The 144179-nt window shown below is 41.5% G+C and overlaps 1 protein-coding gene across 1 annotated transcript; it reads left to right on the top strand.

Annotated features, from left to right (window-relative positions):
* The first annotated feature begins 44541 nt into the window (after positions 1-44541).
* Positions 44542-112887, top strand: AMOT (angiomotin). The gene is given in 16 exon segments (XM_033201270.1): positions 44542-45028; positions 53161-53238; positions 62441-63374; positions 69820-69899; positions 69902-70332; positions 74573-74717; positions 75987-76079; positions 81406-81551; positions 94577-94694; positions 94697-94725; positions 95792-95982; positions 105008-105130; positions 106647-106879; positions 108010-108464; positions 108466-108724; positions 109053-112887. Coding segments are annotated over 14 exon segments (3273 nt in total). The 5' UTR covers positions 44542-45028; positions 53161-53238; positions 62441-62502; the 3' UTR covers positions 109151-112887.
* Positions 112888-144179: the final 31292 nt, after the last annotated feature.

Genomic DNA, 144179 nt, shown 5'->3' on the forward strand with positions numbered 1-144179 from the left:
TGTGCCTGAAAGTTAAAGTTGCCTTTTTACATTAAGGCATAAAATGTGGTAGTATCTGAGCCTCAGGTACTTATACCCAAAAGGTCATAATAATAGTGTCCATCCTAAAAGCACTGAACACAAAAGACAAAGATCTTAAAAAGTAATCTCAAATTCAAAATAAGCTTGATCAGTTGATGAATGAATTATTAACAACCAAAACATTCTTGCATTCAAATCTGCAATAGAAAGAAAAAGAAAAATCAGGCCAGGCGCGGTGGCTCACGTCTGTAATCCCAGCACTTTGGGAGGCCGAGGCGGGTGGATCACAAGGTCAGGAGTTCGAGACCAGCCTGGCCAACATGGTGAAACCCCATCTCCACTAAAAATACAAAAATTAGGCCAGGTGCAGTGGCTCACACTTGTAATCCCAGCACTTTGGGAGGCCAAGGTGGGCAGATCATGAGGTCAGGAGATTGGGACCATCCTGGCAAACATGGTAAACCCCATCTCTACTAAAAATTAAAAAAAAAAAAAAAAAATAGCCGGGGGTGGTGGTGGGCTCCTGTAGTCCCAGCTACGCAGGAGGCTGAGGCAGAAGAATGGCGTGAACCTGGGAGGCGGAGCTTGCAGTGAGCCGAGATCACGCCACTGCACTCCAGCCTGGACAACAGAGCAAGACTCCATCTCAAAAAAATAAAAAACACAAAATACAAAAATTAGCCGGGCGTGGTGGCACACACCTGTATTCCCACCTACTCAGGAGGCTGAGGCAGGAGAATCACATGAACCTGGGAGGCAGAGGTTGTGGTGAGCAGAGATCACGCCACTGCACTCCAGCCTAGGCAACAGAGCGAGACTCCGTCTCAAAAAAGAGAGAAAGAGAAAAAAATCAAAATATCTACCTCACAAAAACAAGAAGCAAAAACCTTGAAACTCTCAGCAATTGAAATTCAGATTTTAAATCACACTTTAAAGTTTTTAAAGAATACTTTTATTGCCCAAGAGCAGAATGCAAGGAGAAAAGTCGCAAGAAACTGCAAGAAAAAAATCAGCTTTTCTATAAATTGGCCAAGACAAAAGCTACAAGCTATTCCAGAATTGAAGAAAGCACCAAATATTAATTTTGATTTGGACCTAAAATGGCAGGACTCACAATAATTGCTCCTCTGAAGCAATGGAAAGGGATCCTGTGGATGAATTCTAGGTGTTAAAGTCGTTTAACTTCCTATTATACTTCCTGAGGAAACTTCAATGCCCCAAAGAAAAAAAAAGAAAAAAAGTAGTATTTCTTATGTGACTACTACAACTGCTGAAGTAGGATAACATGGAAATTCTAAGCAACTTCTTCTAGCAGAAACATCCTCATGCTAGAGTACTTAGGGTACTCCCCCAGTGATACACCACCCCACCTCCCCACAACCTGGCCCCTGACAAATACACCCTTCCTGGTTACAAGATTGTATTAGTCGGGTGGGATGAGTATATATGTTTTTAGGAGCCATTTATTTGTACGCTAGAAAAAAAATGGAGACTCACGGTTGTGTAGTTCTTAGCTATAGTAGTGTTCTATTGCTGAAATCAGCTTAGCTTCTTCTTAAAAGAATCTCAAAACTCTAAGGAAACTTGGCCAAATCAAGCTGAAACTTTTGGCTCAGATTCAGTCCAGTTGTTCTCATGCAGATACATAATGAGTTCTTCTCTTCCAAAGAAAAAAATAATGAGAAAAAAACCCCACCAAAAACGAAAACACTAACAAATGTTAACTGTTTAACAAAGTCTGATTAAATTCAAAACCTGGAATCCACAGGGCTACAAACGTGATACTGACATTTGCAAGTTGTGTGTCTATAAAACAGTAATTTAGGCATTTGAATTATTATCATGAAAACACCAATTCATCTCTTTTCCTAGATTTCAAATTTTATTGTCTTAGAGTTGAGAAAGTGTAATGAAATAAAATTAACTAAGCTCTTCCAAAATGTCTACTGATAAGGAACATTCTTAGAATTCAACATTTTACACCACTTTTAAAAAAGTGCTGCTTGGTTCTTAAAAGACTTATCTACGCTTCCTCCAGCTTAAGTATTAACGACTTAAACTTATTAAAAGTATACAAATTAGGCCAGGTGCAGTGGCTCACACCTGTAATCCCAGCTCTTTGGGAGGCAGAGATGGCGGGTCACTTGAGGCCAGGAGTTCGAGACAAGCCTGGTCAACGTGGTGAAACCCACTCTCTACTAAAAATACAAAAATTAGCCAGGTGTGGTGTTGCATGCCTATAATCCCAGCTACTCCAGAGGCTGAAACATGAGAATCGCTTGAACCCAGGAGGCGGAGGTTGCAGTGAGCTGAAATCGTGCCACTGCACTCCAGCCTGGGTGACAGAATGAGACTCTGTCTCAAAAAAAAAAAACCAAAAAAAAAAAAAAGGAAAGAAAAGAAAAGAAAGAAAGGAAACAAAATATTCTTAAGAAATAATTTCAGAATGCAAGTAGCTTCAATTGGCCAACACCTCCTCCCCACAGATCAAAGAAAGAACATTGTGTAGAGTTGTTCCCAGTCGTTCCTGTTCAATTCTCCAGCTCCACCCACAGCAGCGCTCTCATCCTTTCCAGACACAGAAAAGATTTGGACCACCTAAAGTGTGCTGTCCCATGTCCCCTCCTTTCTATCTCCAAACATCACCTTAGCCACACCCTCCTATCCTAAATCAGAATTTTTTTTAAGTTTTTGTTTTGTTTTAACTTTTAAGTTCAGGAATACAAGTGCAGGTTTGTTACATAGGTAAACTGGTGTCATGGGGGTTTGTTGTACAGATTATTTCATCTCCCAGGTATTAAGCCTAGTACCCATTAGTTATTTTTCCTGATCCTCTCCCTCCTCCCACCCTCCACCTTCTGGTAGGCTCCAGTGTGTGTTGTTCCCCTCTACGTGTCCATGTATTCTCATTATTTAGCTCCCACTTACAATACCTATCTCTACCAAAAACAAAAAAAAAACAAAAACAAAAATTAAATTAGACAGGCTTGGCGGTGCACATCTGTAGTCCCAGGTACTCTTTAGGCCAAGGTGGGAGGATTGCTCGAGTCCAGGAGGTTGAGGCTGCAGTGAGCCAAGATTGCACCACTGCATTCCAGCCTGGGAACAAAGCAAGACTCTGTCTCAAAAAAATTTAAATTAAATTAAAAGTGCCATCTTCTCCCTATCATTTGTGGACGTATTCTAGTTCTATTTTTCTCCATTCTCCTCTACTGGCTTTGCTAGCTTCTCCTTTGACTCCAGAAATGTGGATTGTCTCTAAGGTTCAAGCCTGCTGTCCTTTTCTCTTTCTATAGTCTCTCCCAAGGTGCTCTCATTTGTCTTTTAGCTTCAGCTTTCACCTCTGTACAGTTTCCTCCTCAATCTCTTTCTCTACAATTCAATTACTATCTTAAGAAACCATTCTAGGCCAGGCACGGTGGCTCACCTATAATCCCAGCACTTTGGGAGGCCAAGGTGGGTGGATCACCTGAAGTCAGGAGTTTGAGACCAGCCTGGCCAACATGGTGAAACCCCGTCTCTACTAAAAATACAAAATTAGCCAGGCTTGGTGGTGCACGCCTATAATCCCAGCTACTCAGGAGCCTGAGGCAGGAGAATCGCTTAATCCCGGAAGGCAGAGGTTGCAGTGAGTGGAGATCATGCCATTGCACTCCAGCCTGGGCAACAAGAGCAAAACTCAAGAAAGAAAAGAAAGAGAGAAAGAGAGAAAGAGAAGGAAAGGGAGGGAAGGGAAGGAAGGAAAGGAACCATTGTACATTTAAAACAAATTGCTGAAGAGCATCACAGAATATTTTATCTGCACATTAAACTCAATCTGCCAAAAACACACTCATTGTCTTTCCTAAAAAACCAGAAGTTCTTTTTCCAGACTTCCATCTATCCGCTGAAAAAAACTTTTTTAATAATAATAATGAAAAACACTTATTAGGTGTTTTCTATGTGCCAAGCACTATGATAAAATGATTTACATTTAGGCCAGGCATGATGGCTCATGCCTGTAATCCCAGCACTTTGGGAGGCCGAGGCAGGTGGATCACCTGAGGTCAGGGGTTTGAGACCAGCCTGGCCAATGAGGCAAAACGCCGTCTCTCCTAAAAATACAAAAATTAGCCAGGTGTGGTGGCGCGCATCTGTAGTCCCAGCTAGTCAGGAGGCTAAGGCGGGAGAATCACTTGAACCCAGGAGGTGGAGGCTGCACTGAGCCAAGATCACACCAGTGCACTCCAGCCTGGGGAACAGAGCAAGACACCATCTCAGAAAAAAAAAAAATGTACATTTAATAACATTTGTACCTCATAATAAATAACTGTACAGAATAGACACTATTATCATAATTTTACAGAACAGGAAACTGAGACCTTAAAAATTAACTTCCACAAAGTTAACAGCAAATAAGTGAGGAAGGCAAGCTTCAACCCAGACACAGCAGGTTAAACTGTTAAGGACCAGTAATCCAAGCAGCAGAAATTTTGGTTTTTCAAATATTAATGCTTTATAATGATTCATTTTCGAACAGTCTATCCTGTCAAATGTCAAGGACATTATGACCCAACAGCTAGGGTTATAAGAAGTTGACTGGAAGAAAGTTATGATACTTGTTTTCTTTCTTTAATGGGTACCAGTGAGAAATCTAATCATCTCCTTTACTGTACAACATAACTACCTCTGAGTTCATCCATTCATTCGTTTAAGTAGCTCCTATGAGCCTAAATTTGAGGTCAATCTGCAATTTGCCATGAAAACACAGAGAAACTAACAATTGAGGGGGTGGGGGACTCTTTTATGAACACTCCGTGGGCGCTTTTGAATTTTCATGGCCAATAAATACTGTGGCATGATAATTCGGTGACTCTACTTGTACTCTTTGATCTTAAGGGCATTAAAGCCTCCCTTTTTATGTGAATACAAGTAGTGACATATGAGCCTAACAAGAAATGTGAAGACATTAGCCCCTTTCAAATGGAGAAAGAGAAGAAATACATTCATATTTATCCAATCTGTGGATATCCCACACACATTATGTACCCACAAAATCCCCAAGGGAACGGATAAGGAAGAACAAACATATCTTGACTCAAGGTGCACAATGACGATAATTCATATTTACATTGACACTCCAAACTTCAAAGGATGTTCACAAAGAGACATCATCTCATTTCACAGAAAAGGCAGCATGAAGCTTGCCTTCAGTAAAATAATAAACTACACTAAGTCTATCATTTAGGCATCCATCCAACCAGGTCCCGTAAGTTACACCCTCAGACACCACCCAGACATCCTTCTGCCATTTTCTTCTCATTCTACACATCCTCTGGATTTGCTTTTTCTGTCCCTCAGGCCAATTATCCAACACAAAACAGTAGGTCTTTAAGAGAAAACATGCTTCAATCATTCATTCACTGAACAAACATTTATCAAGTAACCACTACGTACCAAGCACTGTGCTGGGTGCTAGAAATACAAATGTTTGCAAAAGCACATAGTGCAGTCTTTAATGGGGCCTACTCTACCACTATCTTAGTCAGTTTGGGCTGCTATAACGAAATATCATACACTGGGTAGCTTCAATAATGAACATTTAGTTCTCAGTTCTAGAGGCTGGAAGTCCAAGATTGGGGTGCCAGCATGCTAGGGTTCTAGTGAAAGCTCTCTTCCTGGCCATCTTTTTGCTGTATTCTCACAAGGTTGAAGAGAGAGAGAGGGCAAGCAAGCATATTATAAGGGCACTAATCCCATCAGGAGGGCCCCACCCTCATGACCTAATTATCCCCCAAAGTCCTCACCTCCTAATACATCACAATGAGGATTAGGATTCCAACATGTGACTTTTAGGGAGACACATTCAGTCCATAATAGCCATCAACACAAATTGGTCAGGAGATAATTGTCCTGGCTCTGCTTTATGGTTCTTATATTGGACTTGTCCATCCAACTCTCGTTTTGTTTGCTCTTGCTCAGACTTGGAGATATATTTTCTTGAATTGTTTATCAGAGCTTGGTTCCTCAGCAATTCTGTTTTTACACTACATCTAGTCTTTGATATCCTATATCCTGTCTATAATAGAGTCTGCCGATTTGGCTTTGCTATTTCTACCTCAGCAATAAGAGCTCAACTGTCTGTAGCCCCATTATGAAAACTATGATAGGATTCCTGCCTCCTTTATTTGAATTCCTGCCCTTACATCTCTTATTTGTCCTATTATCCTCTATTCCATATGATCTAATTCTCCCCTTCCATTCCTCTTGGTTTACTCTCTTTGTCCTCTAACCAGCACCCTTTTAAAGCCCAGTGATCAACCCTGGTAATATCCCAAGTCACTCCATGATAAGACCTGAAAACCCATAATACATTTCTTAATGGAGTATGCATATTTTCAAGACTTCCTGGATCCCAGGGTTGCCACAGCTATCATGGAGTCCAGCTTGACCAACCAGAGAAACCTATATCAGTGAAGCCATCAGAATCTCTCAAAGCTAACTGATCTTCTCTGGAATGTGGCAATCTTCTTCAATAGTCAGTCTTCTAAAAAACATCATCATCTGGGTCATTTGTTCCTCATGGTCACTGTTGTTAGGCAAACATCAAAGAGTCTTGCTTTGGTAAGGGTAAGTCTTTGGTTTCTGATCCTCACCAAGAGGTTTTGAAAATCCCTCTAATTTCATGGCATAAAAAGATGTCCATATTGCTTTTGTGAAAGGCTGCCACCCAGTCATGAAACATCTTCTAGAAAATGTAATGTAGTAGAACAAACAATGGATTGGATGTCAGAAAATCTGGATCCTTCTTCTTGCTATGTCACTGATTTATTTAGAGACTCTGAATCATTTGCAACAGGATTCAGGTAACTCATATGCATAATGTGGAGGCTAATCTAGCTGGAAACATGGTTGTTTCCAGATTGTAATGTTCACGATTCTATTTCTGCGCCTCTGTAACCAATTAGACAGATTTCGGTACCCTTTTTATTCTATTTGAAAAGCCCCATAATGTTATGGTTCCCTGGACCTTTGTGGCTGTGCTGGATAGAGCGATATGAAAACAAACAAATAAGCAAAACAAAGCAATCAGAATAAAAGGTTGGCTGCAGGTGCTTCTGTTTTACACTTAGACACAGCCTAATTCCAGAAAAGCAGATGAGTGTCATGGAAACTGCCTATGAATGTTACAAGATTTGCACGTAAACTGAAAGCCCCATTGCTGGTTGAGGAGACAGAAGTGGAGAGGATTTTGTGCAGATGATTTTCTCCTTTTAATTGAACCACTCCAGTAGCAGGAACCAAACTGAAACTCCCTTAGACATTTAAATGACTCACGTATTTTAGTGCTTGAACATCAGCTCTGTGAATACCTAAAATGGGGCTAAGTGAAAGGTGGATAACATTTGCTTGACATTGTCATTGGCCTTTCTCTAATGTCAAAGATGAATTTGCATAATTATGCTGAAAGCCAGGAAACTGCACCCAGCAGGAGGTTTCCTGGCTGGTGTTAGGTTTTAGTTCTACTCCAGCTGTGACTCTCAGGATGAAGAAAATCTTTCAGAAATGAACAGAGAGAGTGCACACTTTCTAAAACAGTATAGTAACAGCCTAATGACAATTTAACTTGCATACTGATTTCCAAGGTATAATTAAGATAGGCCTGATAAGCAACTGATTGACTGAACAACCTTTTGCTTGGTATCAAAAGGGCTTCAGAGAGCAGAGTGTCCAAGCAATGTTACCTCATAAACCTCTTCCTGATTAAAATTCTTTTAAGCTGGCCAGATGCCTGATAGAAGCAAACTTCTAAAGGCTGCTACTGTAACAGGTGTGTGTCTATGGTGCAATCCTGCCTTTCCAAGGTCACTGCAGTCATAAAAAGTCTCCTGAATGTATCTATAAGGGGAAAATGCTGAAGCAGGTGAGGCCTCTCTGGGTTCCAACTTTTACCCCTTACATGGGGCTCGTATTAACCTCAGGCTGTTTCCCCATATGCTTTTTCATTTTCAAATCCTGCTCTCACAAAAGAATTTGAACCCCTTAACATCCTAGAGAATCGCTTCTTAGTCTGTCAGGAAATCATCTCAACGTTTTTAACTTTCACTTGTAAATGACAACAGGTCTGTTTTGCTATAATTTTAAATAACACCTAAGTACTTGCAATATATTAATAAGAAAAGTAATGAGAAGTGTAAAATTCCTAAGCTCCTGCAACGAAGCTCCAACAAAAAGTGAACATCCAGATTGGAGTCAACTGAGAGACACATTCCTGAGGACTACTAGTCGATTCACCTGGTACTTGTGAAATCATAGAGTTTAGATAGCAATGAGCTTGATTTTCCAAAGCAATATTTTCAAGCAGACCTAACAATGTATTTCTCATTGAGATTTCACAGCTTACAAAGCCTTTTACGCTTGTTGTTCACTCTCCTGTTAATTAAAACAATTTCCATGCTAACTCTGGGTTTCACTACAGAATTCATGAATACCTAAGATTATTTCACGGAGAAAAACACAGATGAAAAGTAGCCCTTTTTCATTCACATGCACTACTTGCTAGGTTCAAAATGTGATTGTTTGTTTGTTTGCTTTTACTGCTTGTATGGCACTAATAAGCAGAATCTGCACATGTAGTTCTCCTCTGACTATGTTACCCTGTCTTGCATATATAGAGAGATAACTTTCGTCAGACTTCAGATGCCAAAGAGCAGAGCATATCTTCCAGCTTATTTCTGGTTTGAGCTAGACGTTGCAGCTTGTGCAATTTGCTAGACAGCAATTCATCTTGGAACAAACTCATAAACGTGGAATAGGCAGATAGACTGATTCAGAATTTCTGATATTTTTTAAAGGGCAAGAGAGCAAATGTCTAGGTTCTAAGGCAAAAAGGTAGCAGCAGAAACAAAAGCCACACACATTTTAACCGAGTACTATTGTTATTATTAACACATTGCACTAGTATCACACTTTAGAGTTTACAATGACCTTTTACAGCTGTTATCTCATTTGATACACCCACCCTGTGGAACAGATGTTCATTAATGTAGGCATTTGACAGATGAAGAAATCCGGGCACAAAAAGGTTAAGTGACTTACCCAAGGTTGCACTGTAAGTTGGTATACATATGTTGCCTTTTGTGCTAGATAGATAAGGAATGGAGGCATCTGAAGAACTCTCAGTTCTGTTTTTCATGAGTCCTGATTGCGAAGAAAATCCCACAGCAGTGCATTGCATGCTCATCTTTATTTCAACTAATGTTTTCAGTATGTAAAACGTTGTGCAGAAGCAGCACACTTGCAGGTTGCTCAGTGAAACTGGCATGATGCAAATGTGATGGGTAATGTTCAAAAAGGAACTAATGCTCAACATTATCTGCCACTTAATCAATGTGCAGTGTGGCCTAGGCACCACAAAACATCCAGATTTATAGCATTAATTCTCATGGATTTTATGATTGCTTATTTACTGATAAATTTGGTAAATTAACATCTGCCCCTCAAGCAAGTCATGGAGTAATTATTCTCTTGGCTTGATTTTTACTCACCATCAGCCCACTCACTTAACAAATGTTGAAAACTAACCTGTTGTTGATGTGTCTCCCAGACTGTGAGAGACATGTCTCAAAGCTGAGATATTCTGTGATATCTGTTAGGATTAATTTTTAAGATCTAAAATGGTCATGTTCCCCAATGTCTCTGGAGTGTAGCAACAAATACCAATTAGTGAGAACACCAGGATACTTCCTAATCCCCTTCCTACTAATTTTTTTAAAGGAAAAAAAATGAAATGGAAGTTATAGCATATTCCATGAAGGCAGTCTTTCAAACATAAAAAAGTGGGAGTTTTGCAGCATTTATAGCAAAACTTTGCTTTCCTTGGAGATATTTTTAAGGTAATTTGATATTCTGTGTTTTAAAGGCTACTTCTGTAGGGAAAAATAAGGTTTATTCACTAAATTTTAATGTTGAAAAATAGTTACTAAACCTGCTAGCTGAAATGTGTTTATGTGAAAAAGCTGCACTTTGAAGATGATAATTACCACTTTGTATGTTTCCATTGCCGCTGCTCAATTCTCATTTTCATAGTTTAAAAAGAAAAGCAGGTTTAAATAATGTAATGCTTATTAGCGTATGAATATGGACCTAATTGTCCCTTTTTAACTCCAAGAAGTAATTTGGTATATAGTCTACATAAGCGGGTTAAGAAGTGTGCCACATATGGAATTAGGACTAAAAACTTTCATTTTGAAAATTGCAACCTTATCTCATTGTCTTTTAGTAGTAATGTCTTGTGTGCTGCCTGCCACTCTGCACTTTCCTTAGAAGATGTTTATAGGAATATGTGTAGAGTAGTAAAACCAGTGCATTAAATTATAGCAGAGTTGATCAGTGCCTTGTAGCACTGCATAATACTGCACATACTCAAGTTGCATCAAACAAAGCACAAGGATAGTTGAAAAATGAAAACAAAAACAAAATGGTTATTTGGCATCAAGTAGACCCTGAGATAGCCCCCAGGTTTTCTTTTAAATTCAGTTTCCCTTTGAACTGGACGAACTCATTCAGGAAGTGACATAGCCTAAAAATGTTCTAGAAGTTTCTCAGAGATTTCTTCAGTGACCTTTCCTAAGACTCGACAAAAAAATGCTTCCACCCAACACTGCAAGTTTCTTCTTTCTACCAGCTCAGAAAATGCCTGTCACATTTCAAAACATGTGCTAGAGATCAATGAGATTTTGGTTAAATTTGCTTAAAGATGATAAACACTCATTTTAAAAACACTGGGCTCATTTATATATATGATTGCTCAAGCTGTTAAAGTGAAAAACTCTCTTGAAAAAAAACAGATTTCTTTTGGACTGTGTATTGACAAATAGTAGTTTGGCTAATTGTGTTTGTTTGGTTGGATTTTAATCCAGAATGACTAATCAAACTGCCATTTCATAGACCACATATATATGAATTTCAAAATACCCTTGCTATGCACACTTGATATCCCATGCAACCATTTTTAATATATTTGTTCTAGGTTATACTGACATCTATGGACCCCATAAGAGAAATTCAGCTTTTTAGAAAAATTCTGTTAGCTGCTTATGAGCAATTTAAAATGTGGCTCAACCAGGTAGACTAAGGGTCTTAATCTATTGTGTGTGAGCAACTAGTTGATTTTTGAACCTTATCACTTTTTTCAAAATCATTACAGAGTTCTTCTCCCTACCTACAATCAAAACTTAAGGGAGAGGGAATGAGCAAATCTCCCTTAGTAAAGAATTAGGGCATTTTGGCTGGGCGCGGTGGCTCACGCCTATAATCCCAGCACTTTGGAAGGCTGAGGAAGGCAGATCATGAGGTCAGGAGATCGAGACCACCCTGGTTAACATGGTGAAACCTCGTCTCTACTAAAAATACAAAAAAAAAAAAAATTAGCCGGGCGTGGTAGTGGGCACCTGTAGTCTCAGCTACTCAGGAGGCTGAGGCAGGAGAAAGGCGTGAACCCAGAAGGCAGAGTTTGTAGTGAGCCGAGATCGTGTCACTGCATTCCAGCCTGGGTGACAGAGTGAGACTCCGTCTCAAAAAAAAAAAAAAAAAAAATTCAGACATCTTAAATAAAAGAGTGGTCCTTATTGGTAAGATAGTAAGGGGGATCCTGTCAGGGCACTTGTATCCATTTATAGTATTCATTCAATAAGTTTTATTATTGTAATTACTGTATACTGAACACTGCACTAACAACTAGGGGTACAATGACTAAAGATATACTGGTCCTGTCCCCCGAGGAATTCCCAATCTAATGGAGAAGACAAAGTACAAAAACATATAACATACAAGAGAGGATGATAGTACTATGATAGAGTGTTTTTGTCAGGATAGGCTAAATGCTATAACAAACCTCACAATTTCAGTGGCTTAATACAGTAAAGTTTTTTTGCTCATTCGAGTCAAAGCCCAATGTGGTCAGTAGGAGCAGAGGAGCATCTAATCCAGCTAGTCATTTAAGGACTGAGACTCCTTTAGTTTTATAATGCTACCATCTTCAGTGCATGGTCTCCAAGGTCATTGTGAAGAGGAAAGAGAGAGTGTGAAGAAAACACATCCACTCCTACCTGCCTCAGCCCAGAAGAGACACATCACTTCTGCTCGCATTCTATAGGGGAGAACCAGTCACAGTGCCCCACTTAGACAAAGGGAGACTGGGAGAGATATTTCAGCTCTGTTCCTAAGAAAAGGAAAGAAGTTTGGTGGACAACTATTGATAACTAGATGTAACTGGTAGTAACTAACTTGTTAACTTAAGGTAACTAAAGATAACTAGAAGAGGCCAAGATGCAAAAAACAAACAAAACCAAAATCCTCTGGAATCTAACTTATTTCATCTTAAAATCATAGTGACGACTATAGAAAAGTAGAAAAAATAGAGGATCATCTTAACTAGTAACTAGCTAACTAGATAATCAGAATAACTGGAATAAACCCAGAAACTCAGGATGATATTTTCATCTCAACTCTAACTTCTCATCTCTTGCTTGAATAACTAGGGAAAACTAGATGTAACTAGTGTTGATTAGATAAATAATTAATTAGAGATAACTAGAGTAAACCAAGTTAGATTTAAAGTATTCCTCTTAAATCTAACTTTTCATTTCTTGTTAGAAGAGCGAGTGAGAAGTATAGAAAACAAAAAACAGAGAAATGATACAATTAGTTAACTAGTAACAAGCAAACTAATAGCTAAATATTATAGACAACACGAATCACTGAAGTAAGTTTAGAAGATCAGAAACACACATTCCAATCAATTATAACATCCTATTTCTTATTTAAATAACTGTGAGTAACTAGATATAAGTAGTGGTAAATAGGTAAATAATTAACTAGAGATAACAAGAATAACTAGAGGCCGCCCCAAAAAACTGAAAAAAAAAAAACCCGAAAAACACATTTCTCTCCAATTTAATTTCTTACTCCCACTTTCTGATCATTGTCCACCTCTCTATTTCCTCATTGTTGTAATATGTCACCTATTAGGACACCCCATTGTTTCATTGTAAACCCTATCTGCTTCTACTGATGTTGAAGACCAATTCCTTTACTGGATGGCTACGTCCAAAACATCTGCTCCATTACTAGTTGGAGTGTAATACTGCTAGATTGGTGCTCAGTGGTGGTGGGCCACAGAGAGCCAGGTGTGAAGTGTTGCCCTGCTTACACAAAAGGAGGAGGGGTTGCTGGAGCACAGACTATATCTGGGATACAGCGGGAGCCAGACAACCAGTTTGAATATGGCCATTATGGGAAAGTACATTTTCAAATGACAGAAACCCAAATTAAAGTCACTTGGGAAAAAAAAACAAAATGATTGGGTATCTAACTGGGAAGTCCAAGGTAGATATGGCATATTTGAGCCAGATGCTGAAATGATACCATCAAGAATATTTCTGTCCATATTTTGCTTTCCTTTGTTTTTTGGCCCCATTCTCTACTCCTAAGATAGATTTTTCCATATGGCAGGAATGGTGTCTGTTTGTGGCTACCTTTCTTCTTCTAGGTTTATGACTTCAAAAGTAAGGCCAATTTTCTCTAGATCAAAATTGAAAATTTCAAGGAAGGAATCTGATAGGCTAAGCTTGGTCACATACTCAACCCAGAGTAATTAATGTAGTTACAGAAATGGAGTTTTATGTTTGAATGGGCTTGGGTCAGCACCCAATCCTTGTGACCAATGAGATAGAGCACTATGACTAGCAGCTGCCTCAACAAAATTACATGATTGTACAGCACAAGGAGCAGTTCCACCAAATGAGGTAAGGGTGCTGTACAGAAAAACCAAGATATATCCACTACAGCATCCAAGCACTTGTAATCTAATTTTTTTGAGCAGACAGGTCCAGACCTCTATTGAGATGTCATCCGGGGTTTGTCATGGATTGGAACTAAGTTTATTCTAAGGTATTGCTTGCTGAAGGATATTTGTGCTGTTAGAATATTGTCAGGTAGTCATCTATGATGAAAACAGCACTGGACACGGTTGGAATTGGAAGATACAAAGATGAAAACCACATTTGGTATAGAGTGAAGTATTCTTGATAGATATGTAATGTGATCAGTGTAAGAGACAACCAGTGAGGGTAGTAAGGCTATCTGCATATTTTGCTATAGCAGGTATAGAAATTGAGTCATTGCTCAAAAATCTGGGACTGATGTACAGAAGATAAGTTTGTAATCAGTAAGATGTCAAAGAGAGACTTTTTAGATCCAAGAGTCGAATTTAGACAGAAAGCAGAACATTACCTAGGAATGCATATTTGTGCAACCTATTTTTAAGATAATCTAGTTTCAAGGTAATGGATGGCATCATAGCCCCAAAGTCATGAGTCATCCATGATCAAAACCAGAATTATTAAGGCCCATGTTCTAAACAGTTTTGGATATATTAAATTATATAATACATATTAAGTGCTTAACAAAATCAGCACTTTTTTTTTTTTTTTGAGACGGAGTCTTGCTCTGTCACCCAGACTGGAGTGCAGTGGCCAGATCTCAGCTCACTGCAAGCTCCGCCTCCCGGGTTCACACCATTCTCCTGCCTCAGCCTCCCCAGTAGCTGGGACTATAGGCACCTGCCACCACGCCCAGCTAGTTTTTTGTATTTTTAGTAGAGATGGGGTTTCACCGTATTAGCCAGGGTGGTCTTGATCTCCTGACCTCATGATCTGCCCGCCTCGGCCTCCCAAAGTGCTGGGATTACAGTCATGAGCCACTGAGCCCGGTCACACAATCAGCACATATTAAACGTTCTCATAATAATGAGAGCCAATGGTTCTCTCATTATTATTACTGTGTGCATGGCATCATGCCAGGTATTTTAGATACATTATGTGACAATAATCTTATTTAGATCAATATTGTTACAATATTTTAAATAATTTGCTAAGATAACATAAATTTTTATTTGCAGAGTTGAAATTTAGCCCAGGTCTATTTGACTCCAAAGCTTGTGTTCTTACCATTATGCCACAAGGCTCCGTGAAATGTTGGTAACAGCCTATGAAACCTAGAAAGACTAGGTACAACAGTCTACCACTTCCTACTTCCCACTGCAGTTTCATAAGTATTATTGAGGCTTTAATGTCCTCACTGTCCAGGATAGATAACTGATACTTCTTAACCATGACTTCTTAGACTACATTTCCTCTTACCTCGGTCTCTGAAGGACATTCAAATTGAAACAAACTTGGAAGGAAGATTAGAAGAAAACTACCTTCCAGACTGAATACAATGTGCACCAATTCAGACACTGTACACCCCATAACAGCCTTGACGTCTTTCAGAAATTCATGAAAGTTGTATTTCATTATGTACTAGAAGAGTGTGGGGTTATCAGTCTACTTTAGCAATAATGGGATGTACTTCAATGTTCTTGCTTGAGTGAATAGAACAAAACATTCTGGACAGATCGAGTAGCGGCATCAATTTTATAAAGAACTCCAGAAATGCCAATTTAACCTTCTAATGTCAGGTTTCTAATCTTGTAAGGAATTCAGATGTCAACTCCAAAATACCATACCATACTCTAAGCACCAAAAATATACCATATAGTACCTAGTCTTTCTAGGTTTCATGGGATGTTACCAACATTGCATGGGAGGCCTGTGGCATGTGGTTGATATAACCAAGCCAAGACGCTACCTACACACTGTGCTTCTGTGTTTCATGTAACACTAGAGTCCCACCACACATATATTGATTGATTGATTGATTGATTGATTGATAGATAGATAGATAGACAGATATTGCTACGGAGAAAAGAAAATATATATGGTGGTCAGAATATCTTGGAAACAGTGGTTTAAATGTTCAATAGGGCCAGGTGCAGTGGCTCACGCCTATAATCCCTACCCTTTGAGAGGCCAAGGCAGGAGGATTGCTTGAACCCAGGTCTATTGTCAAGACCAGCTTGGGCAATATAGTAAGATGCCATTTCTGCAAAATAATACAAAACTTAGCTGGGCATGGTGATGCATGCCTATAGTCTCAACTACTTAAGAGGCTGAGGTGGGCAATAGCTTGAGCCCAGGAGGTCAAGGCTGCAGTGAGCCAATATTGTGCCACTGCACTCCAGCCTGGGCAACAAAGCGAGGGCCCGTCTCAAAAATTAAAAAAAAAAGTGTTCAACAGGTTTATTATGTATTAAATTCTCAGAGATTTTAATAAGCTTATGTACTATAAATCTTTAGAAGCATCTACTATGAACTGTTTTCAAATGTATTTGACCAGGAATTTGTTTGCTTGTTTGTTTTTGATGACTATGTGCTAGCATACTATAGAAAACCAGTATGTTTCCATGAAATACTGTTTAGAGGATGCTGGTCTAGGCTAGCATAGGAATAGGTATGACACAAACCAATTGGTATCCATACTGGAAGATCAAGGAACTAGATATTTCTGGTAGCCAACCCAAAAATTCTTGCATTAACCCAGAGAAAGCTTGATAAGAGTGCTTTCCTCACCACACAGCATGTCTGAAAAACGTCTTTTAAGCCCAGGAACCAATGTGTCTGAGGAAGGTCCTGTGAACTCTGGGCCCACTTAGGTTACACACCCTCCCCAGGCCTTGCTGTGCTCAGTTCACTGATAGAGGCTGGGCTTCCTGTTTCCAGAGCACACTCCTGTTCTCTCACTGACACAGAAACTCTTCTCTCCATTCCAGTCTTTATGGCATTAACCCTGACCTCTTGCTTAATTTTTGTCAGATTCCTCTCCTTGGGGACTGTCGATGATTAAGTGATAAAGTATGATGAGTAAATGACATAGCCTATGTTTTAAGAGGTAAATTACACATGTAAAACACTCAACACTGTCATTTGGCATATACTCAGTAAATGTTAGTTTCTAATAGATGTCAAAGATTTCTTTAACAAAGCCGACATCCATCCCAGACTTTTACTTTTCATTTTATACACTTTGATGTTATTTGGAATTTTTAAAGCCACAAACTTAAATTACCCTCATTTAAAAAATTATAATAACTAAATAAGCCAATCACAAAGAAAAAATGCACTATGTGATTCCACTTATGTGACATAACTGGAGCATTCACAGAGGCAGAACATACCATGGTGGTTACCAGGAGACATGGGGAGGAGGAAGTATTGCGTTAGTGTTTAATGGGTATAGACTTCTAGGCTTACAAGATGAAAAGAGTTCTGGAGATCGGTTGCACAAAAATGTGAATGTACTTAACACATCTAAGTTGTACATTTAAAAATGGTTGAGATGGTGAATTTTGCATTATATGTATTTTATCCCAATTAACAATTTTAAAAATTAAAATTAAAATAAATAAATGAAAACATGTCTCTCCCTTCCTCTTGTCCTGCTTAAAAGTCTCTGCTTACCCTTTGTCTCTCACTTAACCTGTTTTCCATATTGCCACTGCAGTGGTAAATCTGACCATAGTACTCCCCATTAATCACTATAGGATAAAATGCAAAGTTTTCAGCCTGACATGCAAGGCTCTTTAACTAAAGCCCCCACCTAGCTCCGTCTCCTAACACTGCCCCATTTTGTACCTCCGATCAAGCCATACCACACTGCTCTTTGCAAAATGTGGTATTTCATGACTTCTTGTCTCTGCCTAAAATGCCTTCTCAGAATCCTTTGTATGCCTGCTGAACACCTCATCTTTCAAGACTAGGCTTAGTGTCTGCTCTGCAGAGCTTTCTTTGACCAAGCAGAACACTGCCTCTTTTGTATCACCACTCTACCTGGTAGAGCACTCTATCACTGCAGGTAGCGTGCAGTATTACAATGGTTTGTTTATATGTCTGCATCCCTCAGTAGACTGAGAGGACCTCAAGGGCTCATTCATGTTTGTATCCCCAGGGTTTAGAGCACGGTGCCTCCTACATAAGAATTGATTAATACATTGTTGTTGAGTAAGTAATGAATGTATAGAAGTGGAAGCACATATCTGAGAACATTTATCCCTGTTTTCACTGCTACTATCAATAAAAATCCCCCCAAAAAAAATCCTTAAAGAAACTGTGTGTTCTCAGGGTAGCAGGCAGACCAATACCTGGTGATAGAAAAGAAAAGGGATGGGAGCAGCCTCAAATGCCTAAAAGTGTCTGCCTTCCTTCTCCTTTCCTGCTCCCAAAGAGATCACCACTATCTTGGAGTCAGAGTTTGTTCTCTTTCACACTGCCTGCCTGATAAAGGATTGAGTAAGCGTAGGGAACAGCACTGGAGGGGAGTCACCCCAGGAAAGGGGAATTTATTCTGGTCTTCCTATGTTGGATCAGAACTGTTTTTCTTTTCTTTTAGTTTTTTTGTTTGTTTGTTTGTTTTGTTTTGTTTTGTTTTGGTTTTTTACTTTAAGTTCTGGGATACATGTGCAGAACGTGCAGGTTTGTTACATAGGTATATAAGTGCCATGGTGGTTTGCTGCACCTATCAACCCATCATCTAGGTTTTAAGCCCCACACGCATTAGGTATTTGTCCTAATGCACTCCCTCCCTTAGCCACCCCCAACCCCTACAGGCCCCGGCGTGTGATATTCCCCTCCCTATGTCCATGTGCTCTCATTGCAGAACTGTTTTTCATAGAAATGTTATTATATATGATGTACATAAAGCTTTACTTCAAGCACATTATAGGTTAAGTAGCCTTGGGTGGACTGGTTTGGGAATATAGCCATAATTTATAACATTGTTTGTACAGGAAATTTGTTTCTGAGTTCAAAAAAAAAAAAACAAACTTTTGGAACTCGACATGAAGACGTCCTGAATTCTTTTTGAAAATACAATAAGTGTGTCAATAGGAATCTAGAGATTTATGAAAATGAAGAGTTTTAATTAGGGGAAAAGTGATCATAGCAATATTTAGCTGTAACACTGTAGGCATTAGGACTAATTTATACCAATCCTATTCTGTAGTTCTCAAATTACCCATTATTACAACTAGTCTTAAACTCTGTAACAAGGTAATTGAAATAAAGTTTTAAAATGTAAGTTTCCATTTTAAACCCAGTCTCATAAAGGTCCAACATCCAATACAACCTGTGTTGTGTCATACATGATGCCTGCAACTTGCTTTAGGACACAAGCAGCCTGTAAAAGCGATGTACCCTCTCTTAAGCACTTTCACAGCAAAATGTCAAGCCATGAAAATGACTCACTAACTTACAGTTTGTCATCAGGGTAAAATATTTCCTGAAATGAAACAGTCTCCTGTAGGAACCCACTGTATGTAAACAGATGCATCTGAAACCCATATGACCTATATGGTTATTTCTGGCCATTCCCCTTCCCACATCCAAATGTTTGTGATATATTACTATGCAGTTGAAGGCTGCAAGGCAATATGCATGATTTGAGAGGAAACAGTTCATTTACTGACACTACACAGAAAAGTTGAAGAAAGAGGCTTTCTTTAAAAAAAAAAAAAAATAGAAGAAACTAAAACTGCTTTTAAGAATCATCCATTTTCCTGTTACAAAAAACAATCGTGGATATCTGTCAAATACTAATGACAGTCTGTCAATCACACCCAACCCCACCCCTCCCTGTTTTCAAGAGCTTGTCTTCTTATTGTAAAACTAGCTTTTAACTGTTTCCAAAGCAACAGAATTATATTGCTGCTACGTGTGACTGAAATGTGTGACAGGTTGTTTGGATTGTAATTCCAAGGTCCCAGTTATGACCTACCAGCTAGTATGCTCTCCTTATTCAATAGAGCCTTGTGTCTACATAATGTCAAACAAATGGTAGGGCACTAAACAAATAATGAGCTGATTTAGTAACTTGTGGAGTGTCTCAGGTTATGCTGCACAGTAGGTTGGCAACTTGAGATTATTCTGAGAGGCACAGTGAGGTCTACCCCATGATAATACTGTGATATTGAGCGATTATCTCGGCCATTGTCCCACATCTTGTCTGGGTACACAGTACTGAACATGATAAACACATTCATTCACTAAATACTTGAATGAACCCTGAGGAAAAACTTTCAGATCTTTCTGAGATGGACTAAACTCACCTAGATTTTTTCCTATTTTAACCAACCGATTCACGCACATTTCAAGGATGAACTACTCAAACAGCGGCAATATTTTCTTAAATGTTCCCCCAGGGAAATCTTAGGCTATGGCAAATAAGAGAATTGCTCTGTCTGTCTGGTGACTCAGGGCATGGCTGGATTAAAAGAAAAGTATATATTAAATGTGGGTCCTGGTGAGAGCAGGAGTGGGAAATGGCCTGAAGTATTCAGGGAAGATAACAAAGAAACATGGGCCTTGGGGCCTGCTTTTTAAAACAGATGACACCTGTCCTCTCAAACTCTGCTTCTCTCTACCTCTGAATTCATGAAAGCATCTTTCTCTCCAATCCCAAAACATGATGTACACCTAGTCATTCTCCAAGTTCAACCTTCCTGACTTTCCTATGAACATTTTTAACACTTATTGTCACATTCGGCAAGGACAATTCTACAGACTAATATAGCTAGTACCATGGCTTGTCTACACAGCTGGATCATAACCTACCTGAAGAGAGGGGCCTTGTCCTCTACTTCTCAGGATAGCTGTGCAATGCTGGGTAACTCTTCTCTTTCTGCTCCTGCTGGATGTTTTGACTCTCTCTTTGCTTACTAACATGCACAGGACCTTCTCACTGATTAAAAAGACAACAACAATAAAAACATGACTCTGCCTTCCCCAATGTTTTATCATCAATCTTCTTCTTTTCTTACTGTATTCCTTTCCCTAGTAGATAATATTATCCAGTCTCAGGATTTCAACAATCAACTATGAAGATGGTTTGTAAATGGCAATCTCCAGCCCTGATTTTCTTAGAATTCTAGTACTACCTCGCAAAACTGCCCGATGATTTGCATAATTTTCTGTCATCTCATACTTGGCCTAGGAATAAAATCCCCCTCCAACGTCCAAACTGATTTTTCTCCCCTGACATTCTGATTTCTACTAATGGAGCATGAGTCTCCATATCATCATATTAAGTTCAGTTTATTTCAGCAAATATTGATTGGGTGCTTGAGACATTGAGTCCAGAAATCTTGCTAGCATATTTATTTATTTATTTTTATTATTATTATTATTTTGAGACAGAGTCTCACTCTGTCACCCAGGCTGGAGTGCAGTGGTGCAATCTCGGCTCACTGCAAGCTCTGCCTCCCAGGTTCACGCCATTCTCCTGCCTCAGCCTCCCAAGTAGCTGGGCCTACAGGTGCCTGCCACCACGCCTGGCTAATTTTTTGTGTTTTTAGTAGAGATGGGGTTTCACCATGTTAGTCAGGATGGTCTCGATCTCCAGACCTCGTGATCTGCCTTCCTCAGCCTCCCAAAGTGCTGGGATTACAGGCGTGAGCCACCGCGCCCGGCCCTTGCTAGCATATTTAAATCTTTCATTTTCTATGTGATTCAGTCTAACCTGAAGCTCAGTATGTTCTTCCTTTGAAATATCACCTGTATCCAAACCTTCCTCTCTATTCCCCTTGCCACCAACCTCAGCAGTCCCAGGACTCGTGTTCTTACTATGCCTGTGTTATTACAGCTTTTTGGCTAGTTTCTATGCTAGTATTTCTCTTTTCTCGATTGCAGTGGTTCTCAAACTTTGCTGAATATTAGGAATATCTGGGGATCTTTTTAAAATCTTAAGGGCAAGGCTATATCTCCTAACATCAGAATCTCTGAGGTTAGGAGCCAGACATCAGTATTTTGTAAATCTCCCCAGTTGATTTTAATGTGCAGTCAGGTTTGAGAACCCATGATTATTCCTCTCTACACACTATTGTCAGGACATTTACAAACACTGCTTCATTATGTAACTTACCGGTTCAGAAACCTTTAGTAACCCCCCATTTACCAATTTCAAGGCTCTTTACATTCTGATTCAATACTAGCTCATGAAACCTATGCCTTCCCACCTCAATGACCATCCACTGGCCTTTCCTCTGCTTATCAAAATCTTACTTGCCCTTTAACGTCCAGTTTAATTTTTAAAAAGAAGCGTTCCCCACTTTGGGAGGCCGAGGTGGGTGGATCACAAGGTCAGGAGTTCGAGACCAGCCTGGCCAATATGGTGAAATCCAGTCTCTACTAAAAATACAAAAAAAAAAAAAAAAAAAATTAGCTGGGCATGGTGGCACATACCTGTAATCCCAGCTACTCAGGAGGCTGAGGCAGGAGAATTGCTTGAACCTGGGAGGTGGAGGTTGTGGTAAGCTGAGATCGCACCACTGCACTCCAGCCTGGGCGACAGAGGAAGACTCCATCTCAAAACAAAAGCAAACAAACAAACAAAAAAAGCAGTCCCTAAGGAATCTAGACCACAGTGATTATCTCCCCTCTGGACACTGATAGCACTTTTTGCCTATATAGTCCTTTCCTAAGTATCACCTTGTAGTAATATGTTCTGCTCTTAAGTCTCATTTTCAAACTAGTTTGTATGGTTTTGAAGACATAGTCTACATCTACCATATGACCCCTACTGTACCTACTGTACAGTGCTGCAGCGCTATGAAAATTGTAGACATTCAATAAATACATACACTGGTTTATGTCCATCCAATCATAAAGAATATTTCAATCCACATGTAACTAATGTTATATGTTTGTGCCATGTTGTAATATAATAAAATTAGTCAGTATGCTTAATATTCTCTACTTTTTTTTTTTTTTTTGAGACGGAATCTCACTCTGTCACCCAGGCTGGAGTGCAGTGGTGTGATCTCGGCTCACTGCAAGCTCCGCACCCTGGGTTCACACCATTTTCCTGCCTCAGCCTCCCAAGTAGCTGGGACTACAGGCGCCCGCCACCACGCCTAATGTTTTTGTATTTTTAGTAGAGATGGGGTTTCACAGTGTTCACCAGGATGGTCTCAATCTCCTGACCTCGTGATCTGCCCGCCTTGGCCTCCCAAACTGCTGGGATTACAGGCGTGAGCCACTGCGCCGGGCCAATATTCTCTACTTTTTGTCAGTAGACAGAGGAACAGAAAAGAGGATATCACTTTGAGATGGGGCTGCTTTTGTTGAATACCTCCTGACTGAGTATATTCAAAGTATGTAAATAGACTGCATGTAATAAACCCAAGGGAGGATATTAACAAGTCAACATTTCCTGTTCACGCCGGGCGCGGTGGCTCAAGCCTGTAATCCCAGCACTTTGGGAGGCCGAGACGGGCGGATCACGAGGTCAGGAGATCGAGACCATCCTGGCTAACACGGTGAAACCCCGTCTCTACTAAAAAATACAAAAAAACTAGCCGGGCGAGGTGGCGGGCGCCTGTAGTCCCAGCTACTCCGGAGGCTGAGGCAGGAGAATAGCGTGAACCCAGGAGGCGGAGCTTGCAGTGAGCTGAGATCCGGCCACTGCACTCCAGCCTGGGCGACAGAGCAAGACTCCGTCTCAAAAAAAAAAAAATCTCCTGTTCACGTGGGAATGCTAATTCCATTTATCAAACAAAGATAGAAACATTATTCTTTTAGTCTGATCCTCCCTTTTTGGCTCCTCATGGCCCAAGACTCATCACTAGCGGAGCCAAGAAAAGAGCGAAAACCCTCCCACTGACCTTCGGACCAGAAAGTTAGGCTAACAATAAAGATTTTTATGTTCAGAAATGTTTAAATGGGCTATTTGTAACTGGAGGTAGCTATGGGTCACGTAAAAAGCAGGAGGCCTGGAGTCAGAGGAGATGGGTTCAAATCCCAGCTCTGTCACTAAATAGTTCTGTGACTTTAAGCAAGTCATCGAGCCTCTCTGAAACTCAATTTCGTCATCAGAAAAATGGGATGGGTAATAAATAGCATAGTGTTTGGGAGATTATTAAATAATACAATATATGTGACTGTCCCTAGCACATAGTAGGTACTCAATAAACATTAGCAGATTTGAATAAGAAGGCTAAAATAATCAGGCTGGGCACGGTGGCTCACGCCTGTAATCCCAGCCCTTTGTGAGGCCGAGGCAGCAGATCACTTGAGGTCAGAAGTTCAAAACCAGCCTGGCCAACATGGTGAAATGCCATCTCTACTAAAAATACAAAAAAATTAGCTGGGCATGGTGGCGGGTGCCTGTAATCCTAGCTACTTGGGAGGCTGAGGCAGGAGAATTCCTTGATCCCTGGAGGCAGAGGTTGCAGTGAGTCGAGATCACACCACTACACTCTAGCCTGGGTGACAGAGTGAGACTCTGTCTTAAAAAAAATAAAAATAAAAATAAGGCTAAAATATGTTATTTGTACATTTAGCATCAAATGCAAATATTTTAACAAAAGGGAGCCATCTAGCTCCCCAAGAATGTTCCATACATTTTTAAAAATGAGCGTCTTGGCCGGGCGCGGTAGCTCAAGCCTGTAATCCCAGCACTTTGGGAGGCCGAGACGGGCAGATCACGAGGTCAGGAGATCGAGACCACCCTGGCTAACACGGTGAAACCCCGTCTCTACTAAAAAAAAAATACAAAAAACTAGCCGGGCGAGGTGGCGGGCGCCTGTAGTCCCAGCTACTCGGGAGGCTGAGGCAGGAGAATGGCGTGAACCCGGGAGGCGGAGCTTGCAGTGAGCTGAGATCCGGCCACTGCACTCCAGCTTGGGCAACAGAGCGAGACTCCGTCTCAAAAAAAAAAAAGAGGGTCTTGTTTGGAAATAATTTCAAACTTAGAAAATTACAAGAATAAAACGGCACAAAGAATACTCACCTATACTTTACCCATGATAATAACCCTATTATAAACATTTTACCCCATTTGCTTCATCATTTTTATCTATCTAAATTTCCAAATCATTTGGGAGTAAATCACATACATCATGGCCTGTTGCCTCTAACTGCTTTGATGAATATTTCCTAGCTATGAGCATATTGTCTTACATACCACAGTGCAGTTAATAATTTCAGCAATATCAACATCAGTCCAATATTTTATCTAGTCTACTAACTCTTTTCCAGTTTTGTCAGTTGGCCCAATAATGTCCCCTAAAGGATATTGCTCCCCTCCTATACAAGATTCAGTCTAGGATAAGATATTTCATTTAATTGTCATATCTCTTTAACCCCATTTTATCTGGAACATTTCCACAGCAGTTCTTTGTCTTTTATGACAATGAATGTTCCATAACTTAAAATTAAAACTGAGTACTTTCACAAAGTATAGCAGTTAGGAGCATAGGCTCTGAGGCCAGGCTGGCTGAATTAGAATCCTACCCCTGCCACCAATTACCTGTGTGAACTTAAGCAAGTTACTTAATGTCTCTGTGCCTCAGCTTTTTCATAAAAAATGGGGCTGATAATGCTACTTCATGAGGTTGTTGTGAAGATCAAATAAATTAATACACACAAGACATTTGGAAAGTGCTTACCACATGGTAAGTGCTCAATAATGTTACATATTAATATTATTATTATTCCAATGCCAACTCAAACATACCCAAATTTACTGAGTACCTCTTACATGCAAGGTATTTTACTAAGACCAAGTCATATGTACCACACCAACTACAAAGTCATAGAATGTTGGACTTAAAAAGAGCTTAACGATTATGGGTTCTTAATTTTTATTTTTATCACAGCCCCCAGAGAATCTGGTAAAAATCTATAAACAGACTTCCCTGCCTGCCCCCCAACCCCAAAACACACACACACACACACGGTAGTGGGAATGGTTGTTCCCAGAAAGATATGTTCACATCCTAATCTCCAGAACATGTGAATGTGACCTTATTTAGAAAAAGAGACTTTGCAGATGTAATGAAATTAAGGATCTTGAGATGAGGTGATCATCTTGGATTATCCAGTAGGGCCCTAAATCAAATGGCAAGTGTCCTTCTGGGAAACAGAGAGGCAGGACAGAAGAGAAGGAAGCAATGTGAAAATGGAGGCAGAGACTGGAGTCATATAGCCACAAGTCAAGACATTCTGGCAGTTACCAGGAGCTGGAAGAGGCAAGAAACAGACTCTCTCCTAGAGCCTCTGGAGGAAGCTTGACCCTCCTGACCCCTTGATTTCTGACTTCTGGTATACAGAACGGTGAGAAAATAAATTTCTGCGATAATTTGTTATAGTAGCCTCAGTAAATTAATACAAATACACATATTCACTCACAATTTGGTAGACTTCAGCTAGTCTGTGGATCCTGGGTTGAGAAACCCTACTCTTATCCTACTTTATAATTACCAGTCAGGAACCAGATTCAGATAGATCCACAGCTAGGTATTGAACTAGAGGGAGGGAGGGCTGATGGTAGCAACCCCAAGGCCCAGATATGGGATGAGATATGGCTGATCTCAGGAAACACAACCTAACTAGCCAGGCCTAGCAAATCAAGGGACAGGGCTGGAACATTATCCCTGCACTTCATAGCGTCTCAGTCCTTCTTGCTTCCTCAAGAGCCGTCTTCTCCACCACCATCAATATTTGCAAACTAGAGAAAATAAACATAGTTACACCGAAAGAATTTGAACAAAGAACACTTGAACGAAGAAAGTAAACAAATCTTAAACAATGGGGAGGTTATGCCATTTGTCCAAGTAAATTAAGATATTGAAAATATGACCATTCAAAAAAAGATTGTACAAAGAAAGTTAGACAGAAAAAGTGAGAGCTTGACCATAATAGAGATCAAGCCCAAAGCTAGGTCTGGAAAAAGATTATGTTCCCTAAACTTAATAACCAAAAAATGCTGTTAGGAGCCTGGGTTCATCTGGGCCCTGTGAGTCAAATTGTGTCACTAAAAAGATGTGTTGAAATCCTAATCCCAGTACCTGTGAACATGACCTATTTTGAAAATAGGGTCTTTGCCAATGTAATCAAGTTAAGATGAGGTCACTGGGGTAAGCCCTAATCCAAATATGACTAATGTCCTTTTAAGAAGAAGAGAAGAACAATGATATCACTTGGACTCAGGAAGGGGAACATCACACACAGGGGCCTATCATGGGGAGGGGGGAGGGGGGAGAGACTGCATTGGGAGTTATACCTGATGTAAATGACGAGTTGATGGGTGCTGACGAGTTGATGGTGCAGCACACCAACATGGCACAAGTATACATATGTAACAAACCTGCACATTATGCACATGTACCCTAGAACTTAAAGTATAATAATAATAATAATAATAATAAAAAGAAGAGGAGAAGAAACAGAGAGACACACAAAGAGGAGAATGCCATGCAGAGACACAGAGACACACAGAAGGAAGACAGCCATGTAAAGATGGAGGCAGACATTGGAGTGACCCTGCCACAAGCCAAGGAATACCTGGGGTTACTCGTAGCTAGAAGAGCCAAGGAAGGATCCTCCCCTAGGAGCTTCAGAGGGAGCCTGGCCCTGCCAGCACCTTGATTTGGGGGCTTCGGGCCTCTAGAACTGTGACAAAATAAATTTCTGTTGCTTTAAACCACCCAGTTTTTCTCCCTTTCATATGGCAGCGCTAGAAAACTAATACCAGCCCTTACTTGGGAATCCAAAAGACATTTACTGAATAACTAACATGTGTCAGGCACTATGCTAAGCCCTGGGAAAATATAAAGATAAGACAGGCCATTTTCTTGCTTTAAAGCTGGCTTCAGTTTTCTATGATGGAGTAGGTAATTTCTAGGGCCCCACAGATGCCTTTCTCTGTCCTGTGACCTGCAACCATATCTAATTTTTGTCTTATTTGCTCATGTATGCAGAGTATGTAAGTGCTTTAAAGACAAGATGTCTCCTGGCATTTCTGACTACTCTGCTTAATATTTATCCAGGAACACAGTCATTCAGACAGCTCCTTCTTCTTTTTAAGGTTCCAAGGAAAGGGGAATGGGGAAGAGAAAAGGGAGAATGTTGCAGGATAGTTTTCATTTTATTTCCTGCCCATATCTTTCCTGGTAAAACCATATTACCAATGACATCTCCCCTGCTCTAAAATGAGGAGCTCCTCACACACTTTATCAAACTCTGTACATGGACCACACTGTGGCACTGTTTCATTCCCAAAATTGAATAAAATACACAGTTCACTTTATATCACAATATGAGGCCTTAACCTCATGGTTTATGGTGTGAGTGTCTGTAGGGTACACATTTAAGACCAATTAAAAGTCTACCTCACTAATGGAGCCTATGCCTCATCACTTGGAGATATTGTGCTGCTATTATGGGAAGTCCTTGGCAAATTGATGAAATAGGCTGTATTTACCTTGACTTGATTCCCATATTCATGATTAGAGATCCCATTTTCTATCATGCTCTACCTTCTCCCCTCTGTTTACCCTAGTAAGGTGCTTCTTACCTTAGGTCCTTCTCATATTCTTCCTTTGGCTGGCTACGGTAACTTATAACATGGTGACGTCTTGAGATATGATCCCTCAGAAGAGTCATTTATCTTTAAAGTGGGATATCTTAGAGATGAAAAAAACTCTAGAATCTAGCTTACTGTATTCTTCACATCAACCTTGTGAAGTGGATATTCACATGTTCATTTTAAAGAGAAGGAAACTGAGGACCAGGCAACTGAAGTGACTTGCCCACGGGCAGAAAGCAGGAATGCGTCAAAGTTAGAACAAGTTCTTCATGCCTCTCTGATTTCCAGTCGGTACTCTTTCTTCTATACCACACTGCCTCATTTGACATGTTACAGATGGAAGGAATGCCTTCTATGTGCAGGATTCTGCCTTGAGCCTTATGGGATGATGCAGAAAAGGGTACAGCATGTCCATGCCCTCTAGCAACTTAGAACCCATTTTCCATCAAATCGTGTCATGCAGGCAGTGCCTCAAAACCAGACTATCTCATACCTTATCTTGCCCAAGTCTAAAGGACTCTCATTCCGAGTCACTCAGGTTAGGGGAAAGGGGAAGGTAGTTAACGATGCTTTCATTCAGATGCTTTCTTGTGACCGAAAGTCTGAAAATATTTTTCCTTCTATACGCAATGTCTATTTTCCCCCTGGGTGGGCGGTAGCCTTCTGTTCACCTCCAGCATCCTGTTGTGCGCTACCCTCCCAGGAAGTCAGCTATTTCTCCTGGTTAGGCTGGACTGTTTCTCTGTTGGAACAGAGATTCCTATCTTGCCAGGGCTTGCCCTCTCCAATGATGGGCAGTTTCTGTGGGACCTTCAGTGTGACTTTTTCTCTGTTCATGGCATCCCCTAATGTTCCACATAACAACATCTTCCTCAGATTTTAAGTCCTCTGCCACCTTCATGCTTTCTTTGCTCTGTACCTATCAAACCTGCTGTTCTCCAGAAAGGGTCAGGTATCGGCCCTTTACATGTCACTTTGAACATGTTTAAATTCATTCATCTATCTATTCCAATTACAAATACTTTAAAGGATGTAGATATTGTTGATAGAAAAAAAAGACATGGGCCCTTTCCTTCAGATAACTAATTTTCCTTTGGAAGAGACAAACAGACCATTATAATATAATGGAATGTGATTCCTTTTCTGTTCGAAGTATGACTAAAGTACCATAGGGGCCACAGAGGAACATTTGACCCACACTAGGAGGGTTCAGGAAGGGTTTCTCAAGGAGGTGATGGTTAAGCTATCTTGAATGACAAGTAGTAAATAAGGAAGCAAAGAAGAGGTAAGAATTTCCAGAGAGAGAGTGTGCACACAGTATGTGCTAAGGCACTGGGGCAGGAGCAGGCACTTAAGGAAGGAAAAGCCGTTCTGTGTGAATGAAACACAAGGCATGAGTTGGAAAGAAGAGTGAGATACGCTAGAATGCTTGTGAGCCAAACTAAGGAGTCTGGGTTTTATCTTGAGAGGAATATGGGGCACTACTTAAGCCCTGTACATGGAGGAGTGGCAAGATTTAATCAATCACTAAAATATTCAATCAATATCTCTTCCTCACCACTCATATTTAATCAATCAGTAAAATATTTCAAATCTGTAAAATATCTCAAAGCTCTGAGATATTTTAGTGATTGATTATGCATGGTGAGGAAGAGGATTTTTGTAAATCTGTGTTTTGTAATCTCTCTGGGTAATTAGGCAATTAGTGGTACCATTCATGGAGATGAGGCATATAGGTAGAGGCAGAAGAGATTGATGGGTAGAGATGGAGGCAGATTATATGTTTGGTTTTTATATACTCTTTTTTTTTTCATACAGGGTCTCCCTACCTTGCCCAGGTCTCTATATTGCCCACTACTCACAGGTGTGATCCCACTAGTGACCAGCACTGTAGTTTTTGATCTGCTTCATTTCCAACCTGGGCTGATTCACCCCTCCTTAGGCAACCTGGTAGTCCCCAACTCCTGGGAAGTCACCATATTGATGCCAAACTTGGTGTGGACACCCAATCAGCATAGCATACTATGGCTCTGAACTCCTGGACTCAAGCAATACTCCCACCCCAGCCTCCTAAGTAGCTGGGACTTCAGATGTTCAGAAATGTTGAAGTGTTGAAACTAGCACCTGGCGGGTTTTATACATTCTAATTTGAGGTGCCTATCAAACATTCAGAGGGTTCCAGCAGGCAGCTTGATACATGGATCTTATAAGAGATCTAGCAGGTGGAATTATTAGCCACCACGTTCACTTGTCATTCTTTGAGGCCATAATACATCTTTGGCTTCTGAATCTTCAAGAGCAGCTACCGGAGCCATTTTTAAGGGAGAGAAACTTCCAGGTATCTTTTTTTTTTTTTTTTTGAGACAGAGTCTCGCTCTGTTGCCCAGGCTGGAGTGCAGTGGCCAGATCTCAGCTCACTGCAAGCTCCGCCTCCCGGGTTCCCGCTATTCTCCTGCCTCAGCCTCCCGAGTAGCTGGGACTACAGGCGCCCGTCACCACGCCTGGCTAGTTTTTTGTATTTTTTTTTTTAGTAGAGACGGGGTTTCACCGTGTTAGCCAGGATGGTCTCCATCTCCTGACCTCGTGATCTGCCCGTCTCGGCCTCCCAAAGTGCTGGGATTACAGGCTTGAGCCACCGCGCCCGGCCACTTCCAGGTATCTTTAAAACACTTTCATGGTCCTGCCACCTGCTGAATATGCACTGCCAGCCCAGTCTAGCTGCTCTTAACCCAGCATGGGTGTGTCGATTTGGCTGCAAAATCTGAGGTATGCAGCGGCTAAGGTATTTTTCAGAGGATGGTAAAAGACTCAAGGAAGTCAAACTTTGTATTTGTCAGTCTTTCTCCCTAGCTAAATAGCATGTATGCACCAAGGAGAACTGAACAGAATAAATAAGATATTGTATACTCCTGTCGTTAGTCTTCTTGGTTCCTAATGGTGTATAGTCTTCCTAGCCTCTTGTTTGTACATCCTCTAAACCATTCTGAAACACCACCAGGGTGCTCCGTGTAAAATACCACTCCCATCAGTCTCCAAAACTTCTAAAAGAACAAGTTTCAATTGCTGTAGTTGGCATTCAAGTTCCTCAAAAATTGGTCCTACTTTACAGAGCTAAATTTAACTTTTCCTAACCTCTAACAAATTATCTGCTCCAACCAGGCCAGGCTGCTCACTTGTATTGCAAACAATCCAAACTTTTTCTGATTATAAACCTTTGGTAATGCTATTATTCTATGAGGTTGGAAAGCTTTTCCCAACCTCTCTTCATAAAGTCATTCAAAGAATCTGCATTGAACACCTACTATGTACCTTCTTTGATACTCAAAGCTCATAATGATCTCTCTTCTCTATTACAGAAGGCATGGTTACTGTGACCGTTTATTCAGAATAAAGTAAGAGTTTTACATTTTTTAATATATGTAAATATTTACGTATATTAAAAATGAAAGCCATTCACTCATCAGGACTGTATCACGGAACCCCTTGAGTAGTTATTTAAACATTTTGTCTTTCCAGCTACACTGGAGTTTTTGGAGGTTTGGAGTCCAATTCTAGACTTCTTTGCACCCTACATGGCACCAATCACATGCTAGGTATCTAACAGTTATTCAGTAAGTATCTGTGTTTGGACTAATAGCTAATGTTCTTTGTTTGACTCTGGCAACATTCTTTAGGTGTGGCCTACCCTGGTAACTAGGAAGGTAGTGCACAAGGAAAACCAATGAGAGTAAGATTAAATTCAGCAGAAAATACATTTTAACAGAGAAGATTAGCCCTTCTGCTGAGTAAGCTGAGCTCTAGTAAACTGATCCTGCCTTCTTCCAAAGAGCTATGGAAATAAATCACCTTGTGGGCGAAACAGAGTTAGTCTCCATTTGCAGGGAGATTTTAAGTGTCTCCATGGTTTAGTCGTCCACAAAAATCTCCCCATATTTAACATCTGCTCTGTCTTCAAATTACCCTGAGCATTTTTCTGAGACTGAAAATCAGCAAGGAGCTCTCACTTTCCGAAGTGTCCACAAAAGCCAAAGGGATATTAATTAGAGGCAGGAGGGGAGGGAGCAGGGAGCTGGTTTTACCGAAGGAAGTTACTCGCTGGGAAAGAAATGAAATGTGAGTTCAGGAGGTAGAACAGAAAACTTTTAAACTCTCCATAACTAGACTGGGAACTGAATGCAAGGGATAGATAGAGATGGCAAAATGGGGCGAATAAAGTCAGAAATTTCTTGTAATCTTGGAAGAGAAGGTGATAGGGTTAAAACTGCTTCAAACTCTGTTTTTGGATACTAAGGAAAACTCTAGAAGTCAGCACACTTTTTCTGTAATGAACGAAACAGTAAATATTTTAGGCTTTGTGAGCTACATACCTATAGTCTCTGTTGTATAATCTTTAACAATCCCTTATACATATACATACACACATACACACATATAGAGAGAGACAGAGAGAGAGAGAGCTGAGGTTTCACAAAAACCAGCCACTGGTGGACAGTAGTTTTCCTGGTCTTGCTCTAGAAGATAGTGATATTTTGTGTAAATTCCAATTCCATTTCAACTTGAGGAATACTTACTGTGCACCTACTGCGAAAAGATCAACTGTGCAAAGCCAGTGGTGGAAGCCCTCTATGATAAATATAAAGAGGATTCTGAATGAGAAAAAGACTAAACCTGGCAATAAACTAATCAGGGTTCCTCAGCCTGCAATAAGACAACTACTTGGAGCAGGAAGAACTAGCTGGAGAGAGGGGCAGGTTTGAGTGAATCTAACAGTGTGTGCAAAAGCTATTCAAAGTGAAAAAAAAATAAATGCTGAGTGCAATTTGAGCAGGACACTGAGCATCTGGCCAAATTAAAGCTGGGGAACTCCCTCAGGAGATTTCAGTGCAGACTCGAAAGCAGTCTGGAAGCTGGGGTCAAGGAGAGAGGCAAATGCTGAGGGTGTTTTTTGACCACAAAGGCAGGGGAAGTCCTGGGTTTTGTAATTACCAACCAGCTGACACCACTTTGGGAATGAGTGAAATATCTGCAAAATGTAACTTACCTACCTGGGATCAGTCTAAAATATCTTATAGGGTAGACTCTGATGGATGTAAAGAAACTATGCCTGAAAAATTGGAGTCTGGGGACCCTGGGAGTTCTGGTGCAAGGAAGGAAGAGGTTGGAAATGTTCCCTTTTCCCCTTCCCCCACAATAACCACTTTTCACTAGAGAGGACAAAGCTGGCCTGAAGGTAGAAGCTACCTAGTATCTAAAGAGCACCTGACAAGAAGCTTTTGAGAAGCCAAGGGAGTGGCTCCCCCTAGATACTGATTGAAAAGACCTGAGGGCAACAAGTCTTAAGCCAAGATCAACATGTCAAGAAGATAGGAAGAACAATGCTTTCCCCACCCACCGATAGCCCAGGGCTAGAGTGTTTAAGAAGGAATCAATGCTTGGTGCCTAATGGGGGAGGAAGAGTTAGTATGGGTGGTAACCATGTTAACCACAGGTGTCCTGAAAATAACCATCTATTTCAGTTTCCAAGTTGTTTTCACAACCATTGTTTGATATAAAGCTCGCAAGCCAGTGAGGTACCAAGACATGAAAGCAGTTATTCTCTCATTTTTAACAGACAAGGACGTTGAGACTCAGAAGGGTTAAGATGCTTGCCCAAGTGTGTACAGCTTGTAAATTGCAACACTACAGTCAAATATCCTCCAAATCCAATGCTACTTTTACACCAAGGTGGGAAGTGACTGGCAAAGAACAACATTTTTAGGACAGGTGACCCTCTTGGGAGTTAGAGTGGGTGGAATGCAGATGAACAATGGAAAGATAAGGATGGTGGAGTCAGGAAAAACAAGGCTTTCAGAGGCCTGGAAGTTTAAAAGGCTTTTAAATTAAAACAGTTCTGATTCCAGAGTCTCTGTTCCAAGGAAACAGAGTTGAGTTTACAAAAAAAAATAAAAATAAAAATAAAAATTGAGGGCTACCTGGGAAAGCTACTGAGATGCAATTAGGATGGCTTGTAGGGGTTTTCATCTAAGGCAGAGGAATACTCTAGAAGAGCAATGACTTTGCCTGCTGACTTGACTACAGATGTTAGAAAAAAATAGCTTTGGCCGGGCGTGGTGGCTCATGCCTGTAATCCCAGCACTTTGGGAGGCCGAGACAGGTGGATCATGAGGTCAGGAGTTCGAGACCAGCCTGACCAACATGGTGAAACCCCATCTCTACTAAAAAAAAAATACAAAAAAATAGCTTTGATTTTGGACTTAAACAGAAAGTAGGATGGGGTATATAAAAGGATGATAAACAATTGATTTACACAAAAACCTGCATCACAAAATACATGTTTCCTTCATCCAACAAACAACTATGGGGTACCCACTACATGCCAGATAGTTTGTGCTAGGTGTTGGGGATACAGCAGTGAATTGAGACACTGTCTGTGAGGTAGGAGGCACCTACGGCTTAGTTGGCAATACAGAGAATAAATTGTTAAAAAACAATGTGATAAGTAATCTGATAGAGATAGGAACTAGGATGAGAACTGAAACCTAGGGAAAGGAAGGAAGCTAGTGGGACATGCACAGCTAGCCCAAGGCATACTATCTCTCCTTGAACACCTTGAGTTAATGCCTGCTCCATCCCTGGGGGAGAAGGGAAATAGTAATTAAAATGCTGGAAATGTGCTAGTATATGAAACATGGCACTTGGTGAAATTAACCACATAAAGTGTGAAACATAGTCATAGTTCTGTTGTTCTGCAATAAGGTAAAAACTGCAATTGAAAAAAATCAAACTAGATTCTATGAACCATGAAAAAATATGAGCAGCATCTTCTCCTTCCCCCATTCTGACACACTATGCTTCTAGAAAGGGGGCTATGGAACTAGAGGAGTGGGACATAGAATTTATGTTGAAAGTTCAACTGGTTAATGTCATCCATGTAAGAGTATGATGGGAGTGGTTGTAGGGGAATGTCATTAATCCAGATGCATGCTCTTTGATCTCCTGGAGATAACGAAGCAGGAAAGTTTATCCAAATAAACGTTAAGCCTACTACTGCTCAGGGCCACCCTGGACTACATTTTACCTCAGGAGGGATTGCTACTGAGGAAACCGTAGCAGAGAAAAGTACTGGTACTTAGAATGGAAAAACCCGTGCAAGCCACCTCCTATTACTATATTGCAAGAATCTCAAGTACTTTTTTCAAGCCACCTATTATTGTCCCTTGCATAGAAATTATCCAGTTTCACCTGAGTTTTAACAGATGGTAATTGCTTTATTAAAATGTAGTAATAGTAACAGCTAGTATTTATTGAGTACCTACCCAATTCCAGGACTGTAAGGATATCATGAATTATCACAGATCTTAAATATCTCCCCACTATTCCCATATCCCTCCAAAATATAAGTCCCACCCCATAAGGGCAGGAATTTTGCCTATTTTATTCACCAATGTGTCCCCAAGTGCTTAGAAAGTGTTTAACACATAGTGGATGCACAATACACATTTGTTCAACCAATCAATTAGAAAATTGAGACTTGAGAAGTGATTTATACAGGGTCCCACAACCAGCTGTATCTGGGGAATTTAGTACAGTTCTATTTGATTCAAAATCTTTGTTTCTTCCACTATGCTTGGCTCACTTTTGGTAAATCTAGTACTACTTCACAGTTCTGATGGGGGAACAGGAAGTGACAACATCTGTTAAGTCATCTGGAACCATCTTCTTGCCATCACAGGCATTGAGTCAGTCAGTCACACTTTACTCCCTAGCACTCATGCCTGCACTGTCTTTCTCATTTGCTAGTACCAAATAAACACTCCACCTTTGGCTTAAAGCATTCACACCCACATTTCCTAGATATATTTCAAAACTCCCCATTTTACACCAAGATCAAATAACTGGGGGGGGGGGAGGGGACGCGGGTGGGCAGGAGGATGCCACTTCAGCTACAGCTTCCCACTCCAGCATTCAGAAAACTTGTCAGCATTCTGACAACGGTTAGCAGTTAACAGTTGCAAGGAACCCTGGAGATCATCCAGTTCAATGCCCTCACCTAGTGTAGGAATAGTTTTAAAAATTACAAATTCCTTAGGAGGTAGGAAAGAGGTGCCAGGGGGTGTACAGAGCTGCAGGGTACGCATGAAGCCTCTTCCTGGACCTGATATTTTCTAGACTGGGAAACAAAGTTAAATAATTTACATATTCAATATTTTAAATATTATTTTATATTAGAACTACTTCCAATATAGTTTATCATGTAGAATGCACAATTCACATAAATGTTTAAAGATAAACAAGAAAAGGGAGTGTAAGTTACCACTCAGGGAATATTTCCCTGAAAAGATGACATTTAAGTTGAAGCCTGAGAAATGAATTGAATTAGTGAGGTGAGGAGTGGGGAGAGTGGGGCTGAAGATGGGGTATGCAGAAGGAGTGGTGTGTACAAGGGTTCTAAGGCAGGGGAAAAATGTGGAATTAAAAGAGCAGTAGGCCTGAGTGTCCCTGGCCCGTGCTCACAGAGCACATGTTCTATTATCTTGCAATGTCCTGCAGCAGCACCTCCTAGGAGTCTGTCTTTCCACTCACATCCTGCCAAACCCCTGTGAGAATCTTGGAGGCAGGAGGTCCAACATCCAGAACTGAGATGCCTACGACTGCCCCATACCACCCCAAATTCCCTAGCCAAGATCAGGAAGCCAGGAACATATAACTGTCATTTGCTTAAGGGTTTTCAACACTCTTACTAAAAACCATTCACTGGCCTGGTGCAGTGGCCCATGCCTGCAATCCCAGCACTTTGGGAGGCCGAGGGGGCGGATCACCTTCGGTCAGGAGTTCGAGACCAGCCCGGCTAATATGGTGAAACTCCGTTTCTACTAAAAATACAAAAAATTAGCCAGACGTGGTGGCACGCGCCTGTAATCCCAGGTACTCGGGAGGCTGAGGTAGTAGAATCGCTTAAACCCGGGAAGCGGAGGTTGCAGTGAGCCGAGATTGCCTGATTGCACTCCAGCTTGGGCAACAAGAGCGAAACTCTGTTCAAAAAAAACATTCACTGGTTTAAATTAGAAACTGCTGGTAGAAAAAGTAAACTCTAGTCAGTCCATTGTACAAAATATTATCAGTAATAATATCAGCTAATATTTGTATGCAACTGTCATTTTACCTTTACAACCATCCTCTGAGATAGATGCCGTCATTTTACAAAGGAAACCAACACTCAAAATTTGCCTGAAGTCACATAGCTAGTGAGCAATAGAACGAAGACTATGAAACTAAGTCCTTTTGGTGCCGAAGCCTATAGCTTAGCCTCACACTGCCCTGTGGAGCAGATTTAGTAGAGAAGAGCGATTGTGAGGGCCTTACAGCTAGGTGCTTTTAATTTCTATAAGCCACCAAGCAAACCCATTGTCCCACACCCTGAATGCCCTAAGAAGAATGAATGGAGGGGCATGAAGACATAAACTGTGTTAAGGGACTACTATATGCCAGGCATCATGATAGGACCTCTAAATGTGTTATTTCATTTAATCGTCAAAGAAATCCTTATGGTGGAAAAATTATTATCCTTATTTTACAGATGAGGGAATTGCAGTCCAGGGTGGTTAAGGAATCTGCCTCATTGGTAAGTAGTGGAGCTGTGACTTGAATCCTGGCTTAGGTAACCCCAAAAGTCTATACCCCTCCCGCAGAGCACACCAAGGATGGCTTACTATTTAACCCTTCCCAGGTTAATATTTGCACTTTAACAAGGGTCTTTCCTGTGTGATTTTCACAAGACAGTGGCAGACCTGAAGAGAAAGCTGATTGGGGCCTGCAAGGTGGGTCTGCCTTAAATCACACTGGAATGGCATTGACCTGCCTTCTCCCTGGAGTTCCTAAAGTGGGGCAGCAAGCCAGAGAAGATAAATCTCTACTGCAGTCACAGCCTTCTTCTCCCCCAACTGGGATAACAATTCTCAGACACTCTGGCAACTACAGAAACAGAGAGAGCTCTGAATCAATCAAGAGTTTATTTGCAAAGGGTAATGTCAGAGGATGAACTTCCTCTAAATCCTGCTAACTCTGTACATTTAACGTGCTTACTGGCTCAGGAATTTGATTTTCCTCTGACTTGCTTTCAGAGATTTGTTTTTTACCATTGACTAAATTATATTTTCCCTCTCAGCCCACCACCTTCCAGGGTACAGACTGATGTACGTTCCTCAGCCTCCCTACTTTCCTCTTGCTCTGGCTAACCCAGGAATTTGCAAATAAACCCTACTGAGAAGTATGGACAGTCTGGGCCTTTCCAGAAACTCAAGCTGCTGAAGGAGATATGGTATTTAGTTAAGCTGAAGTGAATCCCTGCATAAATCATAAAGAGGCGAGCCCAGGTTACTCAAACAAGACCTTAGGAGGTGTTTGGGGAATAGACTTGTAGGCAGCTTTATTTTTCTGCAGCCGATTTACTTCCAAAATGCTGGGGCCCACAAATACCCCAGGAGTAACTTGGCTCCCAAACGCTGGAGCAGGTCTTGGCCTTGGAGCACAGTTCTAGTGTTGTTTCCTGAATTCCCACATTGCTGTTTTCCACACATGGATCGGGCTTCAAACTTCCTGTGTCTGGACTGTGTGTGCATGCGTGTGTGTGTGTGTGTATGTGTGTGTGTGTGGTTGTGAAGGGTGGAAGGGGGGAGGGAGGGAATCCAGAAGGAAGATCATTTAACTGAAGTCTTGTATTGCATATATGTCCCTTTGTTCCTTTCTTGTTCAGATAAACCTGCTATTTTCTGATAAGCTGGCTTTTGCATGTACAGGGCTAGTGTCCTTATGAATAAATAGGAAGCTGACTTTTGGAGGTGTTCTGGAGAAGGCTGTTTCTCAACGTTTGTCTTTGGAGGGATTAAGAGGGACAGTTATGCATAGAGACATAAATCCTTAAGATTTATTTTTGCTAGTATATGTGCTTGCCTCTGCTTTTGTTCATAAATGCATTTAAATCATTTAGTTGTTCACTAGGCAACTAGAGGAAGATGTGCACATTCCATACTCCTAGTTCACTTGGTAAGTGGGAGAGAATGCCATTCAGTGCAAAGCACTATGGTTTTATCATCTTTCCTTCAAGAAGAATCTAGCCAGGGATTGGGAAATAGACCATAAGGTATACATTGCTTCCCATTTTTCCTGTACATTGGACAAAAATATTGCACACAAAGGGAAGACTTTTTAATTAAGACATTTATTAGTTGGCAACATGAAAAACTGGAGATTTTATATTAAAAACATTTGACTTCTGGTTTCTCTTGAAAACTCAGAAGCTGTGGTCACATTGGACTGCATTTCCCTGTAGTGGCAATCAGGCTGCCCCTTTCCCATGGGTTCTGCCTTCTTGCAACCCCTATCACTGGCGTTGTCTCCTGACACTAAGCCTAAGGATTATTACCTTGTGTGTGTGTGTGTGCATGTGTGTGTGTGCGTGTGTGTGTATGGCAAGAGATACATAACAAAATTTACCATTTTAACAATTTTTAAGTGTACAATTCAGTGGCTTTAAGTACATTCAAAATATTACACAACTATCACAATTATCTAGTTCCAAATCTTTTCATCATCCCAAACAGAAATTGTACTATTAAACACTAACTTCCCACTCCCTCTCTCTCCAGTCCCTGACCACCACTACTCTACTTTCTATCTCTATGAATTTACCCATTCCAGATCCCTCATGTAAGTGGAATCATACAATATTTGTCCTTTTGTATCTGGCTTATTTCATTTTGTGTAATGTTTTCAAGGTAGACATTTGATTTTTTTCAATGGACTTTATTTTGTACAGCACAGATGTTGATTTTTATTGTGCAATAAAGGCATATTTTGAGAAAAAAAATAAAGGTCGGCCGGGTGCGGTGGCTCACGCCTGTAATCCCAGGACTTTGGGAGGCCGAGGCGGGCAGATCATGAGGTCAGGAGATTGAGGCCATCCTGGCTAACACGGTGAAACCCCTTCTCTACTAAACAAAATACAAAAAACTAGCCGGCCGTGGTGGTGGGCGCCTGTAGTCCCAGCTACTCAGGAGGCTGAGGCAGGAGAATAGTGTGAACCCCGGAGGCGGAGCTTGCAGTGAGACAAGATCACGCCACTGCACTTCAGCCTGGGCAACAGAGCGAGACTCTGGCCCAAAAAAATAAAAAATAAATAAAAAATAAAGGTCAAACAGGACAGGTAGTTTGGGATGAGGAATCTTGACTTCTGAGCTTAAAATGATCCTCCTTTTTCCATATCGTTATATGGAGGTTTTTAATGTATAGTATCTTGGCAACCAGTGTCTTTACACAGGTGTTTTACAGCTAGTGGTTAATCTCCTGGTCTTCCCCAGAGGGCTTTCTATACTTTATAGTCAGGATATGAAGACACAGGGATGCTGTGGGGATTAGTCAAATGTGTGTGGCACAGTTTGTTGTAAAAACTAACTCTCTGGAACTAGTTTTCACTCTCTGCTCTTAACTTCCACAGCTTTTACTGTCAATACCATTCATTTGGCACTTAGCACATGCTTGTTAGTTGTCTTTTTATATCCTTGAAGGCAGGAGCTAAGTCTCATGCCTGTTTTTTCAGTCTTGTCTATAATAGCAGCTCAATCAATGTTGTTGATGTTGGCCTCCCCCTCCCCCTCTCTTTTAAGTAGCGCAGGCAATGCATAGCTTTAAATCCAAACTCAACTCGGTTTAAACAAACTGAAAGGTTTTTAGGGTGAAAACAAAGAAGTCTTGCGTGGCAGGATAGAAGGCTTGGAACACCTGGGTTAAACAGAAGTGCCAAAAAACTGTTTGCCACAGGTTAAGAAGTGACTTGCACACAGCGTGACTCACCATTAAGTTCAGAGTTCTGCTAACTCTACTCCATCAAAATTTGGAGAAGAGTAATAACCAAGCAGGGTTTGAGGAGTGGATGTTAAAGGAATTAAGTGTTTTAGAGGTTTCCATTGCTCCAGTCCATGCTCCACAGCACTGTGGGGAAAGGAAAGCATGTTAGAAAAGTGTTTTGAAGGCAACTTCAAGACTAGGGGCAGGCATACTACAAATGTAGCCACCGGCCTTTGTTACCAGGATTTTTTAAAAATAGCACCTTCCATAGTAGCAAAATATGGGAAATAGCCCAAATTTGCCTCCATTTTTTTTTTTTAGAGATAGAGTCTTGCTATGTTGCCCAGGCTGACCTTGAACTCCTGGCCTCAAAGGATTCCCCTCCCTCAACCTCCCTAGTAGTTTGAAGTATAGGCATGTGTCACCACCATGTCTGGCTCCCAAATCCCCATTTAATAAGGGGATGAGTCATGAGTAAAGGAATTTTGGCACAGCTATGCAATAGAATACTAAGTTATAATAAAATAAATAAGGTAAACATAGTTATCCTGAGATGGAAGAATATTTCAAATACATTGTTGAGTATAGAAATGCAAGGTGTGCCATGATTAATAATTCTACTTGTAAGGAACAAAAAGGGAATATGCATTCATGCTTGAATATGCAAATAATCTATTTGGAAGATGACATACAGTCATAAAGAGAATGGGACTAGGGGAGCAGAGTGGTGGAGAAGAACTTTTTCACTGCAGTCTTTCAGTACTTTTTTGTTTGGTGCTTTTTTTGTTTTGTTTTGTTTTGTTTTTTGAGACGAGTCTCGCTCTCTGACCCAGGCTGCAGTGCAGTGGCGGGATCTCAGCTCACAGCAACCTCCGCCTCCCAGGTTGAAGTAATTAGCCTGTCTCAGCCTCCCGAGTAGCTGGGACTACAGGCGCGTGCCACCACCAGCGGCTAATTTTTGTATTTTTAGTAGAGACGGGGTTTCACCATATTGTTCAGGCTGGTCTCTAACGCCTGACCTCAAGTGATCCACCCACCTCAGCCTCCCAAAGTGCTGGGATTACAGGCGTGAGCCACCGTGCCCAGACCAGTACTGTTTTATCTGAATTCTTCCATGTGCATGTTTAACTTTTTTCACTTGGACAGCATTGATTTTAACAAATATCCTGTTCCATTGTGATTGGTAGGGTAGTAGTCCTGCAGCATATACCTGCCCCCCACATCTAGCTCTCCTGTCTACTCCAAATAACAAGGCTGAAATACTCTTTCCTTGCTTCACAAACCAGGTGTCTCCATATCTTGAACATTCAAAAACTCCCTTTCTCCATGAAAAATCACCCAAATAACCTCACTTCATATATAAACAGAACCATAACGAGAATCATTTTGTGCACACTCCTGCTTCTGAATCTTTCCACAGCTCCTAGCAGAGCATGCTGCACACTCCATGACATGCAATCGTCCACTACTTTTCCTGCAGTCAGAGTTGGATTCTGAGCCCCTATTTACTGTGTGATAGTGTTTCCTTTAAGCACACTTCCTCTTGCATGCCCTGATCCATGGCCCCCCAGATGGCTCCCATTAGGCAGGCTTGAATTGGATGTCACTCTTTCATTGGCATGAGTCATTATAATAGCCTTGCGCTGTCAAGGCCTTTACATTTAGGCTTGTTTCCTACTTGAAATGTTTTCTAGGAAATATGGATCTGTAGAGAATGGTGGTTTCCATGGTAAATGTTCCTTCATATTTGTTTTCTCAAGTTCACTTCGGAGATACACAGCATGATTTCCTCTTTCACTACCAGAACCACAATAGCTTTAAGTTGTCATGAAACTGTTGAACTTTAAAAAAGAAATCTCACCCACCCTGCTTAGAAAAGGGGTAATTTATTATTCTAACTGCAGGGAGTCAACTTCATATCCACCCCAAAATGTAGGAAAAGAGTTGACTTTTTAAAATAAAGCCACAAAACCTACACGACCTTGGATGTAAATGCTTAAAACAGATGAGCAGAATATTGGTCCCCTAACACATCTAAGACTCTCCATTATGTGTCATACACAAGTAGGAACACATACATGTGTGGAGTGCTTTATAGTTTTCACACACATTTTCACACCAGTGCCTTTACGTTAATAGGGCATGTCTTATAGCATTTATTTACAGGTAGGAAAATCAAGGCTGAGAAGTTAAGCCACTTAACAGAAGTCACATAATTAGCTAGTAAGTGCCAGGACCCCAAATGAATTCTTCCTTTGGTTCCAAATTCCGTGTTATTTTGCTACCCGGACACTGTTTCTTTGTGCCTTCGTTTTCCCAGATGTAAAATGGTAGATTTTCCGTGTCCCAGGATGCTGTTCTCAGCCCTCTTTTGTTTTTAACCAATGTCAGTTTTTTTTCGCAGCCAGCAGAACACCACAATGACACTTCATGTACTTTCCCCCTCCTGATTTAATGAATTAAGGGGGAAGAAAAGTTACCTATTCGCAGAGAGCTGGACAGTACCATAAACATAAAGGCGTACCAGAGTCGACCGACACACTGTTGCATTCTTTTATGAGACTGAGAAATAAAGCGTCTCATCTTTCTCTTCCCAGCAGTAGCTGGGGTAGAACACAGAACTACACAATAGTCTCTTGTTTAGTTTTATTAATTTTGAGGACGGGTGGGACAAAGGGACCAGACTGGCGACTCCAGGGCCCAATCGCAAGCGTATACTAGGCCAGGCCGGGCCAACCGGTAGCTGCAAAAGAATGGTGGGCGGGACTTACGCTTCAGGGGCCCACTCCGCCCAGGCCGGCGGTACCAGCCCGCCAAGGGGCGGAGCCTCTGCAGAGCCCCGCCCACGACCCCCTCCTCTCTCGCCCCTCAGCTTCTGCGGCCCGCCAACTGGAGAGGGGCAAGCGCCCGGGGTGGGGGAGCGGAGGAAGAAAGGAGGGTGTCTCGCAGAGCTGTGACCTGGGTGGGGGCCTACTGGTAATAGGAAGCAAGAGGGGAAGGAAAACGAAGGAGCACTGCTCTTTCCTGCATTATTTTAAGCAGGCTTTGGTGGAAGGTGCTTTTCAGCATTTCTATTATTTGTTTTTCTTCCTCCCGCAGTGGGGCGGGGAGCTGCACTGCCTCTCCCACGCGACTATGCCGCGCAGTTGCCGCAGATTATTATTGTAGTCTTTTGCAAAACCCTTTCCTTCTTCCCAGCCAGTCACGGCGCAGACTCTCGCGGCTACGGCAACCGAGTCGTGCCCTCTAGTGGGAAGGCGAGAGCGAGGGTCCCCTGCTTTCGCCCGAGCTCCCGGACCCCGCGGTTCAATTGTTTGAAACTTCCCCGGCCCCGCCTCTCTTCCGCGCTCCCCCTCTCCTCACTTCCAGGGTCCAGGCAGGCTCCCGCCCTTCTTTCCCCGCCCTCTACTCCGCCTTCCTCCCTAGTCCACCCCCCCGCCCTGCTCCGGGGCGGTCCTAGCCGCTCACCGCAAGAAGAAAAGCCACCCGTTCGTCCCCCTCCCCTACCTCCCATCCTTGCCCAGGAGCTGCTTGGCAGTCACGCCCCTTCCTTCCGAGGAGCTTTCTGGCTGCCTAAACTGGTAGACCCCCTGAATTACTCCTCCGTCTCCTCTCTCTTTCGCCTCCTCTTCTCTTAGTTCTCTCCGCCTCCCCCTCAACTACCACCACCTCCAGTCAGTCTCGCCTCCGACCATCCGCCGCTCCACCCTCTGGCCCGGTATCCTGCCTGTCCACTGCCACCAAGGAGAGCCCGGACGGAGCAGCGAGGAGGGGAGCAGCCAGGAGTTGGGGCTTCCCCCCTGCCCATCCCTGGCCTCTGGCCCGGGACCGAAGCCACTTGAGCGAGCAGAGAGTCGTCACCTTGTCTTCGTTGCCTTCAGGGGTAGGAGACGCGTGGTTACTTTTCGCGGGGAACTGGGGCAGGAATCCATGGTGGCATGAACTTGGTCGTGCCCTCGGCGTGAGTGAATCGATCTAGGCGCGTGTGGGAATGTCCGTGTGTTCTACTTTCTTTGCAGCTCGCCATTAGTTTTTTGGGATGTGCAGCAAGTTAAATCGGTTAGAGTGTGCGCTGCTTTCCCGTCCTACTTAGGTGAGGAGATGCTAGTGGGTACCACTACTAGATGGTACTTTTACTTCCTTACCTCCTGGGGTTCTTGTGGGTCTCTAGGTAATTAATCACATGGAGGAGCTAAAGACCTGAGGGAAGCTGAAATCTACATTTAGCCCAGCATGCATGTCAGTGCTTATCTCAGATAACTAGATAGGTTTCTCCTAAGTGCTTAGGCTTGGGGTGGGGACTCACACTCCCTGAGGCGGGAGCAGGAGGGGTAGGACTGTGAATTCTTGAAGTTTTAAAGTCTGTGTAAACTAAAACACAAGGCTACTCTTTGAGATGTGTGGTGGCGTTTGTGGTGCCTGTGGTGGTGATAGTAATGGTGAGGAGGGAGTTGCTCCTATCTGCTTAGAAGATCCAAAGATGTCAGTAAATAGTTTTGGGGGATCAGGCAGGTGTCTTGAGGGTCCAAGCCTGGGCCACGGCACGTTGGTGCTTCAACAGTAAGATGGGCTTCGTGGGTATGTGAAAATGAAGAGAAAGAAAAGTGGGAGGGAAAATAACAGTCTTCAATAGACTGTGAGCAGTTCCTGGTAAATTGCCACTAATGATAATATAATAATTGCATAAAGGGACTAAATAAAATTAAATGAGCAAGGAAAGAGAAAGTTGGTGAGAAACAGGATTTTCAATCTCTAGTGTATGTTTTAGAACGAATTTTTCAACAACCTGGGATGTTTAGTTCAGTTGTCCTCCCTCCCTGCCATGAAGAGTGGAAGTTGGGAGGCAGTTTAAAACTTTTATGAATATAACCCTCTTCTCCCATTCAGAGAGGAAGATAATTAGTCACCATAATCTTCAATGATGAAGGGCTAAGGGTATTTAAGTCTCCTTGAGCTAGGCTTTGTGAAAAGTTCTTTCTCAGGCCAGCCTTTGTGAAGCCTTCTCAGTTAGACCTTTCAGCACCCTCATTTAGTAGCTAAGAACAGTTTGAAATGCCATTTTGAATGTGGTATACATTTTCATCCATCTCCCACCTATCTTCAGTTGGACAAGTGCGTCAAGGTTGTAAGTGATGGTGTTCAAAGACTTATTACTGAGATGTCCTTAACCTATTGCTTATTTGGGAACACATTATTTACGTCCATTTAAAAATAACTTTGGTTGATTTTAATGAGGGAAAGGAAAGTAGGAAGGTAAAGAAGGAACGTTACAGGGTGACAATTTTAAAGGCTATCCTGTTTCAGATCAGCTGGGAGGGAAAAGCTGGCCTGACTACACTACATTTTATAACTAGCCTGGGACATTTTAACAGCCAGGTGGTTGTAGAGTAGTTGCCTCTATTTACAGATGATAACTCAGGTTCCAACTATTCTGTATGGATTTATCCGGCGTCATTGACAGACACTTTCTGGCACTACATCATACTTCATTTTAAATTACTTCTTCCTTGGAAAAGTTTGTGACTTTGTAAAATTGAAAGTGCTTTTTCTACCTTCATGGTCTAGATGTGAAGTAAGCCTCTGACCACAATTGGATGTGGAGTCACTTTTACATGAAATTTGCAGATCTGTTTACCTATTTAAAAGATTTTAGAAAGGGAATTTTAATAATTCGTAGTTGATGCAGTTTTGGATTTGGAAATTAAAATCTCATTTCTGGTTTATGAATTTGGATTTATTAGACTAATTCCCAAGTAGGACATTTGTAGAGTTGCTTTTTCTTTCTGAGGTTTTGTAAAGACCGCATCAGACTCTAGAATGCTTTAAGAATAGCCTAATCAGAAGGCAGGGGGATGGATACTATGACCTTGAGGTCCCATTGAGTGCCAGAATTCTAAGTGGGTACATCTGCTTCTGTGCCTCTCCCAAGAGCCCTCTCCCAGGGCCTGCGCCTTCTTTAAAAGGGTGTCTTTGTAATTAAGCGGCCCTTCTTCCCCATCCCCCTTTCTTCCTTTGATCCAGCTTTTTAAGGCCTTTTTTTCCATTTGGAGACAAGAGGGATTTCTCACACTTTCCTGTTCCCCTCTTAACGCTTCTTTTCCTTTACCCCAGAAAAGTTGCCTGAAGTTCTCAGGATGGTTAGAAGTTGTTTTGTTTTGTTTGGGGCGTGGGGGTGGAGTGGAGGAGTTGTTACCAATGAGGAGAAATAGAGGATATATTCCCTCTTGGGAAATGCTTGCGACCAGGTAGCCTCCTCCATGGAGACTGAGCATTTGGAATGCATGAGAACAGTCTATTCTTGGGGACTGTCTGGTAGAAATTGTCCTTTGCACCCATTAAGCCCAGCTTAAACACACTGAAAGGGGTGGGGAGAGGTGTGTGTGGTCGTAGTGGAGCCTTTTAGGATGGTAAATGGGTAAATGTTTCCAAATCTCCTATTACATCATCTCTTTCTCCCATGGATTCAGTAGGTTTAGTGATCTGCTTGACAAGTTAATTAGCTGGGGACTAAACCAATTGTTTAGAATTGTGATCCATTGATTTCCTGTCCCCAGGAATTTTTGTTGGTGTTTTACTATGATGTGTTGTCTTTAGTCTTACTTACTTTTCCCTCCTTGCCGCCTTTTGTGGACTTTGGTCCAAAATCTAGGGTTCCACCCCCAAGTCAAAGGTTAGAATTTTGTCCCAGGAACTAAGGGGGTATTAAACAGGCTGGCCATACTGCATTACTCTCCTCCATGGTGGGCTTCTGACCCCTTTTACCCAGAGAAAGGAGGGAAGTCGCCCCTTCCACACACAACACACACAATCTGAACAAAAAAAAAAAAAAAAAAAAAAAGAAAAGAAAAAGAAAGAAAGAAAATAGGAGGTCATTTGCTTTATAAAAGAATCCACAACAGGTTTCTTTGTAAGTACTAGCTTTCCTAGTTAGTGCCTTTAAACTATGACTTGATATATAAAAATTCACTCTTACTGGACCTTCTCTGAAGCATATTTATTGCATAAAGGAATACATAAGAATTTGTAATGATTATCACTTAAATTAAGTGAGGCCATTATTTGGCCTTTGAAATCTTTTTGTTATATGGAATGGAGTTAGTTAATTGTCTAAATCATTCTGGCTTGTAATAATGCTGGCCACGTTAGCTCCGGCCTACAACTGCTTGCAGAAGAAAGCTAGTATTACTTTTTGAAAATAAACCAGACTTTATAGATTTTGAACAATTCTAAGGATGAGACTATCCACCCCATATAGGTAAAATATTTTATTTCTGGTTACTGTATTTGACTAACCCAGGGATCTAGAAAGTTATTTCTAGTAAATAATGGCTACTGATGCCACTTTTAACCTAAGAATCTGCAATAAGATTTCCTAGTGAGCCTACTGGTGAGAAGGACCTGGGCTCTAGGCCCAACCGTAACTCGGTTTACTACCTCTGTTAAGTTTTTTTTTTTTTTTTTTCCCACTGTAAATTGTGGGTTTGGACAGGGTGATTTTGAGAGCCAGTTCTCATAAGTTTATGGTTTTCTTTCTAGGCCTCAATATCGAGTATGAATGTGAATGATTGCTACTAGAATGAAGTGCAACCGTTGTTAGAAATTCAATCATCTAGTCATCATGTTAAAAAAAAAAAAGATCCTGTAAGGATATATGAATATGGATGCATCATGTTTTATATTTTAACAACCCCAAATTAAGAAGCTAAGACTCTATCCAGATAAACTTCAAGAATTCCATCATCCTAACAGATCACCTGCTTTCATTTTCTCTAGTTCCTTTCAAGTCCTGGTTCCTGTACTAACATGAATTTTAGATAATTGGAGCCACAGATATATACAATGTTGCTTTTCGATAAGAGCCCACCTAAGACTTAGCTTTGTAAACCCATGTGGAGGAAAGAAGTCAGAATCTGACGGAGGACACATGAAGACTCCCATATATTTTGTTTCTCAAATGCCAGGAGAAGCTAATGGATATAATAAGTAATCCCTAAACACTCTCTGTGATTCAGGGATTGTTCATGTATCTAGCAAGGCTGTTAGTTTAATTCCTTTGACCTCCTGTTATCTCTCCCCCATTCTTGTTAACAACAACAACAACAGCAACAAAAAACTAGGGTCCACTGTTTACCTTGTCTAAATTATTGGCAATGATTTTAAATCACTGTATAGTGATATGCCATCAAGTGAGTACAAATTTGGGTGGACTGTGAAATCTTCAGAATGAGAAAGGAGAAGCAAGACAGCACAGATATACTTGTTTTATAGCATGGAAAATAATATGTTTAAATTAGACTAAAAGATAGCAAAGAAACTAAGGATTTTAGACAGTTAAATAAAAGACAATACGTGCAGCAGCAGAATGGCCCACGCGTAATGGATTCTTCATCTGAGGTCTTCACCACGTAGTGAAAGTTCAGTTGCATAGTTCTTTAATTTTCCTTTGATAACAAAGGTATGGTATACATGTGATCTCTAAGATTTGATGGATTCACCGGGCATGGTGGCTCACGCCTGTAATCCCAGCACTTTGGGAGGCAGTAGCGGGCAGATCACCTAAGGTCAGGAGTTTGAGACCAGCCTGTCCAACATGGTGAAACCCCCGTCTCTGCTAAAAATACAGAATTACCTGGGTGTGGTGGCGCATGCCTGTAATCCCAGCTACTCGGGAAACTGAGGGACAAATTGCTTGAACCCGGGAGGCGGAGGTTGCAGTAAGCCGAGATCACGCCGTTGCACTCCAGCCTGGGCAACAAGAGCAAAAAAAAAAAAAAAAAAAAAAATTTGATGGATTCATTCCTGGAAACCAGTGGCTCATCATAAATTCGATTAAATTTCTCTAACTGGAGTAGAAAGTGCTGTACGGGTTTTTAGTATTAGAAAGTACCAAATGAGGAACAGGAACTTTTTTTTTTTTTTTTGGTAATATATGATCCTGGAGAAAATGCAAATGGATGTATTTGCCAATGTTTCCTAAGGCAGCTGTTGAAAATCTACTCTTTTAAGTCTGTGGGCTTGCCTTCACATTTGTAAAGGCACTTTCACTCTTGCCCTAACTCTATGAAATATCATTAGCCTGTGTGACTTGAAGCCGGGATCTGGTTTTCTCTGCCCGGCCCCTCTCTGGCTTACCATGTGACCAAGGGTAAATGAATTAGCCGCTCTAAGCTTCAGTTACCCTTCTGGGAAGCAAGGATATTAATACCTCACAGAGGTGTTTCGGCATGCTTCATATTGGGCACATGCTTTGAGGTTATTGGATGAAAGGTGTTTGCATGATGGCAAAGCAGGCTTATTATAGGGTCTTGAGCAGGTGTTCCTTTTTAATGAGCTTTGCTCTCTCATAACATACAGTGCCCTTTGGTGCCCCATTGCCTTACAAACTGTAATTACCATTAACCCAACATTTGTATTATTGGCCCTCTCGGCTTTTTGAAAAAAAAAAAAATTAAACAGTTTTGTACTGTGTGGTAAGTTGAGGTACAAATAAGAGAACTCTAGCATCTTACAGGGTGGTGAAAAATAGCTTCAAAAAGAAACGTTAGTTGAAAAGGACTATAGAGATCAGTGAGTTCTTCAAAGCTCCTCCAAAAGGTGAAAAAGAATAAAGCACACGTCTGTGTGTGTGTGTGCGCATGTGCGTTTTAAGGGAGAAAGTTTTCAGTAATATTTGCTTGTGACACATACTGATGATAGCCAGTAACTGAAACCCGGCCATTGTAGCGTTTTATACACAGCTGGTTTTTATTAATGATGGAATATTTATGCTTGCTGTACAATTCGTGGCTCATTTCCATGTGTATGTCAGAACTTAAATACCCCCAAAAGAAACATTAAGATAACATGAAATACAAATGTGGCCAAGCTAGAAAGGGTGGATTTGGTGGAGAGTCTCCCTTATTCTTATTGGTGTCACATCAGATCACAATAACTGTGCCGCCCCTCTACCAACCTTAGCATTGATACAGATCTTTTTTTCCCCTTATATATACCCCATAGCAAACTTCACATTTCAGTCTTTTTGATGTGGACAAATGATCTGCTCTCCCCTTTATAATGCAGATAAAACTGATGTATGTGTTTTTTAAGAGCATATTTTCCCTGCACATGCTTCTCATTATCCGAGAGGCCTGGACTCAATCAGTAAAGGAGCAGAGAAACCACATAATTGAAAGGAGAATGACGGTGGTGCATACTTGGAATATTTGTGGGAAGGGGATTGCTGACATCAGAAAATGTAGTGGCCTGAGTGTTAACAGCATTGAAGAGAAATCAGCTTTCTGTGTTTCTGTGTTTTGAAAATTATTTTTAAGGGAATAAAAATATGGGCCAGGTTTGACATCCTTTTATGAAGTTGCCCTGGAAACTTTGATGAAGATTGTTAAAGAATAGCTCAATTAAAACCTTCCCCATTAGAAGCTAATTAGTACATCCCTTACTCATTTTGGTTGTTTTCAAGGGGCATGTATTTGCATTGAATTAGTGACATTTGTTCCATGTGATAGCAAACTAAGATAAAAATCACAGATGGGGAAAATTATTTAGATTGCCTGTTTTGAAGAAACCTAATTTCCTCTTTATTACATTTAGATTTTCAGTTCAGATTTTTGTTTTACTATGTTTATATACAATGATCACATTTTAGTGTGGTAGCCAGTTTTGCTTTCTGGATCATGGACTGTAAACCAAAGCTTATTTGAATTTCCCGTATGAATTAGAGAAATAGAACAAATGACAATAAACCATTTTATTAAGGTAAGATTTCATTTTTTTTCTTGTACAATTAGTTTCTCTTGGTCTATGTGTGTGTGCCTGAGAGAGAGAGTGGGGGAGGCAGATTTTTTTTTTTTTTAAAGCAAACAATTTTTGAAGCTAAGAAAATTTTGATGACCCCCTTTACTCCCAGGAACATTCTATCTGTCTCAGGCTGCCAGTTGGGCTTTTGTTAGGGAAATATGATGAATTTTCTGACCTGGTGCTTTCTGTGACCAGGCTAAGCGATTCTCCCCTGGAAGCCTGAAGGAGAGAGGTTATGGTGAGAACAGGAGTGCAAGATTTCTAGCAGGTTCTTTTTACTGTACTCCACCTTTTTTTTTTTTTTTTTTTTTTTTTTTTTTTTTTTTTAGGGGGGTGAGTATTTGCTTCTGAGATTTTAGGGTCGTTTGCAGTAGAGTCCGTGCTGTGTAGCTAAATACAAAATATGGGCCTGTTGTGGCCCTCCTTTCCCCCCATCACTTTAGGTGACGGTCATTCTGTACCTAGGTTCTCTGACACTGTGCCTACGGCGTAGGTGTATGCCTGCAGTAGTTTGTGCAAGTGAGAAAGTTAGCTGGGTTATATGATTTGTGGTTTAATCTCACTCTAGTCCTTCTTGGGAAGGCAGGGTTTAGATTCAGTTCTGCAATGGCACCACAGGCAAGGCAGGTTCCCTGTGCTTGCAAGGCAACAGCAGGAGGAGGAGGGGCTGCCTTCTGCCTTCGGAGAGTGACTCAGACCCTTCGGTATGAAGATATGAAATGCTGGCTCCTGTCCATGCACCTGCTGGATGCCACACCTGCAGTCAGCACCTGAGCCCCACTCAGACACAAAAACCAGACTGAAGGCAGACGGGGCTCCCTTGAAAAGGGGCACAGCAAAACAGGGAGCTCTCAATTATGTTAGTAGAGCCTCACTGGGAATTGGGTTTAGTCATCCCAGTGTTGACGTGGGGGAACAGATTACTTTCTTTTAGATGCAGCTCACTCACTTGCTCAAGATACTGTTGGAGTGCTTCAGGAGTTTGCTTTCCTAATGAATTTCTCTTGTGAACTGTCCTCTTAAAAACTGGAGGTTCTGTGGAGGGTTATGTCTTAGAACCAAGGAAGTCACAAGACCTGGGTTCCAATGTTGGCCCTACCAATGGGCAGTGGTGAAATTCTGTTGCAGTTAGTTATGATTAGCTATCTGTTCTGGACTTGAGCTTCCCTCTCCAGTTCTAAAATGGAATTAATCACATCTGCCTTTATTTCCCCACAGAGCTGCTGAGAAGGACAAATAAAATAGCAGAAGTGAAAGAGCTTTTGTTTCCTTAGAAGGAAGGCTGAGAAACTAAAGGTAACAATAACATTATTATTATTATTGTTATTCCATGTCTTTCTTTGTTTTCTTCTCCTGCTGTGGCCTCTAGCAAAGTTTTGGGAAAGTTATTTACTCAGAATGCAACTATTAAGCACATTTTATGTACCAGTTAATGTTTTAGGTATTGGGATGGATACAATGAAAAATCACACACCCAGCCCATGCCCTCTAAGATCTTACAGTCTAGCAACTTCCATTTCCGTTTCTGGCTCAACCCGTAATGGTGATTGCTACCGGGGCACTCAGAAGCTTAAAAGGTGAGAGTTAACTTTTTTTTTGTCTCCACACTACAGCTGGGGATTTCTGTCCCTGGAGCTGAGTATTCCAAGGTCTAGATTGGAGATATATGGGAGGAAAGGCCATGGGGACAAATAAAGGAATTTCTTTCCCTCCCACATTTGCAAAGTACCTAACCCTTTAAATGACCTTTTTTTTTTTCCAGAAGTCCATGTTTAGTTTCATCCTGGGTTCTGTTCTGTTCCTAGTCAATATGGTCTAGTCCTCTCTTATGACCTTAGCTGTCATCCATATGCTAATGACTCCCAAAGATGTATCTCAACCTATCTTTGATGTCAAGTTGGTTATCACATTCCATGTCTTCTACACAGCTCATAGGTTTTTGGTGTTTTCCTCTTCTTGGGAGATTTTTCAGGTAGCCCAGGGTTTTTTACAGAGCACTATGTGTTGCTGGAGCTATCGGCTCATACCTCTGTTCTCCTGTTGAGTTGGGCCTCCTCTGCCTGACTGGGGGCTCCTCAAGGACTGGGCTCTGTTTTATTTATTTATTTATTTATTTATTGCCACCCTAGGGCTTACCTAGCACAATGTCTGGCTACAGTAAGTGCTCAATAAAAGTTTATGGAAAATTTGCTGTGATAAGTGTCATCATAGAGAGTTAATTTTCCATATTGAGCAAAGTTGAGGTCAGGAATAGATGGGGAGGGATTAGGGAAAAATCTTCAAAGAGAAGGTAGAAAGCAGAATTGCCTTATTTTGAGAGTTCTGGCTAAGAAGTCACGGAAAGAATGCCTGTTGTGTCTACTCTTGCTAAACCAGGGGCATCTCTGACCTATTGCCTCCCCTGCTTTAGGACTGGATGACTTTTATGGTCAGGTCTGCAAAATAAACCTCTGTCTATAATACATTGACCATTTAAGACAGGTGTCACTTAGTCATATAATACTAAACAGGGCTGACCTTAAATGTGCCACCTTAACTGAGGCTGAAAATAGAGCTACACTCACAGGCTCATTGATCATGCCTGCTTAGTTCTATAAAGCAAAATGTCCCTTAAGATATATTGAAGATTGGGATTTAAAAACTGACAAATTCAATTCTCAGAATGTAAGCAGGTTGGGTCACAAGAACTGAATGTCTTCAAGCTGACTGTCAGATCTTTCCAAGGGCAAAAATGAAAGATGATATAAGCTATTACAGGCCATGAACCTGTTCTCACCCACCTGATGCTTTTACTAATTAGCTTCTTGGCTGGGTGGCAATTTGGGGCAAGTGCATGCAAGCTGGATTCACAGGGGAGCCCACATTCCACTCTGCCATTTCGCAAGCCACTGGGATACTACACTGCTTCTCTTGGCTTCTTTCCCTCCCAGGAGCCCTGCTCTGCCCTGATGGAAAAATGAGAGCAGGATAATTTTTCGTTAAATGAGGGAGGGATTTCATGGGACTCTGGTGTTTCGCTAATTTTATTTTTTAGTGGGTTGTCTAAAAACATTTATGCTTCTTGACCCATCAGTTTCACTTCTAGGATTCTATCATGAAGAAACAACCTACAGTATTGAAAAAGGTTCAATCACAAAGTGTTTTTGTAACATTATTTAGACTAGCATAAAATTGGAAGCAATTTACATGTCTTAATAATTGAAGAATGGGTAAGTGAATGCTGATACACTTGTTTAATGCACCATTATGCAGCCATTACGATGTTATGAAGTTATGCCACAATATGGAAAAAGTATTTATGATGAGGTGAAATGCAGGATCCAGAATTACATCTTATTAATAATTCATTGCTTTGTAAAAACACAAATACACATAGGAACACTAAAGGAAATATAATGTTAACAATGCTTAAGTTGAGGTGCTGGGATTGTAAGTGATTTTTTTCTTTATTAAAAATATGTGCATGCTGTGCTTATATTACTTGTAAAATAAAATATAAGTAGACATGAAAAATGGGTGGTCTGGCATTGGAGGTTAGAGATTGGTGAAGCAGGCAGCTTCTAGGTATATTCTTAAACTTTTCTCATTTTAGACTCCATCTAATTACAGGGACCCTTTATACTTTTCCTGAGATAATAAAGAAGGGGATGTGAAGACATAGTCTACTCCTCTTTGGGAATGGATGTGTGTGCTGGGGGATAGAGGGAGATGGCAACAGGATTCTCCTTGCTACACAGTATGTCACTGCTCACATCCACTTCAGGGTTGATCACCTTTGTTGCCTATAAACATGTTCAAGGTAATTGCTTCAGAGCAAGGCAAAGTCAAACTGTGACCAAAAACGACCAAGACCTTGAGTTACCATCCCAGAAACGGATCTCTCACACTGATCCTCAGTAAGATTTGGAAATGCCAAGGCCTTGCTGTGGTTCTTAAAATAATTTTTCAACCTAATCTAATAGGGTGGTGCAAAAATAATTGCGGTGTTTGCAATAGAGTGTATTAAGTCGTCCTTGCATTGCTATAAATACCTGAGACAGGGTAATTTATAAAGAAAAGAGTTTTAACTGGCTCACAGTTCTGCAGGCTTTATGGGAAGCATGGTGCGAACATCTACTTGGCTTTGGGGCGGGGGCCTCAGGAAGCTTGCAATCATGGCAGAAGGCGATGGGGGAGCAGGCACATCACATGGCAAAAGCAAGAACAAGAGCAAGAGGCAACAGGGGAAGATGGCACACAGTTTTAAACAACCAGATCTCATGAGAACTCCCTCACTGTCAGAACAGCACCAAGAAGATCTGCCCCCATGATCCAGTCACTTCCCACCAAACCTCACAATTCAACATGAGATTTGGGCAGGGACATACCTCCAAACTATATCATAGAGGTAGAGATAGGAACAAAGAAGAGTCGGGGCTGACTCTTCTCTTAAGCCTTTTCTTGAACTAATGCTAGAATTAAGTAAGAGCAAATGCCAAGCTGGTATGATATTGAACAGACCTGAAACAGGGGGCCTGGAGACATCGATCCCTGGAGGTTCATGTTGCTGTTCAATCCACCTCACATCTTAGCCTAAAAAGTGAATTTGCAAAGCCTTTCTATAGTAGTACTTCTAGCTGAACACTTCCCCCTTACCTCCTTGAATTTTCCTTCCTTCCATTAACATTTTACTTCCAATGGAACTGGAAAATCAGTGGTAGCATTAAAGCAGGTTTATAGTCTTTTAAAACCAGGGTCAATTCTATGTAATAAGTAGTTATTAAGCATCTTCTTTGTACAGGCAAATAATGCTAGATAATATGTGGTAGTGGAAGGGTTCTTGCCCTAAGCATTATAAAAAGTTTCATTTTGGTCCTGGCTCTCTCTTAGCCTTTGAGGCCCTGGCATCTTCATCTATACAAGAAGAGGGTGGGACCACAGGGTGGTCTCCCAAGAGCCTTTCCAGTTCTGGGTTTCAATGATCTAAGGACCCCTGTGTAGTAGACTGAGTTGCAAATAAAGGTTCTTTTTTAAAAAAAAAAACAAAAAAAAAAAAACTTCATAAAATTGCTGTACACTTCTCAAAAGAAAAAAAAAAAGGCTACTTTGAAATAACAGTGATAGTGATAGCTTACTTTTATTGAGGCCTTATTATGTGCCAGTCTCCATACTTAGCACTCTACATGGATTAATTCCCGTAATCTTTGTAACAACCCTATGAAGTATGAGCACCATTATCCTATTTTGCAGATGATGAAATGAGACTTGGGAGATCAAGAGACATGTACAAGGTCTGTTAGTAAGACATATATTCAGGATTTAAACTTGGGCAGTGTGACTCTAGGCCCAGACTCTGTGCCACGGTGTTTATGATGCCTACCCGTTACCTGTTGAAGGTTTAGCGATAACCTGCAAAAGAACCATTGTTTTTCACATCCCAAATGAAGTGAATTGGTATCTTAGGTTGCAAGAGTGTTGGGGCAGGTATTCTCTAGGGTACTTTGGCTACAATATGGACCAACCTGAGAGAAAGTAAGAATTTACTGGGGCCTCTCGCTTTTTGTGAGAGGTTTTGTGTGTGTGTGTGTGTGTGTGTTTGCACAAATACATACACATAGGTACAGGGAAAACTTTGAACTGGCCCAGATAAGGGAGTCAAATTGGATGAAACAAGTTGACCAAGATTTAGCAGAGAAACAGCTTTCTTAGGCTTAGATTCTTTATCCTGGTTGGGTAGAATGAGAGGTAGGGGCAGAATTTGGGAGGGTATAGAAGAGGAGATAGAAAGAAGATCTTATAGGCGTATTGCAAAATTTATTTGAAGGGTGGGAATTTGGTCTGTCCTGACCACCTTGTAATGTGGATTTTCTGGGACTTGTCTTGGGAAACGTCTCGGCCTTCATTAATATGTTTTGGCTCAACCTCACAGGTGTATTGAAAGAGGCCAATGACTGCAAATGGAGTAAGAATTTAGCTTGGCCTTGCTTCCCTGTTGTTGTTATAGAACAGTTGATTATATAGATTCAAATTGCATTTTTAAAGACAGGACCACAATTATTTTTTTTTTTCCTATCAAATATTCTCAGAGACAGTCTGTGTGCCCAGGAGAAACAAAGTTATTTTACTGATTGAAGATGATGTCAGACCCCTGGCAGTGGCATGATTAAAGCTATAGGGAGATTAAAGGTTACAGAGTTCATACTATTTTAGTTCTTGTGCATGAAACAAGGAGTCTTTTCCTTTCCTTTCTCAAATACGTGGAGTAGTGTTTTCCTCGTTATGTGACTCTTGACATGTAGATGAACATAAGTTCTTCAAGAAGAAAATAGTAAACTGGAGAGGACTCTGCAAAGCTTTTTCCTTAGGCTGATTTTTTTTTTTGTTTTAAACAGAGACAAAGATGGCACGAGGTGGGTGAGGGTAGGGGAACCATCTGTGTCCAGTTAACATAAAGTGATTTGGGTTTTGAAAAGGATATGGAGGGGCCGAGTGTGATGACTCACGCCTGTAATCCCAACACTTTGAGAGACCGAGGCAGGCAGATCACCTGAGGTCAGGAGTTCAAGACCAGCCTGGCCATCATGGCGAAACCCTGACTCTACTAAAAATATGAAAATCAACCAGGCATGGTGACACATACCTGTAATCCTGGCTACATGGGAGGCTGAGGCAGGAGAATCACTTGAACCCGGGAGGCAGAGGTTACAGAGAGCCGAGATCCTGCCACTGTACTCCAGCCTGGGTGACATAGCAAGACTCTATCTCAAAAATAGATTAAATAAATAAATAAATAAGAAAAGGATACAGAGGACAAAATTGAGAGAAGAAAGACCTTGCACGAGTAAAGTTTTCTCAGTGAAGAGCTGAGTATCAGGAGAAAATCAGTAATATCAGCCTGAAGAATCTAAATCGTACTGGAAAATAATCATATGGTAGTTTCTCTCCAGGGACTCAAGTTTAAAAGCCTTGGGCGGTTTTCTGGTGTTTCAGTTGAAAAAAAAAAAAAAAAAAAAAAAGGATGAATGTTTTGTTCAGAATTGGACAATAGAAGCCGGTGGTTATGTACCATAGCTCTGTTAAAAGTCCAGCTTTGATTCCAATTAGAAGTTGTTCCTCTGCTTCAAAACTAGGGGAGACACCCTAAAATAATTACCTTGCAGATTTGAGATGATTATGCTTTTGATCATGATTATATGCTGTGCCAAAACAAGATGGAAAGGCACATTTCCGTGTTTGTTCACTGTATGTCTGTTCACTTTATTTTTGGCAACATTGCAAGGAAATAATGTTAAATTAATCACTTTGTGGTTTTGTGGATTTTTTACAAACTTGAATGTTTTGAACATGCTCTCAAAATACAGAGATGTTTGTGTACTTCTTTTGCATTGCTTTCCTCCTCTCATGGAGTGGATTAAGCCTTTCCTTTAAGTGATATGAATGAATCATAGGTAGGCCAGGACAGAAGATAGGAATGTGGTTCATGTGCATCTCACTTAAACTCCTGAGTCTTAGAATCATTTTGATTAGGCTGACAAGGCTTTGCAGAGAGTCCAAGCAGAAATTAGACATAAGGACTATCTCAAATCCAGGTCTATTATGCATTTGCATCTAGTCTATATAATGTAAGTCAGTGAGTTTTTTTTTTTTTTTTGCTGAGACACCGGGGCAATGGAAGTGCCAAGAAACAAGTGGAGGCATCTTCTGCTTGGAGAAGGGTTGCAGTCTATGTTGGGAAGGGCAGTCTACTTTCCTACTCCAAGAATGGATGGACCGTTGATCAGATGATCAGAGTGTAAGCTCCATGAGGGCAGGGATTATATTTTATGTGTTTTTGTAGCCCTTATTGTGTCTAGCATGAGGCTGACAAATGTGTGGAATAGTCGATACGCAATAAATACTTAGTGACATGGTTGAAAAGAAGTCGCCCCCCTCCCGCCCCACCTATCTGAGCTTGAGGCACTCAAATTGGGAGCCTCACTGAGTGTTCTTTTTTTGACCAAAAACCTACCTTATGATGACTGCACTCCCTTCTGGGATGTGGGACAGTGAGCCTCACTAACATCCCCTGCTACTAATAGCAGTTTAAAGGTTGCACCCTAAAGGTGACAGTGGTTTTGGCTTTTGTCATCATCCACCATTCCAACTTGGAATGGAAGTGGTAGCTTTCTAGGGCTGTGAGGTCAGAACAGAGCAAGCCTTTCTAGTCTCAGACCTGAACATTTCCATCACTGGAGACCGGCCTGGCTTTCCGGACACAGCTGCTGGATACTGAGGTTTCTTTTCTGCCCTAGTGGAGATGGACTCTGCTACTCATTTAAAAACCAAGCACCATAGGAGGACAAGTCATTCTCTTGGAAGAACTGGTTTGGTTAACTGCTGGCCATTGGTGGCAAAATAGAAACGACGTTTTTATTTCTCCCTCCCTTCCCCTCCTGAACATTTCAGAGTGACCAGTGGTTGGACTCTTGGCGGCGCTTACCCTGAACCTGAGTGTTAGGGGAGAGGGAATCTGCCGTTGCGGTTTCTGGAGCTGCTCATAAGCAAGAATTCCCTATCCTGATCAAGGCTTTAAGCCTAAAAGAAAGCAGAAATAGGTATGGAATATTTTTGTGTGTGTGTGTGTGTGTGTGTGTTTGTGTGTGTGTGTGTACGCGCGCGCGCGCATGCGCGCTCGTGCATGTGTGTATGCATGTGTGACTGTGTGCATGCAGGGTGGGGTGGATGTGACATGGGAGGGGGTGGTATACTTTTCAGGGTCCAGGGCAGCTCAGTCAGTGTCTGCATTTCCCTGCCTTGCAGGGAGCGTATGTAAGTCATTTTTGCTTTAACACCATACGTGTTCCTGTTTCCATTTTTTGAGCAAGGAAAAGTAATTTGGTAGTCATCTCTCTAGTTTTGGGCACCAAAAAAGATTTATATATTATGCTTGTCAACCTATCAGAATATCCCAATTTGACAGTTCAAGTACAGGAGTTCTGGAGGCACATTGGGAGGAACGGAAACGGGACTGGTTGCTTACCCCACTGGTGTGCACTTCCCAAGAGAATATGATGAAAGGGACTTTGGAGGGTCCCTTCGTGTTGTCAGACTGCCCAGCACAACAGTTGGAAGCCAGGTAGCAGTAACCAACAAGAAGTGAAGAAAGAGAGAAGATGAACTTTCTTCATATACTATATATGCATTCTGGGTCACTCTGTCTCTGCATGACCAAAGAAAGGGGGTTCATGTTTCCAGAGAGATTGCAGGCCACTTAATATCATAGAAATAAGAGCCTGGGAGCCAGGGATCCAGAGTTGCCATCTAGAAACCTGATGCGGGTTAAATTGACCTTTATTGTGACTTTTTGTGTGACATTATCTTCATTCTCCACCAATTACTAAAGATCCTTAGAGTGAGAGTTTCATTATTGAACGTTATTATTTAATTCCAATACTTAACATGACAGATTCTGTCCAAAGAATTTTTGAATCTCTAATGAATTAGTGTGTACTGTACAGTGCTGAGAGAGAGAAGTCATCTAAAAGTCATTTTTCATTTGAGAAAATAGATGTTAAGAAAAGAGGAATCAGTTGTATACCCTGTAAACCAATAGTATGATTAGAATTTGAATATTAAATTGTGTTACTAAAGTTATCAGTTTCAGTCAACCCATATTACCTGTTTAGAAGAATTGGTGGTGAGGGAGGGGATATGCTAATCATACACCCTTTCCAGAAGGATGATCTTTATATTTTTCAATTTCTAAATTTTGTCAGAGGCACACTTCAAATAAAAGAGGCTTCCCCTTTAAGCTTCTCCTACCCAATAACGACAACAACAAATCTCGATGACTATTTCGGGAGGGCTGAAAGGCAACTTTGTCAGTAATACGTATTCTAAGTCCTTCTCTTATTAAGCCAAGCAGCATCCAAAATGGACACTACAAAAATGATTTTTAAAAAAAGATGTTTCAGAGCCTTATGAGATCAGAGAAAAAGATTTGCATCGAGGCAGGGATCATTACTATCTGGTGCAAGCCAAGCTCTCTTCACCTTTTATTTATTTGAGTCTTTATTTTGCATTTTGTAGCTCGCTTCATATGCTGAGCTGCTTTACAAATCCTGTTATGGGGTAATTTTCCCCACTGTCCTGCCCCCACTCCACAGTAATAAGATTTGGATTTTTACCTTAAATAGAATACAGAGAGATGAAGCCTGTGAATATGGACCTTGAAAAGTTACCCACTTTAATTACCCTACTTGACTGTTCCAGGTTCTCAAGCATTCTTAGGAGTTAAGTCCAGATTGAATATTTAACTCATGCTAAAAGTGAAAGAGGAAACCTAGAGCTCTTATGCCTCCACTTTCCTCATCATATCAGTGCTAGGGCCTGGAATCCCCCAAAATCTATTAATTCTAGGTTCAATTCTCTACTTTGTTTCTGCAATAGAATCCTCACCCTCCAATATCCATTTTCATTCCCTTTAGAGGACTAATTTATCCATCAACTGGGTGTTAAGCTTCCTGTTTCCCCTTCCCAGGTCAAGGGCAGCCCAGGTGCCCAATTTCTCTCTCTCTTCACAAGGCACCACCAGCAATAGAGATGAGAAATTCTGAAGAACAACCAAGTGGAGGGACCACAGTATTGCAGCGTTTGCTACAAGAGCAGCTTCGCTATGGCAATCCTAGTGAGAATCGCAGCCTACTTGCCATACACCAGCAAGCCACAGGGAATGGCCCTCCTTTCCCCACTGGCAGTGGGAACCTGGGCCCTCAGAGTGATGTGTTGAGTCCCCAAGACCACCACCAACAGCTTGTGGCTCATGCTGCTCGACAAGAACCCCAGGGGCAGGAAATCCAGTCAGAAAACATCATCATGGAGAAGCAGCTGTCTCCTAGAATGCAGAATAATGAAGAACTCCCGACTTATGAAGAAGCCAAGGTTCAGTCCCAGTACTTTCGGGGCCAACAGCATGCCAGTGTTGGAGCTGCCTTCTATGTCACTGGAGTCACCAACCAGAAGATGAGGACCGAGGGACGCCCATCAGTTCAGCGGCTCAATCCTGGAAAGATGCACCAAGATGAAGGACTTAGAGACCTTAAGCAAGGGCATGTCCGTTCCTTGAGTGAACGACTAATGCAGATGTCACTGGCCACCAGTGGAGTTAAGGCCCATCCACCTGTTACCAGTGCTCCCCTCTCCCCACCACAACCCAATGACCTGTACAAGAATCCCACAAGTTCCAGTGAATTCTACAAGGCCCAAGGGCCACTTCCTAACCAGCATAGCCTGAAGGGCATGGAACACCGAGGCCCCCCACCAGAGTATCCCTTCAAGGGCATGCCACCCCAATCTGTAGTGTGCAAGCCCCAAGAGCCAGGGCACTTCTATAGTGAGCATCGCCTGAACCAGCCAGGGAGAACAGAGGGGCAACTGATGAGGTATCAGCATCCCCCTGAGTATGGAGCAGCCAGGTAAGAGAGTTCTCTTTCTGTCATTTCCTGACCTCATCCCCAACCAGCTTCTGCTGTGTGTTGGGAATCTTAGGGAAGGAATGGGCAGCTGTTTGGTATGACAAACTCTGCAATGCATGACAGGCCTCTGGCTTAGAGAATTGCCTGCCAACCTGAATTTGTAGCCTCTGTAGCCATAATTAGCACTGTATTAACAATCCCTTAGCTTTGTAGGTTGAGCATGGCCTCAACTGCCTAGTGGATGAACAGGAGCAAAAGTCTTGATTTTAGTAGCTATTTGCTGTTCTGTCTCCTAGGATGTTGAAGAAGGGGTCTATGTTTCTCATAAGCCCTCCTTGAGAAGTAGAAGCAAATTACCTTGCATTTTAATTAGTCTGGAACATCCTGTCACTTGCACATATTCCCCTCCATGAAGTTCTCGTCATTTATTTTTGCAAACAAATCTGTGTATTTCTTGTCAGTTATCATTTCTCCATAGAATTACCATTATTCTTTTGGACACTAACAATACCCAGATGTTATGGTGGGGGAGCTATATATGTATGTAGGTTAGAATGTTACTTGCCTTATGCTTGCAGTTTATGAAATCTGGACTGTTGTATCTTTTTTTGGTAGAGAATTTATTAGTTGCCTGTCACATTTTTAAACCTTTGAGTTAAATTCCCATCACATCGTTTAGAAATTTTGGTCAGATGCTAAAATACAGAAGGAAAAATATTACCATTTCTGTCTTATATACTTAGTTGTTCCTATATATACTTCTTAATTATTCAGAGGTCCTTTGTCCCACTGCTATATCACTAAATCTTATGATTCTATGATTCTGTTCATTGTTCCTGTTGTTAGTATTTGGGCCATGTCTCTGATCAGTAGTATTTCAACATATAGGACAGGAAAAAGGTTTAAACTGTGGCACCGATGGTGGCATTTAAGTGTGGTATCCTGCCCCATGACCGTGAGTAATGATGGGTGGCCATCAGGTTGAAGTGCTTGGTCCTAGGCTAGCCTTCATCTATATGCAGCTCACAGACTAGGTCTGTGATGTCCTTTGATGTGTACCTCTTTGTCTCCTGTACCCTACTTGCTTATTTTGGAAAAAACCTTCTGGCTTGAAGTTCATTGAGTGACTCAGGAGAGAAGGCAGTTCTGGGGTGGAGTAGGGTGAAAGTAAGAGAAGGCACCTAGCATTTCCTGGTATTTCTTTGTTTTGCCCTCCAGGTCCTGTTTTTTTAGCCAGAGGCAGTTCACTTTGGACTCCACCCCTAACTTTGCCAGTTTAGGATTTTTTTTTTTCCTCTTAACCCAGGTTGATTTCCTAACCCTTTTCAACCTCCTCTGTGCAGCTTTCAAAGGACAGGAGCCTATGTTCTGATAAGTGTCTTGGAACAGGAAATGGGGTAACCGACAGGGCCACTCAGGTTTAAAAGAGATCAGGAACCAGATTCCCATCTGACCAATGAAACGGAAGACCCAGGGGAAAGGTTGGTCTGTTCAAGACTGCTTCACTTAGTGGAAACCCATTCAAGCCAGCAAAATATCAATGAAGCTGGGGGTTTCTGTTTTACTTTTCCCATCAGTATGGAAGAGTCTGTTGATGGGCTGACGTCTGTTGCCTTGTGGGAGGGGAGTGTGTTGGCTGGGGTGTGGAGCAGAAGCCACAGCCCCACTCAGCATACAGCCTGCCTTCCTAGGAAGGCTATTTTCAGAACTCATTCACCAGTATTGTTTGTGATCTGAAATGACTCCCACAGTGTTTGAAGCTAGATGGAAAAGCCCTTTGATCTCCCTAAATAAATAATAGGGAGCCCAAAGAGGTTTTTTTTTGTTTTTTTTGTTTTTCTTTTTTTTCTTTTTTCCCATCCTGATTAACCACCGGAGAAATTTAGCTGCATGTATTTTACAGGAAGATACATTTTTTTTTATCCTCCCACCTAAGTTATCTGTGGATTTCTCTTTCTTTCTGTCCTCAAAAGCAACAGAGCCCATGCTGATCTACCCTTGTTGAGCAACATTTTAATACACAGTTTTCCTGTAACAAGTTTTTCTCTATGGGAGAGCAGCAGAGTGCTTGATAATGCTTGATGAATAAGCAAACCTAAAATGGCCCTAGTGGGAGGATGCTCCATATGAAATGTGGGTCTGCATCAGGCAAATTCTGGCTGTAAAATTGTTGCAGGGCCCTACGTGAGGGAGTGGCACCTATTGACAAATTACTGGCAAAAGGAGGTAGTTGAACTGCTTTCCAGAAGTGTACTGCTTTAAGGTGGTGACACATTTTCCCTCCTCTATTTCCTTTAACCAACTAGCTATACAGTTTGTGAGTACCTTTCCAAGTAACTGCTGCTAGCAGCAGCCAATTAGAAGACTACATTCTGAGCCCTTAATCCACAAATTACAGATCAGGATGCAAAGCAAGCTTTTTGAACAAATTGCTGTTAAGAAAACATTTGTTTGCTTTTAGAGATGCAGTGAACTGCTGGAGATCTGCTGTTAAAATGAACAAAATTATAAACAATCCTTTTATTATTTCATCTTTCTTATGTCTTCCTCTCCCCACTTAAAAAATAAATACCTTGAATGCCCAGAACTCCAGATGAGAAACAAAGCCAAGCCATCTGAAGAATTTTAAAATTTCAGAATCTTTGTCTTTCTAAGTGCTGAACCTTTTCTGCATCCTGGATTTATATATTTATCAACTGCCTTTAAAAATTAAATCATTTCTGTTTATAAAGCAGCCACCTCCTTTCAATTGTTGAAATCATGCCCAGATCTGAGGTTTCTTGAAATCCTTGTTTAGTGGAATCTAAGGGTGACCTAACTCTGTAGTTCAGAGCAGAGCTGGTTGTGCAAGAGAAACCATCAGGAATTTGCAGCCTGCTCCAGGATTCACAGATTCACCGATTCGCCATTGCAGAGCCTGGGAAAGGCAGTTTCTGTGGTGAGGATCAGTTGAGTTCCAGGCTATTGGGTGGCACCTGCTCTGGTGAGAGTGTGTGTGCAGGATTGCACATGTGTGTGCCAGGTGTGTGGAGTGTGTGTGCGTGCACATGTGTGCATGTGTGTGTGGCTGCAGAGGGTGAGGACTCCCAGTCATCGATGTGGCAGGGTGGAAGGTGCTATGTCAGCTGGGTGGAGTGGCTTTTACTTTCCCTTTGTGTCCTTACTACTGTCTCTGGGAGGAGTGTACCCCCTACCCCACCCCATTCCCCCAACTTTGGGGAGGATCCTGATTTTAGTCACTAGCCTTTGTCCTGCATGTATGCTATGTCCCCTTTTCTGCAGAGCCCCAGTTGCCCAGGTAGCCTTAGGAAGGAGCAGGATGAAGGGAGGGAAGTGGGGGAGGCAGGTCAGGGCTTGCATGGAATCATGTGATTCTGTTGTCTGCAGGCGGCTTGTTGTTCCTGGTTAACGTGTCAGTAGGGAGTGATTCAGGCTGCTGTGTGCTGGAAGGACCTGGAGAGTGTGCTGCTCACGTGGCTGCCACCTTTATTATTACTGTTATTACTCTTACTGTTATTATTTAATTTGGGGTGTATTTTGGCTTCCTCTGACATCCCTCCCCCACCTCCCTGCCCAACACACACACACACTCTACCTTACCCCCTGTCATTCCTTAATCCTTTTTCTCAGGGGGAGCTTCACCCCAGTGTTCATTCCGTCCTGCTTTTCCCTGGTGGGTGGATGCTGGAGCCCAGATTGAGTTCTTCACTGAAGGGCTTTCTCTCCCTTTGCGACTGCCCAAGCCGTTGCTTGTTTGCAAACCAGCCAGTGACGGGCTGCCTTGGTTTTCCCAACATCACAGTGCACTGAGATCTGCTTCCTTTTCCAGTCTGGGGAACTGAGGGGCAGCTGCCTTGTCTCTGTTTATCTTCATCCTCAGCTTATCTGACCCCAGAGACCTCCTTCTGGAGACCTCATGGTCTCCTCCTTCCCAGGTCCCTGGAAGGCCACGTGCTGTTGTCCAGGGAATGGAGGGGCCTTTCAGTCTCCAGGCAGGAGGGAAGCCAGTGGCCGAGTTTGTTTGAGAGAGAGGCCTGGGTTGCTTGATGAGGCCCAGGGGAGCTGTGGAGAGAAAGCCCAATTCAGAACTGGGCGTTCAGTCTTTAAAAGAGAATACCTTCCAGGCCTTGGACTTGCAAATTCTGGGAACAAAAATGAAGGTTGATATAGTGATTTTTTTTTTTCCCTTAAAATTTGAGAGCTGCATTGGAGAACATGAAACTTAAGCCCCTCTTTTCTGCCCACAAAGCAGAAAAGAGGCACACAAGCCCCAACAAATCTCAGGACATTATATTTTAACTCTGTAGGCATGTAGAAATTATAATAGCTCTCATTCAAAGAGAGAAAAGAGCACATAGTCTTTTACCTGTGAGGAAACTGAAGATCCATAGACTGGAAAATAGGAACTCTTCACCAAATAAATGTATAAATAACTCCCAGGCTTTTGATTGAATGAGTGCTTTGAGCTCTGGGGAAAAATATTATGTATGGCAGCAACTTTCCAGTTATACTCATGAGTACCATGTCAATTCTCTTTGCCCAGAGAGTTCGCATGCCCTGTTCAATATTCAGCAATTATTTATAATGACAGATGTATGTGATTGGAAGAATGTGGGTACACCAGAGGCATAGATGGGGCTGAGCGACAGAATCCAGGGTTTGAACAGGTTTGAGGACTCTTGGGAAGATCTAGGTTATTAGATATCCATGAGAAAGTGTTTGGAATGATTTTATAGCTATAAAAAGCCCTTATAGTGAAGATCCCTTGTTAACATGGATAAATGAACAGTAATGGTAAATGGAGTGTGTGTGTGAGGAATGTGCTTTAGCATCTGGAATGCCAGTTAAAAGTTAATTGCTCTTGGTTATTTGTCCCAGTTCCACCATGAATTTTATGCAATTTATTGCAAAGATTAAATGGATATCCTTTAAGTAACAAGCTAACAAGATCAGCTTATCTCACTGGGAGGTAGAGAAGTGACTCTTTGTAATTTCTATTGCGCCAAAAATGAGAAGACCTCAGTATTTTTGCAATTTTTTTGTGACCTCAAGAATAAAACAGGCTCATGCAGATTAAGTAACTTGCGCAAAGTTACACAGCTCGTGAGCAGCAGAAGAGGTCTCCAGACTCCCTCTATTGGGATCCAGATCCCATGCACTTAGCCATCTGTCTTCCCTGGATTGAGAAATATCAACTGTAGAACAAGCGTCCACAGGACATGGGAGCATATGAGGTTAATTGGGCATGAGCTAGGGATGAACAAGCTTTTTGTCTTCAGTGCACACTGACAGATATTATTCCTGGTAGTGGTGATAGTGGAAGTGATCCATCCACATACTCTAATTGTTTCCCTTAATGGCTAATAGTCATTAGGTATGAATTGTTTATACCTAGATGTTAGCATTTTGTACCTGGTAATTGGGTACAAAAATGGGAGAGCCACATTAAACAATGTACCAAAGGTCTCTTTCTGGAACTTTCTATGACCAATAGGCTGGAAATCTGAATATCAGTACACAGAAATCAATGTATTATGGTAGTAGAAAAAGCCAGAAAATGGGAATTGGGAAAGAAGGATTCTACCCTGGCACTACCACTCTAATATTTGGCAGATCACTTCCCCTTTCTGGACCTCATTCCCCATCTGTCCAGTGATGGGGTTGAACTAAATAATTTTCTTATAAGGCCTTTCCAGTTCTTACATTTTGTGATTCATTACACCAAAAATAGTATGTTAGCATTGCTTGTAACCCTCTTCAAGTCTTTTTATGGTTACTGCTAATGGGAATCATTAAATCATTAACAACTGGAAGCAACAATAATTATTTAGTGTCTGTAATATAAGTATCTACCAATCCTTGAATAGTTTTTTTTGTTTTGTTTTGCCTTTTTTTTTTTTTTTTTTTTTTTTTTTGGTGAACGTATGAATTACTAAAGGGAGGTGCAGATAGCAAGATGAGGGGTGGTTTCTATGTTTGTTCGTTGTTTCCTTCCTGGCAAATGGAACATAGTTTCTTAACTAGGATCTTTATGTGTGCTGGACCACATGTATAATGTCAGAAAAGGCTTAATTTAAAATAATGAGATGAAAATTACCTTGTAGAAGAATGGTTTGAAATGTTTAGACTTGAGCAAGTGGGTGTACAGGTGTGTATCACTACGATTTTCACAAAGTGACCATGGAGGTTGTCTGGTTCTGACCTTCATGAGATCACACCTCTGTTTGTCAGGCAGAGTCACAGAAGGTCAGGCTGGAAAAGGGCTGTAGTCTTTGCAGAGAAAGAGCAGGCAGGGTTAGACTTCCCCATAGTCAGGCCCTGCCTGCTCTTCATTTTGCAGGTGTCCTGGGGGCATCAGAAGCCTCCTCATCTCACTTTTGTGAGCCCTTGTCCCCCAGTGCCTTGGGAGAGAAATTAACCCGCACCTGCCCTTCATGTTTTACAGGCAAGCGCAGGACATCTCATTGCCATTGTCAACCAGGAACTCTCAGCCTCACAGCCCTACTTCTTCTCTGACCTCTGGGGGTCCTTGCCCTTGCTACAATCTCCAGCATCCACTAGATTGTCTCCTGCCCGACACTCCTTGGTCCCAAACCAGGGAGACCATTCAGCTCACCTGCCTAGGCCGCAGCAGCATTTCCTTCCTAATCAGGCTCACCAGGGGGATCACTATCGTCTCTCACAACCTGGCCTGAGTCAGCAGCAGCAACAGCAGCAGCAGCACCATCATCATCATCACCACCAACAGCAGCAGCAGCAGCCACAGCAGCAGCCAGGAGAGGCCTATTCAGCTATGCCTCGGGCTCAGCCATCCTCTGCTTCTTATCAGCCAGTGCCAGCAGACCCTTTTGCCATTGTTTCCAGAGCGCAGCAGATGGTTGAGATCCTCTCAGATGAGAATCGGAACTTGCGGCAGGAGTTGGAAGGATGCTATGAGAAGGTGGCAAGACTGCAGAAGGTGAGGCTTCCGTTTTGGGATATTAGGCCTCTAAGTCTTATTTGTGGGACTTGTTTAATATCCACATTAAAGTGTCCACTTGTGAATCCCAGCATTACTTGTGGGAGATCTTCAGGACTTTTATATCTGGAGGTTAGATATGGGTCAAACTTTGGAAAAAGCCTTCTACCTGTCTACCTAGGAGAAGTAATGTCTTACATTTACACAAGGAGAAAAATAATTATACAGTTTTTTCCAGATGCCATAGTCCTAAAGAAAACGTGATTGATTCTTTTAGAATTCCAAAAGGCAGTGATACTTCCTGATAAGAATACTGGTGATGCCTGTATAGGTAAAGGATCTGACAGCACCTTAAGGCTCATTGTCTTGGTCACATTTTCCCAAATATGAATTTGAATCTTAAATGTAAAAGTAAATGTAGTTCCTAGAAAAATCTCACCAGCTAAAGTTAGAGCGGTCCTGCCTTGTTCTGGAAAAGGCTCAGAATACTTTTCCTAGTGGGAGTTCTCATAGTAACTCTCTTTCAACAATCCCTCCTCCCCACCCTTTGATTTGGTCCCTCTCTGCAGCTCAAATTCAACATCTGCTCTTTTTCTCTGGTGTGTGTTGGGGGCAGGAGGGGCTTAACACCACAGCTGGGTGACAGGTGACAGCCCTAGGCTGAGGAAATAGGAAAAGGATTGTATCTCCAGTTCACATTCTTCTCTGCCCGCCCCGCTCCTGCAGCTGGGACTTTAGCTCTGGAGTACCCCAAGCGAGGACCCTTAGCTCTTGGCTTCCAGGGGCTGCTGGTGAATAAGGTTATGCCTTTGGCAGCTTCTTTGCAGCTTTTGTCATTGTGGAGCTCATGTGGTTTGGTCTCCCTACAATGTGAATTGTTCAGAGAGGTGAGGGTGAAGGTGCGGAAGGGCAGGGGGATGCCTTGTATTGTCCAGAAGCTCTGTCCTTAGGAAACACCAGGAGTAGAAATTTCAGAGGCCTGAATGGAGCTGAGTATTTGTAAACAGACATCAAATCTGGGGGCCTAAAGGAGATGGGGGCTTATTATCAGCAGAGGATTTTTTCTTTTTTTTGGAGATAGAGCCTCGCTCTTGTCACCTAGCCTAGAATACAATAGCGCGACCTTGGCTCACTGCAACTTCCGCCTCCCGGGTTCAAGCAATTCTCCTGCCTCAGTCCCCTGAGTAGCTGGGATTACAGGCATGTGCCACCACGCCTGGCTAATTTTGTATTTTTAGTGGAGACGGGGTTTCTCCATGTTGGCCAGGCTAGTCTTGAACTCCCGACCTCGGGTGATCCGCCCACCTCGGTCTCCCAAAGTGCTGGGATTACGGGCGTGAGCCACTGGGCCTGGCAAACAGAGGATTTTTATATAGGAAAATGGCTTCCCTGTCCCTTAGTTTTCCTAAATCTGGATGAGGGTTGTTGGAGTGCTCTGAGAATTGTTTCTTCCCGGCTATTCCCTGATTTTGTATTTTCACCCCCTCATTTTAACTATATCCCTGCCCCCATCACTTTGGTGGAGTAAATTAATTATATCCATACACTGGAAACCCAACCTGGCTGATTAGGTTAGCAGTTGACACCCCCTCTCCAAACTCTCTCTTCAGAGTGATCCCAGCCCATCTTTGATACAATCACTGAAGGATGAACCCAGCTCTTCTACGGACCCTTTTTGCCGAAGGATCCATGGTGGTTTTGTGTGTGTGTGTGGGAGTGGGTTCAGCCAGTGGCAGGGAAGAGGAACAGAATAGGATTGCTGTTGTTTGTTCCCCAAGATGGGAAAAGATGCCTCAAATAAGTGTAACTGGAACAGCTTGAGTGTTGGGAAAGTAGAGGCTGACCCAGTGTCGAGGTAGAGTAGAGGAGAAGGTGGAGCAGGAGAGGAAAAGGAAAGTGGGGAAAATTAAGGTAGATCTCAGGTAGTGCTGGAGGAAATGAAAAGGCCCAAGGCTCATGAGGGGAATAAGTAGACAGAGTAAGTCTGGAAAACCCGCTGCCACCCTCCTCTCTGCCCCCACCATCACCCAGCCCAAACCAGTGGATATATCTTTCTGTGATGGCTTTTCCTGGAAGGCCCTACTGAGAGCTGTGGGACTTGCCCTTTTGAAGGATAGAGTATCTATACAGTGGGTAGGGGAAGGATTAGTATAAGATCTTGAAATAGCAGTCTGCACACCTTGAGGAAAGGGACTGCCTTCCAGGTGTTGCATTCTGTGCACAACTGGACAGCCTTGAACTATAAGTGCCGCCCAGAGCAGACCAACACCAAACCTGCTCTTTCAGATAGAAATGTTTATTTTCTCTCCCCAGCGCTTGAGTTTCATGCAAAAGCTTCATCAGGCGCAGGCCTTGCAGATCTTGTCTCTAAATGCCATTCACCAGTTTTCACCTTCTGTGCTGCTATCTTGGTGCCATCTGTGAAGAGAAAAACACTTTTGAGTCTGCTCTTTTCTGTGGTGTAAGCCTTATTTGTTTGCAGGCAGTCTTGTCTCTGGCAGAATTTTGGACATGGAGGCGTGTTGAATCTGACTGGTTTGGCAACCTTACCTTTCCTCTACTGTCCCACTAGGGGCCTGATATTTCTCCCCAGAAAGTACCCTGAGCTTTGTTAAACAGGATAGTGGAAAACACAGAAGGAATGCAGAATGGTTGCAGAGTCCAATTTAATCTGAAAATTGCTTAATAGGCCATAGGTTTATTTGTCTTATACAAATTATATGCAAATATCTGTGTGGTTATTTTATGTGCAATGGAGCTATACTAGTTACAGAAAGACTCTGGAGTCTAATTTCTCATTTTCTGCCTGATTGTGGCTGATTCAGGGCAAGACCCTTTCTCTTTGAGTTTATTTTCCCCATTTTATGAGATTTGCAAGGGTGTCATAAAACACAACTCTGATTATGAATTTCTGTTCAAAAATCTATACTGGTTTCCCACTGACTATGGGATAAAGCCCAATGCCTGGCATTAAAAGCATTTTATGATCTGACTCCAGTCTATCTTAGCAGCCATATCTCGCCAGGTTCCCTCTGTGTACCCCACAGTGTCCAGCCAAATTAGACGACTGGTCATTCTGGGAATGCATTTGCTTACTCAGAATAGAATACCCTTCCCCTCACCTCTGCTCATTGAAATCTGACCCAGCTTTCAGGATCTGACTCTAAATGCCACCTCTTCCCAGATACTGTTCTCCTCCCCACTTCCCCCAAACAGGAATAACTTCTTCCTTGTCTGTGCTCTATGGCACTACTTCTACTTCTCTTTTTTTTTTTTTTTTTTTTTGAGACGGAGTCTCGCTCTGTCGCCCCGGCTGGAGTACAGTGGCCGGATCTCGGCTCACTGCAAGCTCCGCCTCCCGGGTTCACGCCATTCTCCTGCCTCAGCCTCCCGAGTAGCTGGGACTACAGGCGCCCGCCACCTCGCCCGGCTAGTTTTTTGTATTTTTTAGTAGAGACGGGGTTTCACCGTGTTAGCCAGGATGGTCTCGATCTCCTGACTTCGTGATCCGCCCGTCTCGGCCTCCCAATACTTCTACTTTTCTTAAAGATGTATCTTGCCCTGTATTCTTTCATTCGATTGGATTGAAACCTCCTTGAGGGCAGTGAAAATGTTCTCATTCATATTTACACACCCCCAATAGTACTTTAAAGAGTTGATGTAAATATTTGGTCCTTGGTAAATGTTTGTTAAATTGTACTGAACTGCTTCATGAAGCTTGAGGTTTTTAGGGTTGGTCTCTGCTGCTGAGAGTTGCTCTTCAGAGGCAATTAACTTTTCTCTCTGCTAAAATGAGAAGAGGTATCCTGCTTATTAGGCAGATAATCAGTACAGACTGGAACCAACATGTGAAAGCCCTTTGAATGCTTTGGAATAAAGTATCTATATACTATATATATATAAAATTACTAATATTTTCAAAATTAAGAGTTTTCTTCAGAAATTAAAATTCTTTATAACTATTTGTAAAATTTATTCTGTCTTACCATCTCCTCTGAAGGCAGAAACTGTCTATGTTTTTAACCCGAGGAAAGACCATGACACGTGAGTGAATTACTAAGCTTATGGTTGAAGGTGGAGACCCTTCCTTGAAACTTTTCTCGTCTGTGTTATGCTTGCCTCCTGGCCGTCTGTGAGCCCTGGAAGAAGCTGTCACCAAGGATTTGCATGTTTGTTTTCAGACCATTTTCCCCATCAACCTCCTACCATCACCACCATCTTCTTTTCTGTTGTTGTTAAGGTGGAGACAGAAATCCAGCGCGTCTCAGAGGCATATGAGAACCTCGTGAAGTCATCCTCCAAAAGAGAGGCCCTAGAGAAAGCCATGAGAAACAAGCTAGAGGGCGAGATTCGGAGGATGCATGATTTCAACAGGGATCTGAGAGGTGAGGGAACCAAAGGACTTGTCTTTGTACTTCTGAAGCAGCTGCAGGGTGGTGAAGGGAAGGGCTGAGCAGGATTCAACTAGGCTCTTTGGGGTTGTCCAACCCACCGGTATGGGCGGTAAATGGCTGGGCATGTGCCAGGCTAATTTTTTGTGACTGCAATAGTGCTCAGTCCCAAGCTTGATTGATCAAAGTGTGGATGCACCTCACTGGTCTTCTGAGCGATGAGCTGATGTATTTATCAGGCAGGATCCCTGCTGGGACTCCTGGACCCACCTGGCCCACCCCCACAATAGGTGCTGCCTCTTCTTTTTAACAGGTTTTGCAGAGGCATACCCTTTGACTGTGCAAGCTTGAAGTATAATGTCCTCTCTTATTTCCAGGACTCACTGACTCCTTTTATTTTTGACTTTCACCTGATAATATTGAAGACTTTGGGAAATATTTCTACTTTAAAGTGCCTTCAGCACCTTCAAACTACTGACTTGGAGATGGTACTTTCTTTTTTTCTTTTTCTTTTTCTTTTTCTTTTTTTTTTTTTTGAGTTCGAGTCTTGCTCTGTCACCCAGGCTGGAGAGCACTGGCACGATCTTGGCTCACTGCAACCTCTACCTCCCAGGTTCGAGTGATTCTCCTGCCTCAGCCTCCCCAGTAGCTGGCTGGGATTACAAGTGTGTGCCACCATGCCTGGCTGATTTTTGTATTTGTAGAGAAGGGGTTTTGCCATGTTGGCCGTGATGGTGTTAAACTCCTGACCTCAGGTGATCCACCCGCCTCGGCCTCCCAAAGTGCTGGGATTACAGGCATGAGTCACCGTGCCCGGTCAGGGATGTTACTATCTATCTTTGAATTTTGGTTATTTTATCTTTAAAGTCAGGCAGCCCAATTACGTGCTGCTAGTTGTCCCTTTCTAGCTTTGACATTACATGAGTTTAAAGACTTTATAATAACTGTGATGCTCTTTTTCTCTGGTTAATGAAAGATATCTTTATATATTTGGGGAAGGATAATTTCATTGAAATTTAGAATTCTGCAGTTAACTTAGGTTTTGGCAGTGAGGAGTGAAAGCATTAAATACTTACCTCCTCCTCCCCGGCCATGGTCTAGTATTATTTTGGGATTCACATTTGCAAACTCATGTTAGTCACCCATTCCTGTTTAACAAGAAGAAACAGGCTTGTTTTACCAAAGGTCAGTATTTAGAGGGCCAATACTATGTGCATGATAGTTTATATTTGAGACCCTGTTGATTGTCTCCAAATTCCACAGAGCGTCTAGAGACTGCCAACAAGCAGCTTGCGGAGAAGGAATATGAAGGGTCAGAGGACACCAGAAAAACCATCTCGCAGCTCTTTGCAAAAAGTAGTCTGCAAGCTGCAGAAACAGGTATTAATGTGTGGATGGGAGCAAGGTGCGTGAAAAGATTACACTGTTCTCTTTAGCCTTTTAGAACAGCCAGGGCAGAGTCAATATCACCTAAGGATTGTTTTTCCTATTCAGGCATGAAGTTGGAAGATTCTGTTCTTTTCCTCCTAAGCCAAGAAGGCTGCTTGCCACAACATCTTGTCACATCACATTGCTCCTTCAGCATTAAACTAGAGAAGCCTGTTGAAATCCCTGCTAGTGTCATTGCTACCTAAATAAAGAGCCTTGCTGAACATGAGGTCCCTTCATGTTGAAGGGATTTTCTTAGAAGATCCCGTGTGCTGGCTCTGGTAGAGATAGGATTAATGTGCAGGATTGATGATAGTGTTTGGAATACTTCACCTGTATCTGGGGCTCCCTTTGTTAGGCATCTAGTATTTATTGTTACCTAGTGGCACATTGCAAGGGGAGCTAATCCTATGGCCTGAACTAGTGACTCTGGCTGCACAGTTGGAGGATGTGGGGGAGGGCAGAGCTGTGTCTTCCTCATAATAGTGTTTCCTTTGTCTGGAAATACTCCTAGGACCATGACAATGAATTAATCCTCTTCTTTATCGGTCTCTAATGGACCCCACCCAGCTAGACAATGTCTAATTATTTCCAATTGCCTTAATAAAACCAGCAATAAAAACTTCGTAGTGGATTGAGTCCACAGGGAGAATTAGTCGGGGAGAAACAGATGAACTGCTCTGTTTCTGCAGATGCCTGTAGCTGGTTTCCTCTACCCCCAGCCTCCCTCAGTGTAGCTCTGGCTGTAGTTGTGCTCAGTAGGGATTTGTTAGTCTCTTCCATCTTTGCTGGGTCTCCAAATGACCCTTTCAACTCATTCCATGCAGCTTCTAGCCAGCTTTTACAAGTTCGTTTGATCTTCACTTACAATACTGCCCTCCCTTCCTGGGTTGTTCTGTTGTGCTCTGGCTTCAGAACAGGTTTTTTCTTTTTCTTTTCTGTGTACCTCCTGTTCCTTTGTCAGCATATCTTACAGTAAGGAATGTAGTTTTTCTGGTGTCATCAGTGCCTAGTATAAATTTTTGTGAAATTGCTTTTGTGGTATCACAGTTGCTCTCAGAGCTAGTTCACTGGCAGAAAGAGGGTGGCAGACTTTCAGATCAAAACAAACAAAGCGTATAGATTCTTTGTTCTGGATCAGCTGGATCATACTCCTCTCTGTATGGAGATGGTATTTCAGGTGTCCTAGGAGCTCTTCTACAGGTTTATACAATGTACTAACTTAGTAAATCAGATGGTATTACCAGCAGAGCAAAAGACTGTCAAATGGCTCTAGGAGGGAAAAGTGAAGTTCACCAACTAGCCAGGGAAGAGGGCATGACTCTTGTCCCTCCTAATTTCTTTTGGCTTGGGACATTGACAGGGCCCTGCATGATTGGAACTGTGGCAGGAGAAAGGAAAGCCCTCTTGAAAAGCCTCTCTGGGGAATGTACTGCAGGAATCCTAGAGAAACCAAACCAACTCAACCCTAGAAGAAGGCAGCCTAGTATAGTAGAACCAATCTGGGTGTAAATAGGGGCTCCACTACTTATTTACCAACTGTGGGACCTTGTGCAAGTTGGTCAAGCTGTCTGGGTCTCTGTTTCCTCATATGCAAATGGGAGAAGAGAATAGTACCTTCCTTGTATGGTTGTTCTGAGGATTAAGCTAGTACAATACCTGGTGTGCAATACGTATTCAACAAATGTTCCTTTCTTTCCAAATGCAAAGTCAGAGTGGGAAGGAAGGTGAGGCTGCCCTATTGAAGTTTCTCCTATAACTTAAGGTTTGAGTCTCAAGATGAAGAGCACTTAACCTCCAAAAAATCAAAACTACTCGTTTGAGTTTCTGGTGTGAGGTCTGTCTTAGTTAAGAGGAGAGGAAAGACATGGGACATAACTACTTGTGTCATGGTCCCCTGTAGTTATAATGATTTGATTCATAAACATGGAATTGCTAATTTTATAGGTCAGGTGACTCTCAGCCTTCTCATACTAAAAATTAATATACACAATCTGTTGTATCACAATGAAAGGTTTTGAATCTACAGATTCTCATTATTAATCATGGTGATAATGATCATCATCTGCTTTATGTAGTAAGTTCTTTTGGTGTTTGGTTATGCTTTCTAACATTTCTTTCACTTAAATAAATATTCTATCTCATTTGATCCTTACAAATACTGTGAGGTTAAACAAGATGGTAAAATTACCTCTGTTTTACCATCTAGCATTGTTGATTCTTTCTTAACATGTCTATCTTTCTGCTTATATTATTGATCTGATTTTGCATGCTGTCTACTTTTTTCATTAGAGCCCTTAGCATATAAATCATATTTGTTTTACATTCACAGTCTGTTATTCCAGTATCCCCTGCCTTATCTCGGGGTCTGGTTCAGATGCTTGCCCTGTCTTTTCAAACTGTATATTTCACCTTTTAGTATGGCTTGTAGGTTTTTTTTTTTTTTTTTTTTTTTTTTGCGTGTGTGAATGGCAGACCTGATGTATGGGGTAAAAGGCACTGCGGTAATAGGCCTTTTGGGATGTGATGGTAAAATCTGGGGGAAAGGGAAGTGCTCTAGACCTATGATTAGGTCTCAGTCTTTTACTGAGCCTGTACCTCTGGACTGAACTTCACAAGTGCATCTCAGTTTTTTTTCCACCCCTTTAGGTGGTGCAGGATCACTAGAAAGGGCTTCAGCTGGATATTTCTTTCTCTCGTGTAGAAGGCCAGAGCATACTGGAGTTGGATGTTTTCTTTCCCCTGGGTCAGTTAGGCTCTGGAAACAAACAAACAAGCAAACAAAATCCCAAAAACTCATAGATTAGGTTCTGGTTAAATAGTTTCTCTTGAGGGCAGGCCTTGTTAAGAACAGAATGCTCTGGCATATTTCATGATGGTTCATTTTTCCCTCCCCCTGCTGGAATCACAAGGAGTCCATTTCACTAACAGACATCTACAACTAGGACCAAGCAATGAAATCTTTAAGTGATCATTTGGGAAGAGTGAGCATTACTTTGTTGGAATTCAGTGATATCACTTCAGGTGTAATATTCTGATATTCTCATTAGCTGTGGGTACTGGAGCAAGGTACAGCCGCCACTAGAAGAGGGCAGATTGAGATAAGAATAGTATATTGAACAAAGTGTAAGATCTGTTTAGAGACTGCTTATAAATCTGTATTAACTTATACAAATGCTAGCTTGTGATCATGTTCCTTCATTCTCCTAAAAATTATAGTTTTGGCTACTGTCTCATACTGGTGCTTTCTTCCTCTATTTTTCTTATATCCATCCACAGATATTTATTAAACCTTCATATAGATGCTGCTCAACTGAGCTCTCTTTAAGATCCAAGTCAGAAAGACCATTATGTGCCCACTAAGCTCTTCCATTCTAAGGCCATAGAGTATATTTGTATACACATATACACACACATGCAAGTATATGTACACACACACGTTTTTGTGTATATGCAAGTATATATATACACGCACACACACGTTTTTTATATATGTATGTATACACACGTTTTATATATATGTATGTATACATATATATGTGTGCGTGTGTGTGTGTGTAAGCACACAAGCATATTGGATTACTTTTTTTTTTTTTTTTTGAGACGGAGTCTTGCTCTGTCACCAGGCTGAAGTGCAGTGGCGCGATCTCGGCTCATAGCAACCTCCGCCTCCCGGGTTCAGCCCCCGGGTTCAGCCTCAGCCTCCTGCCTCAGCCTCCCTAGTAGCTGGGGTTACAGTCGTGCACCACCATGCCCAGCTAATTTTTGTATTTTTAGTAGAGACAGGGTTTCACCGTGTTGGCCAGGGTGGTCTTTATCTCTTGACCTCATGATCCGCCCACTGCAGCCTCCCAAAGTGCTGGGATTACAGGCATGAGCCACCCTGCCCAGCCATATTGGATTACTTTATTTAAAAAAAACTGAACTTTCAAAGGCTAATAGGCTTAAAGGGAGAAAAGGAGATTCGCAAATAGACGATATTTTTTCAGGTGAAATGGCTGCCTTTCCTCCTCTGATCCTCATGTTTTCCATCTAACTTTGCCCTGTTCTTTACAGTGTTCCCTCCACACCTAGCCTATCCTACCAGAGAAGGAGTAGGATAAAAGCATAACATGGCTTTCAGTTTTACTGTATTATCTTTGACTGTGTATATACCCAAAGGATTATAAATCATGCTGCTGTAAAGACACATGCACACACGTGTTTATTGCAGCACTATTCACAATAGCAAAGACTTGGAACCAACCCAAATGTCCATCAATGATAGACTGGATTAAGAAAATGTGGCACATATACACCATGGAATATTATGCAGCCATAAAAAAGGATGAGTTCATGTCCTTTGTAGGGACATGGATGAAGCTGGAAACTTCATCCAAACACCGCATGTTCTCACTCATAGGTGGGAATTGAACAATGAGAACCCTTGGACACAAGAAGGGGAACATCACACACTGGGGCCTGTCGTGGGGTGGGGGGAGGAGGGAAGGTTAGCATTAGGTGATATACCTAATGTAAATGACAAGTTAGTGGGTGCAACACACAAACATGACCCATGTATACATATGTAACAAACCTGCACGTTGTGCACATGTACCCTGGAACTTAAAGTATAATAAAAAAAAAAATTAAAGAAAAAGACATTGGATTCCCAAGAGAAGCAGATGCTGAGATAAAGTGAGTTGGGTTAGGGGGTGGTGTTGGGTTAGGTTTTCCGTGGAGAGGACATGTTGTCAAGTAGACTTGATCTCAGTTACAAAGTAATGTTAGTGCATGAAGGGTGGGCTTGAACTGTTACCCAGTTTATGAAATGCCATTTTTAGTTGTGTTTAATGTACTGTCATGAGGAAACAATGGGGAAAATGTTTTGAGCTCAATTGCTCTTTTGCCAATATAAGACAATTTGGAAGAAATAAAATTGAGGGACGAGTCTACCTTTTCTTCTGAGGGGTGTGTGTGTGTGTGTGTGTGTGTGTATTCTTTTTGTAATGCCTAATACTTTTTGGGACACATTGCATCTATTTTCTCATTGCTTCTGCTCAACAACCATTAAGGTGTTAAGTGACTTTTCTGAATTTCTATAGCAAGTTAGTGGTAGAGCCAGTGATAGAGTCCAGATCTTGGGTATACTGGTTCTTCAGCTGTGCACTAGGACAGTAGGCTATCTAGTAAAGGGTATGATGTGTCAGTTTTGCTCAGGTAAGGCTTTGAGCCAGCTCCAGGCTGGCAGTGTTGATGTTTAATGTCCTGACAGATAAAGAAAGCCAGCGTGAGAAGGAGAAGCTGGAAGCGGAGCTGGCCACTGCCCGTTCTACCAATGAGGACCAAAGACGACACATCGAAATCCGAGATCAGGCCCTGAGTAACGCCCAGGCCAAGGTGGTAAAGCTGGAAGAAGAGGTATGGTTTCCTCAGGTAGCATATGAGCCTGGGGGTAGGAGGGCTGGGAAATCAGGGACACTGGGTTCCACATTGTGGTGAATTGGCAGCTGCATAATCCCCAATAGGGAGGTGCCATCTGCTGCTCCTAGTTTCCACTGTGCTGATGTGAGTGGACTTTGCTTTCTTTTCTCTTCTTGGTAAATTCTTTTCTTTTGCTCCAAAATAGGAAATCACCAGGGTCAAGAAACAATTTCCATTTGTTCATTCGTATGATAAGCTCACTGCCCCCATATTCCAAGCTTTTACTATATACTTAGCCCTATCGTAAGCCTATGACAGATATATAAATGTATATATAGATATAGATGTATAGATATGTATATGTATAGATGTATATTTTAATTTCTGCACTTACAGGTATTTTAAAACTTTATAAAACTAGAAAATAATTCGAGGTAGCTTAAAGTACTCTAAGGATTTTGAAATCTGAACAGCCCCTGTCTACCCGGGCTTAGTGGGAAGTCAGTCCCCTCTCAGGTCAGAAATGATTCTTGCTGGCCATATCTTTACTTACTTGGACTTACTTGGCAGATTGGTTTTTGAATAGAAGCAGTCTTGGGAGGTCTGAGACAGGATGGGACCCAGGGACAGTTTACAGTTTATGTCAGAAAAAATGCACTGTCCAAGAGCTGTGCTGTGGTTCTCAGTGGCTAGCTCTAGAAAATAGTTACGTGGAGGAATGGACTTGTCATTTATTTGTGTGCAGAGATGAAGCCTTCCCTTGACAAATGCAAGGGCCCCCAAACTATTAAGCATATGATTAATATGTATCTGATTAGACTTGACATAGATGCTATTTGATTGCAACACCAAACTGTACTCATGTGAAACAGAGGGAAATTTGCTGCTGGCTTGTCATTAATTTATCTTGGATGTCAGTTGTTATTGCACTGGACTACTAACTCTTAGATGTTTTGCCCTTCAGGGGATGGGTGTGTTCCAGCAAAAATTGATGCTAAAGTGTAACTTGGTAAAGAAAATTTCATATCTCACAGACTTCTGCTCTGAAATTTGAATTGTTTTAAGGGAAAAAGTAGCCTTCATCATAAAAAGTTGAGAAATAGATTTGAAACAAAAGAAATTAATAGCATTTAAAAAGCATTCTGACTATTGTATATGAGGTATCTATACTGCCTTCATTCATTGCTTGCTTCCTTTCCTCAATATGAATAGGTCTAGTTCCTGGAGATTTCCAACTTATCAATTTCCTCTGCTTTCTTTTTTGGATATTAAAATGCTTGTTGGAGTTGGGCTATAAATTCACACTTTACCAGTGGATAGTGCCATCTAATTCATGATATCCCTTAGCCTGACTTGGTAAAATACCAACTTCAGGTAGTATAAAATCAGGTTAATGTCTTGCTTCATCAGTTGTCTATGTCAGAACTATGCTAAGTTGCTTAACCGAAAATGAGAAGACTTGTATTTACCTGATGTCTAGGTTTAAGGAGCTTATCGCATCCTTTTGCTACACCCCATATATTCTCTTCCCTCACATTTTTGTGATGACATTCCAGAGAAAATTACAGGATGGAGTAAGACTGAATTCTTTTAGAGAAGGGCAAGCTGAGAGACCTGCTGAGAAGAAGTAGCTTGCTGGTGGTCACATGGCCAGTGTTGGGTAGAGCCAGAAATAAAACTGGTATCTCATGACTCTTCATTCCCTAAACCCTGCTGCCTTTCTCCCTGTCTGAATCATCCTTTGGTTCACCTCCCAAAAAGAAAATGTGGGTGCTTGTTCAGATTTAGTAACCTCTGCATCTTTTAAGTTTTTTAAAAATTGCTTCACTCGTTGGGCCTTTCTTTTTTCAAAAGACTATGAGAAACTTGTCCAGACTGCTTTGAGATTGGGGTGTACAGAGAGTCCTGCTGCCCCTCCAGGAAGGGTGCTCAGCCAGTTGGAGATAAATGGGGACAGAGTGTCTGCAACCATTTTTCTTTGCAACGTCTGAGGGCACAGTGGTAACTGGTTGTTTGAAAATAATGAAAATAATATATGTTTTGGGAGAAAATGTTCATTTCTAGTTCCCACTGGGCAGCCCTTGCTGAAAAGGTTGCCTGAAATATATTTCTGGCTTCAGACTTCTGAGGCTTTTCTGGGCATTAGTCCTAGAGATTTTTAGTAGTTTTCCAGGGGCCCTCCCCAAAATATGTATGTAGCTTTACAATATAACGAAGTTCTAAGTATTGAGCTGGGATTGAATGATGGCATTTATTTCAAATGAGATCATCAATTATTGTTAAGTTTGTAGTCCTCATCCAATTTGTGCTTTCACATGGAGTCTAATTGTTAGGAAATTCTGAGTTGCTCCGGCTAAAGGAGGTGAAACCTTTGACTGGGAGAGCAGGCTTACCACCTCTACCCAGCGGAATCTCAGAGGCCATGTGATGTCTTCCAGACTTTCAAGCCGGCTCACTTTTAGCACATATAAAGGCTTGGAAGACCACATCTCAGAGAAAATCAACTGGTCTTATTTTCCTTTTTGTTTTAGTAGTCTCTCAGAGCTGGATTTGCTCCTGGGTGCTGTTTGTCGTGTCTCCTCTATGTTGTTCAAAGGAAAACATCCCTTTTGCTTATCCTCAGATATAGGAAATTGCTAATTAAAGTTTTGCTTTTCTGCTGTGACTCAGTCTTCATTAGGCTTTGCTCTTTCAGGGCTGAAATTTCAAAGTTTGGAACATCATCAGGGAGGTATTTGGGGTAAACAGGTAGTTCTGGAACAGATCTAGGAAGGAGCCTTCATTGTGATTGCTTCACAAAAATCATTGAACATTTGTAAACCAAGAAAGTTATTCATGAATAGAAGAGTTATCCTTCTGTCTGTTGGAAATGGCTCAAGTAAGGCTGTGTTTGAAGGCAGATGGATATGTTAGATAACCTGCCTGTGTCCCATATAAACAGATAATTTAGTGATGGCTTACAAATGGCATCATGAACTTTCCTTTTTTCTTGAGCCTTAGAAGTTCTTCCAAGGAAAACCTCTCTGGCCTACTTAGCAAATCAAAATTAGGGAAACTTTCTCAAATTAGACCTTTTGTTAGGATACTATTTTTCTCAGCTTTCTAAGTACAAGGTCACTCAGGTAACTACTTCTCATTGCATTAAGGTGGTCAGGGAAAGGTTATGACTACTTTAATGGTCAGAGGACCCTTGCATTTATTTATGTCTTTCTCTTTACAAAGACCTCATTTAGATTCTTTTCCTGAAATTCATTCCTTCTTGCTAATCTCATTAACTCTCTTGCCTGAAGTTCTCTACAATCACTGTGCTCTAAACTCTACATAGAAATGTTGCCTCAGGCTTACAAAGAACTTTCTCCTGCAGTCACAGCTTCCGTTTGCTCCCAAGTTCAGTGCATTCTTTCATGGACCTGGCTCTGCTGACATCCAGGAAGGAGGTATCTTGCTGGGGAGGGGATAGCACTGTAATTATAAATCAGACCTGTTTTCTTGGTGAGTCACTCTGATCCAGGTCTTGAACCAGGGTGCACCCTGTGCCCCTATTGCAGCTGCAGCCGAACGAGGTAAATGGTGCCTTTCCGTCTTTGCCCTTATCTTTCGGGACACGTAGGTCCTATTGAAGTGGAGGCTCATTAAACTCCAAGTCAAAAGAGCTCTGTGTCCTACAGCAACCACGGTATTCTCCTATTCAAAGACAGCCTCCCCACCCCCTACCAATTTGACCTCACTGGAGATTTTCGATGGATGCCTGGCATATCCTCTCACAAGGCTCAAGGCAGCCCAGGCTTCTGGCTGGCTGCTGTCTTATGATGATCTGGAGTGGAAGCGGCTTGGGTAATTGTTTCAGGGATGGTGGGAAAAAGGCCTTGGCAAGATCAAAGAGGGAAGATGCTGCGGGTGGGCTGCTTACTGAACTGAGTGCACAGGAAGGGAGAGTGTGGAATGTGAGAGGGCTGGCAGAGAGAGCCAGTGAGCCTTGTTCTTTGGCTTTAGGCTAGAATGAAAGCCATGGAGATTCAACAAGAAGGGGCCCAAATGTTAACCTTTTCTGAACTGTAGTGGCTAGTGATGATTTAGATGTCACATTGATAGCTCGTATTAGAGTAGCAGTGCATTTTCTAGAGTCCCATTGCAATTCTACTCAGTTCTCTAAAGCTAAATTCATACCGTTTTACTCCATTTCCACCATTGTTCTTAAGGGCTAAATTTTCCCTTCTTTCTAGATCTCTTACTACTATTTGATTTGTCTTTTTGGTTTTAAAGATACATAATTTTCTGCTGCCACACCTATCCACAAAGCATCATAACCAATTTCCTCCTTCCCTGATATTAGAGGAAGGTGTCATAGGCATAGATATTCATATGTCTAATACTCCAAAATAATTTTCCAACAACAGTAGGATTTCATTGGTGAAGGTAAATCTTATCCAGTGTTTTGATGGATTATGGATTTGGATGGAAGATCCAAGGATGTGAATTATGTGTGCATTTAGAGTATTGATAGGATACAGATAAAATACATATCCACCCAGGAATATTCCAAGGTGTTCTGCTCTTGCATTATTGATTTATTTGAAGAGCATTTCATCTAAGGATGGCATTCTCCTATTTATCTCAGTGTATTTCCTTCCTTCCTTCCTTCTTCCTTCCTTCCTCCTTCCTTCCTCCCTTCCTCCCTTCTCCCTTCCCCCTTCCTCCCTCCTCCCTTCCTCCCTTCTTCCTTCCTTCCTCCTTCCTCCCTCCCTCCCTCCCTCCCTCCATCTATCTATTATTATTATTTATTTATTTATTTATTTATTTATTTTGAGATGGAGTCTCACTTTGTTGCCCAGGCTGGACAGCAGTGGCATGATCTTGGTTCACTGCAACCTCTGCCTCCTGGGTTCAAGCGATTCTCCTGCCTCAGCTTCCCAAGTAGCTGGGACTATAGGTCTGTGCCACCACATCCAGCTAATTTTTTGTATTTAGTAGAGACGGAGTTTCACCATGTTGGCCAGGCTGATCTCGAACTCCTGACTTCAAGTGATCCACCCACCTCAGCCTCCCAAAGTGCTGGGATTACAGGAGTGAGCCACCGTGCCTGGCTGCATTTACTTTTAAGTAGGTGTTTTTCCACCCAGTGTGTTACAAGAAAGAAATTATGTTTACCCCCAAATAGAGATGGAGTGATCTCTCTGAGCTCAATTCTTTCAGTCTTTCCTATGATTCTGGCTTTTGAAATTCCTAAATTGGAAGCTTTGTGGATTTCTCTTTAGTCGCCTTTAGCCCTATTCCTGAGGTAGCAAGTTTTTAGAGGTGGTTTTTTTTACTCTTCAATTCTTTTAATATCTACCAGTGGACCACAGCCTACTGGCAATGGACGGAGGCAGCTTGCTAATACCAGGGTAGTGTTACCAAATTGCTTCAGCATGAACCCTTACTTGGATCCAGTGGCTCCTGGGCAAGACTAAATCAGATCAAACTAAAATCAGGCTCATGGAGCAACATATAACCCGTGGTATGAAGGAGAATAGCAGTAAAAATACACTTCAGTTGTGACATTTGTATAATAGTGTTTGGAGTTGTGGACAATACAAGGGAAGAGGAAAATTAGACAATGAAGGCACTGGACTTAGTTTTATATTTTTAGCCTTAATGTCCTTTAGCCAATGGAGTGTTTGTATATGTTGGTGGTCATCCAGCTAGTATTAATAGTCTGTCCTTTCTGCCTACTGATCTGTATTTTCTTGTTTGTATTTTTTAAACATTAAAAATATTTACAGATATATTAGTATATCCCCAAGAACCTTGCAAGTGTTATCCTCATTTGACAGATTAAGACATTAAAGTACAGACAGATTAGGTGATACAGTCAGTGATACATTTAGGAAAAATCCCAGATCTCTAAATCTAAAGCATTTTACCCCTGTTCTTTGTCCACTAGTGAATAAATGGGAAGCTAAATGATTAAGTCACTTCCATGCAAGTGGCTAAGACAAATGGGGCTCTAGAAGCAATTTTGTATATAGCCATCCTTTAAAAATAAGTTTGAAAGACACCCACAGTTGTTGGAAGGAGGGAAGAGATGCCATCACGTGGTATTCATTTGCAGGGATCAGATTTTCCTGAGTCAGAAGAGGGTTAAGAGATCTGCCAATATTTGGGAACTGGTTCAAAATATTACAGAAGTGTAATGGAAAATCATATGATGATTGAGCTCAAGAGTATTTGCCTTATGCTTCAATAGATTGCCTTCCCACTGTTCTTCCTCCCACTTTTATGATTTTCCTTTTAAAACTTATCTCTGAATAGGAATGATATGAAACTCTTATCTTGACTGGGTCAAAGCGAATACATTTATGAGGTGTGTGTTTGTTGTTTGTATATTTGCAGTGTTGCAGATAAGCTATACTATGCTCATTTTTGTTCTTGAATGTAATAGTTATTTAATATTAACTGTTCACCAAGAATATAGTGACCAGTAAACTAGAACTAGAACTTAAGAGAGATACCAAGGAAAATAGAAGGGCTCTACCCTTAAGTCGCCTGTGGATATTGCCTTCCAATTGAGGCAGAAATTTTGTCTTGTTTCCCGCTATGTCCCTTCTGCTCTCATTTGTAGAATAGGGCCTGATGTATAATAAGCATTCAGTAAATATCTGTTGAATGAATGAATAAATCACACATGAATGAAATCTTTAAAAAATGACTGCTAATACAGTACACATGATGAGAAGCTATAGAGAAAAGCAGCAATCAGGATCAGGTAAGATTATCAAGGAAGAACTCTTGGAGAGTTTAGTGATTTAGTAAAGAGGATAAGAAGTGATCAGACCAATATGAAATTTGAGTATTTGCATAGTAGACCTGGTAGAATTTTAAGGCAGGAGGAGCCTAGATTGATAAGGGCATTTTAAAGAGCCAATCTAGGCTGAACACAGGGGAGTGTGACAGTAGACTGAGTGGTAAACATAAAAGCATCAAGTAGTTTGAGGTATGGATGAAAGAGAACAGCTCTGGTCTAAAGAAGAGAGGAGGTAGGTTTAAAAGTGCCTTGGATATAATAGGTACCTAATAAACACTAATGAATGGGTGTGCAGTAGGTTAGTAGGTTGCTCTTTCTTTCTTTTTCTTTCTTTCTTCTCTCTCTCTCTTTTCTTCTCTCTCTCTCTTTCTTGTCTTTCTTTCTTTCTTTTTTTGACAGAGTCTCTGTCGCCCAGGCTGGAGTGCAGTGGTGCAATCTCGGCTCACTTTAACCTCCGCCTCCTGGGTTCAAGCGATTCTCTTGCCTCCGCCACCCAAGTAGCTGGGATTATAGGTATTCATCACCACACTCAGCTAATTTTTGTATTTTTAGTAGAGACAGGGTTTCACCATGTTGGGCAGGCTTTTCCCGAATGCCTGACCTCAAGTGATCCACCTGCCTCAACCTCCCAAAGTGCTGGGATTACAGGCGTGAGCCACTGCATCCAGCCGGTTGCTTTTTTTATTAAATGACTATTTCAGGAAGTCTGTTACAGCAGCTGTATATAGGATGGACTCATGGGTGTATGTGTGTGTGTCTGTGTGTATGCGCATGCAAGTGTGTATAGATTAGGAGAGCAACTGAAAGTAAGATCTGTTAGGTGTTAATATAGCTTAAACTGTGTTGGCTATGAACATATAAAGAAATGAAATAATATGAGAGATGTTAGAATTAAGACATAGTGATAGATTGGATATGGTAGACAAAGGAAAGAGGGAAGAATGATAATTCCAAGATTCTGAGACTGGAAAAATTAGGTAAGTGATGATGATGACTGAAATATCAAAAGGATGACATTTTGAGGAAAGATGAAAGTCGTCTGGGGCGTGCCAAGTTTCAGAGTTAGAAATCTTACAGTCACCTAGAGGTCTGTGACTGAGGATAACATGATAACATTAAAATATTAGTGTGGCACAAAGGAGATCTCTAGTAGTGCTGCAGTGTTGAGCAAGGTTTCTGAACCTCAGCATTACTGACATTTGGAGCTGGACAACTCTTTAGTGGTAGTGGTAGGATGCTGTCCTGTGCTGTTTAGCAGCATTCCTGGCTTCTAGTCACTAAATGCCAGTAGCACCCCACCTCAGTTGTGACAACCAAAGATGTCTCACACATTGCTAAAATGTCCCCTGGAGAGTTGGGCATGGTAGGGGGTGGGGGGGGGTGATTGCCCCAGTTGAGAACCGTTCATATAAAGCCAAAAAAGGAAACTGCCATAGATGGACCTTGGAGTACAGTAGGAGGTGGGAGTCAGGTTAGGGTTAGAGAGAAAGTGGATCTAAAGATCAAGCCAGGGAGTAAAAGTGGTGTAGGGGTCTACATTAAGAAAACACAGAAGTTGGAGAAGGCAAGGAAAGGATTTGACAACTTCTTGAAAGTTGGCATTTTGTAAGAAAACTTTAATACATTAAAGGATTCCCTCCATTCACTGAATGTTCAGGAGGGATTTGGCTTAAATGATAGATTTACTTAGAATCTTTAGGCTCATGGGTAGTTTCTAGATTAGAAAAGAGAGTCACATAATCTGTGGTCCTCACAACTCATTTTATGCACAAACACTCAAACCACTATCTTGGCTTTGGAAACTTTTTAAGTGAACCTTCAGTTCTTTGAACACTGAAAACAGAAAAATAAATCATCTAGGGTCTTATGACAAAACCATACATTATGTGGTATGTCTCTTGCATGTACATACACACAAACTAAAGCAAAAGTTTTGTTTTTACCTATAAGAATGTGTCAGTACAGAATTCTAGGACCCCATTTGGCTGAGCCCTCTTGGATATTGGTCAGTGTTGAAGGTGAGAGGGGATTCTGATTCATAACCTATTGGGAGTTAAAGCCTCTTATAGATCTTCTGAGATCGTGTATCTAGCCCTGCTTTTTTTTTTTTTTTTTTTTTCTTTTCCTTAACTTCTTAAATCCTGGTGGGGCAGGGCATTCCTAAGAGAGAGAATATCACCTCCAGAGGCAGTGAGGGGTGAAATATTATGGGCTATTCAGTAACCTTAAGCTATGTAACCGTACTGAAGCATCAAGTAAGAAAAGATGATGGAGCAAAATAAGGTGGGAGGCCCATTCTCTAGGGAAGACAGATAACAGACAACAAAAGTGAACATGAATATAACACACACAAAGCTCTGGCAATTGTTTTTCAAGTGAAATTTTAAATAGAACCCTAATACGTAAAGCACATAAAAGAGGAACTGTCTGATGTAACCCACCCACTATAGTGGCCCCTAAAGCACCTCCACCAAACACTAGGACTCTGCATCAACATCCGAAGACCTCTCCAGGGGTTTGCCAACTTTTCTCTAAAGGATCATATTGTAAATGCTTTGGGGTCTGTGGACCATGCAGTTTCAGTTGCAACTCCAGCTGCTCGACTGCCATTGTAGCTATGAGGCAGCTATAGACAAAATCAATGGACATGGCTGGATTTGGGCGGCTGCTGACCATTTTGGTTTGCTGACTCCTGAAACCCCCCTCATTTTTTTTTAAACAAATGAGATCTCTGTAGCTGAGAATAGAGAAACAAGTGCTATTAATAGCACAGCTAGGACTAGAACCCAAGTCTCCTGATGGTCAGCTTGTTCCTTTACCTTTCATGTGCTGTCAGATAGAAATTTCTGATGTATATGTGTGTGTGTCACAACACACACACACACACACACAAACACAGCGAGAAAGAGGGAAGAGAGAGAGAATGAAAAAGAGAGAAAGATAATTAGTTTTGCCTAAGGGTCTTTATTTAAATAGTACTTTTGATCTTAGGTAAAATATTTCTTTCTCCTAAAGTAGAGGTACCTTGCAAATCATGTCATTTGGAGAGAAATATGGTATCCTTGCAGCTACTCAGTGTTGCTTCTAACTGTATTTCCAATGAACAACTTGCTATGCAAAGATATCTACAGCATAAAGTGTTTGAGGCCTAATGTATATGTCTTCCTGTGGGGAAATCGCTATATTTGTGTTGTCTAATTAGACAATGAGGTGATCATTAGAGTTACCAAGAGAATGATAGCCATGTCAAGGATATCTGGAGTGAGTGTTCAAAGTTCAGAGGACTGGAATGTGTATGACTTGGTATTAATTTTCTCTAAAAAAGAACAAAAACCTGGAGTACTTTCTGTACCATATACTCTACTAAGCACTTAATGCATCATCTCATTTGATTCATATAAAGATACATGGTGATTTGTCATGACTAAGGCAAAAGTGAAGCACATAACGTTCAAGATAGTAGTGGAGTCAATAAAGCGTGTAGGTCTTTGTTCCTTTTTACACGTAGATAAGATCTAGAAAATGTAGAGAGTGTAACTTAGATGGTTGGCTTTGTGATTGCATCTCTAGGATCTTGCACTGGTTACATGCAAGAGTTGTCTTTTCTACCCTAACTTATCTAGAGAGTAGGCATTTACTAGGTGATTATGATGTTATGGGTGAGTTGCACTTTTTCTCATTTTAAATGAGGTGGGAGAATTATGCCAGCCACAATGGTCCCGCTACCTTGTGGAAAATCATCCCAGTGGCAAATCAAAATGGGATATTTTTTGACTTGCTTTCTGGTATTTATCTGACCTCCATGCCTATCTTCAGCCAACTCAGATAACTCACGGGCCTTTATTGCATTTCCCTTCCAGAGAGTTGGTTCAGTGACTTATATTGCGGGGGTGCTTTTGCTAGGATACTTTGGTTTCCTTTCTCAAGAAGTCCACATGGCCCTGGATTGCTTATTTTTCAGTTTTCTGAGCTTGCATTGCAGTAGTTTACCACCAAGGCAAGAACTGCATGCTATCTAAGTTTAATTGCCTTTAAGTATAACTGCTGTAAGCCTTAGTAATTATAGTTAACTTTCTCTGTATTAACATTGCCCTGCTCCCTTAGGGCTTTCAGAGCGATTCACAAATAAATGCATTCAGCTTTAAATTGCTCATAAGGATTATAAGACCCAAAAGGTGAAGGATAGAGGATGTTTCCTTCTCTCCAATTATTCCAAGCTTAGCAAATAGGAAGACAGAGGCAAAAGTTTTGGTTGCCCTAGTCAATGTTGTTATAAACAACCACAAACCCCGGGGAAGAAAGTTTTAAACTTATTGAGATAAAGAGAGTGATGGTGTTTTGTTTGTTTTATTTCCTAGGAAATGTTCTAATGGATAAAAACATCTAGGCTTCGAACTCACCTCAACTGGTTTATAAGGCTAGATTGAACTAGACTTGGAATGAAAGGAAATGTCAAGAAGTACAACAAAAGTAGAAAAGGTTTTTGTTTTCCAGTCACCTAGGCAAGGCATACTACAGGTCTGGTAGGAAAATACAAGATAGGATTCCTTCGACTTAGAGAAAGTTCAGCAATTCTAATTTGAGGAGGGGGCCATTATAAGACAAGGAGGGTTTTTCCACCAGTACATGCTAGTGCTGTCTGACTGGAAATTCTACCAAGTAGTGATTTGGACTCATTACCATGAAGGTTTCTGCAATGAGGAGTCAGGTTGGTTCTGCCAGCTGGGCCCCAGCTAAGTGGCTGTTAGGCAATGCTGGTAGGGTGGGTGACTTCTTATGTTTCAGTTATCTACCTAGGTAACTCAAGAGCTTGGGAATTTGTTGAAAAGTCAGAATCAGATACCTGAATTTCTTTTTGACTAGGTTATCAATAATATTTTCATATTTTTATCTGAAGAGTGAAGGTGTCCCTAACATCAACTTCCATCAGAAGGATAATGACAGACGTGCCCCACTTGGAAGAGTTTCTGCTTTGGAAACAGCTATGAGTTGATTTATTAGCATTGAGGGGGCCCCACAAGTGTTACGAGAAGCTTCATCTGCTTATTTGTTAACAAGTTGGGAAGCCTGCAGTTTCCCCATATCTTCTTTAAAGATATAGACAGATAGATAGATAGATATACCATAGGGGTGTGTGTGTGTGTGTGTGTGTGTATCTTCTTTAAAGGTATCTTTAAAAAAGATATAGATATATATCTGTGTCTTTAAAGAAGATATAGATGTATCTATATCTTTAAAGAAGATACGTATCTTCTTTAAGAGCTCTGAGATCTTTCTCATTATTTATCTGCATAGAGCCAAACTTTTGCTTCTAAGCTACAAGGTTACAAAGAACTCACACTCTTATTCCCTGCTTACTTCTACATTTGCTTTTGGATATGGCTTATAGGCTTGCAAAGAGAAATAATAATGTTTGACTCATTTAGTTTCACTTTTGAGTCATTAGTTTGAGGCTTTCGGGATCTTTTATGGTTCCAGAATAAAAGTTATGAGACTATAACCCAGGTTCTCCAATTCAGGCTCATGAAGTAGCAATCACAAATAACCTAAAGAACTAGCACGGCAGTGCTAGGCAATGTGGAGGGTAAAGGCTTTTGAATCATCACATGACACCTTTACTTTTGAGAAGCAGAAACTTCCCAGGAGAGCAGTGATGGACTATATGGGGTGATTGCCAGGACCAAAGACTTCAAAAAGACAATTCTGACCTTGTACCTTCAGCAGTTAATCACCCTTTTTCTCCCTCTTGGAGAAGAGACAGCTACATAAAAGTGGATGGGCTTCCTTTCCATACCAAAGCAAACCTTTCTTCCTGGAGATCCCCCTTTTAAAGGATTTGCCTAATGCAATAACCAAAATAAGATATGCCTTCCCCAAGAATATTCCATATGAGAGTGAAAAAGACCAGAGGTAAGGATGTGTGTAATCGGGAATCTGAAAAACTTGGCTATCGAACATAGATGGTACCGATGGGAGTAGACTTTGGAAAGGTATAGAGATGGGGAAGAAGGAAGAGGTTTAAAAGGGACTCTCGATTCCTTCACATTCTCTGTATGAGCAATACAAGGCAGCCTGCTACTCACCGTGAAGGACCTTCTCGCCATCCATTCCTTTTTGCAGCTGGACTCTAAAATAAGAAGAGATCTAAACACAAGGCTGGATTTGGGGGATACATAATTGACCCTGTTGCTTGCTCTTTTTCCTTTCACCTTGCAAATTACCCAACGTGGATTTCCAGCTGAAAAAGAAGCAAGTATACGTTGACAAGGTGGAGAAGATGCAGCAGGCCCTTGTACAGCTCCAGGCAGCATGTGAAAAACGTGAGCAGCTAGAGCACCGTCTCCGGACACGACTGGAGAGGAACTGGAATCCCTGAGAATCCAGCAGGTATGGAGAACTTAAAGGAAGAAAGGGGAAAAAAAGTCAAGAAAATGACATTATTCCTGGTTGCTTATTTTTCAGTTGGCATTTGATGTGAACACTGAAAGCGCACACTTGCTCATCTTTACATTTTTCTCCACCTAATCTTACTCCAGAGTGTCTCCCAGTTGTGAATACAAAGTCTGTTTCCTCAGCTTCCTATCCCAGAAATAACCTTTAAGCCTATGATCTTGCACCTTTTATTTTCACATGAACTCCAGGAACAGTAGATGCTGTAAGAATTAGAGCTGCTACACAAATACACGCCTTAATATTGTAGAACTAGAAATGGTCTTCAGAAATCATCTGGCCATACCACTCTTCAGTTTTAGATGAATGAAAATCAAGACTAGGAAAAGTTGGCACAAATCGCTAATGATAACCACAAGTTACGGGCAAGATAGGAACTAAATCCTAGATTTTTTTTTTCTTGAGACTGAGTCTCACTCTGTTGTCCAGGCTGGAGCGCGGTGGCATGATCCCAGCTCACTGCAACCTCCGCCTTCCAGGTTCAAGCGATTCTCCTGCATCAGCCTCCCGAGTAGCTGGGATTACAGGCATGCACCACCACGCCCAGCTAATTTTTTTTGGTATTTTTAGTAGAGACGGGGATTCACTATGTTGACCAGGCTGGTCTTAAACTCCCGAACTCAGGTGATCCGCCTGCCTCAGACTCCCAAAGTGCTGGGATTACAGGTGCGAGCCGCCGTGCCTGGCCAGATTTTAAAATTCTCGTTTCTGTTGTGTGTTATGCTGGCAGGCAGGGATGGCAGTTTTTAGCCCATTAATTCACTTTCTGAGTAGCATGACAATTTGATATGACAGGCCCCTTTCCTGGCCAAGGGAATCTCACATTCAAGCCCATGATAGGAAGTCCTGTGGCCTTAGGAGGAGATCTGAATTCCCCCTGCTTCTTTCTGAATCAGAGTCGAAACAGAAGTCGGCTGGGCAGTAATCCTTTCCAAGAATAGGGGCTCAGACACCATGGTTCTTCTCTCACTAACTTGAAGGTTCTCTGCATCTGGCCCAACAGCGTCAGGGCAACTGTCAGCCCACCAGTGTTTCAGAATACAATGCCGCTGCACTGATGGAGCTCCTTCGGGAGAAAGAGGAGAGGATTCTGGCTCTGGAAGCTGATATGACAAAGTGGGAGCAGAAATATTTGGAGGAGAATGTGATGAGACATTTCGCTCTGGATGCTGCTGCAACCGTGGCTGCTCAGAGGTAAGTAGCTGGTAGGGCATGAGTGGGAAGAACAGAAAGGTCACTGATTCATAGATTTTTCCAGTGTTTTATTTTCTTTATATTCTGGGTTCCCCCCCACTCCCGTTTCTGCCTAAGTGTGTTTTCTTTCATCTGATTATGCAGGGTTGAACGGCTGTAGAGACAGAGAGTCAGGGATTTGAACATAAAAGTTGTTTTATAAACTTACTAGAATCATAGTTCAGCTTTCCCCAGAAGCCAGAATAATTGCAGATGGGATCAGCTGTAAATTTGCACCCCTCCTTCCCCAGAGCCACAGATTCTTTCAGCCACATATGCAGGTTGTTTAGCCCCAGGACTGGAGTGAAAGCCCCTCCAGAGAAACTACCACTCAGAAACTAAATGTCACTGAGGAGGTACTGCTGTCATTTGATAGCTCTGGCTTGTCCAAGGTATGTCAAAGGCTGTGCTGAACTTGAACCCATCCCTGCCCTTTGGGAAGGTCAATATTTGAAGGCCACATTCTCTATGTGCACGACCTCATCATGTGTGAGCAGTCACATTTCATCTGGTAAGGGAGAGAAAGTGGCCGAAGGATTTTTGTTTTTTGCTTCTTATTTGTTCCCCTTTTCAAATTATGAAAGTTCATTATTGGCCTTTGGAGGAAATAGTTGCTGTTACTCCATGTGTCTGTCTTGCTACTGCTCATAATCATCAGTTGGGGTAAAAAGAAAGGAAGAAAGAGAGAGAGAGAAAGAAACAACAAAAACTGAATTCAAGTCAGGTGATGACTTGAGTTGTGGCGATAACAGAGCCTTGGTCTGGAATTGGATATGAAAGGCAGGCTACAGCATATTGCACCCAGATAGATCTCTACCCAGAAAGTTATTAAAAACCACAGTGTGTTTTTAACGTTCTCCTAAACATGGTAAGCCAGCAGAGTCTGGAAGTGCTTGCCAGACTTTGGGTTGGTATATGCGTGTGGAGGGGGTGGTGGATACATTTATTTTTGAGTCCGTCTCATGCCAAATCAGAGGTGGGAGGTTCAGTGCTAAGAGCTGAACTGGTGCTTTATAAGCCTACTTTCTAAGCCTACTTTATAAGCCTTCTTTAGGAAGACATGTCTCTCTAATGTGATCTGCTTGTCTTCATTAGATATCATCTGTGCCTCAAATGGATGAAAGCTGCCTGTGGCTTGATTTTGAGGTCCTCATGGGCTTAAGCTTGCTGACCTTGTTTCCTAAGCAAGGCATACTCAATACATGGCAGTGTGGCAATAGAGTGCACAGAAGGCCCAGCTCTGCCAGAAGATGGTCTCGAAGTTTGTAGGCAGGTTAGAAGCAGAATTAAATGTAATTTTACCTGCTAGCTCCCAAGGAAACACCTGTGTCTAGCACTTGTTCAGAGGTTATATAAGAAACGCTGATGCTAAAAAAACGTGTTATTATTGAGAGGTGGAAAGATACAGGGTAATTTTGTCACCTTTAGGCAGAAGCTTAGTAGTGTTCAGGTCACGAGAGTGTGCAGTGTGAGAAAACGCTAGAAAGCTAGGGTTCATGGTTCCTACTCAGAATAGGCTCCAGGTCAAAATGCAGGAGAGCTTAGGGGGTTGTCACTGGGGCTTTGTATAAAGAAACTATCTTCCTTCCTTCCTCCTTTGAAAGTTTTGTGTATTCGGGGAAACCCCGCTCAGATGGATTTTCAGAATCTATTGGCTCCACAAGGTAGATTTAATTTAAACTGAATTCCCTTTAATCATTAGATAGAAACTTTTCATCTAATCACTGTTTTTGGCAAAATGTGCATGCCTATCACTCAATAGGATAAAGCACAGCCTGTTCCCACCTAGAAAGAACACTTTCTGATAGTCCACAGGGCGAACATTCCAGATCAGGACTGTGTGTCTTTCTGGCATGCTACTAATCCAATCCACAGGAGACACTGGCAGACAGACTGTATTGAAATTTCTGTAAAATAAGCGAATTGGATTAGGTCATTCCTTCAGACCTTCCTATTTCTAGGATTATGTTACTCTTCCAACGATAGTGCCTCTTATGTTCTACCATGGAGGTTGGTTTTCTTTTCCTCTTTCCTTTCAAATGAGATTTTATATTTGGGTGGTCACATTCAGAAACTTTATTTCAAAACCTGTGGGCTCTTCTGCCTTTCTTTCCAACATTTCTTTTTATTCCTTTTGTCTACTTGTTTTCCTCTTCTTTCTCTCAGTCTTAAATGTACCTATTGACCAAGGTTCTGCCCTTTGCCCCTTTCCATGGTAAAAGTTTAATATTTTCTTTTCTTTCAAAAATTTCTTTTTTTTTTTTTTTTTTTGAGAAGGAGTCTCTCTCGCTCTGTTGCCCAGGCTGGAGTGCAGTGGCGCTATCTCAGCTTACTGCAACCTCCATCTCCCAGGTTCATGCCATTCTCCTGCTTCAGCCTCCCAAGTAGCTGGGACTATAGGCATGTGCCACCACGCCCAGCTAATTTTTTGTATTTTTAGTAGAGACAGGGTTTCACCGTGTTAGCCAGGATGGTCTCGATCTCCTGACCTTGTGATCCACCTGTCTTGGCCTCCCAAAGTGCTGGATTACAGGTGTGAGCCACTGCGCCAGGCCTCAAAATAATTTTTAAGTGTCTAGGATATTGGCTGCAGTTGGAAAGTGCTCAAGTGTATTTGAGTAAGGAAGGAAGGAAAGAAGAAAAGAAGAAGGAAAATGGAAGGAAGGAGAAAGGAAGATGTGAAAGCAGGAAGGAAACAATTTCTAAATGTATAAATTATATCCCTAAATCTGGTGCCACATTTTAATGATCTGCTTGGTTTCTGTGTATTCTACCAGGATCTCAAGCTTAATATATTCCAACCTAATGGCTCATTGGTAAATGACAGATTTCACAATTAGGACATCTTGCTTTGGTGGTATCAACGATAGTTGGAGAAAACAATTTTTTTTCAATTGTGATATTAGTTACATATTAAAAAATCACCTGTTGTAAGTGTACGTTTTGATGAATGTTGGTAATTGTATACAACAGTGTAACCACCACTACAATTAACATAGAGGACCTGTTGTAAAGTGTTCTCATGCCCTTGAATTTGATCGCTTCCTCCCATGCCTGACCCCAGGCAATGACTAATCTGTTATTTTGTCACAAAATTATACTTTTCTTTTCTAGAATGTCATATAAAAGGAATCATATTGCATTTACTCTTCTTGTTTGACATATTGCACTCAACACAATGATTCTGAGACCCATCCAAGTTGATGCTGAGTAGTGTTCATGGTATGGATGTATCACAGTTTATGTATGCATATTTGGATATATGCATATTTGGATTGTTTCCAGTTTTTGATCATTGTGAATAATAAAATATAATATAAGAATAGGCAAGTGTCTTTTCTCAGGTGATAAGTCATATTAGGTGGTCTATTTATATCCCTTCCAACGCTTAGATATTGGTTTTTACCCTTAAAGAGTCCAGTAGGAGGCATTTTGATGCATATGGAAAGTGCTGGCATTGTCCTTTATCCTGAGACGCATCTTAAACATCAGATACAGCAACTCTGTGAGATTGGTCAGTTGTATGTTTAGGTGAATTTTACTTGATGAAAGGTTAAGAGGCCGAGAGATAAAGATAGATAGATAGATAGATAGATAGATAGATAGATAGATAGATAGTAAATTAAGATATTTTGGCATATCTAAAATGAGTATTTGATACTTAAAATATTTGTTTTGTTGAAAGTGATAACAGGACATTTATTTCTTTCATTTTAGTTAGTTAATTTGCCCAAGATCACACACAGCTACTAAATGACAGAAGAACTAGGATTGAAATCTATATTTTTGTCACCTTAGCTGCTGTAACTCTGCTGCTTCTTAGAAAGGGTGTAGCTCAAAGATGGTAATAATAGTGATTATTAGCTGTTCAGTAAGATACTAATTGAAACTAATTATTTAGTTACCTGGAAATATTATAAATAATCACAATAATATGGCCTGAATAAAGGCTCCATATTATTTTGTCCCTAGGGAGTCCTCTCTAGATCCTTAATATAGATGAGGGGAAATTACTACTGAGTAGGAGTCCCTGTTCATTTGCAGAAGAACCAATTTGGCAATGCAGATTTTTAGTTTCAGCTCATAAACAATGAATTTATTACTGAAGAGCAGCAAAAGGATGACAAGATAACGCACCCAATCAACCAACCATGTAATTTTTATCAGCTTGCGTTTACTGAATTAGGTTACTGCCTTTCTCAGAATGTGTAATGTTTCATGTTTATTTTGAGCAAAAGTAAATTCCGGAAAGAAGGAAGTAAAGAAGAGGGAAGCAGAAGGTAGAAGCTGTTCACACACATAATGCATGTCTACTATTCCCTCTTTGTAGGCATTTCTCAATTTCCTTCCTCTGCTTTCTTCTCATTCTACCTTCTGTCTTAGTTATATCCTCTGCTCTAGCTTCTCAGTAATAGCAATGATAATAACTGTAATAGTAACTCTGATATCTCTAAAATTAAAGTTAGAATTTTGAACAACTTGTTAGATATTGGCATATGGCAATTCTTTCTTTTTTTTTTTTTTCTTTTTCTTTTTTTTTATTATACTTTAAGTTCTAGGGTACATGTGCATAACGTGCAGGTTTGTTACATATGTATACTTATACCATGTTGGTGTGCTGCACCATCAACTCGTCAGCACCCATCAATTCATCATTTATATCATGTATAACTCCCCAATGCAATCCCTCCCTCCTCCCCCCTCCCCATGATAGGCCCCAGTGTGTGATGTTCCCCTTCCCCAGTCCAAGTGATCTCATTGTTCAGTTCCCACCTATGAGTGAGAACATGCTGTTTGGTTTTCTGTTCTTGTGATAGTTTGCTAAGAATGATGGTTTCCAGCTGCATCCATGTCCCTACAAAGGACGCAAACTCATCCTTTTTGATGGCTGCATAGTATTCCATGGTGTATATGTGCCACATTTTCTTAATCCAGTCTGTCACAGATGGACATTTGGGTTGATTCCAAGTCTTTGCTATTGTGAATAGTGCCACATAAACATACGTGTGCATGTGTCTTTGTAGTAGAATAATTATAATCCTTTGGGTATATACCCAGTAGTGGGATGGCTGGATCATATGGTACATTAGTTCTAGATCCTTGAGGAATTGCCATACTGTTTTCCATAATGGTTGAACTAGTTTACAATCCCACCAACAGTGTAAAAGTGTTCCATTTCTCCACATCCTCTCCAAACACTGTTGTTTCCTGATTTTTTAATGATTGCCATTCTAACTGGTGTGAGATGGTATCTCACTGTGGTTTTGATTTGCATTTCTCTGATGGCAAGTAATGATGAGCATTTTTCATGTGTCTGTTGGCTGTATGAATGTCTTCTTTTGAGAAATGTCTGTTCATATCCTTTCCCCACTTTTTGATGGGGTTGTTTGTTTTTCTTGTATATCTGTTTGAGTTCTTTGTAGATTCTGGATATTAGCCTTTGTCAGATGAGTAGATTGCAAAAATTTTCTCCCATTCTGTAGGTTGCCTGTTCACTCTGATGGTAGTTCTTTTGCTGTGCAGAAGCTCTTTAGTTTAATGAGATCCATTTGTCAATTTTGGCTTTTGCTGCCGTTGCTTTTGGTGTTTTAGACATGAAGTCCTTGGGCATATGGCAATTCTTAAGTCACTTTCACTCCAGTGTACCCAAAATCAAAACCCATTGCAGTGCTTTCCAACAGAGCCATTCCTCAGTTTCCTTTCACAGCAAACAGTATTTCATTTTTCCTAGGCATTTGAGTTTGAAATAACAAAGTTGTCATTCATTCTTCCATCTCCCTAACTCCCACATTGATATTGTCTCCAAATTGTATCAGTTCTACTTCCTACAGCCTGTTTCCATTTCCGTTGCCACTTCGCTGGTGCATAGTTTCATGATCTGTTGCTGGGATTATTACAATCACCTTGCTGACTGGTCTGCCTGATTCCAGTGTTTCACTTCTCTTATCTCTGTCACATTTCTAAGAGAGATAAGGCCGTCTTCCTAAGGCATGGCTTAGATCATTTTATTCCCTTGGAAAGCTCTAATAATTTTCACTGCCTTTTGCAATAAAGTCCAAACTCACTTCTGTACTAGTTAATTATTTACTTTTTGTCTTCCCTTGTAAGTTTCCTACAGTTAAGGACTAGTCTTGTCCATGCCTCTCCCTCTCCAGCCTCCCAGGAACTTCAAACACAGTACTCCACTCGTGCAGAGTTCACACATTAAATAAACAAAAGGATGATGCTGATAGGAAAAGATAGGCTTGAAGTTTGAAAGGCCACTAGGTGTTTTAATTAGGAGGTTTTTGGTGACATGCTAGAAAGCAGTTTGAGCAATGTGATGGGATAACTTTGTTGGAGAAAAGAAGGAGAAAGATGACAAACTATTTACTTAAGAATTTGAGGTGGAGGATGTCAAAATCAGGAATATGCAGTTTGGGGTTTGCAGGTTTTATTTTCAGATTGTAGCCCAGCATCTCTCTCCTGATGTTCTTAGAGAACGTCTTGGTGTGTTGGAAGGTAGCAGGTCAAGTTGCTCATTCAAATATTGTGCTTGCTTGCTTTTGCCTAAGCCACTAGCCTAGTAGCCCTAGTCTTCTAGAAGGCAGATTGATGCTGAGGGCTGCCCTGGCAGCCCTGTCGGAATTCACTAAGTGCCCCACATTTTCAGGCTCCATTCCTGAGGAGTTCACAGTGTCCATATCAATTAGCTGGCAGGGCTCTGAGTCCCCAAAATGGTCTTTTATGCGATGAAAGTGGCAGCAGGCCAGCACTAGTTCCCCCAGTGACAAACCGTATGCTCAGTTCCCCAGTGTCCGTAGACACCATGCACTTTTCAACAGTCCTGGCTCTAAAGCCCCAACCTTCACATTGGAATTCTGCAGTACAGGAATTGCTTCCAGGATTTTACCAAGAGCTGGAATTCTTTCAAGTCAGAATCTCTTGTAATCTCTGTATGTTAGTCTCCTTCCATCTACCCACCTATGTGATTCATTCTCTCTCTCTGTCTCTCGCTCTCGCTCTCCTCCACCTCTCTCTTTCCCTCCTTTCTCTTTCTTTTAGAGACAGTGGTCTTGCTGTGTCACCCAAGCTGGAATGCAGTGGCACAGTCGTAACTGACTGCAGCCTTGAACTCTTGGGCTTAAGCAATCCTTTTGCCTCAGCCTCCTGAGTTATGTGGTTCTCTCTTAATAATAGCTTTGTTGAGTGTTTTTACCATGCCCAACACTGTCTTACTGCATAATTTTATCCTCTATGAGATGAAGTTATAAATATGTTCCCACTTGGCATATGAAGCGGCTTGCTTAGAGCAGGTAACTTGACTTTCAGAGGTCATAAAGCTTGTTGGGGGCAGAGAATACTTGGAGAAGCTGGGACCTGCTGAGTTGTCTGTATTCAGAGCCTGTGCTCTCAAGCACTATGCAAATGCTGCTTCGTCTTGGGTACCCAGTAGGACTACAAGCCAGTGAATTGCACTAGAGAAAGTATAGGATGCTGAGATGGTAAAATACTTTGAGTTTAGCAAATAATGAAAGCCATTGTATTCTTTCCCCCTTCTTGCTCTCCAGTTATTTCATCATTCCATACATGGTTTCAACCTTGCATATAAGGTACATGTATATTTTGGGGAACAGTAATTTTATAGAGGCTCACCCAAATCCCCAACCTTAATAGCAACTTTCTGCCTCTTTCTCTTGCCACTTCATCCTCATCGGCACTGGACATAATCTTGAAGCTAAGAGAACATAGTTAGCTGCCAACAGAAAACATGCCTGGAGTTCTCCTGCAGATCCCCATCTCTTAGGAAGTATAATGAAGCAGTGCCAGTTCATTGTTTTCTCGGTCTATTGTCTTGATTTCTTTTAAGACCAATATAATTGCATCAGTATTCTCCCTAATCCTAATACCGCCCCGCCCCCAGCCCCTCACCACACACACACACACACACACACACACATGCACGCCTTTTGTCCTTATTAATTGGTCTTTGAGTTAATGGCCTGAGACACTTTCAGATGGAACATCATGGTCCTTTATGCAGTTAGAACTCTGGCAAGAGAACAGTCACTTTGTTGGGATAGACCCATTGATTTGGTGCTAGAATGTTTCAGATGTAGATTAGCTAGGAATCCAGTGGGACTGGCTCAAAGGCTCTACTTATTAGCTCACATGCCCCACCTGATCTTAGCAGATGTGTCTATTGTTTGCTTCTAGTACTCAGGTGTATTTACCAATGTTCATCTGTAGCAATAAGTTACTTAGTATACCCTCTGACTTTCTTGAAAGTCTGACCTTTCTCCCTTTATGACTTCTGTAAGAATAAAATAGAAATATATACTTATTCCTTTTTTTTTTTTTTTTTTTTTTTTTTTGAGACAGAGTCTCCCTCTGTTGCCTAGGCTGGAGTGTAGTGGCTCGATCTCAGCTCACAACAACCTCCGCCTCCTGGGTTCAAGTGATTCTCCTGCCTCAACCTCCCAGATAGCGGGGATTACAGGCGTGCACCACCATGCCCGGCTAATTTTGTATTTTTAGTAGAGACAGGGTTTCTCCATGTTGGCCTGGCTGGTCTCAAACTCCTGAGCTCAGGTGATCCACCCACCTCAGCCTTCCAAAGTGTTGGGGTTACAGGCATGAGCCACCATGCCTGGCCCAATATATACATATTCCTATGCTTGGCCATGATCTAAAAACTTGAAGGGGCTCTCTACCAGAACTGAACATGGGATGATACCTGTTCAGTTCTGAAGGCAAGCCTGTGCCTATCTCATCCCTCACTGACTTTTGCAGCCACGTCTATACTAATAACGTTGTCTTCTACCCTGAACGCTGAACTGTCCTATTTTGGAGGCTCTTAGGGGTTAGTTCCCCAGAAACCATCTGTTCCAAATGAGCTTGATTTCAGCGTAGGACTTTCCAGAAAAGCCTTTCTTGACTTAGAAGAAAGATAACATTCATTGATCTTGCTATGCTCCCATCTCGTCACTTCCATTTTCCTCCCCAGGGACACAACAGTCATCAGTCACTCTCCTAACACCAGCTATGACACAGCTCTAGAAGCTCGCATCCAGAAAGAAGAGGAAGAAATCTTGATGGCCAATAAGCGTTGCCTTGACATGGAGGGCAGGTAAAATGTTGTTCTGGACCCTGAGGAATCTGAGACGTTGATATAGAGACCAGATAGGATCTTTATTCACAACTAGGAAATCTGATCATGCAGTCTCCCCACTCCACCATCACCCCTGCCAGCCTGTCACTTAAAGGTGTGAGATGCAATGACTTTTACCTTGATAATCTCCACTAAACCTGGAATTCCAGGTAGAGTTTCTGTCCCTTTGGCCTGCCTAATTGCTTTTCCTCTGCCCTCTGCCTGAGCTTAAATTGTTGGCATTTGCACTCTGGGATATTCTTTCTAGCACTGCACTGCAACCCTGTGGTACAGCAGATTGCTTAATAAAAGAGTAAAACAATATCTGCTTGGCCGGGCACAATGGCTCACGCCTGTAATCCCAGCACTATGGAAGGCCAAGGCGGGCAGATCACCTGAGGTCAGGAGTTCAAGACCAACCTGGCTAATATGGTGAAACCCCATCTCTACTAAAAATACAAAAATTAGCCAGGTGCAGTGGTGGGCACCTGTAGTCCCAGCTACTCAGGAGGCTGAGGCAGGAGAATCGCTTGAGCCTGGAAAGCAGAGGTTGTGATGAGTCAAGATTGTGCCATTGCACTATAGCCTGAGCAACAGAGCGAGACTCCATCTCAACAACAACAACAAAAGAACATCTACTCAAAGTGGGAAGTAGGATACCTGATTCCTTTTATAAACACATGATCATTGACTTATTACCTGAAAGTTGTCACTCATTCATAGAAGATCTCATCTTCTCACTGAGTAAATTGTTTCCGTTGACTGAGATTCTTCACTACAGCACCCAGTACATCAGTTCATTCTCTCATATTCAGCCTTTTTTTTTCCACTGGTACTTTATTGTGACTTACTAAGGTTTAAGCAACGGCTCCTGATGCTCTGCTGTATCCATTTGGGTGTGCAGAAAAACATGTTGTTTTTTTCTCACACTATTGCCTTTATTAATGAAAAGTCATCTTTTATATATATTATATATATATATATTTTATTATTATACTTTAAGAAAAACATGTTTTAAAAACTGTAGCACACCATCCCTTGTCTTTCAACTCAGAACTAACTAGATCAACCTTTAGTCAAAAAGATAATGGGAACTCTATGTAGTCATGTAGTCAATTAGACCAAAATGTAGAGGTAGCAAGAACATCTTTTTTTTTTTTTCTTTTTTTTTGAGATGGAGTCAGTCTCACTCTGTCACCCAGGCTGGAGTGCAGTGGCACTATCTTGGCTCACTGCAACCTCTGCCTCCTAAGTTAAAGTGATTCTCCTGCCTCAGCCTCCTGAGTAGCTAGGACTACAGGTGCCCGCCACCATGCCCAGCTAAATTTTGTATTTTTAGTACAGACAGGGTTTCACCATGTTGGTCAGGCTGGTCTTGAACTCCTGACTTTGTGATCCGCCCACCTCGGCCTCCCAAAGGGCTGGGATTACAGGCATGAACTACCGCGCCTGGCCGCAGCAAGGTCTTTATATGTTCTTTGTCTTTGGCTCCTAGGATTAAGACCCTACATGCCCAGATTATTGAGAAGGATGCCATGATCAAAGTACTCCAGCAGCGTTCCCGGAAGGAGCCGAGCAAGACAGAGCAGCTGTCGTGCATGCGGCCAGCGAAGTCTCTGATGTCCATTTCCAATGCTGGATCAGGCTTGCTCTCCCACTCATCCACCCTGACTGGCACCCCCATCATGGAAGAAAAGCGAGATGACAAGAGCTGGAAGGGAAGCCTAGGTAATGACAGTAAATAAGGAAGATTATAGTCACGTGTTCAAAGAGAGCCATGAGACAAGCACCCATGCTTAAGGAAAAGGGATGATGGTCCAGGTTCTAGAGAGGAAGGTGTACCAGGGTTTTGGGTTTATATGCCTCCTGAGACCTAGTTCCACATTCTGGAGCTCCTCCACACTTTGAAGTCTCCCGGTGAGAATACTGATTGAGGCCAAAGCCTAGAGGACAAGAATCTTGAGTGTCATTTGGGTGTGAAGGAAGATAACTCTAATTTCCTCTAAAATATTCTCACGTTTGACCTTGCCATGTGGCACCTTTATCTTTCTCCAAAACCCATGTGGCCTTTGTGTCATTCAGAATTTCAAAATTCAAGCATGTCTGTGTTCCTTCCTCCTCTATAATAGGAGAACTCAGAGTTTTAGTTACGCTAAATCGTTTGGGTGGCAGGTTTTGTTCCCACAGTGTTCTGAGATGAGAACAGAATGTACTTTTTCATTCCATTCCTGTCCATTCCCTCCCCTCTAATCAAAACCCCAGACATATTGTGGATACCACGGGCACATTTTTAGAGCCTGAGGAAGGAAGCTCATATGTATTTTTATTTTAACCCTTTTTGTTGCTTTTAATTCCTTTCTTGGTCCTCTGATACTTATAATGTCTTTTGGTTAGAATAAGCATTTTGGAGACTATGGTCATGGTGAGAACCTTAGATCACACAATTATTACCACACTTAATCTGTATCAATAGACTTCTTCCCCAAATCCTTTCTTGCTCCCTGGTAATGTGTGGTAATGGTTTATAAGTGGAGCTGAGTAGGAGCATTCTGACAACTTGGTGGAACCCAATCACCATTGGAAAAATAAATCAAAACAGATACCCAGGTCACTTACAGGCTTAATATGTTGTGCCAGGTGATGGATGAGGACCAGAAGGGATCTTCGAAGTCTGTAAGAAACTTTTAGCCATGGTTGGAGGAGCCTCACACACTGATTTCTGGGTTCCCTGGAGGCAAAAATAAATAATTTAGACACGTTCAAATTTCTTCTGAAATTTGAATGGGAGAACAGGTAATTAGATGTCTGGATTTGAATCACCTCTTTTTTTCTAATGTCTGTTCCTCTTTCATTTGTAGGCATTCTCTTGGGTGGAGACTACCGTGCTGAATATGTCCCGTCCACACCCTCGCCTGTGCCCCCCTCGACTCCCCTGCTCTCGGCTCACTCCAAGACAGGCAGCCGAGACTGCAGTACCCAAACTGAACGTGGGACAGAATCGAACAAAACTGCAACTGTTGCTCCCATCTCTGTTCCTGCTCCAGTTGCTGCCGCCACTGCTGCCGCCATCACTGCCACTGCTGCCACTATCACCACCACCATGGTAGCTGCTGCTCCAGTTGCTGTTGCTGCTGCTCCAGCTGCTGCTGCTGCTGTTGCTGCTGCCCCATCTCCAGCCACCGCTGCTGCTATTGCTACTGCTGTTTCTCCAGCTGCTACTGGTCAGATTCCAGCTGCTGCCTCTGTTGCCTCAGCTGCTGCCGTTGCTCCTCCTCCTGCTGCTGCTGCTGCTGCTGCTGCTGCTGCTGCTGCGCTGCTGCTGTTCAGGTTGCTCCAGCTGCTCCGCTCCGGTTCCAGCTCTGGCTCTGGTTCCAGTTCCGGCTTCAGCAGCGGCTCAGGCTTCTACTCCTGCTCAGACTCAGGCACCAACTTCAGCTCCGGCTGCGGCTCCAACTCCAGCTCCAACTCCAACTCCAGCTGTGGCTCAGGCTGAGGTTCCTGCAAGTCCAGGTACCGGTCCTGGACCACATCGTTTGTCTACACCAAGTTTGACCTGCAATCCAGACAAAGCAGGTAATTATTCCCTTTAGCAGGTAACTTTTGGTTTAGTTCTGCTCTCAAATACAGATTTATTTCTTGTTGCCTGATGTCTGGGCAGAGTTATCATTTGGACTGAGTTTTTCATGTTCTAAGGGAGAGAGAAGAGAGTCCGTAAATGACTTCTCATCCACCAAGATGGGAACAGGCATGAGTAGAGGCCATTATCTTAGCAGAAGTAAATGAGGGAGGTGACAAGTCTCACTTTGCCATTGGCTTCATGAGGGCTCTGATGGTGTCTAGTTCTAGAAATACGGGTTTTTTCTTCATCCCTAAGTGTTTTCTAACCCTTATTTCCATTTAGATGGGCCTGTGTTCCACTCCAATACTCTGGAAAGAAAAACTCCCATTCAGATCCTGGGACAAGAGCCTGATGCAGAGATGGTGGAATATCTCATCTAAACGGCCAAATCAAGAGCTGCAGATTCTCAGCAAAAATGCTTTTAATCATTTCCCCCTTTTATTGGTTCTTGTTTTGGGGGTGAGGACAAGGGTTGGGGGGAGGGGATGTTTTTTAACAGGACGTTTTGTTGGAACAGTGTACTACTTGAGTAATACTATGTGAACCACCAGTCTATTCTGGTATGCTTAGGGAGTACCTCTAAAGACAGATTAATCAGAATGTGCTCTAAAGCTTATTGTTTGAATTTATACAAATACTGGGACTGTTAACGGGTGGGTATACATCAGTGCTTTCAATGTGCTTAAATTTGTTTAAAATTCCATATTCTAGATCATTTTTAATTGAAGAGCACAGTATGTGTGGAAGACAGTGTGTAACACGTAGTTTGGAAGTGGGAAGCTGGAGAGAATTGAGTGTGTGCTGTTTTGTATAGTTACTATCCTGTGCAGCAGCCGGAGAAAGCTCTCACCTCAGGCTTACAAAAGGGAATAGTTTCAGGAGCTACGTAAGCTGGAAAAAAGGTAGGGAGTTTTGGGGTGCAGAAGGGTGCTGGAGATAATTTTTTCTTCCAATTTCCCAGCTACCCTGCCCCAGGGAATTGTGTTTGTCTTCATTTCAGTGGTGCTTTGGAAACAGATTCTTTTGGTTCCCTCCTGGAGGTTCATACATTCATATATATGCTCTGGAATAATTTATGCATTTGGATAATTAATATATTGCTTTCAGATGCTGGGAGAGTACATTAACTGAGTGATGCACAACTTCCTCTCTCTCAGGGAGTTAGACCATCAGAGGCCTTGATGGAGAGTTGCGTGAGGTGCTATATGCAGACTTTCATGGTCTGTGTGTAGCCATGAACACAGCTTGCTTGCATTTATTAAGACCAATCAGCTTAGTGGTTATTTCTTCTACAGCACAGATTCACTGGCTGGGGCTCCAGTCTCAAATTGCTAATCATTTGCAAAGTGAGGAAGGATCTTTGTTGACAGGTTGAATGCTTTGAATTTCTGGTGACTACTTTGAAATAACTTGTTTTGTGTGTCAAATTCTAAGCATATGTCTTAAAAGGCATTTTTGACTATCATCTCCAAGGGAATAACATGACAAACCCAAAGTACTATGCTGCAGTCGGGGGAGAGGTGGATTGCAGCAGTATCCTCAACTACCTCTTCTCACTGTCAGTGACTCCATCTTGGAATACCTTTGGGAAGCAGCGGGAAATGTGCATGTGGGTAGAGATCAAAGGAGGCAATGGTTCCAAGCCTTGCCATAGGGCTGCCTCCAAGAACACAGAAGGATGCCAGTTGTCACAGGTCCCTGGCCTGTGTCATCTGTCTGCCCTTCATTAAGGTGACAAATCTGCAGATAGCATCATTAAGATCAGTTTTAAGGGGTATAGGGAGGGTGAGGGAAGGTAGGGGGGTTGTTAGGTAAGGGTGGGGGGGTAGAGGTTTTGGGATGTCTTAGTTAGAAACCAGATTAATAGAAGAGTAGGCCTGATATATTACATCATGAGCCATAGTGGTGGGAGAGAACTTTAGCAATATAGCCCTACCCCCTCATTTTAGTGATGAGGAATCTGAAAACTGGAGAGGTTCAGTGACTTTTTAAAAGTCACACAACACAGCTAACCATTATGCCAATCACCATGCTTATTTTGGGAAACTCTTATCTTTTTTTAATTCCATTTTACGAAAAGGCATCTTCATGGTCCAGGGAATATGTATCTTGTAAAATGTCCCTGGCTGGAGTAGCTTGTCCTGTCTTTGACAAACTACTGAATTTCTGTCTTGCCTCTCCTTCAGTGCCTTTTAAAAGGCTTTCCCTTTTCTGATCTGCATTACAACATCGAGTCACATAAATGTCCCCCCTGAGAAACCAATCCCACTTCTTACTAGGAGATTGGGTGTCTTAGATAATCTTTTGGGGTTCCTCTGTGAGTATAGTAATGATATCTTTCCTAATTATCTTCCAAAGGAATTATTCTCTCTCTCTCTCTGTGTGTGTGTGTTGTGTGTGTGTGTGTGTGTGTGTGTGTAGAGAGAGAGACATAAAGGAAGGGTTATGTGATTTTCAGCTAGTCCTTTCACATTTCCAATAATGAGGTAATCATGTTACATACACATTAGTCCTCAGTTATAAAGTGAATCTCAGATAGAAATTAAAACTGCAGTTGTGTTAAGACTCTTTCATACTACCCTTTAGTCATAAGGAGAAAAATAACCTCAAATAGTAGAAGCAGCAAGTAGCAAACTTCAGGAGAGCTACTTTCTATCCAAATAAATAATTTCAAAACACTTTTCACCTACTCCTTTCATGGTTATAACACATTGGCAGACTTTTTGCTGGCTCTAGGAACCATGATTTTAATCACATTCTGCAAGGTGACAATGTCATACATTCCACATTGTGTGGTAGCCATCTCTTTAGACTCATGTGTTTGGGGGAAAGGAAGAAGTTCTTGGTTAAGTACTATTTTGAACTTTCCAGAACCTATCTGTCCTCTCATACCAGAGACAGTTCCTCTCTGCTCAGTTTCCAATCCCGGATAATTTGCTAAAATAACATTGTACATCTAAGAGAGGAAAGAAGAGTATGTCAGTATATTATGCAGAAGATAGATACAGCCTTTTCAGAAGATCTCCACTAGTTGTTGATCCAAAAATTCAACTTTATGGGAGAAATCTCAATTAGCCACCTTTTCACAGCTGTGTGGATGTAACATTTGGGGGCTCTTTCTGGACTCCTACCTATCTGTGCATTTTACTGGCACCTCAGGAAAGGAGGGTGACCAGGTTGTCTTAGCTTGTACTGCTTGGTGGTCTCTGAGGACCTTCTAAGTCAGTTGTACCCCAATGTTCCATGTATAGAAAAACTTCATTAGAACAAACTTTACTTGATATGAAACTCCTATTAACAGTCTTTTTTGAAATAAAAGTAGCTTGAGCTTTCTTTTAAAATCATGTATCTTGATTGTTGATTTAATGAAGGATTTCCTTTTAATGCTGCTTTTGAGCTTCAAGGTAATAGGACAGCAGGAACCTAAAATATCTGCCATCATCTGCCATAGGAAAGATACCCAGAGACCCATCATATTCTCTTTTTGTTGTTACACTGTTGAGTGGGTATAACAATTGGAAGATGAGCAAACTGATTGATTGTGCAAACTACTTTTTATGACAAGCCTAAACCCTCATAACGCGGCAGCTTAAAGTGTAGACATATGCACTAACTTTGATCAATTATATTCTCATATCTGTTAGCCACACAATCTCCTATTATCTCAATTGCTTATGTGCATATGGAGTATGTTACTTAAAACGTGTGCATTCTTACTGAAAATGTTTTCTAAGGAAGATATCAGTTGTGGGCTAATTGCCACCAATTTCAGCCTGCCACGATTCTTGGAAATGTATCTTCCAAGTGCCATCCATCATCAGTAGGACAAGTGTCGGGAGTTTGTTTATTTTTTTCCAGTAGCAACGATGGGTTACATGGAGCCATGAAACCTCCTTCTGGCCTCCCTTGTGATTAATGGCATGTGTTTGTAAAATGGATAGCTGGGGTTGGCAGATGGCTAGAGAAGAATCGCCTTTGGTTTAAAATGTATGTGGTCCCCTAATGATTGTGACCCCATTCTGTAATCAACTGAGCTAGTTCCAATAAAGTTAAGCAGGTTAAATCCACTTTGTGCCTATCTTTTCACTGACAATAAAGTTAGCTATTTTAAAATGCAGTACCGTGTGGAAAATGCTTTGGTGTTTACCCGACAGAGGCTTTATTTGTGCTGTATCAGTGATTACTTTCAATTCAGTATGCAGTGAAATTGCCTTTCAAGGGCAGCATGCAGCAGAATTTGCATTTGCTTGAAGTATGGAATGTGATTATAGATTATAAAGTATTAAGACAACACCACAGGCCACATGCTCTAATCGGTCTCTTTATATACTCAGGCAGCATATATTAAAAGCTTTGCATCTTTTTATCTCCTGGTTTCTAGGGATAAAATGATGGCCACCCAAAGCAGAGAATTCATCCTTTGGTTAGCATTTTGGAAGGCCCCTTGATATTCCTTTTGTACCCTTGTTCTGATGCCAATTCATCAGTTTTGGTTGAGGGAGCTTGTTATTAAAAACAAATCAAAACCACAAACGAGTTGGCTCTTCACTGAAAATGTTAAGGCTGCCTTTACACTGCCCTTTCTGTGCCTCCTGTTTACCAATGAGTTCCAAACCTGACTGGTGAGGCAAGGATCCCCAAAGACTTTGAAATGATACGTTTTCACAGTGAAATAGACTTGATGGGTGTTGCACAAGGGATAGGGTAGGGGGTCTAGAATTAATTCAACTGTAAATTTGATTTTTCTTAAAGTTGGACTTGATTCCTTCCATATTTATGATGAGTGCTTTGAAAACCATATGGATAAAAGCCTTCCCTCTTTTTCAGGACAAAGAAGGTAAGGTATTAAGTTCACCAGACCTTCTTACAAAGCTTTGCAAAGCATTCTTTTCAGAAATGTATTGTGCCCATTTCTTTTTTTTTTTTGAGGCGGAGTCTCGCTCTGTCGCCCGGACTGGAGCTCCACCTCCCGGGTTTACGCCATTCTCCTGCCTCAGCCTCCCGAGTAGCTGGGACTACAGGCGCCCGCCACCTCACCCGGCTAGTTTTTGTATTTTTAGTAGAGACGGGGTTCACCGTGTTAATCAGGATGGTCTCGATCTCCTGACCTCGTGATCCGCCCGTCTCGGCCTCCCAAAGTGCTGGGATTACAGGCTTGAGCCACCGCGCCCGGCCTGTGCCCATTTCTTAAGGAGCAGTCACTTGTTGGAAGAAAAAGCAAATGTTCCTTCAAAAATGTGTTAGATTGGCCAGGCGTGGTGGCTCACACCTGTAATCCTAGCACTTTGGGAGGCTGAGGCAGGTGGATCATGAAGTCAGGAGTTCAAGACTAGCCTGGCCAAGATGGTGAAACCTCATCTCTACTAAAACTACAAAAATTAGCCAGGTGCGGTGGCAGGCGCCTGTAATCCCAGCTACTTCAGAGACTGAGGCAGAAGAATCGCTTGGACCTGGGCAGCAGAGGTTGCAGTGGGCCGAGATCTTGCCACTGCACTCCAGCCTAGAAGACAGAGTAAGACTGTCTCAAAAAAAAAAAAAAAAAAAAAAGTGTTAGATTGCATTGTAGGAGCATTTCTAGATATTATTATCCAGTTATATAACTGATCTGGCATCTGCATGGTACTTCATCTCTCCCTTTCTGTGTGCATTTCCTATTGAGATAAGTGATCTGCACACCTTATATGAGTTACACAGTGGCAGAAAAAAAATGTCCTGCTTCCCACCTCCATCTTATTCTGCAGGAAGGTTTTTATTGGAGAAAAAATGAAAATGGTGTGGTCTTAGATAACTTTTTACATTGACTGGCAACTGCCCTGGTATTTCAGTGAAGAGCCCTATGTTACAGGACTTAGTTTCCAAGAAGAAAAATGTTCCCCACAGCACCAAACTTTTATAACACATTACAAATGCCCACTCTTTAGATGCACAAACTAACCAAGCCCATGGTATGTATTTTCGTCTCCATGTTTTTTTTATTTGCTAGTAGCCTCTACCAATGGATTCAGGCACATGTGGGTTGTTGAATAACTACTTACTAGATAGTGCCATTATGTAGATGGCCCTAGAATACAAAATTTAAAAATAGTCCATGATTCTAGTTTATTACAGAAAACCACACAGAGACACACATTTATAATTCGTTGTGATATATGAAATAGCAAAGGTTTGAACAAGAATACAGAACTAATGCAAAGGAGGGAATGATTGTTGGGATGGCACAGGGAAAGGGGAAGAGAGAGGAACTAAACTGAGCTTTGAAGGGTATGTAGATGTTATCTAGGTGAACCAGGGGATGGGGATCAATATTCCATGTGAAGGAATAGCATGTGCAAGGACAATCTCACTTTGTCAGACCTGCAATCAAATGAAGACTCCGTTTCCAAGATCAAAGTCCCTGGAGAACTGCTCTGAATTTTAACAACCTACTAATGGAAACAAACTCACTCAATCAGGTGGTAGAATGTACTAGTCTAGAAGTCAAGAGAACATAAAGCTTCAGTCCTACATCTGCCACTAAACAGATACTTAACTTGTGGGCAAGTTCCTTAACAGTGTCGGAGAAGTTTATCAGTAAAATGGGGATGTATATACCTGTCCTGTGAACCTTGTGGAAAGGGATAGGAGAGGCTAACAAAGAATATAAAAATGCCAGTCAAGGCTGGACATAGTGGCTCACGCCTATAATCCCAGCACTTTGGGAGGCCCAGGCGGGCAGATCACCTGAGGTAGGGAGTTTGAGACCAGCCTGACCAAGATGGAGAAACCCCGTCTCTACTAAAAATACAAAATTAGCTGGGCATGGTGGCACATGCCTGTAGTCCCAGCTACTCAGGAGGCTGAGGCAGGCAGGAGAATCGCCTGAACCCGGGAGCCGAGGTCGCACACCATTGCACTCCAGCCTGGGCAATAAAAGCAAAAACCTCGTCTCAAAAAAAAAAAAAAAAAAGATGCCAGTCAAAGCAAAGGGCTGAATCTATAAAGATGAGGTGGTTTCTTTAACTTTTTCTTAAGGAAAAATTCAGGCATATGCAAAAACTGAATAGCTAGGGCACCTCCATTTACCCATTTCTAGGCTTCAGCAATTATCAATACAGGGCTGATCTTGCTTCATTTATCACCCGTAGCTACCCACCCTATGTTATTTTGGAGCATATCCCAGACATCATAGTGTTTCATCCATAAATATTTCAATATGCATAATGATAAAATTTTTAATAATGAAAAAGTCAAGTGTTACATCTGGAACCAAAATATGTAACACATCAAACACACAGAAAAAAATGACAGCATGTTTGCCACTTACAAAGCTTCTTCATCTGATCCCACAACTTCTGCTTTAAATTGAAACATACGGTCTCAAAAACAGAGGGATTCCTTCTCTCACAACCCACATATCAAAGGGCAGGATTGTTTTTTAAAGGCTCCCCAGCGTAGGTTCCAAGCTATTATTTCTCCTTCACTCATATAAAAAGCTCTGGCTCCCTTAATGTCCCTGTCATCCAGTTGTTCGTTGTTTACCCTCGTCTACTAAGTTGGTCACTATCCCAAGTGCACTGATGGTTTTGGGCCCTGGATCACAGTTGTCTCTCTACCCTAAACAACCCAGGCAGCATCTTGGCCCATCAGCTCCTTGGCCTCTCTATCTTCACTGACCTCCACATCCATTCCACCTCAGCTCACTGTGCCCATGGCCAACCCAGAGCTGATCCATCAATCAGCACTGCTCCACTGTGGATATGTCCACCAGTACCCTACTCTCTGACCACAGTCTCCCACCCTCTCAGTTTGCCTGCTCTGACTCTTATCTACTTTTTCACTTCAAAGAGACCTCAAATCCCTCAATGCCTCCATTTCCTCCCAAACTTTTAGCTCTTACCCATCTATTCTTGGCCTCAAACTCGATCACTTGAACCTGCAATCAATTCATACCCTCCAAGAACCTCAACCATTCATCACAAAATCAGAAACTCATGAGTCATCCTTGACACCTCTCTCTCTGTGTTAGCTAACATGCAATCTATTACTGATCCTATCGAAATAAATCTCAAAATTCATTCACTTCGTTCCAACTCTACTGCCTACAGCCTATTCTAAGCCACCATTATCCTTCACCTAGTCTATTTTAGTAACCTATTCACTGATATGCCATGCCGAATCTTTTTGTTGTTGTTGTTGAAATGGAGTTTCACTCTTGTTGCCCAGGCTGGAGTGCAATGGCGCGACCTTGGCTCACTGCAACCTTGGCCTCCTGGGTTCAAGTGATTCTCCTGCCTCAGCCTCCCGAGTAGCAGGTTACAGGCAACCGCCACCATGCCCAGTTAATTTTTGTATTTTTAGTGGAGATGGGGTTTCGCTATGTTGGCCAGCTGGTCTCAAACTCCTGACCTCAAGTGATCCACTCACCTCAGCCTCCCAAAGTGTTGGGATTACAGGTGTGCGCCACTGCACCCAGCCTGCCATGCTCAATCTTGTCCCACTGTTTTTATTCCAGTCACTAGTTAGCAACAAATATAATTAATATCATGTCATTTCCCTGCTTACAATCTATCAAAAGCTTCCAATTGCAGTGTGAGTAAAATGGTGCCACAAGAGGTAAAACAACTAACCCAAAGTTTTATAATTAGTGAATTTGGAACCAGGATGCAGATATCTTGAACTATTATTCCATCAGAATCATTGTCACACAATGTATTGAATATCTTTTTTTCTTTATGCTCAAAGGATGCTACTGACATGACATCATTATTTTCTCTGATATTAACCTAGAGCAACTATTTTTGAAGTGTGCTCCAAACCATCTGTCTTGAAATCACCTTTCCCTGGCCTTGCTCCCAGAGATGCTTATCCTGTACTTCTAGAGTAAGACCAAGGAATTTGCATTTTAACAAGCCTCCCAGGAAATTTTTTAAAAAAATTATGATAGACATACAATAATTGTACATATTATGGAGTACAATGTGATGTTTCTTTTTTTTTTTTTTTTTTTTTTTTTTTTTTTGAGACGGAGTCTCGCTCTGTCGCCCAGGCTGGAGTGCAGTGGCCGGATCTCAGCTCACTGCAAGCTCCGCCTCCCGGGTTCACGCCATTCTCCTGCCTCAGCCTCCCGAGTAGCTGGGACTACAGGCGCCCGCCACCACGCCCGGCTAGTTTTTTGTATTTTTTTAGTAGAGACGGGGTTTCACCGTATTAGCCAGGATGGTCTCGATCTCCTGACCTCGTGATCCACCCGTCTCGGCCTCCCAAAGTGCTGGGATTACAGGCTTGAGCCACCGCGCCTGGCCTATGTGATGTTTCAATGCATGTACAAATTGTACAATAATCAAATCAGGAATATTAGTATATCCATCATCTTATAATTTCTTTGTAATGAGAAGATCCAGAAACCTCTCTTCCTAGCTATTTTGAGATATGCAATATATTGTTAGCTCTAGTCATCCTACTATGCAATAGACCACCAGACTCTATTCCCTTTATCTAACTATATAGCTTTATATCTGTTGACCAATCTTTCATTATCTCTTCTTCCCCTTACCTTCCCCATCCTCTGTTAACCACCATTCTATTCTCTACTTCTATGAGGACAACCTTTTAGATTTCACATATGAGTGAGATCATGCGGTATTTCTCTTTCTGTGCCTGGCTTGTTTCACTTTGACATGATATCCTCAAGGCTCATCCATGTTGCTGCAAATGACAGGATTTCCTTCTTTTTTACAGCTGACTAGTATTCCATTCTGCATACACACACACACACACACACACACACACACCCCACATATTCTTTATCCATTCATCCATTGGTGAACACTTAGATTGATTCCATATCTTTGCGATTGTAAATAGTGCTGCAATGAACACGAGAATGTTGCTATCTCTTCAGCATGCTGATTTCATTTCCTTTGGATATGTACCCGGTAGTGGAATTGCTAGATCTTTGTAACTCCTTCTGAAAGCACATACTCTGAGAAACGCTGACCAAGGATTTCCTGGCATTTATCTACTTCTCTTCATCTCTTCAGTTCCCTTGCTACATAACAGACCCCAACTACATGTTGTCAAATGGGTAAGTCTGATGTGGGTATTAGCTATCATACACCCCGGTACTTCAGTGGACAGTCACCTTATTTTCTTAATTCACCCATAGTACCTATGGTGAAATGGCTGCCTATTCAGCTCCCCAGATATGACTCTAAGTAGTTGGATTTACTGCTCTGATCAAACAGGTCATGTTGTTGGCTACTTTTGTTGTTGGTTTACATGGCTTATAGTTCTTGAGGCAACCACAACCACATTTGTAATCTTGGCCAGCTCATTTACCTCCAGTGACCGTTCTGTAATATGAGGTCACTGGATTACGATCTCTAATGTCCCTTCTGGCTCTTACATTCCGTGATTCCATGAGACTAAATACTGCCTCTGAGGTCATAAATTCTTTCACACGGATCCCAAATTGGCTATGCGGCACAGATTAAAAAAAAAAAAAAAAAAAAAAAATTTAAAATCTGAATATACTGAAAATATTCTACAGGCCTGCAAATTTATCCATGAAGCCTCAATTTTTTTTCCTCACTAGTTGTATCTGTATTTGATACTTTAGTCTCCCATTTTGGCTATACCTACTCAATGCTCCTACTTTGTATATCATTTTCCAAAGAAGACAGGTCCACAAGAATGAATTTACCCCCAAAATCTGAGGAGATCATAACAGAGGAAAGCCAGGAGAGTTTGTATATATTTTTAGCCATGAGTCTATGGTAATTTGCATTTATCCAGTTTTATAAGGACTAAGTGACACAAACAAGGGAGGGTAAAAGGGAAATATTCAAGGCATTTGTCATCTCAGTAGACGGTCAAGAAAAGTGTGGCGGTTGCTGAGCCACCATGATATCCATGGGAATAACTAGAGATAGGAAAAGGGGAAAAGAAAATTACTTTTTTGTGAACTGCCAGGTGTCGAAAAGTGGTTGTGTGACAGATACATAACTTAGGTATTCTTTGCAACAACCAAAGTTATAAGATCTAATAGAAAAAGGCTGGGGTGGGGCTTGGGGTGGTGCATATCTTTCAATACTCTTCTTTCTCTCACACCCAAGGGGCAGATCCACACTTTGTGAGTCCTGAAGCTCACACAATTGGGAGGTCCCTTTTAAGAAAAATAATTTTAAAAATTATGAATACACAACCAGATACTAATTAGGTAAAACTAGAAATCACAGCTAAGTACAAATTTTTAAAGCTGAGAAATAACACAAACATCACAATATAAAACCCTAAACAGTAATTTTTAATTAATTAACTAGCAAACACACCTCCATAGTACTTTTTTCTTGCATATTTGGCTTCATATTCTTCATTTCCTTCTTTATATGGTAATGGTTTTGCAATATTGAGATAATTCAGTCTTTCCACGAGCATGGTTGATAAAAATTTATTATTATTACTGATATTTGGGAAGCTAAAGCACACAAATTTACACACAGATGTTCTCAGTGCTTGTAGAACTAATTCATGTTTGTGCTCTAGGAACATAAGAATTCTGATAAATTATGCTTTATGCAATTCCCATCACAGATTAAATAAAATACAATTCATAGTTGCGTACATTATATTATTGAGTATATTCCTAATACCTCTGTGTTTATGAGGAATCGGAATACTCTGCATATCATTTTGCACATCAGGTGATTGAAGGAATTAGTCATGGACTAGCATCTGAATCCATACATTTCAAATCTTGTTTCTTTTCCAATACCACACACTTTCAGTGCCAAATACCATAAGACACGTTCATATAGTGGTAAGACCTCTGGCTTTGCACCTTTGTAATTACCATGCTGGATAAGTTAGCAGAATAAACCATAGAGGCATTTCTGGAAGCCATTCCTTTACCAGGATAGGTAAGCAATGATTTATCTATACACAGGACTGACTGAAAACCATATAAATATATCTCACTAAATACAAACTGAATCTGTCTCCAACTCAACCTTGCCTTGGTGGATCTCCAACATGAGAGAAAGTATAATACAGGGAAATCAGAGTAGAAAGAGATGATATTTGTATTAGTCAAGAATCTTCAAAGAAATATAACCAAGAAACATAACCAAAGAAATACAGCATATACAGGCAGGAATGTAACATATATATGTTAATTCTTTGGTTATGTTTTTATATATACATATATGTGTATGTGTATATAGGTATATAGGTATATATATTGAAATTGTCCTATGTAGTTCATACTACACATCCCATCCATCAGCAAATCTCATCAGTTCTACCTTCACAACTTACCCAGAATCTGACCACTTCCACTGAGTTCTGCCAGCTCAAGTTTCACTTTCTTCTGTTATATCAACATGTCTTCCACAGTTCATTAATCTCTGCTTTGTATTCTTCATTTAGATGGTTAATTACTTAACTATTTTTTAATTTTATGGAAGAATGTTTTAATCTACTGAGCAGCAAAAGTTTTGTGGTGTTTTGTTTTTGTTGCACTTTTCCACCTTTTAAAAAATAGTGTAGTTTTATCAATATTGTGCCAGTCCCTTTTTAATTATCCACCTTTGCATCATTTGGATTATCCTGGCCCAACTACTTACAGGTGGCTCCAATGATGGAAAAATGGACCAAGGTAGTCCTCCATGTTTCACAATCTGAAAAAAAGAAAAATTTAGACAAAATAAATTTAATAGTGTTTATGTGAGCAAAGTATGATTCATAAATTGAGCAGTACACAGAACCCAAAGAAGTTCAGAGGACTCCAGTCTGCAACTTGGGCAGTGAGTGTTTATAGACAGAAAAAGGCCAAAGAAAGCAGGAACAAGAAACAAAAAGCAGATCGGTCATTTGAAACGTACCTTCCTTGGAAAGGTTAAAGCAGAGGGCACTTCCTTATCATGCCAACTAAAAGTGGCCTATTTGGGGATTTGGCTATTTTATTTCTTTCTCTCCTGATTTCTTGGAAGATCAGATAAACAACTTAGTTTCAGCTTGTTGGTGTATCTTTAGCATGGATGATTTCATTTTGGTTTGGTCTGTTGGGGCCTAGTGCAGGAGCTCAGTCCAAATCAATAGCCTCCTATAAATTTTATTTAACACAATCAAAAACATCTTCCCCTACAGGCAGAGAAACAGACTGCTTACTGCAAATATGGCTCCTTTGTGTGGTTCTTTGTCTAGTCCCACCTCTTCAGCCACTCTAAGCCAGACTTAGTCTGGGAGGGAATTTGCCCCTTCTCTACTCATCCTAGTTTCTGAACTTGTTGAAAACTAGGATATAGTTTTTACAACTCAGGTGGATCCCTCATCTTCAGGAAGTATATTTTTGTTAAAGCTTTCAGAGATCTATGCTGTCCTTTCTATATTCTCAGTGCTTCTCTTCACTGCCTCCCATCCCTTCCTCCTTTTCCTCCTGTTTCTTCCTTTTTTCTCGTATTTTTGTTACTTTTGGCAGCTACTACATATATGTTTGAATCTGTACATCATATCTGTCTTAGTAGATGCATGGAGCTTGTAGGGATTTTTTATTGTATTCCCCTTGTTGCTCTTGCATGATTTCCAGGAAATGAAAGGGAATATGCTGACTTCTACAGCCATTTTGGTATTGCAAATGACCTTGTCTATATCTGCTCATTACTGTATCTCCAGAGCCCAGAAGAGTGCCTGATGCAAAGTAAGTGCTCAGTAAATGCTTTTAACGAATGAATGAATGAATGAATGAATGATTAATCTAGCAAACTGCATTCTCCACTCCTGTATTGAGCTATTGTGGTTGCTGGAGAAAGATGTGCAGATTGGTGCCATCACACATTCATAGGCTCCAATTTCAGCTGGGACCTTCTGTACTTGTCCTTGGCCAGTGTCCTGTTCCCCTCAGCAAGTATTCCACACATAGCATTCTTTTCACACAACCTGCAAATATTCACCTCCCTTACTCACAGATAGCAGTCAATGCCCATTTCAATGTGAAAGCAGAGTTTGCAGTTGGGAATATGAGGCTCATATTAAAAACATATAGCAATAGGTAGAGCACAGTCGTTCAGCCAATCAGAAAGCAGTTCAGCTGTAAACAGCTACTATTGCTGTGCTGGTGTTTACCAGCTCAAAATCTGCCTCAGGAATAACCTCAACATCCAACCTTCTCCAATGGCAGACTTACTGACAGCTTCACCCAACTCACATTTTTCTCTGGTCTCTGAGGATAAAGGATCCTTCCAGACCAAGATTGATTTTCACACCTCAGTCTTTGCTCTGGACCTCAGCCCCTTCTCATCTTCCTCAGGCACCTTAATCCACCCACAAGCTCCCAGTTTCCCTTGTCTGCAACCTCTTCCCTCCTCCCCGGATCCTCCCCCAGTCTAATCAAGGTGCTCAAGCTGCAGCCTCATCTCCTTCTCTTCACAGCCACGTTCCTAAGGCCAGACGCTGGGACGAGGGATCCAGCGAGAAGCCTTCTTTTCCAAACTAGGGCATGGGTGGGGAAGAAGCTGCAATTCAGAAATGAATAGAACAAGGAAAGTGCCCCAATGCAAAGCCCCAGCAATTGGAATTTAGAATGGAGGAACCTGAGGCAGGCTGCCTGAGTTGCTTCCTGAGGTGGGATAGAGTCCTTGGGGTAGATCAGTAGGTCCAGCTGTGGAGTAGTCCAGGCAGACAGAGGCAGAGACAGGGAAGCTGAAGAGGGGGTGGCTGATGATGACAGTCGTCTTCAAATATTTGAAGGGTTGTCAAGTGAAAGGGATGATTTACACTATATAGCCCCAATGCTAGGCCTATGAGCAACGGGTGGAACCAAAGGGGAGTGAAATTTCTGCAGTGAGAGCTTCTGTCTAAATGCTCCAAAAATGGAATGAGCTGTTTAGAGAAGGATTAGATCCTCATTATTAGAGAAGTACAGTCCAGAGGCCAAATAATCACTTCCTAGACATTCACCATGCTGCAGTACTTATATAGTCACACTCCTTTAGAAGAGTACATGTGATTTCTTTAGGTATCCTCAGCATTTGTCACAGTACCTAATTTAATGCTTGCTGCATAGTAGGTGCTCAATGAGTGTTAGTTGTTAATAATAAAAATAATGGTAAGTTCTCAATAAATGTTTTATAAAATGACTACACTAAAATAGGATTAAAATAAGCATCATGAAGATTGGTAGACGAAGTGACCTTTTTAAACATGCTATTCTTGTAGTTTCCATAAAGATCAAATATGTGAAGGCCCTTTGCAAAATGTAGAGTGTTATTATCAACATTAGGTATTGGGCCAAGCACGGAGGCTCACCTCTCTAAACCCAACACTTTGAGATACCAAGGCAGAAGGATCACTTGAGTGTAGGAGTTCGAGACCAGCCTAGGCAACATAGCCAGACCCTGTCTCTAAAAAAGAATAAAGAAAAAGAAAGAAAGCAAAACATAAGATGGCCGAATAGGAACAGCTCCAGTCTCCAACTCCCAGCGCGAGCGACACAGAAGACCGGTGATTTCTGCATTTTCAACTGAGGTACTGGGGTCATCTCACTAGGGAGTGCCGGACAATCGGGGGGTCAGCTGCTGCAGCCTGACCAGGGAGAGCTGAAGCAGGGCGAGGCATCGCCTCACCTGGAAGCGCAAGGGGGAAGGAAATCCGTTTTCCTAGCCAGGGGAACTGAGACACACAACACCTGGAAAATCGGGTAACTCCCACCCCAATACTGCGCTTTAAGGAAACAGGCACACCAGGAGAATATATCCCACACCTGCCGGGAGGGTCCCACGCCCACGGAGCCTCCCTCACTGCTAACACAGCAGTCTGCGGCGATCCACCGCAAGGCAGCAGTGAGGCTGGGGGAGGGGCGCCCGCCATTGCTGAGGCTTAAGCAGGTAAACAAAGCCGCTGGGAAGCTCGAACTGGGTGGAGCTCACAGCAGCTCAAGGAAGCCTGCCTGTCTCTGTAGACTCCACCTCTGGGACAGCCCACAGCTGAGTCCAATAGGGAAAGCAGCGGGGGCCGGTGCAGACGCGAACGACTCTGTCTGACAGCTTTGGGGAGAGCCGTGGATCTCCCAATGCGGAGGTTGAGATCCGATAACGGACAGACTGCCTGCTCAGGTGGGTCCCTGACCCCTGAGTAGCCTAACTGGGAGACATCTGCCGCTAGGGGCAGTCTGACACCCCACACCTCACAGGGTGGAGTCACCCCTGAGAGGAAACTTCCAAAGGAAGAATCAGACAGGTACCCTCGCTGTTCAGCAATATTCTATCTTCGGCAACCTCTGCTGCTGATACCCAGGCAAACAGGGTCTGGAGTGGACCTCAAGCAATCTCCAACAGACCAACAGACAGTCCTTCTGACCTTCAGACGGAAAACTATCAAACAGAAAGGACACCTATACCAAAACCCCATCAGTACGTCACCATCATCAAAGACCAGAGACAGATAAAACCACAAAGATGGGGAAGAAGCAGGGCAGAAAAGCTGGAAATTCAAAAATAAGAGCGCATCTCCCCCTGCAAAGGAGTGCAGCCCATCGCCAGCAACGGATCAAAGCTGGTCAGAGAATGACTTTGACGAGATGAGAGAAGAAGGCTTCAGTCCATCAAACCTCTCAGAGCTAAAGGAGGAATTACGTACCCAGCGCAAAGAAACTAAAAATCTTGAAAAAAGAGTGGAAGAATTGACAGCTAGACTAATTAATGCAGAGAAGATCATAAACGAAATGACAGAGATGAAAACCATGACACGAGAAATATGTGACAAATCCACAAGCTTCAGTAACCGACTCGATCAACTGGAAGAAAGAGTATCAGCGATTGAGGATCAAATGAATGAAATGAAGCGAGAAGAGAAACCAAAAGAAAAAAGAAGAAAAAGAAATGAACAAAGCCTGCAAGAAGTATGGGATTATGTAAAAAGACCAATCTACGTCTGATTGGGGTGCCTGAAAGTGAGGGGGAAAATGGAACCAAGTTGGAAAACACTCTTCAGGATATCATCCAGGAGAACTTCCCCAACCTAGTAGGGCAGGCCAACATTCAAATTCAGGAAATACAGAGAACGCCACAAAGATACTCCTCCAGAAGAGCAACTCCAAGACACATAATTGCCAGATTCACCAAAGTGAAATGAAGGAAAAAATCTTAAGGGCAGCCAGAGAGAAAGGTCAGGTTACCCACAAAGGGAAGCCCATCAGACTAACAGCAGATCTCTCGGCAGAAACTCTACAAGCCAGAAGAGAGTGGGGGCCAATATTCAACGTTCTTAAAGAAAAGAATTTTCAACCCAGAATTTCATATCCAGCCAAACTAAGTTTCATCAGTGAAGGAGAAATAAAATCCTTTACAGATAAGCAAATGCTTAGAGATTTTGTCACCACCAGGCCTGCCTTACAAGAGACCCTGAAGGAAGCCCTAAACATGGAAAGGAACAACCGCTACCAGCCATTGCAAAAACATGCCAAAATGTAAAGACCATCGAGGCTAGGAAGAAACTGCATCAACTAACGAGCAAAATAACCAGTTAATATCATAATGACAGGATCAAGTTCACACATAACAATATTAACCTTAAATGTAATGGACTAAATACTCCAAATAAAAGACACAGACTGGCAAACTGGATAAAGAGTCAAGACCCATCAGTCTGCTGTATTCAGGAGACCCATCTCACATGCAGAGACATACATAGGCTCAAAAAAGGGATGGAGGAAGATCTACCAAGCAAATGGAGAACAAAAAAAAGCAGGGTTGCAATCCTCTCTCTGATAAAACAGACTTTAAACCCTCAAAGATCAAAAGAGACAAAGAAGGCCACATAATGGTAAAGGGATCAATTCAACAGGAAGAGCTAACTCTCCTAAATATATATGCACCCAATACAGGAGCACCCAGATTCATAAAGCAAGTCCTTAGAGACCTACAAAGAGACTTAGACTCCCATAAAATAATAATGGGAGACTTCAACACTCCACTGTCAACATTAGACAGATCAACGAGACAGAAAGTTAACAAGGATATCCAGGAATTGAACTCATCTCTGCACCAAGCGGACCTAATAGACATCTATAGAACTCTCCACCCCAAATCAACAGAATATACATTCTTCTCAGCACCACATCACACTTATTCCAAAATTGACCACATAATTGGAAGTAAAGCACTCCTCAGCAAATGTCAAAGAACAGAAATTATAACAAACTGTCTCTCAGACCACAGCGCAATCAAACTAGAACTCAGGACTAAGAAACTCAATCAAAACCGCTCAACTACATGGAAACTGAACAACCTGCTCCTGAATGACTACTGGGTACATAGCGAAATGAAAGCAGAAATCAAGATGTTCTTTGAAACCAATGAGAACAAAGATACAACATACCAGAATCTCTGGGACGCATTTAAGCAGTGTGTAGAGGGAAATTTATAGCACTAAATGCCCACAAGAGAAAGCAGGAAAGATCTAAAATTGACACTCTAACATCACAATTAAAAGAACTAGAGAGGCAAGAGCAAACACATTCAAAAGCTAGCAGAAGGCAAGAAATAACTAAGATCAGAGCAGAACTGAAGGAGATAGAGACACAAAAAACCCTCCAAAAAATCAATGAATCCAGGAGTTGGTTTTTGAAAAGATCAACAAAATTGACAGACCGCTAGCAAGACTAATAAAGAAGAAAAGAGAGAGGAATCAAATAGATGCAAAAAAAAATGATAAAGGGGATATCACCACCGACCCCACAGAAATACAAACAACATCAGAGAATACTATAAATGCCTCTATGCAAATCAACTAGAAAATCTAGAAGAAATGGATAATTTCCTGGACACTTACACTCTTCCAAGACTAAACCAGGAAGAAGTTGAATCCCTGAATAGACCAATAGCAGGCTCTGAAATTGAGGCAACAATTAATAGCCTACCCACGAAAAAAAGTCCAGGACCAGATGGATTCACAGCTGAATTCTACCAGAGGTACAAGGAGGAGCTGGTACCATTCCTTCTGAAACTATTCCAATCAATAGAAAAAGAGGGAATCTCCCTAACTCTTTTTATGAGGCCAACATCATCCTGATACCAAAGCCTGGCAGAGACACAACAAAAAAAGAGAATTTTAGACCAATATCCCTGATGAACATCGATGCAAAAATTCTCAATAAAATAGGAAAAGGATTCAGCAGCACATCAAAAAGCTTATCCACCATGATCAAGTGGGCTTCATCCCTGGGATGCAAGGGGTTCAACATTCGCAAATCAATAAACATAATCCAGCATAAAAACAGAACCAAAGACAAGAACCACATGATTATCTCAATAGATGCAGAAAAGGCTTTTGACAAAATTCAACAGCCCTTTATGCTAAAAACGCTCAATAAATTCGGTATTGATGGAACGTACCTCAAAATAATAAGAGCTATTTATGACAAACCCACAGCTAATATCATACTGAATGGGCAAAAACTGGAAAAATTCCCTTTGAAAACTGGCAGAAGACAGGGATGCCCTCTCTCACCACTCCTATTCAACATAGTTGGAAGTTCTGGCTAGGGCAATCAGGCAAGAGAAAGAAATCAAGGGTATCCAGTTAGGAAAAGAAGAAGTCAAATTGTCCCTGTTTGCAGATGACATGATTGTATATTTAGAAAACCCCATTGTCTCAGCCCAAAATCTCCTTAAGCTGATAAGCAACTTCAGCAAAGTCTCAGGATACAAAATTAATGTGCAAAAATCACAAGCATTCTTATACACCAGTAACAGACAAACAGAGAGCCAAATCAGGAATGAACTTCCATTCACAATTGCTTCAAAGAGAATAAAATACCTAGGAATTCAGCTTACAAGAGATGTGAAGGACCTCTTCAAGGAGAACTACAAACCACTGCTCAGTGAAATCAAAGAGGACACAAACAAATGGAAGAACATACCATGCTCATGGAGAGGAAGAATCAATATCGTGAAAATGGCCATACTCCAAGGTTATTTATAGATTCAATGCCATCCCCATCAAGCTACCAATGAGTTTCCTCACAGAATTGGAAAAACTGCTTTAAAGTTCATATGGAACCAAAAAAGAGCCCGCATTGCCAAGACAATCCTAAGTCAAAAGGACAAAGCTGGAGGCATCACGCTACCTGACTTCAAACTATACTACAAGGCTACAGTAACAAAACAGCATGGTACTGGTACCACAACAGAGATATAGACCAATGGAACAGAACAGAGTCCTCAGAAATAATACCACACATCTACAGCCATCTGATCTTTGATAAACCTGAGAGAAACAAGAAATGGGGAAAGGATTCCCTATTTAATAAATGGTGCTGGGAAAATTGGCTAGCCATAAGTAGAAAGCTGAAACTGGATCCTTTCCTTACCCCTTATACGAAGATTAATTCAAGATGGATTAGAGACTTAAATGTTAGACCTAATACCATAAAAACCCTAGAAGAAAATCTAGGTAGTACCATTCAGGACATAGGCATGGGCAAGGACTTCATGTCTAAAACACCAAAAGCAACGGCAGCAAAAGCCAAAATCGACAAATGGGATCTAATTAAACTAAAGAGCTTTGCACAGCAAAAGAAACTACCATCAGAGTGAACAGGCAACCTACAGAATGGGAGAAAATTTTGCAACCTACTCATCTGACAAAGGGCTAATATCCAGAATCTACAAAGAACTCCAAACAATATACAAGAAAAAAAACAAACAACCCATCAAAAAGTGGGGAAAGGATATGAACAGACATTTCTCAAAAGAAGACATCCATACAGCCAACAGACACATGAAAAAATGCTCATCATCATTGCCATCAGAGAAATGCAAATCAAAACCACAATGAGATACCATCTCACACCAGTCAGAATGGCAATCATTAGAAGTCAGGAAACAACAGTTGTTGGAGAGGATGTGGAGAAATAGGAACACTTTTACACTGTTGGTGGGATTGTAAACTAGTTCAACCATTATGGAAAACAGTATGGCGATTCCTCAAGGATCTAGAACTAGATGTACCATATGACCCAGCCATCCCACTACTGGGTATATACCCAAAGGATTATAAATTATCTACTACAAAGACACATGCACACATATGTTTATTGCGGCACTATTCACAATAGCAAAGACTTGGAATCAACCCAAATGTCCATCTGTGACAGACTGGATTAAGAAAATGTGGCACATATACACCATGGAATACTATGCAGCCATCAAAAAGGATGAGTTTGCGTCCTTGTAGGGACATGGATGCAGCTGGAAACCATCATTCTTAGCAAACTATCACAAGAACAGAAAACCAAACACCGCATGTTCTCACTCATAGGTGAACTGAACAATGAGATCACTTGGACTGGGGGGGAACATCACACACTGGGGCCTATCATGGGGAGGGGGGAGGAGGGAGGGATTGCATTGGGGAGTTATACATGATATAAATGATGAATTGATGGGTGCTGACGAGTTGATGGGGCAGCACACCAACATGGCATAAGTATACTATGTAACAAACTGCACGTTATGCACATGTACCCTAGAACTTAAAGTATAATAAAAAAAAATAAAAAATAAAAAATAAAATATAGAAAAAAAAAAAGCAAAACATTAGGTATTTTCAGAAAGCTCATCTTCTTAGTGCAGTCCTATAGTAAGCCTTATGGGCAATATGATAATACATAAGCCTGGGCCCCTGATTTTGCGAAACTGCCAGTTCAAAGAAACCAAATAAATACAAACAAAGTAACTGGAGGAAACCAGTGCTAAATTGTGTGGTGCTGTGTACATACAGCACTTCTGATGCCCAAGGGGCCAGTGTGGCCCTGTTACTTTGTTGATGACTGCTGACATTCTTTAAGACTTCAGTATTGACTTCAACAGTAACATGATTTGTGACTTTGGACACTGTCATAGCTCCTTGGCATCTGTTTCCTCATCTGATAAATGAGAATAATAACTCCTGGTTTACTTTGAGGACCAAGTGATGTAATGTACCAGAATATACTTAGTCAAAGTAAACCATACTCTACAAATGCAATTATGATCATCCTTATACAAGCATTTCATTTATCTGCTCTTGTGATACCTAGCTAATGCTCATTTTTCTTACTTAGCATGCTAATAATTGGTATCCAAATCATCCCACTTCTCCTTCTCCTTCTTTTTGGAAGGAAGATAATGAGCCCTAGTGAGCATACATCTACTTCCTGGGGTACCTGTTGAAATGTGGGCTAAAGCGACACCCCTTGGCAGAGGTACACATCTATCCATTGGGGATGGCAACTGGTTGAGTGTAGAAGTGGGAGGTGAGGGTTGCAGAGTGCAGACTGACTGGCGTGTTGGCAGATAACTCTTTCCCTTGTCTAATACGTGCTTCTCTTTCCTGGTTGGACCTCTCCAGAAATTGTTTGCAGGCTGGCCTAGGTGTCCATTTTCAGTGTTTTTACACTGCCTTCCTGCAGGACTGTTTTCTGAATAGCCTTGGACCTAATCATTCCTTCCCCTTTTCTCGCTCATAGTTCTCCAGAAAAACTGTAGAATGTGCTGAGAATGCAACATTCGGAGATAAGTGGGGTGCTATCTGGAGCAGCCCAGATGCTGTTTCAGCACCTCCCTATCCCCAAGAAACAGGGATGCTTTAGCCCAGTGAGTCCTGTGACTCCAGGTATAATACCCAGGGTGGGTTGCTTTCTGGGGTCTCTCATTTAACAGTGAAAGTAGGGCATACTCAGTCAAGACTCCATCCACCCCAGGCAGCTTTCCGAGCCTTGGAGGACCAGTTCATCATGAATTCTAGGCATCTGTTGTCCCTTGCTGCCTACCTGTAAGTAACAAATCTGCTTCATGTAACTCGTTGCATGTGTGAGTATTCTATTTCAGCAGACTCAGACAAGTTGGTAACTGGTGCACAGTGAGCCTACTTTATACTTCCTGCTATGGACTGAATTGTGTCCACTCCCACCCAAATCCATATATTGAAGCCCTAACTCCCAATGTGACTGCATTTGTAGACAGGGCTTTTATAAAGAGGTAATAACGTTAAGTGAGGTCATAAAGGTAGGGCCCTAATCCAAAAAGGTTGGCAGCCTTTTAAGAAGAGGAAGAGAGCACTTTCTATCTCTTTCTCTCCTACTCCTTTTCTGTTTCTTTCTCCTCCCATGAGCATGCACTGAGGAAAGACCATGTGAGGACACAATGAGAAGACTGACCTTGCCTGATAGACTTTGATCTTGGACTTTGCAGCCTCCAGAAGTGTGAGAAAATAAATTTTTGTTATTTAAGTCATCCAGTCGATACAAGTATGCTGGTCTATGGTATTTGCTATGGCATCCTGAGCTAAGAAACATCCCATCACACTTCAGGTACATGCAGATTTGTACACAGGAGCCGTGGAGGAAGTGGCTACAAATCAAGAGGAACAGAAACCCCAGCCTGATCTGCAGTGCCTAAACACAGGGAGGAGTGGTGTGTGGTATGTGAACAATTGGCGCCTATAGCCCCAGACAAGGATAGCTGAAATTCAGTGTTGGGCTGGTGGAATCCACAACTGTTTTTTTTTTTTTTTTTTCAGCAGGGGGTCGTTTGTGTTTTAAATTAAAGCCATATTTCTGAGCAAATTGCCTAATCCTTCTGTGGTAAAGCTGGCGAGGTTGAACCATGAGAAGCTGAGTCGCTGAAGCAAGGAACAGTCTGTTTCTTTTTTTAGTGGTCAAGTTCTGTGGAGGCCTTCTGTAGCAGATGGGATTATTTCTGCACCTTCTTCTGGTATGTTTCTCCCCCTGCTTCTCTAGAACTGGAAGTATAAATAGAAATTGAAGTCAATTTAAACATTAAAAGATATTTTTCTTTATTTGTAAATTACTGATATTACTGTTTTTGATTCTGTGTTCCATTGATTGAGCAGATTTATTTCCAGGGATGCAGAGGAGCGGGGGCTTCTTCAGACTACATCACCTTACAAGTCAATGCATGGAGACAGAACGAAAGACCACAGGCTTGGGGGCTGCTTCCTGCACAGGCAAAACTGCCTGCTGTCCTTGCTTCACCAACCTGCCTAGGAAAACGTTTAGTTTCCAGATGCTATGTATGACAGAGCACTTGTTCTTTCTTATGGTCCATGTGACCTGAGCTATGGATGCCTCTAGAATACAGTCAGAACTACTTTCTATAGTCATCATTTTCAAGTAAATGTGTAAAGTTTAGGACAACAGGACAGGTGGGTGGTATAGGCTAGGAAAGATTCAGTGACATCTATTGGCCAACCTTGACTTTCTTTAAAGCACTGCTTAAAATTCATTTGGGCAGTATCTAAAAATACAAATTCCTGGGCCTCCATTCCCAGAGGATATGATTAAGTTGGTCTGGCATGGGATCTGAGTATCTGCATATTTAATAAACTCCCCACATTATTCTGATACACAGTCAGGATTGAAAAGCCCTGTCTGTTTTCAAGAGTCTCCATAAAGAAGAAGTGGACAGAGTGGCGCAAAAGTCCACATCACCTTTCTTTAGTTACATCAGTTTCAGACCCTCAGGCTGCCAGGTTTTGAAGAAAAGCAACTGTTTCAGGGAGATGCTTGATATGTAAGGCAAAATAAATGATCTGTCATGCTTGCTTTCAGATGAAGAAATATGCAGTAGCATTTTGAGCTAAATGAAATGGAATATGCCATTTGAATGTTGCCATTTAAGGGACATTTATTAAATATTTAATAAGTCCCCACAGTGGGCAGAGGGAGCTTTCCATTCTACTATTTGGTAAAAAAAAAAATGGTCCCATCTGTAGATGTTATACCAGCCACAGAACTTCAGCCCAATTTTCATTCTTTTGTTTATGTATTCATATTTCCATACAGACCCATTCATTCATTCATCAAATTATGTACCACAGACTGTGCTGGCTGTGGGATTATAATGAGAAAGTCAAGTCGCTGCCTTTAAGGGTGCTAATGATTAAAAAAAAATAAAGCAGCAGCAGCAGTCTGGCACAGATGTTACCAAAACAAAGTTGCATTTAGGGTGAACCATATATATGGGCAAAAGAGGCAAAGGCTTCAAAGAAATCTATTTGTTATTATAAACCAACAGTTATGTAGTACAGTAATCCCTCCTTATATGAGGGGGACACATTCCAAGGCCCCCAGTGAATGCCTGAAACCACAGATAGTATTGAAGTCTATATATACTATGTTTTCTTCCGATACATACATCCCTATGGTAAAGTTATAAATTAGGCAAAGTAAGAGATTAACAGCAATGACTAATAATAACAGAACAATTATAATGATATGCCAGCATCATCACTCCTGCATTTTGGGATTATTATGAAGAAAAACAAGAGTGACTTAAACACTGCAATACCACGGCAGTTGATCTGATCACCTGGACAGCCACTAAATGATTAACAGGTGGCTGACATCTACATGGACAAAGGGATGATTCATGTCCCGGGCAGGATAAAGCAGGGTGGTGAGGTATTTAATCATGCTACTCAGGATGGCAGGCAATTTAAAACTTGTGAATTGTTTATTTCTGGAATTTTCCATTCAATATTTTTGGGCAGCAATTGACCATGGATAACTGAAATCACGGAAAACAAAACTGCTTGATAAGGGGAGATTACTGTATTTACTAAATACCTGGTTTGTTCTATGTGTCTTACATCTATTAATTCATTTCATCCTCAAAATAATGCTAAGAAAGAAATACTGCTATCCTCATTTTACAGATGAAGAAATTTTGATGCAGAGAGATGAACTCATTTATTAAGAGACAGAGCTAAGATTCAAACTCCTGTTCTTAATCACTTTGCTACAGTCTCTTCTGCTTGATGTCTGAAATCCCCACCATTAGAGAATCATTGCTCTTAATCACTGTAACAACCAACAATGGTAGCATTTGTGAAATACTTAGTATGTGCCGGGGACTGTTTTAAGCACTTAAATATATTGCTTATCTCATTTAATTTTTACAACAAATATCCCCATTTTAGAAGGAGGAAGCTGAGAATCAGAGAGGTTAATTCAGTTGCTCAAGGTCACATAGCTGGTAAGTGGCAAAGCTTTGATTTGAAACAAGTTCTGTCTGAAGAGCCCACACTCAACTGCTATATCATATTGCCTTCCAGAAACTAGTGACACAATTAAGGCAAGGTGATGGCAAGAGAGCAGTGATTAAAAGCACACACACTCCAGAGCCAGAATGCCTGGAATTGTACCTGCTCTATCACTTACAAGCTGTGTGACCATGATACAGTGTCCTCATCGATAAAATGAGGATGATAACAGTATCTATCTCACAGAGCTGTCATGAGGATTAAATGGATTAATATAAGAAAGTAAATAAAGAATGCCTGCCACATGGTAATCGCTATATAAATATTGGCTATTACTATTATTTTTCCTTCATACGTCCAAAAGAAGCCATCACCACACATCTCAGTATGAATGTCTACCAGATATTAGCTAGCTTGTCACCTAGCAAAACTCTGACAAGACGTACTATAGGATTTGTGTGGGAGGGGGTTATGAAAAACGCATTCCAGGCAAAGGCATGAAATTCAGAAGTAGCATGGTGTGTTTGGAGTTGGGGACTGCAAGATTCTCAGGATGACTGGGACAGAATGTATTTGAAAAAGTGTTTAAAGCTGAAGGAAGCAGGGCAGGTAGGCAGAAACCGCATCATAAGGAGTCTCACCTGCACATACAGGGATTTGGACTTGACCCTCTGGAGAGTTATAGAAGATTTTAAGCAGGAGAGGGACATGGCCAGCTTTGCATTTTAGAAAATAATTCTCTCAGTATCCTGGAGAATGATTGAAAAGGGTCAGACTTAAAGCAAGCTGTGACAATAGTTTTCTCTCTCTCTGTCTCTCTCTCTTTCAACGAGTAGTAACGAGTACCCGAACTAGGGCAAGTATTAGCAATGGGAATGAATTTCAGAAACAATTAGGAGGTGGCATTCACAGGACATGGTGAATGATTGACTGTAGTGGAGGAAAGTGGAGAGAGAAATGTAATACGAATCCCGGTGTTTCTGGCTTGAGTCGCTTTGTAGGGGCAGTGGTACAATGGACTACAAGTACACAGGAGGAGAAGGCTGGTAGAGTCGGGAGTAGAGATAATCCGTGCAGGAAACATTACATTCGATGCCCCTTTGGCACATTCAAGCTGAGATGCCAAGTAGGTAGATGGATATATGGGTCTGTAGCTCAGGAGGGAGCTCTAGACTAGAGATAAAGATTTTTGATTCATCCATCTGTATGTTGTATTTAAAGCCACAGGCCCAGTTGGAATTGTATCGAGTGTATACAGAGTGCAAAGAGAAAAAGGACAAGGAAACAACAGCAGCACTTAAGAAGTGAGCAAAAGAAAAAGAGGTTAGTAATGGGGCCTGGGATGGAACAGCCTAAGATAAAAAAGAGAACCAGGAGAGAAGCTTTCTGTTAGGAATTGGGGTAAAATTTTGCTAGTATTTAGATGGCATTAGTCTATAAAACCAGGGAATGCTAAAACCTTGCTTTGCCAACCAGCCTTTCCCCTTATAAGATCCTGTATGGAAAGATGTGCAAGGATCAGTAGCCAAAGGGTGAACAAAGTATCACTTTAATAGAAAAGATGAAAACTCTGGGAGTGGTGGCTAATGCCTGTAATCCCAGCACTTTGGGAAGCAGATCACTTGAAGCCAGGAGTTTGAGACCAGCCTGGTCAACATAGTGAAAGCCCATCTCTATTAGAAAAAAAAAAAAGTTGCTTGTGGTGGCACATGCCTGTAATCCCAGCTACTCGGGAGGCTGAGGCATGAGAATCACTTGAACCTGGGAGGCGGAGGTTGCAGTGAGCCACAGTCGTGCCACTACACTCCAGCCTGGATGAGAGAATGAGACTTTGCCCCCCCGCCCCCCCAAAAAATAAATAAAAAAGAAAAAGAAAAAAAGGAAAATAAAAAGAAAAAATAAACAGCTGAAAACTCAATGCATGGCTTTCTAGGAAACCTGGAGTACATTGTTTAGGTTAGAGACGTTAAGTAGTGCTTCTACTTCTTGCTAAAACCTATCACTCTCTAGGTAGAATTCAGAGGAAGCTGCAAGGGCAACCAAGCCAAGAGCAAATTCTGTGACTCTTTTACCCACCAGTACCTGAAAAAGTGGCAACAGAATAAAAGAAACCCTAGTTTAATGGAAGAGAGAAAACATAAGAGAACAGAAGGTGAGCCAAAGAAATAAATAGTAAGACAGGCTAATAGGACAACCCAGAGAGTGTTCAAGAAGAGATTGGTCATCAGTGTTGAAAGCCACAAGAGAAGTCACATAAGATAAGGCAACAGAGGCAAGTGCTGGAGTTTTCTCCTTATTTTCATTTCTGATCTTCACCCTCAAGCACTGTGACATCTGCAGTGGAACAAGTTATTTTAATGAGCTCAAATTGTTCTCTGCTTGCACCCTTGGTTTACAAGGATGGTAGAATGCGTGGCCCTGACTTAAAATCTAAACTGACTCCCTGTGTGTTCAGAGCCCTAGAACAGTAGTAAACTGGTAGCTGGCAGATGTGATTTATTTAATCTTAGCAGTGTGTGCCAACATATAAAAATCAGGAGAATTCACATAACAATCTGGATTTCTGTATTCTTTTAAAAATTTAGATTTGGCAAAGCTGGGCATGCACTGTGAATGATTATAAATCCTGGTTGCCACCTTTAGATAGACATGTGTTCTTTAATTTTCTGCACCCTCCCGTATCGCTTTATTTCCAGGCTGTGTCAATCACTGATGTCAACAGCCTCGCATTTGCCAAGTACAGAACTTCAGAGCATATTAGCAATGAATAGATGGGCATGCACTAGAGCAGAGGCTGGCAAAATTATTCTGTAAAGGGACAGATTATAACTATTTTAGGCTTTGCAGACCATATAGTTTTGTCACAACTTCTCAACTCTACCGTTGTAGTGTGAAAGCATTCATAGACAAATTTGTATTCCAATAGGTGTGGCTTGTCCTAATACAACTTTATTTAAGGACTGTAAAATTTGAATTTTATATAATTTTCATGTTATCAAATATTTTTCTTCTTGTGATTTTTTTAAACATTAAAAATGTAAAAAGCATTCTTACCTCATAGGTCACATAAAAACAGGCTGCTGAGCAGATTTGGCCCATGGGTTGTAGTTTGCTGACCCTAGCCTAGGTAACCAAAAGCCTCATTTCCCCAGTTAGGACATGTGATCATGCAAAAGAACTGAGGAGATATAGTTATTACTATGAGGAAGGCAAGACTGGCTTGAGTATATCATTTTGAATGGCTAGGTTTGGGACCTGGCTTTATAAAGAGTCTCTGTTCACTATGGAAGTGCCAAAGGCAATGCAAGAATAAAGAACCCAGAAAAAGACAACCATCTGAAACCAATCAGGCAAAAGGAGGCTGGTGCCAAACAGCAATCCAAATCAGGCAACCCCTCTAGTTAACCTCTTCAGATTTCCTCATTTTGATAAATAGCATGACTATTCCCCAAGTCTTAGGGGACTTTGGGTGGGCAAACACCTGAGAGAGAGACTAGCCAATCCTTGTGGGGACAGTAACATAATGAAAAAGCTGTTAAAATGATCAAGGTCAACCTGACTGATATGAATTAGAATGAGTCTGGAGAGTGGATGCATGTGGCAGGGGAGGGGGAGAAAGAGGCTTTCTGAGGAAGGTTGGAAAGTTATTATTTGACTTGGGCTAGAGTTTGTAAAATGGATAGAGGACAGAACTCACCTTATGGCTAACAACACATTCTGGGACCTTGTCAGAGAATCCATAAGGGTACCAGTTTGGGTAAGAGATGAGCAGGTACCAAAAGATGTCTCTTCATCTCTATGTGAGATGGAAATGGGGATCCTTTCTTTTTCTTTTTCTTTTCTTTCTTTCTTTCTTTTTTTTTTTTTTTTTGAGACAGAGTCTTGCTCTATCTCCCAGGCTGGAGTGCAGTGGCGTGATCTCAGCTCACTGCAAGCTCTGCCTCCCGGGTTCACGCCATTCTCCTAACTCAGCCTCCCGAGTAGCTGGGACTACAGGCGCCCGCCACCATGCCCAGCTAATTTTTGTATTTTTAGTAGAGACGGGGTTTCACCATGTTAGCCACGATGGTCTTAATCTCCTGACCTTGTATCTGCCTATCTCAGCCTCCCAAAGTGCTGGGATTACAGGCGTGAGCCACTGCACCCAGCCAGGTTTCTTTTTCGTAACTAACTTTAAAAAAAAAATTTGGTCCCGATGATCAAAACAATACACATTGACTGTAGAAGTGTAATATGGGTAGTACAGAAAAGTGTTAAAAAAGAAAGTTAAAAACATTCCTAATTATTTCTTCACCTAGATGAAGCTCCTGTTCATGTTCTGGTCCAGTTTTATTCCAGTGCCTTTAAAATACCTCCACATGGTTGATAATTACGTATTTGATTTTTAGCTTGCTTTTCTCACTTGATTAAAAATTTTTCCATATCATTGCAATTGTTTTGCAAATGTGGTTTTTGAAAATTATATATGTGTGTGTATACATATATATTCCCCCATTCTCCCACTCTGCACTTCAGCAACAGCAGTGTTAAACATTTAAGCATGCTTGAAAGATTTGCTGTTATAAATAATGTTCCAAGTGGTGCTTTTATCTTAAATGATTTCATTAGGAAAAATATAGTTAGAAGTGGAACTACAGGGTTAAATGGTACAATATTTTTTAACTATTGCTAAATATTTTTGTCTGATTTTAAAGATCTGTATGGGAGTTTTCATGAAGGTTTTAATGATCTTCTTTTTTGTCTTCATTATTTTATTTCAGCGTCTTCATTATTTTTACTCATTTAGTAAACATTTACCATCACCTCCTATATGTCAAAGTTCAGAGGTGGTTACAAAGAATTCAAAGGTATAAACTGCGTTCTTTGGAGCATGCAAGCTATCCAAAAAGATAAGACCCAAACACCAAATTCTACTGGAATTTCACTTGTAGATATACTTGCACAATTTCACCAAGACATATGAAGAAGGATATTCACTGCAACAACAATAACAACAACAACAAAAACTAAGAAATAAAAATAGCAAAAAATAAAAACAAAAGCCTGGCACTTTGGGAGGCTGAGGCGGGCAGATCACGAGGTCAGGAGATCGAGACCATCCTGGCTAACATGGTGAAACCCCATCTCTCCTAAAAACACAAAAAAATTAGCACGCATGGTGGCGGGCTCCTGTAGTCCCAGCTACTCGGGAGGCTGAGGCAGGAGAATGGCGTCAACCTGGTAGGCAGAGCTTGTAGTGAGCAGAGATTGCCCCATTGCACTCCAGCCTGGGTGACAGAGTGAGACTCTGTCTCAGAAAAAAAAAAAAAAAGCCTGGTAATTACCAAAATGTCCACCACAAGGGCAGAACAGTGTGTATAGTGTCCTCTTTGTGTGTGTGCGTCTGTGTGCATGTGTGTATTGAGAAAGCAATAAAGAGAGACAGAGAGAAGATGAACATGAAGACACTCCATTATCTGCTGTTCCTTAATTCTAAAAAATTTGAACATTGAATATTTTCTTCAAAATCTGGTACAAACTCATTGGGGGAACCTCATATGAACTGACATGTAGGTATTTGCATTCTTCATTTATCACACCTAATGTGATTATTCAAACACCTTGTCCCATAAATTTTAATGTTCAATTAATATTAAACATGTCTAATTTACATCTTTGCTGTCCCAAACCCTGCTGAGGGGGTGACATACTAAATGTCACAGGCACTATATCATTATGTTAAAATCCTAAAAGTGTTGCATTCCAACATTTTTCTGGCCTCAGGAGTTTGGAATAAGGATTTATGTCTAGTACAGATACATTTGTGTGTGTGTGTATGTGAATTTATGTTGTTTTCATTTTTTCTGGATGATACTGCATGAAATATTTTATAGCAATCTCTGGGAAAGGGACTAGGAATTTTGGGGAGTGGATTTTACTTTTCATTTTGTACCTTTCTGTAGTTTGAATTTTCTGACTTTACATGCACATTGTTTACTTATTTATTCATTTAAAAATTTTAAATTGCAAAAAAGCGTGTATATTTACAGTATACATATACATATATTTTGATGTCACAAAATATATGTATATTGTGGAATGGTTACATCAAGCTAATTAACGTGTGTTACCTCACATAATTATTTTTTTCATGGTGAGAACACTTAAATCTATTCTCCTAAAAATTTTCAAGTATAAAATACATTGTGATAGCTATAGTCATCATTTTACACAATAGATATCTTGAACTAATTCCTTCTGTCTAACTGAAGTTTGTATCCATTGATCAACATCTCCCCAGTCCCTAGGCCCTGCCATGTGTTACCTTGATGTATATTTTAAAAACTCAGCAGAGTCATAAGGATGAAGATTATGGTCCACTTTGTTTTCTTCTTTGTATCTCTTATTAAAGCAAACTATGGCCTGAAAAGGACTCCGTACTTTATATTTGAGTGCTTGTGGATGTACTGTAACCTAGCTTAATAGTCAGACAAAAATTGAAAAACTAACTTAATATTATACACTTGTAACAATAGCTGAGTGTTGGCCAATCCCAGGGGCCATACTTCAACCTCTCAAAGACTGCTGAATGTTCAAACTGTATTCAAATAAGGCCTCACTATACCTCACTTCTGATTCCTGTACATCACTTTACCTTTTTTTGTCTATAAATGTGTTCTGACCACGAGGCAGGGAGTCTCTGTGAATCTGCTGTGATTCTCGGGGCTGTCCCATTTGCAAATCGTTCGTTGCTCAATTCAACTCCTTTAAATTTCATTCGGCTGAAGTTTCTCCTTTATCGCTCTCCATATTTAATATCAATATGAAAGTAATTAAAATTTTTAAAAAGTGCATTTAAAACATTAAAAACAAAAGTACCTATGATGGGGAGAGCAGTCTATGGTAAGAATTAGGAGGTGCATATCCCAAGAGCCACAGAAGTCTGAGGGGTCCCTGTAACCTGAGAGAGATCCAGACAGCCTTCATGGGGCTGATGGGACTTGAGCTAGACTTAACACATATTAGGATGCGATTGGTAGACATGATAGGGGGTTCAAATGGGGAAGGCCATCCATAAGAACACAAAAAAGGAAGAATGAACTACTGTCACCTGAAAATGTGGGAGACTAAGTAGGCAGAAGGATACCAGCTATCTTGAAGGTAAAAGCGAGCTTTTACCTTCAAGTAACAGTGAAGGTGGCTCCAATTCCACCTTACATTTGACCCTGAATGTGCTCTCGTGGAATACAGGTACCACCAAACTGGAATGTATGAAGTTACCATTTGTCTTCCACCCATCCCCAACCCATTTATTTTCTTTCTTCTATTCCCTTCATAGGCCTATCATTAAACAGCCACTTTAAAAAATTCTCAGGACTCTATCTCTAGAAATAGTTGCCACTGACATTTCTGTGCATGTTAAAGACATGCACAGAATCATTTTGGGGAGAGAGAAGCTTGAGGAAATCAACCAGCCCACCCCACTCATACACTAGAAAAGGAATACAGGGTCTTGAGAGGTGAAACACCTTGCCATGTCACATAGTCCACTGGTGCAGAGGTCCAAATAAAACCCAGTCTTCCACCTTACAGACCAGTTTTAGACTACTCTTCTTTCTGTGTTTACTGATGATATATTCATTTTCCAGACTAGCCTGTGATCTGATAAGACTCCAGCATGTTATTGATGTCTGGGAAAGGTGAAACAAAACATAAAAGCATGTGGAACCAGGGGGTCGCTAGAAAAGCTGTGCTAGCTTGTGTAAATTGGAGCTGTATTCTAATGAGTTACCATGGCAACATCTGGGCATGCATTTCAGGCTCGAGGGAGAAGATATAATACTAACATCCTGCCTGGCCACTCATTCCTGTCAAGGTATGATTCATCACTCCAAGAGAATGGGTCTCCAACTGTCAAGTTGTGGGGAGGACAGGGGTGATGGTGAAGTAGACACTCCCTTCTTCTTGTTTGCAGTGTCGTCATTTTTGAAGTGGAGGGAGGGAAGGAAGGAAGGAAAGAAGGAAGGAGGGAGGGAGGGAGGGAGAGATGCTTTTCTTTTCATTGATATTTTGCTTGCAATATAAGACACTATGCTGCCAATAACCTTTCCCAGCCTGGAAAAATTTATTCTAGTTATATCTCCTTCCTTTGAAACCTAACTTGCCTTACTTCTCTCTTCTGATTCCATATAACGCCACAGGATTTCACTAACAGTCTGACATGGCTGAGCGATTCACAAGCTTCTATAGCAAAATTAAATGTTATTATTCTTAAAGGATCCTTTTTTATCTGGGACAAAACCCAAGAGTCAGTAGTGAAGCAAGAGATCTAGATCAGGACAAGTATGGAGCTATGATAAGATTCTGAAGTAGATCTAATTTGCTTAGATCAGGACAAGTGTGGAGCTATGGTAAGATTCTGGAGTAGATCGAATTTGCTTTGAAGTCCTAAGGCAGGAAAGGGACCAAGTTTAGCTTAGACCTCACAAGGCCCACTTCTCTGACCCAACCTATACATCTTATTGCATCTCAGTGGGGTGCACAAAGGCAGACACAAAGGGATAGCCAAGTGGGAAGGGGAGATCATGACCTTGGAAACTGATGGTATACCATGAAGTTATCTTGTGGGGAGCTCTGAAGTATGATTTAAAAACATAATCATCTAAAGTGGACAGAGTAGGCCGGGATGGCAAAAGATTGCTGTTTCTGGGTCTGAGTCTCTGAATGGGGCTGTTCCAGTACCAAGGCTGAATTGTTCAGCCCGACTTCCTACCTTTCTCCATTCGGTAGCCTCTGGAGCATTGAAGTCAGTCTATTCTCTTTATTCCACACACACCAGGCTAATTTCCACCTTCTGTTTCTGTGGTTTCTTCTACTTGGACTCCCCTCCTCATCCTCTCTGCTTACCCTACTTCTAATCTATGTTTCAAAATCAAATTAGAGTTCTGTATCCTCCATGGACCATTCCATTGTTGCCCCCAACTCATAAGTATCCCTTGCACAAAGCTTATTTAAGTTTTATATTACATAGTTATTTAATCTCTCTGTGCTTTGATGAGGAAAATAACAGCACCTACCTCCTAGGTTTTTAGTGAGGATTAAATAAAATAATTCATGTAAAGCATTTAGGGGAGTGCCTGAAGCACAATCAGTGTTCAATAAGTTGTATCGGTTTTTATTTTCATGGCAAGGCATTATATAGCCCTAAGTCAGGGCCATCACACATTGCTGTGATGTAGTACATAGTAATAACATCAAAAGCAGCAGGCAAGGCCTTTTGTCCTTTTAATATACAAAAGGATACCTTGCCTTCCAGTATAGATAAAGAATAATAGGTAACATTCTGAATCCTAACTATGAGTCAGGGTGATATTCTAAGTGCTTTCCTTTTATGAACATGCTGAATTCTTT

Source organism: Trachypithecus francoisi, unplaced genomic scaffold (assembly GCF_009764315.1).
Source record: "Trachypithecus francoisi isolate TF-2019V2 unplaced genomic scaffold, Tfra_2.0 Lachesis_group6, whole genome shotgun sequence".
Classification (NCBI taxonomy): Eukaryota; Metazoa; Chordata; class Mammalia; order Primates; family Cercopithecidae; genus Trachypithecus; species Trachypithecus francoisi.